At 36.9% G+C, this 119,598-nt stretch overlaps 4 protein-coding genes and 1 long non-coding RNA gene across 8 annotated transcripts; 2 read left to right on the top strand and 3 right to left on the bottom strand.

The window, feature by feature from the left end:
- The first annotated feature begins 7,359 nt into the window (after positions 1 to 7,359).
- On the top strand, positions 7,360 to 13,993 carry LOC110461687 (laccase-like). Its single transcript, XM_021515290.1, has 3 exons — positions 7,360 to 7,439; positions 9,903 to 11,934; positions 12,274 to 13,993. Exons 2-3 carry the CDS (start codon positions 9,918 to 9,920, stop codon positions 12,399 to 12,401), a joined length of 2,145 nt encoding a protein of 714 aa, XP_021370965.1. The 5' UTR covers positions 7,360 to 7,439; positions 9,903 to 9,917; the 3' UTR covers positions 12,402 to 13,993.
- Positions 13,994 to 15,279: 1,286 nt separating this feature from the next.
- On the bottom strand, positions 15,280 to 31,852 carry LOC110461688. 3 transcript variants are annotated; one of them, XM_021515292.1, is made up of 6 exons: positions 31,691 to 31,852; positions 21,310 to 21,410; positions 18,962 to 19,203; positions 18,251 to 18,428; positions 17,745 to 17,918; positions 15,280 to 16,812 (listed from the first exon to the last, which is right to left on the bottom strand). In XM_021515292.1, the coding sequence occupies exons 2-6, from the start codon at positions 21,377 to 21,379 to the stop codon at positions 16,418 to 16,420; spliced, it is 1,059 nt and encodes a 352-aa protein (XP_021370967.1). In that variant the 5' UTR covers positions 21,380 to 21,410; positions 31,691 to 31,852; the 3' UTR covers positions 15,280 to 16,417. The 3 variants fall into 3 exon arrangements, with proteins under 3 accessions (XP_021370967.1, XP_021370968.1, XP_021370966.1); XM_021515293.1 differs by lacking the exon at positions 31,691 to 31,852 and adding an exon at positions 27,104 to 27,271 and having other exon boundaries at positions 17,784 to 17,918; XM_021515291.1 differs by lacking the exon at positions 31,691 to 31,852 and adding an exon at positions 27,104 to 27,269.
- A 3,432-nt stretch (positions 31,853 to 35,284) lies between these two features.
- Positions 35,285 to 80,571, bottom strand: LOC110461743. 2 transcript variants are annotated; one of them, XM_021515378.1, is made up of 6 exons: positions 80,517 to 80,571; positions 50,371 to 50,456; positions 45,131 to 45,387; positions 43,660 to 43,828; positions 42,377 to 42,550; positions 35,285 to 36,387 (listed from the first exon to the last, which is right to left on the bottom strand). In XM_021515378.1, exons 2-6 carry the CDS (start codon positions 50,432 to 50,434, stop codon positions 36,107 to 36,109), a joined length of 945 nt encoding a protein of 314 aa, XP_021371053.1. In that variant the 5' UTR covers positions 50,435 to 50,456; positions 80,517 to 80,571; the 3' UTR covers positions 35,285 to 36,106. The 2 variants fall into 2 exon arrangements, with proteins under 2 accessions (XP_021371053.1, XP_021371052.1); XM_021515377.1 differs by lacking the exon at positions 80,517 to 80,571 and adding an exon at positions 67,237 to 67,630.
- Positions 80,572 to 89,622: 9,051 nt separating this feature from the next.
- LOC110461674 lies at positions 89,623 to 91,371 on the bottom strand. The gene is made up of 4 exons (XR_002464167.1): positions 91,251 to 91,371; positions 90,714 to 90,850; positions 90,147 to 90,259; positions 89,623 to 89,868 (listed from the first exon to the last, which is right to left on the bottom strand). It is a non-coding gene; the product is annotated as an uncharacterized LOC110461674 (long non-coding RNA).
- Positions 91,372 to 112,841: 21,470 nt separating this feature from the next.
- Positions 112,842 to 119,592, top strand: LOC110461732 (forkhead box protein E1-like). Its single transcript, XM_021515362.1, has 2 exons — positions 112,842 to 114,331; positions 118,635 to 119,592. The coding sequence occupies exons 1-2, from the start codon at positions 113,022 to 113,024 to the stop codon at positions 118,660 to 118,662; spliced, it is 1,338 nt and encodes a 445-aa protein (XP_021371037.1). The 5' UTR covers positions 112,842 to 113,021; the 3' UTR covers positions 118,663 to 119,592.
- Positions 119,593 to 119,598: the final 6 nt, after the last annotated feature.

Below are 119,598 nucleotides of genomic sequence, written 5' to 3' on the forward strand. Positions count from 1 at the left end.
AATACCGTATATACTCCACGATAATGGCAGAATACCGTATATACTCCACGATAATGGCAGAATACCGTATATACTCCACGATAATGGCAGAATACCGTATATACTCCACGATAATGGTAGAATACCGTATATACTCCACGATAATGGCAGAATACCGTATATACTCCACGATAATGGTAGAATACCAACATTTATCACGAATGCAAAGCTGGTAATATTTCTAAACAAAAATTATATCAATTGGGTAGTTATGTTAATACTTTACTAGAGTAAATGTTGCAAAGGTGTACCAAAACGACCACTCGCGTGTGTATTATGCCGTCGTTCATCTGAGCTTGAAACTGACATCTACTCGTTGAATAAAAAGGACATGTACCGTTCTGATAAGACAATACTAAAAGTTATATATGAAAGTTTATCAAGTTATATATATATTCAAATACTGAACAAAATGGCTAAGGCCCAATTACAGTGGTTGTCTCAGAAAAAAGCCTGTCTGGAAGCACAGAAAATGTGTGAAAGATCAGGTTCATTGTGTACATGTTACAGTGCTGATATAGATAGAATAGTACGATATCAGCCCTTGGGCTGATATTGCAGTCTCGGGTTGATACTGGGTGTGATATGGAAAAAGGCGTGTTTTATTCTGTTTATTACATACTTACTAATAAAAACTACTTTCTTATGATTTATTTTTGAAATATTGAAAAACGATTTTTTTTCCCAAAAGGGGTGTGATATGAGTTTTGCGGGCTGATACGGGTTTTGGGGTGTGATACGGCGGGGGCTGATACGGGTTTTGGGGTGTGATTCGGCGAGGGCTGATATGGGTTAGAGCAATTGTGTCGTATCGCATTTACAAAAAACCCGTATTTATTAGTAAGTATGTAATAAAAGTCTTTATCAAATGGATAATGCCATATACATCACTGGTGAAATGTAACAAATGTCCTTTTTTCATTCGACAGCCAATTTAATAACAATAAAAGTAAAATTGCAGGCAGATTCCCTTCAATTTTGTATTTGTAGGTATTACAACCTATTAGATATACATTTGCAAAACAAGTAACACTTACATATTACCGGTACAAACATTTATTGTAATTTATTCCAATTCCGATTCCAAGTCTTTATTATTGTAATCGATACAGCTTATTGATATTACAATACATGTATGACGTACAATACAATGTCATACAAAGGCAAGTTCAAGTCATACACATATATATATTCACTAATTTCAAAGACAAGAGGTGTGACCTAATTTCAAAAGCTTTACACAAAAAAATCCCGAAATCGTATAGTTCCGTTACATGCTCTGTACTTAGCAATTTAATAGTTGGTACATGGACGGCTTGCAGCGATAAAATACGTTTTAACAGTTTTTGCCGGTGTAAATCCTATTCTTTACATTTAAAAACAAAATGAAATTCATCTTCTACTTCAGTAGTACATATAGGGCATTTACGGTTAGAAAGAGCCTGCTTATTATATCTCCCCGTTTCAATTGTTAACCAGTGGGTAGACAAACGAAAACTACAAATTACATTGTTGAATTTCAATAAAATTCACTTTGATAAATAAGTTTACATGTATACATTGTCTACAAGATATTGGTACAAGTTACACATAGGGCTACTGGAATGGTTAATCAAGTCAAAGTATGTGGTGTCTGTATACATTTGTACACATTTGTACATATTTGAAATATAAAAATGAAAAGAACCTACAGATTGTCGCAAGTTTTCTGTAAAAACGTTCTTCAGAGTATAAACAACCTTCAAATAATAAAACAAATTATGATAAGCCGGATTTTTTAAATTGTATTTTATTTTTTTATGGAAAGGCTAAGGTCGATCGTTATCTATATATAGCACTGTGAATTTAACCAGATGCCACATGAATACATGTACATCTATACATCAAAACAAGACCGACTCTTTTTAAAAATGAAAAAGCAATTTTTACATTTCAAAAATGTGCTACTGCTGATAGAAATGAAAATGAAACAAAACGCAAAAGGTAAAACAGATTCACATGAAGCATTCAGTTGAAAACAAATTGAATAACGCGCAGTAGCCTGCAATTCTCTTCAGAATTATAGGATTATAACTCTGAACAGAATGCATTTTATTGCTATTATTGATTTTGACAATAAATTGACATTTAATTTCACTTATTCTTAGAGTTTAAGGTCGGTTTTCAAAAAATGGAATGGTCAACAGCAAGTATTGGTAAGCTAACTCCAACATCTCGATTATGTCACCATAGCTGTAATGACGTCATTATCACCAGTCCAGATTAAAACTCCATGGTCTCATAATATATTGGCAATGCAGAGCAAATGTTAGTATATAGGCGTTGAACTGCTTTCAGATGGCATTCATATTGCCTATGAATGAAAGTAATTTAATACCTATACTTAACCATTTTTGGAATCTGTTTATCTCATAGAAAATTGATTTTTTATAACAACTTTCTACTCTATATAACGATGCTAAGTTTTGTTATAACGAGTACATAGTCTCGGTATTACGACTAAATACAATGTACCTGTAACGTTTTATAACGACTTGGTATTTCGTTATAAAGAGATACGAATTTTTGATAGCGGGAATTTAACTCGTTATAACGGGATATACATTATGATGTTTATTCCCTCAATCAGCCACCATAAAGCGTACCTTCCTGCCAGGCTGAACTACCTATTAACATACTGGTAAAGGTTCAGTATTATGTCGTATTGTGGCAACCTTCATTAATCTGCACTAGTTCGTACCAGTGTTGCGTAAGTGTGTATTACAGAAAGTAAGCTATATAATGCATTAACGAAAGTAAGCTAAAGTACAGTGTAAGCTATAGCACAGTACATGTAGTACTGCTCCGGCTTGATAAAGTCGTGATGAACCATACAAGGTCGTCTACAATGCATTGAAATGTCTTGAGAGAAACCGAACATTTTCAATAAAACGTCGCCGAGTATTGAAAATTACATTCATGGCTATTTTAACATTCGTAGAAAAAAACACCACAAAAAGCTAAATTAAAAAAAAACACAAAAAAAACAAAAACATGATCAAAATCTTTAAAGTTGCAGGGAGTAAGAAATCGACGTTTTCTGAGTTCGTTCCTTTGCAGTATGATTATTATGAAGAAATATTTGTGTTTATGATAACCAATGACCAAAAATAGATGAAGTACTCTAATGAAAGCCGTAGGATAGAAGGCGTTACAAATAGCCCTTCGGGTAGATAACACCGTCTACTGTAAGTCGTATGGTAAGTAACGTCTTGAAAGATATGTCCAAAAGTAGACCAAGATACGCTATATCGTAAATAACGTTTGACCTAAGCTGTATGGCCAGTGACGTCATAGACCAAGGCCCGTATTCATAAAACTCATTTAAAGTAGTGTAACTGTAACACTTTTGATTTTTGACCCCGAAAAAGGGTAAAAAAAAACCCACAAATAATAATGGGACAAAAAAGAAGCACAGAGACCCTCAATTTTTGTGGCTGTGTTAAAAATAGAACCGCGTTTTCTTTTAAATAATTAAATGATAAGAAAAGTTTAATCGCCAATTTTGTTCTAATCAAGCGTTTAATCTGCAAAAAATGATTTAAAAGAAAACACTATTCTTATCAATTCTGAAAACATTCATACATATTTGTTGATGATACCTCGGGGTTCTGTACTTGAGCCTCTGTTATTCATTTTATTTGTTTATGATAGTATCGAGACTGTTAGCAGAAGATAGGTTATTACATATTCTGGCAATGTACCTTTAAATATTCAAACTTTTATGAATAATGACCAAAAACTATTCAACAATTGGGCTAAAAAATAGTTTAACCCAGCAAAAACTGAGGCACTGTGAGTATTTAACACTGAATCAGAACTTGATGTTAATTCAACGTTTGACAATGTCGCCATAAATTTTGTTGAAAGCCACAAACATTTCGAAATGACATTGGGTGCAAATCTGAAATGGACCCAACATATTGGAAATATTTGTAAAAATGCCTCGAAACAAATTGCAGAGTTGCGTCGACTAAAATATATATTATGTCGTAAAACTTTGAACAAAATTTATAATATTTTTATTCTACCCTTGTTGGAGTACGGCTGTGAGCTATGGGATGGTTGTTCCCGGGTTGGTGCAGATGATTTAGAAAAAGTTCAATTGGAAGCTGCACACATCGTCATGGGATTGTCATCCTATGAAATCAGAGTATTCCTGTACTTTGAAACTGGATAGGAAACATTAGAAAGAAAAAGATGCAGAAAAAATACGTATGTCATAATAAAATAATTAATAACTTGACCCTTCTTGCCTACAGTATATTCTCCTACCCAAAGTATCATCTGTAACAGCTTATAGTTTGAGAAACGCTAATAACTTCAATTTTCCAAACAATAGATAACAATCTACAAATAACTCCTTTATACCCTCCACAACTAGACCATGGAATGATCTTGACACTGATATTAAAAATGTCCCTATTTTAAAATATTTAAATCAATGCTAAAATTGAAATATAAACTAGTCGAATTTTAACAGCATCACCTTGCTGGTGATCGAAAACCAAATATCTTAATGACTAGACTTAGACACTAGTGAAGTACAAATATTTCTTTTAACTTCCTTTCATATGTTAAATGTTCGGGTTCTCAAGCTTTTTCTCTGTAGATGAAATACAGTTGTAACTACGAAAGCAGATTATTATCAATCTCATAATAGCCCTTCATTTGCCATACAGCTTATATCTATTGTATTATTATACCAGTTGTTGATATGTAATAATAACGCACTGTCAAAAATACATTTTGACATATTTATTTATAAATATAATACTCAATAAGTTCAAATTACAACAGTGTAATATAGAAAAATATGTTATATCATATGTTTAATAATTTATATTTCATAAGAATAGCTTTAAATGGTATATATTTGTATTATATGTTATGCAGTTGTTAATTTTTAAAAAGATATTTTACCGCGACGATAGTTTGGTTGCGATTTTATAAACAACTTCTAAATGTTTAAAATATGTTTTCCTGAATACACCTCAGGTCGTAATGAGGGTTATATGGAATGTTATTTACAGCATATCTGAAAAGAGTTCATAAAATGTATACAATTGCTATTATTTTTAAAAATAAATTATTTACAGTGTTTGATTTTAAAAGTAGCATGTTTTTTTTTACCGCTGGGGACATTTTGCTTCCATTAAAAACCTTGCTGTTTTAATATCTGGCACATTGTGAAAACTTGTCATATCGTTAGTCACTGGCGTGACCATCAAGTGATTTTTGGCTTTATGTAGTGTTTTTTGTTGTCTAAGAATTGATTCCACTTTAGTGTAGCTGTTATTGAATCGACAAAGGATTTCTCCTGTTTTAACTACCAATACAATCTCACCTTTACAAACTGGTCGATAAAGCTCGCATGACGTCACGAGTCTGACATTCAGATAACAAAGCAAAAATATCATGATTTTTGTCAAGTAAAACTTACTACAATTGTGCGCAAATTAACTTCAATATCAGTTTTGCATGTATACATTTGTTAAATGAATTGTCTTTCATCGCAACGCCCAGATAGTTCGTTATAGCGTCCGATGAAAGTTTACAATATCATATTGGTTGAATTTTTGGGTCTTTACGGAAATGACCAAAATCCAGAAAGTTCAAATTTTAGGGGCAAGGTATTTAGATAATGGACTCGATTTTCTATTCTTTTTCATGTGTCATTCATAAAACTCCTGTGTTTACCATTAGAAGTGCACTCTTTGTAATTTGTTTGAAAAACGTAGATTACTGTCTGGTGGTTCGTCTTAGCTGATGTAGTTGAAATACAGAAATGGGGATACATTTTGCCAAGTCAAATATGGGGATTTTGATCCAAAATTTCGCAATATTTTAATCATATGTTGGAAGAGACTTTATAATTTAGAAAAAAAGAAGTAAAATCTATTCTACTGTACCACTCCATGCAAAATTGCTTTCTCCTCCTTACTAGAAACAATCGGGACACTAATATGACAGCATGTGTCCCCACTAGAGGCTAGTCCAGATAGATGTTTCTAGTCGACAAAATTGCAACAAAATGTATTTTTATTGTATAATTACAGATCAAAAAATCATTAACCCTGTGTCAAAAGTCCCAAAGAATCGAAAAAGGGGAAAGTGGTGTTTTTACTAGGCAAAGAGGCTAGTTGGGCTGCCCATTATCACTGGTCAAAACGGTGCTTGAGAGGAAGATATGCATGCTATGGGGTCAATAAACATGCAACAAAAATAAATGAATTATTAAGTCCACAAAACATGATACTTTACCAAAGATGATAACAATTTATCATCTTTTAAACATTATTTTCTCTCTAGCTGAAATCCCGTGAACACTGTAGAGAATGTCTCGCAGTACGCACACTGACAACTAAAATAAACTTTTTTTTTTTGTTTAAATCAATAACATTTGACTTAAATATGACTTCCTATATATAAAACACAGCATTGTGCAAGAAAACAAGACAAACAATAGAATAATACTGTAAGAATTCGACAATTACATAACATGAACCTATCTAATTAATTTGACGTTAAATCCATTAATATGATGATTAGGTTTAAATTAAAAGTAAAAATCAAAATTCATGAGGTGTAGATACGAAATAAATAAAGTCGCGTATATTGATAAAAAGACTTCAGAATCACCTTCAGCTACATGTGCACAATATTGAAGTATGAATGGTACCAGATTTATTGCAGTTTATCCCATCATATAAAGGAAGTTACTAGAAATATTCTGGAAAGACGATTTCTGATTAGATTCAACAGCCCAGGCGTTATTTGACCTAGCATATCGTCATTTTTTTCTGATGAATTAAAGTCTTGATATCGCTCACCATCATTAATTTGATCATCTATCTTTCTTATATTTCAAACGAGGATGTACTATATACGACAAATAACCAACTCCTACCTGTGACGTCACATCCGCTTTACGGGGTTTTGTCGAAAATGACTTATATGCTGTTTAGATTTCTCCGGGCAGGAGCAAATGGTTATATCTTACCGAAAACAATTTGGTATCAAGGAAACCTTTAAGAGTCATTGATGAAATGATATGTCAACTGAGTTTATTTAAGGAAAGTTTTCTTCGGCAATGAACGTGTCATTTCTTAATACTGTTATCGTGTCCTTCAAATCTGGTCGGAATGTCCGCCAAACCTTTCTGATAAGCACCCAAGGACGCTAATCCGCGGCGCCACTCCAGCGAACATATTGACAGGTCAACAAACCAAAAAAATAAAATACATCTGGACTTCTCTCAGCTGTGTCACATTCAAAATGTCTGTGTGCGTGGGTATAAAACTACAAGGTGGAGTAACCATTACTGTAGAACGCATCCGAACAGTGCTGCGGCGACACAGGTAAAAATACAGTTTCTTATCTTTAGACAGGAATGCCTGTTAAGAGTACAGTGTAGTGCTCGGAAAAGTCGAATTTGTAATCGTAATTTTTCTTTATCATTATTATATCTGACTCTTGAGTCTGTAATTGTTTTATAACTGATGTTATTACAGCGCCATGTCTTAGCCGTCAGTGTCCGGCCAAATAAATCGGCACTCATTTCAAATTGTATTTGAATGTATGCAATTTTTACTACATGAAACTTTCATGCCAATTAAGTCCAGTTGACTTATTTCATCCTGAACATGTTTTATCCATTGTATCCTCATTTGTATGATGTAGTCTCAATAATGAAAGTGAGAGGTTTACCAGACTTAACTGCAGCATCCCTGGCCCCCACATACATATTTTGGTTCGTGATATGTTCATATTTCTACTGTAAATGTGTTATTTAAGCAACTGCAAACTTGATGAGGTCCACACAAAGCGTTGTAAATATTTGTTTCCTTTAAGGATTTAAGAACAAAATATCACTTTAATAACATAGCTAGCCTCAAAATCAGAAAATTTTATCAAAGAACCAACAAATGGGACACGTGAGTGGGCAATTGTCTTAGGAAATAGGAGTGGCTGTATAGGACGATACATTTGTACAGGGATGAGTGTATATTACGATAAGTAGTGTCATGTTATAGGAAACGAGAGCAGGGCGTTTTGATAAGCAAAACTGAGTGTATATTTGATTACAGCTTTAGGCTCTGTTTAAAAGTACAAGAGTCGCTGCGTGCTAAGATACAAGACGATCTCATTAAAATAATGCGTTAAATATGAAAGATGATCGTGACAGAAGTAGATTTTGTCTCGTAATGCAAGAGTTAATTAAGCATTGAACTGTTTTTGTATGGTATTCAAATAGATCATAAATACCATACAAAAACAGTTCAATACTTATATTTACGTTTTCTCTGCCTCTTATGTTCTTTTTTAACTTATAATTTATATTCAAAATTCAAAATGCCCGCCTTATCGACAGTCCACAAAATTTCGTTCAATAGTTTGAACAGCGTGTTTGTCGCGTGCTGATTGGCAAACAAAGTAGTACTTTGAAATTTTAACAAACACTTCAATGTTATTCCACAATTCAGTATAAATACAATTGCGTATGATATGTATATAGGGTGATTTAAGTTTATCAATAGAACTCTGAGCTGAAAGTTAGATTTGAAATTGTTTCGATTTTTCTCCGGAACAAATTTAGCGCATGGATAAATACAGTGAACACCGTAAATCCGACCTTGCCCTCCACGAGGGAGTTATTTTTGGAAGTTAATTCGAACTTTTCTCTTTGCTCATTTTGTGAAGAATCCAGGCGTGAATTTATTTGTTGATTGTATGGGAACCTGACAACAGTCGGTAGATTCTATAACAGCCTCGTTATTTGACATGTCGTCAGAAACTGAGGAACCGTGGATGCGAGACGCGTGAAACTGATAGCGTTTGAAGTGAGTGATCTTGCGACGGAGCACAGGTTCGTTACAAATGTCTGAAATGTTTATGTGTGCTGTGACTCATATCAGTAGGTCTGTAACATATGTGTCAGTAGGTCTATAGAATATGTGTATTTCAGACATTTGTAACGAACCCCTGTTGATCAGTGCAGTGTAACAGACGATATTTCTGATAAATTGCATGAGCGTTAAAATTGTTTCCATTGCCGGCATTGGTGATTTCAACCGATGTGCATTTTGTACGATATTGCAGACCTTGGTCTTGTTTTCGTTGTAATAAAAGTGTTTTTTATTTTATTTTTTATTTTGCACATAAATTTACAATGACATTGTCAAATCTCACAATGCCCAGCGATATTTCAGCAGCCGTCATTCATATTGGATATTGTAGTTCCGGTCAGTGTTGTATTAATACGCTAAGAATTGTGTCTCGTGATGCATGGTAATTAAAGTCCCATCAACGACACAGCTTTCAAAGAGGCTATATAGTGACAATGCCATGCAAATGTAATTATATGTATTTAATGATGCGGGGAAATTGAGTGTCAAACGATTGACACTGTGTGTTTGTAATGTTAATCTTTTTAAGAAAACAGGAAGATCTAAGATCGAATGTAACGAGATATTTGGTTTGGTTTAATTTTGTTTAACGTCCTATTTAACAGCTAAGGTCATTTAAGGACGTGCCTCTTTTGTGTGTCAGGAGAATGTATTGTCTCATTTGATACGGGAGTAAGTGGTGCCTTATGAAACGAAGGGAGTGTGCGTCTTTGGTTAAATGTACAGGCTGCAGTGAGCGTACATAATACTGTCAATCTAGATCTTCTGTTAGAAGATTAGATGGATTAGAATACATGGTTTAGGTGCGTCCTCGGATATATAAATAGGGTGCATCTGGAAAAAGCACTCGGATACTTTTAGTAGAATATAAGATCGGGGTTTTGTGCGTCCCTAAAGTGCCGTTCTGTTTTGCAGACAAATAAATCCAAGATGTTCCGGGTATACGTGATAACAGTATCAGTGTTCCTGATGGCATGTGACGTCATAAGCGACTGTAGCTATAGCGATGACGAGTGTGAATTCACGTTCATCGTTGAGAATCATCTGACAATGATGGATGGTAAGGTTTTGCTATATACACGAGAGGGGAAGCTGTATCACTATGACGTCCCCAAACCTGCTCCTAGTGACGTCATCCCCATGGACAATATCGTTACCGCAGATGGATATTTTGAATCCCGAGTGATAACTGTGGCTAACAACAGTCTCCCGGGTCCGCCAATGATTGTTTACGAGGGTCAGATGATCACGGTCCATGTACACAATCATTTGGCCAGCGATGCGGTGACAATCCATTGGCATGGTCTGCCACAACACGAAACGCCTTGGATGGACGGGGTGGCCTTTATAACACAGTGTCCCATTCTTCCAGGTCAGAAATTTACATACCGATTCAGGGCCACTCCGGCGGGTACTTTCTGGTACCATTCGCACATAGGGGCCCAGCGGTCGATGGGTCTGAACGGAGCCCTTATCATCCGAGAGAAGATTGCCCTCGAGGTTGACGAACACATTCTCACCATACAAGATTGGAACCATGACATCGATTCCGACATGGCACACATGAAAATGAACTATGGTAATTACAGAAACGGAAGTAAGGTCGACAATACAAAGTCTATAGAGGGCGCTAGTTTCAGTATGTTTCACATGCAATCTGGGCTTATAAACGGTAGAGGGCGTTACTATGACGACCATTCGGGTAATCACAATGGCGCGCCTCTTTCTACTTTTGAGGTTTCACACGGAAAAATGTATCGTTTCCGAATGATTGCAAATGGCGTTTTGTACCCATGGAGATTTTCTATCGATAATCACATGCTGATAGTAATTGCTTCTGATGGAATGGACATTGAGCCAGTGACGGTACAATCCATCATCATCAACCCTGGAGAGAGATATGACTTCCTCTTAAATGCAAGCCAGAGTCCTTCAAACTACTGGATCCGAGCAAAGACACTAGAAATAAATTTGAACCACACTGCAGAAGCCATTTTACGCTACAAGGGAGCGAGGGACGTAGAACCATCTTCGTCTCCTCACACGTGCACACTGACCAATAAGTGTAACACGCTGAATTGTCCATTTAGTGAGTTCCCACCCTGGTATAATTCTACTTGTTTTAATGCCGATAAATTCAGACGAAAACACAGCACCACATCAGCCACCAACAAACCATTCATGACACCAGAAGAACCTGCGAGGGAAGAGTTCCTGAATTTTGCTTTTCCCGGGATTTCGTTTACACCTGGCTCGGTTAACGGAAGGAAGTTTAAAGCGCCACCCGTGTCTAGTCTAACACAGATGAGCGAAGTGGATGACGAACATCGATGTAACGATCAAGAGTGTGGTGAAGATAAGATATGCTACTGTTTTAACACACTCAATCTAGACTATAACAAAACGTATCACCTTGTATTCCTCAACATGGGACTCGGCCGGGGCTGGGCTCACCCCATACATATGCATGGACACTCATTTGAAATCATTAAGATGGGATTTGCTGTGTATGACAGTAACAGTCAAATAGTCTCTGATAATCCAGATATTAACTGCAACGGAAATGGTAAATTAAGTTTCTGCAACCAGGCATCTTGGTCTAACACGTCATGGTATGGCAACAATATCCCTGGTTTGGAGCTAGATAACCCTCCACGGAAGGATACAGTCATAGTGCCATCTGGTGGATACGCAATCGTCAGAATCAGGTCAGATAATCCAGGTCTTTGGTTCTTGCATTGTCACATTGAACTACATAACCTGGACGGTATGGCTATGGCGGTCAACGAATCTTTGGAGCACGTTCCACCACCACCGGAAGGGTTTGCAGAATGTCGGGACTTCCGGTACGAACAGCGCCACCACGCGGGGAGTAAACACAAGCGTTCTGTGGAGGTAGACATGATTTCAGAAACGCAAACAGACAGGAATGGCACCAAACCGTTTGGTAAGTAATCCATAAAATATTGAAGCATTTTCATGAAAGGAGAAAAAGTGAAAAAAGAAAAATATTCTTCAATTTAATATTTGAAATACTTTCATATGTATGTTGTTCTTGTTTCTGTGTTTTAATCGGTAAGCTTGCTATGTGTGTATAACTACTCACTCATTAATCTTTAAAAATGACAGAAGTGGTGTGTTCTTGTAATTAAATATTTTGATTTTACCGAATTAGGTTCTTGTGTACGATTACGCCGACGTCACAGTTGTACTTTTCGTTATATTTATGCTGACGTCAGCAAAACATGTTTATCCATAGAATCGATATGTGTACTTCTCATTACAGTTGTTTTGACATCACACCAGTTTTGGACAGTACTGGCCTTGCTGATTGTGGTTATCTGCCTGCTTCTGACCGTCATCGTATGGCTTGGCCTCAGCAGGAGGAATGTAAACTATGTGAACAAGCAGTGACCGATGTGTCGGTCCCAAATCTTACAAAGTTTTATTTTTTATTGAAACATAAGAAAAGAGTGATTTCGTTAAATGCAATTTCATAAGTTTTGGCATAAAAGAAATTCAATTCTTTTAACTCCAACATATTTTTCGTAATTATGTTTTAACAATTCAACATTCCAATGATTATAAACTCAACCCAGCTGACGACAACTCATTAGGATAGCGTGATAATGTTAACATTCCAATGATTATAAACTCAACCCAGCTGACGACAACTCGTTAGGATAGCGTGATGGTGATCACATTTCAATGTTCGTTAGCAGCATTATACCTTACAGCATTCAAAATGAATGATTTAAACTAAAAACTTAATTTTCCAAATAATCGATCGTATTTTCCTCGCGCGCAATTTAATTTTCCTCACAAATGATTTTCAAATAAGAGGTAATAAAGATATAATAACTGTTCACAAGTGTAATCATATTGTCCTCACGCGCAACCAAATTGTCATCACACGCCACATGAATTGTCCTCAAACTTGGCCATAGTCTTCACACGCGACCATATTGTTCTCATGCTCGACCATATTGTCTATATCTGCGACCATTTTGTTCTCACGCGCAACCTTATTGTCCTCACGCGTAAACTCATTGTTCTCATGCGCGACCATATTATCCATACGCGCGATCATATTTTTCTCATGCGCAGCCATATACAATATGAAGTCCTTACGCGCAACCAATTTGTTCTCTCGCGCGACAATATTGTCCTTAACACGCGACCATATTGTCCCCAACACGCACCAATATTGTCATCACGTGCGACTTTATTGTCCACGCGCGACCATATTATTCTCATGCATGACCATATTGTCCTCATCTTCGACCATTGTGTTCTCACGCGCAACCTCATTGTCCTTGCTCAACATATAATATATACTGTCTGCACACGCGACCATATTGACCTCAAACGTGACCTTATTGTTCTCACAAGCGACCATATTGTCCTCCCGCACTACCTTACTGTCCTCGCGCCCGACCATATTGTCCTCACCCGCGACCATATTGTTCTCACGCGCGACCATATTGTCCACACGCGCGACCTCATTTTCTTAACACGCAACCATATTGTCCTCCCGCCCGACCATATTGTCATCGCATCCTACCATATTGTCCTCACGCGCGGCAATATTGTCCTCACACCTGACCATATTGTCCTCACTCGCGGCAATATTGTCTTCACGCACGACCAAATTGTCCTCCCGCGGGACCATATTGTTCTCACGCGTGACCATACTGTCCTTAAGCCCGATCATATTGTCTTCAAGCGCGAACATCCTGTCATCATCCACGACCTTATTGTCCTAACGCGCGACCATATTGTTCTCACACGCGACCATATTAATCTTCGCATAGTTTGTCTTCAGCCATTACTTGTTCACGTTTGCGTTACAAAGTTTACAATTTATCGAGTCGGAAAGGGAACGATGAAGTCAAATTGCAATCAGCGAGATGACATAAATTACACCTGAAACAGTATACAGAGGTTAACTGTTGTATTCATGTGGTTATGTACATTTTTTTTTTTCATTTTGCTTTTTATCTTTTTTTAAAGTTGAAATAAAATTTGATGATTTGATGGTCTGTTGTTGGTGTTAAAAGTCTCTATATTAAACTTCTTCATCACGTTGATCAAGTTCACTCGCCGCCATCGTTGTTATTAAGCGTTTGTTACCTTTTGTTTTCATTGGCTCAGGTCCGGTACAAAAAAATGTGACGGAGCCAGTCAAATTGCCTCATAATTATTCATGACCTTGAGAATGATTTGCTGAGCTAACCTACGATCGATGGGTGTAACGACCTTGGGTTTCTGACAATGTTTTTTTTCTAGTAAAATGCCTGTTTAAAGCAAGAAAACAAAAACTTTAATATGACTTATGTTGGTGAACTTGTTTTCATTTGACTTAAATGTTACGAAAACAAATGTATTTGCTCTACTGCCACTTTACTTCATGTAACATTTTTTCTTTCTATTTCGGTGTCTATGGGACCTGTAATAAGTATCTTCAATTTCATACGGAGGTTTGTTTCGTTACATATGGTATCTCCGACATCTACGTAATCAAGATATACGTATCCCATGTAGTTTAAAAACTTGCAGTGTTTGTTTCTGATTGACTAGGAAGAGCATACAAATTATTTCAAATATCGAATAAAATATCGGATGACGTTCTGAAACATAACTTTATTTTGATGTGATACGTGACGTCATTTAATTGACTTTTGGTCAGCGGAGGAGTATCCACTGGCAAAAATAGGCCGGCATCAGACATTGCATCACGGAAATAAACATTTACCTAACGAACCTAATGTGAAGATTTGGCTTTCATTTTATAGTATACATTTGGCATAGTATACTTACTGATTCTTGGTTAATACCGTATCTATATAATCTCCTATATTTCTTGTTGAATTAGGAATGTCCGTCTACCCTTGAATGTAGAACCTGAGCACAAAATCTCAGTTCTGACCCAAAATGTGTACCAAGGGTAGAATAAGCCTACACCATATACCTACATGTGTGTAGGGAAGCCTCCTTTAGTCGTCCCTATTGCTTTAGTGCCCTCCCAGGTTGCTTGTTTTATCATTGTCCTAATATTCCAATGTTTTAAGCATAAATAGTTTTGTATTGGAAATCCGGAATAAGTACTTTCGATTCTAATTTTATAGATCAATTTCATTGCTTATGAAGTCTTTCCTTTTGCTTTGGTGTCAACTTGCTCCTCGTGTTTGTTGTATATTTTTTCATGCACTCTCTAAGTTATTGGATGCCTTGAAGCTTGTAACTCTGCCGTCTCTAGGCAACTCAAACAAATACAAATTACAAACAAACGTTTTTTTCTTAAACAAAACATTTATAGGATCGACCACAATAAGGACTATATCTTAAGTTGCGTACAAAAATGCGTCTAGTTACAAATATTCACAGATTAGTTGCCGTGGGAACGTGGAGAAGATATCCTTTAAAACCACAGAAATATATACAGAAAAATACAATCTTCTGATACATTTGTAAAACTCATTGAAAAATATCATGCGTCCAATTTCTCACCGACAACACAAATATATTCCGTCCTATACTTGCCCGTTCTGAACGAGTGGCCTATTGGAGCTATTTCTGAATAGTTGGTCGAGAGATAACTGCAGTTATCCCCCTTTACTCATTTCAGCTAAACAGAGTCTGGGGGTTGCGGCTTTTCCTATCGGGAATACCTTGATATTTGTTACAAAAATAAGAAATATTAAAAAGCCTATATTCTTAATGAAATAAAAAAATATCTACTGTTCAGCTTCTTTTTCGAAAATAGTTTAAAAATGAAAATTCACTTTCTTATATTTTTTGTTGAAAATAGAAAAAAGATATACTTCATTCATCTTCATGCATCCAATAATTAATAAAACTATTTATGAAAAGACGCAAACTGGCCAAACCCAAACACCAACTAAAAATATATTTTCTCACTATCAGAAACTCATTCATACACTCTTTCATACATAATCTCCAATTGCATTGCACAAATAAAATTGTTATCTACACACGAGTGTTTAATTCTCCTTTTCAGCATACACTTTGGTGTTTTAAAAATACAAACTTGTTAATAGAAATATTATAATGATGAAATTGGCTAATGTTATACATATCTACAAGTAATCACATTTCGTTGAAATCAGTTGCAACAGAAAAAACACATTACTTGCAAGTGTTGCTTAATGATAATTTCTACATCACACATTATATAAACCACTATTGTAAGTCAGGTAGCGTGGCATACAAATGTAGCATTCATCGATATTGTTATGACTTAAAACTTGGAATATACCAAGTATTTAAAGGTTTGTCAAGGTAGGAGTAAAGTTAATCAAACTAGTGAATTAGTTTCGAACTTAATGCTTGGTTTTAAATTTCCTCCTTGTATATTACATATTTACTGCATTAAGTTTGACAAACAGATTATCTAACGGATTCAATACCTAGTCATCACCACCCCCACATCCAGCATCGCCACCTCCATCGCCTCCTGAACTTATATCTGTACATGTTGTTTCTAAGGTAGCAGGTGCATAATCTACTTCCGGCGCTGGTGCGGGTGCGGAGTATGCTTCCGGTGCACTCGGCTCGCAGGGCTCCGCCTTTTCTGGATCACAACACGGCTCGTCCTTTGCACACGCGTTCTCCGTTGCATCATCGCAAGCTTCCTTCTCTTCTGCTTCCTTGTTGGTGTTTATGAGAGGGAGGTCTTCACCTTGCTTGGCTTTGGTCTCGTTTGTCACCGTGTACCTCTCGTTGGGTACTTCTTCCGACTTCGATGCAGAGTTTCCACTATTTCTGAAGTTCATTCTTGCCTTGAACCCAGCAAATGTCGATCCTTTTTGGAAAAGAAAAGAAATTGCATGACTTTTCGAAGAGTACACATTTGACTCCCTAAACTGAGCTTTGAGTCCTTGATTTAAAAAGGAAATGTCTATTTTACATTTTTTGACCTTTCAAATTACAGGGAAAAGATTATTTGATTCCGAAAATTGCTAAACGTCAAGGGTCAACTGAAAGCATAGTTTATTCATTTATTTATTCATTTATTTTATTAAATATTCATTGTGCAGGAGATTTATCTTTGAACCGCTTTACAGTAAAAGATTTTATTTCATCAGATTTCTCGATCAGCATCTATTGTCTGTTAATTTTCTGAGGATACGTTTAGGATTTGTACTGCTTTGATGAAATTTGAACTGCACATACTCATTTCTATGTTGCCATGGGTTACTGACCCAAAACGATCAGCCAAATCCTGAGTTTTGGCAGGTGTGTACACAGGCTGGGCTGATACACAATATGCCAGTATTGTTGTAAGCTTTATGTATTCATTAGATAGAAATAAATAACTGAAACGTGGAGAGGATTCTTGTGATATTTGACTTTCCGTAAGGTTATATATCAATCATACAATGATACTTTTAAACAAACCAAGTAGGTACAAAAATATTTAGCTTCTCGAACTTCAATTTGTTTTGATTTTTAATATTTATTGTCATTCTTATTTGCGGCACAAATATAAACAGAAAAGCATTCTGTTTTGGAAACATATTCAACCAATAGCTGTTATACAGGGTGACCCTTGATAACATCCAGGTAATAGATGACGTCATTCAATCAGCAAACATTACAAAAATCGACTTTTTCGTGATATAAAACCGTTTACCGCATCAGCATTTTTTGAGGAACCGGTCGACATCAATACTTAGTATATTCTAACTTTAGGGGATTTGTTATCAAGGAATTAAAGATAAATTATTTACTTACGTTTGCTGATTTTTGCGGAGGGGTAATCGTACCGCTTACCCCTGTTTGAGCTATTCTGGTAGTAGCACCACGTGAGGAGGAGAACCAAAAGAAAGATGGAGCAGAGACACACACCGGTCACAATACCCTTCACCATGCTGGTGTACGACTCCTCCCCGTGTCTCTTTCGGGTCACTGTTGAAGTCAAAGGTTGAAGGTCAATGTTAATCAATGTAAAACCTAGAATCTTCGCTGCTTTTATCAACTTGTGTTACAAAACAAAAGCATTTAATGGATGACATTTCAAAATAAATGGGTCAATGACTTTGGTGACTATATGAGCTGAATGTTCATACTCAGGTTAACCCTTGCACCCCTGGGTACTTTTTGTTGAACCCATTATGGTATACAGTGTTAAAATGACAGCTAAATAAAAAATAGTTTTGTCCACTTGTATAGTACCGAAAAGTAATTTACTTTATATTTTAAAATGTTCGCGTTACATCATTACTACCCATGCGCCGTACCTGCTTCATTTTCTGCGAATTTCCGTTTGGCCTCTGCTGTGGTGAGGCACTTAGCAGTGACAACCATGCTGATATTGAGCTTGGCATGAGGGTACTTTAGGTCCCGAATGAACTCCACTCTCACAGTACTGCTGTCGAAACACATCTCGTCTGGTAGGCGCTCAAAACAGGTCATCTCCTAAAGGGCACAGCGAAAGTTATATCAAAACATGATAATTGGTTATTAAGGGGTAACATATTTTAATGACAAAAGGCTAGCTACCAGAACAAGAGGCATAATCGACCTGTATCAACAATCTGTAATTGGATGGTAATGGGAAATACTTCAAGTGTTTCTAAATACACTAACTTCCTGCAATCGTTGATTGGCAAAGCTGTAAATAACCACAGATTCTTTTTACAAAAAAGATATAAACTTATGCTTTTTGCAACAATTATGAAACAGGTTTTTCAACTTACATTATCACGCTTATTGGTCCAGTTATGTCTTAATGATGAAACCGGAGTACTGGGAGAAAACCCACGTAGTTTTCCTTATGTCTTAACTACTAAGGAATCAAACTACAAATGTTGGGAAGAAAACGTCTTGTTAACCTGACCTTGAAGATTGATAAATTAGGAAAACAATATTTACTCCATGATTAGGGAAATTTAAACATTCATGACCATTCATTCTTAATGATGAGTTCTACTTTTAACCGGAAGTCGTACTTTTGGTGCGTCTTCTTCCGTGACGAACTTGATCCCGTTCAATGTCAACCTCGCGTGACAATCGCTGATTGACCTCTCTTCAACCTTCACGCACACCTCTGGGCACGTGTACATGTCGTCTGTCATGGCGTGGAACAGGAAACCACAAAACCCGGATGTCTCGTCATTTCTCACGACCTTGACAGACGCATTGGTGTCCAGGTGATATGTCTTGCCACATGAGGCGGTATTCTGAAAATTCGCTATGAAAAAAACACCACAATTAAATCAATTATTTATAGAATCCAAACACATATACATATACATGTAATATATGTAATTGAAGTGGAGAATGTCTTTTCTCCAATCCTTTGTCTTTTTTAACATAACGTGCCCTGTTCATTATCTTCCAGAGCATACATCAACGGAAGAGGCATTGGATTAACTTAAACAGCGAACAACTCCCATCCCACCCCACCCCAACCCCAACACACACACACACACACACACAACCACCACCACCCCCACCCCCATTTGTAATGTTTTTTTTTAATTTATTTAAATAAATTCCTGAAATGAGGAACGTAACGGTCTAAACTTTGGTACCTCAATGGCGATATTAACATTCAAATTTTACTATTGATCAGGTTTAGGAATACTGAAACTTAATTTGGTTTGGTATTATCTTGTGTAATGTCCTTTTAACAGATAAGGTCATTTAAGGACGTGCCTCCTTGTGTGTATGTGTATGTATGCGTGTATGCATGTGAGACAGGGTATTTGATGCCGACTTTAGAGTGCTACCTCACTTAAATACCATACCAAAAGCACACAGCACAGCATTCCAACCGGTCACATTATGCTGACAACAGGTGAACCAGTTGTTGCCATAACCCTAAAGGCGGGAAATAACAATTACCATTTTAATGAATTTGGCATGTCCCGGGCTGGGGACAGAACCCATTGCCTACCTCACATATGGACGTTCAACAATAATGCCAACACAATGAGGTCTTGCCAAGCAAGGTACTGGGATACACAAAGGTTGTTAGGAAGTAGAGGGAACATATTCCCCCCGGATTCACGGTCTCAACATGATGATGTTGATCTGTCGACCTGGTCATCGTGAAAACAAAGAAGTTCCTAAACTAATAGTTTTATAATATCATGTTTATCATTCCAATTGCCTATCTCCATACTTCCTGTTGTTATCTTTTAATAATTGGCTTTAAAAAAGGCTATGGTCAATTATTAACCTCCTGACAAAATGAAAGGTCAATCAATCACACAAACAGATATACTTAAACATGTGACGTAATCAGCTGCTGTAACACCCGGAGTTAAACCTGAACAGTGTGTTTGAGGTGTACCTTGGCATTGTGATGTCCTTGAATAAGACCTATTAAATGTCAGAACGATCAATTAAAGCTTCAAACAATCAACACACAGTGGAATTAAACTCCTTTGTCAACCGCCCAGATAGGCTTAACGGTTTGAATCATTTTGTATTTTATGTAGTACGCGGATCATAATACAACAAGGATTTTAGTGTTTATTGCACGATTTAAATTGCTTACCCCCATACAGACAGCGTACGGTACAATTACAGATTCTTTAGGGAATTTTCAATGTGTGAGGAAAGGAAATAATTGCGTTGAGAATTTTCTGTCAACGAGTTAAGTCACATGAACACTTGATCTACATGGATATTTTACAGTCACTTTTAAACGTTTCTATGACGCCTAACATCTGAAAGTGAAATTTACAGTACGCAAATCAATAGCTCTCAGACCCTTGGGATTCTGTATAGAGCGGTGACCAGCTTCAATCATTCTTGTTCAGTCGCCCTTATCAAATATTAAGATAGTTTGACAATCCTTATTTTTTAAGGCGGTAGGAATGCAAAATAAGATATTAACTTGTCAAAATTTGAAATACAACCAAAGGTCCATCAAACCTACATGTTGTTTTTATCATTTAAACTATTATAACTGCTCCAAGCTCGTTTATTTTTTGTACAAAAGAAAACCAAAATTGACCTTCGTCTTCAATACAGGAAACAAGGCATAGTCTCTTTTATGAAATATAGCACAGGCAAATAGGCCTCTGTCCGGATTAATCCTCCCAAAATATTATAATATGGAACATAGCACCGTGATTCTAAATTTCTAGGCACAAAGAAACGTTCTAAAAGTGCTCATATCATATGATATGCACAAGTATTCTGACCGACTAATCAAAAATGGTGTAGTTGTCAACAGGAAATCATTATATTTTAAAGAAGAAAATGATCAATGGAAGTCAACATAGTGTCGTAAGAAATAAGAATTGATGATGCTGCAATTCTGGACCCATGGTAGATAACTCACCAACTTCTTGTGCTGCATGGCAGCTACCGAAAATGGCTAGCAACAGCAAACAGATTCCTCTTGTCCACATGACTGGTTTTATCAGATTATCCAACTTCTTTCTGACAAATAAAAAATAAATAAAAAATTTGAATCGATAAAATCAAAATGTCTAGTCGTTGTCTGCCAGAAGGTATTGTTACAGGAGGGAGAACAATTGCTAGAATATCGCGATCGCGCTGGTCGGCTGTTACATCAAGTCGATATTGGGTAAATTTAGTACAGACAGGTTTGTTTTGATGTATTTTCTGTAGATCTGTCTATATGACTGACAAATGAACAGCAGGTCAAAAGCCGGCCAGACCGTTTCGCGAGTACCATAGGGAGCGAGATCAATCGACAAGCCTTTTGCACCACTCGACAGAGCAATGCATAAAATTGCTATAAAGATGTAATAATAGGCACAAAGGCGACTGAAGATTGTTTCTATTGTAAAAACGAACAAGCAAATCATCTAGCGGCAGTATCGGGCTCACAGATCAATACCCCCCTCCTCAAACACATCAACAATTCGCAAGCAAAACATCATTTGGACAAGAATAGTAATAGTATACTAGTACCTGAATAAAAGTTCCACTCTTAATATTCACATATCCACAAACAGAAAACAAAATATCCACAAATACCTAATGTACATATTCATACTATGACCTGCTATTCGTTTTGACCCTTGGTGCCAAACAAAGTGCAAGTTCATTACCAGTATAACGCCTTCTCAAAGACATTTTGTCTTCGTCAATGATCGTCATCTTTCGTCTTTACTTACCCTATACTTAATCACTCTGAGGCATTCACCATGTAAGCAAATACATTTGCTTAAAATCAAAATAACCAATCTGAGTAAACTTTTCGTGAAAAACATGTATATCTTTAACTTCTTGTAGATATTGGCAAACAAGTTGCAGATGCGAAATGTCAAAATACAATTGTTTCTCGCAAAGGATAAATCATTAACAATATAATCCGTGTAAACGTTATTTGGCCATTTAGAGAAAGAAATCTTATACATAGCGGCAGTATTGCCATGGCAACAGTCCCCCGGAATCAGCTGTATCTGACACGTCTAAATGTTGTGATATCTACATCAATATACCACCATAGCCCAGACTATGCGTACACAAACAGACACCATTTCCTATAATTTGTCAATATCGTTATTACGTATTACGGTATAAGGTTATGTTTTTTTGCATAACCAATGCAATGGCCGTATACAGAAGTCTGACAAACCTGGACCAAGGTAAGACATATTTCGGCATATACGCATGAACTGATCCACTGACCGTGTCGACGTCATTCAAAAACACAATCTGATTGGGGACCAGCAAGGATAATGGAAGAGACAGTCTTGGGTTGAGTCCAGAAATGATAGTTTAAGGTTAGACGTCATCTGGTTGTCTGTCCCACTGCAAGAAACGGTCGCCAAGGGACATAACTCACACATTTAAAAAGTGTTTCAAAATTATCCGACAGTTCTGGATAAGTATTATTTTAAATGAAAAACATTTTAATTTTGTTGCATTTTTTTATTGTATTTTTTTTTATGGAAGGGGTTTTCCAGAAAGAAAGTCGAATAACGTGTGCCCAATCCAGTTGCATTGTGGCAATAAAATAAGTTTAAATCAAATGAAAAGTTGTCAGATTGAGTATAAATGCCAGGCGATCCAATTCTGTTATCGTCCTAATTCAACCCGACCCTAAGGGAAGCATGTTCTGGACACCAATACTACAAAGCTCAGACATATATTTAAATACATCAATTCAATCACAATAGGTTTTCTTCGTAAGTGATTGTTTCCCGGCATTGTGTCTCATTCTGAAATCCTTTCGACCTCCTGTTAAATACCAGAATAACCTGTTAATACGGCACTGTAGCTTATACTGCGATCTGGGTTCACTATCGTACATGTGATGTATACCACACAGTATTACTAACAGAGAGATAGGGCTTTACAGACAACTTAATCTGTATAATGGCGGTGTTATATGAAATCGATACAAATCAAATAAACTAGATGGTATGGCGAAATCGGACTGCGTTAATGCATTGCAGTCGAAAATGATGTTCTAAGATAAAAGGTTTATCGTACTATTAAATCAGTGAGTGTCATCATTTGTCTTCTACATGCGGGCATCGAAAAAATATCTTCCTGATAAATTGACGTCATTTTCATACATGTTTAATTAAAGGTTGCGGACCCTTTAACTTTTGAGGGTTAGATTATTTTGAAAATATTTCCAGTAGTGAAAAAAACACCATGCTAGATAACGCATGCGCAGTGGATAAGCTCACTGCTACAGTTCGAATCCAATAGCGGAGATGTCTTTGTGGAAAAAGAAATCACGCTTTGCTATAATAAATGGGCAAGGAATTCGGTGTTGAGTACATGTAATTCCGACGAAATTGGAACTCTTCTTCGGTGGAGAAACAATATTACAAGCGCTTGGACTCGCTACCTTAAGCTTTTAACTTCTTATAACAATATGTACTGTAATTTATTATGAAGTAATTTATAAATCTTTGACAAGACACTTGGATAATCAGAATTGAAACTTGAAAATAAATAATACCATTATTTATACAATAACACGAATTTAAAGTATTAAGTATTTTACCTAAAGGTTGTACAGTGTAATTACTGCATTTCTAGTCGATATTGTAGGTAGGGGTCACGGGGTCATTTTTTGGGTAGGGGGAAGTGAACAGTATATTACTAGTTACGACGAAATCTGATATACTCGTGCGCGTGGCGGGGGCAGGGTTGGCGCGTAAGGCTGTGGTGATTATCCTAATCAAGATTACGTAGTGGAAACATGGTAATGATTGAAGAGGTCAGCGGGATCCGAAACGGCGAAAGATCCCTAAGTGTGCTCGCGTGTCCGGTCAATCCTGTTGACACTATCGCTTGACCATCATGTGAAGTGTCTGTTACATAACTGGCACAGGCCATTGTTCGGTATAAGAAAGTTTGGTTTGAAGTTTTTCCTAGCAAAAGGCAAACATTTTTTCTTCTACGTGTTACAAGCTTTCAAGAAGCCGGTCAGTTATCATGAATTTAAGTGTCGTATCTGGCCAGTTGGTCATATTCTAGTTTTGTCATGACCTCTACACAAACATATTTTACATTTACTTTGTACTTACTCCATTTACGGGCTGACCACTAATGCCCGGAGGACCCAATGTTTACAAGTGGACAATATGTGACCAGTCGGAAGTATAACTGGTACAGTATTATTGGGAATAGTTTGAATGCCGTACATAAGTGTACTAGGTACTTAGTTTCGAGTGTTCTTTAGACCTGCGGTTTATTTATACGCTAACGTAAACAGTGATACCGGATTCTATTTGTAAGGGACTAATTAAGCTATAATCTACATGTGTTTAGGTATTTAAGACACAATCTGGAGTCCAAAGCCTATCACCTCCAGGCTGGGCAGTTTTGTGTATTATAACACAGACCTTATCTAGTGTCGTACAAGCAGAATCATGTATGAGGTCTCAGTTACATGTCTTCCTTTCAGTATGTTTTACACTTGAGGTACTGTGAAAGCGGAACATAATTCGTCAGTTATACATTGAAAGAACAGTATGGTTGTACATAAAGGGTCAGAACTCCATAAATGACGGTTGGGCAATGTTTTTTATCAGAGTTATTCGAGCTATCATGGCAATGCACCTTCCTATGAAGTTTGAAGTTAATCCGTTGAAAACTACTCGATATATCGAGCAGACACTGTTTGGGCAAAATAATAAAGGGCCATAACTCCGTAAATTACGGTCCGAAAATTGCGGCTAATGAACTTGTTGGAACCTTCCTTTGAAGTTTGAAATTAATCCATTAAAAACTGCTTGAGATATCGTTATTTTTGAAATTTTAAATGGAGCCAAATTATTTACTATTTGTTATACATAACCCTGTGTATACGATTATTAGGATTTATTTGCAATTTAATATTTCCAAAGAAAAACACTAGCAATATACATTTTTGTATATTTACCGTAATGTTTCATGAAAACAAACAACACCCTCCCCGATTGTCACTCACAACCACACAAGTGATTCACCAATCACTGATTCAAGCGTGATAAAAAACATCTCTACATCACTGCCGGGAAGTTGTTGCTATCGAGACGTCGTGTTATATATAACTGTGGTACTTGGAGCCGCACCTACATGTATAGTCAGCTATAAATGAAACGTTTAGACTACAAGTACGCTGGTAAAAATGTCTTGTGTGTCCTATGTTGCTATTAAGAAAATCCTAGATAACAAGCCACTTACAAATGTACTTCTTCCCTTTGTTAGCTGTCACCAAGTTTGTTCAAATATAACAAGTTTCATATAACCTTCAACTCACTGCTAGTTAGAGTTCCTCTATAGGTTTTTATACGTGCTATATTCTAAAGGGCGTTACGGAAGACAGACCGGAACTACGACTAAAAGTATTACCAAATTATTATCATAACCTATCGATATACCCCTACAACTACATGCCCGTCTTAGTCCTGTTGTGGAACTACATACACTATAGAGCTATAATTTTACACAGGGTGAATTATAGAGCTACGTATTTACATAACGTTTACACAGAGTGAACTGNCACTGTGACCTACCGAGTAACACTACCACTGTGACCTACCGAGTAACACAACCACTGTGACCTACAGAGTAATACTACTACGGTGACCTACCGAGAAATACTACTACTGTGACATATAGAGTAACACTACCACTGTGACCTACTGAGTAACACTACCACTGTGACCTATAGAGTAACACTACCCCTGTGACATATAGAGTAACACTACCACTGTGACATATAGAGTAACACGACCACTGTGACCTACCGAGTAACACTACCACTGTGACGTATAGAGTAACACTACCACTGTGACCTATAGAGTAACAAACAGTGACACAGAATCAGTTTAATTAATAAGGAATTTCACAATATGAACTTCTCCTTCCTGAACCTCCCCTACATCAATATTATTAGGGCATCAAAGTTTCCCCGCATTTCAACGGGAACAGTTTTCTGAAACAGACTTTAGTCAAAATATATATATACACACATGGTTTTCAGCCACAGCAGCTTTTTGTGCGAGTGAATTCAATCCCTGCGAACCAATTGATCTACGATCTCACACGATTTCCCTGCTATTTCCAATTAAAAACTTATTACAATAAACATCCCATCGGCTGCTTTACGACAAGTTACGATGTGTATAATCCATCATCATTCCACGAATACCATTTATAAGGGTGACCTTTGGTATTTCATCTTCTCGTGTACTATTTTTAGAGAAACGACTTCAGGAAAACCAAAGTAAACGATTTCTAGTCTCACGACTCGGTCGTACACAGTTCAATTTAAATCAGGGCCTTGTAGATTACATTGATAATCGCCGTTGTTAAAATCAATCATACATTTCAAATAAACCACGTGCATTTAATCTTCGAAAAATGATAATATCTGTACATTATCGTGAGACTCCTCAGGCGAACAGACGAACAAAATAGAACGTTACCAGTTTACGGTTGTGATGCTATACGCATAATGGCCATTGTTAATTTTCTATGCCCGTGAGTCACACTCAGACCGGCATTTCACATCATCGTTAAAACCGGCGCTGTCTTGAAGTCCATCTTTGACCGTTAACAAACGAAATGGACACTGAATAAATAAAATATGGCGTCTTCAGGAGCTAATAAATTATTCTTAAACACAACATTATTAAATGATATGTACATACCTCTGTCTTGACCTTGGCTTGCAGCGTCCCTAACTTGGACCTTGTTAATGGAACGTATACGTACACACATGCGCTGATGGAAAACGCGACCTATTTTCTTTCACGCATCTAGCATCTTTGTCGCTGCCTTCTACGTCACCGCAGCACCGCTTACACTACTACTCTACATGTATTCCAAAGAGGGTAGCAAGGGGGAATATTTAAAAAAAAAAAAAAGAATAGTAGTACTGTAAAAAAAAATATATAGTATTCAAACTGAATCGTTTAGCAAAGTTACGATTGCAAATTTAAATGAATTTTACATGTTTGATTTCGGAAAATAATTTCTGGTGTTCCTTCGTAGGCCTCTAATAGCTTTGTATGGGGTCCGTTGTCTGAGTTGGCGGAGGGGATTCGCTGGCCCCTTGTTAGCCAACAGATGTTGACACGGATGGACGAGCCCCTACAGAGGTGTCAATGGCACCGTAAGGCGCCCTAATGGGATTTACTCTGTTTGGCCTACAGATTTGTCAATAATCGTTTGCTTTCGCGTAATCAAACCGTTGATCGGGCATACAATGTCCTTCAGGCCCAAATCGTGAATGCAGATTTTTATTCATTATTTTACCATTTTATATTTTTTTTACGCTGTAGTCAACGGTAACGGGACAATTTGAATGAAACTATTGTCAAGTCATATAATTTTAAGCGCTTTTACTGTGATGATCGGGAACTACACTAACAATGCACGAAGGAAGAACGTTTTGCCTATGAAAACTGTGTCCGTATGTCGCATTCGGGTTCAGAGGCTGACGTATCCAAAATATGGGAACGTTTCTACGTGCATGTTCTGATGTAGGGTAAGTATATGTAGCTTCCTTTGGGTTGTGCGAGATATATCGTCTATCCAAAATGTCCTCGATAGGTTCCGTACAAAGTCGAGATCCTTACTACCTTACAAAAGACTTATTTAATACACTATACATATCAATTATTTGATATTTGATTGACAGATGTCATCAATTGCAGTTGTCGATTGCCTGTGGTGATCAGTAGCCACAAGGTAAGCTGTTATACCAATCCTGTTGCGTTATATCACGGATAAGGTCAATTTGATTGACATTAACAAGCATATCTGATGTGAAAATCAATTAATTATGTGTCATCTTCAGAAGGAACAGCAAGCTTTACATAAGAAATCGTTATGATAAGGCATAAAGGAATAATGACAAATAATATAAAATAAACAATGACAATAAAAATGCATTCTAACGTACCGGAGTCAAATCCATAGGAATATATGAGCCATCCTTTTTATATATTTACAACATTTATGAAAATATTTAAATTCAAAATATTTCAAGGATAATTTTCATAATTTGCCACAATAAATCTGAGGCCTATAATCATCGCAAACGGTTTCATTGGGATAAAATATCATTTATAATACATGTATAACTTGCATGTAACCATATGTGCACCTTGAACTAATAAATACTTTTTTTATTTCTAGGTAAAGTCAGAGACGTATATAATGCGTCTCTGGTAAAGTCAAGGACTTAGAGGGTCTACTCTAACTCCGTGGTAAAGTATTTTCATCTAACGTATTTGTTCGCACACTTTGTATATTACCAGCTGATGCTGAGCTTGGTTGGAGTTACGTGCAACAGATATATGTATTTGAAGATGGTTTTTGATATAAAGACGTAAGGTTATCTTTAGAAGGTCCTCATTCACCGTAGAACAACATTTATGGTATCACTTTACCTGTACATATATATTGTGATGTTGTCCTGTAGGCCAGTTTGGACACCACATTACACTGAGCTGTTCACTTTCCTCAGGCACTGGACACAGGTGTAGTAAATCTACGGACACCTCATATATCTTAATGTTCCCCTCTTCTCTCACTTACTGTATGGTCACGATTCATCAACTCATTTCTGAAGTTGTATTGTAAACGACTGTTCAGTTCAGCAAACGCCATTTTTTAAAATCGTGATGCTGTTTGGACAAATGTGAAAGTACTATACACTGTACGTATATTTATTTTTAACTAATCGTCGAGTCCATGGGCAATTTGAAAGCATTCCAAAGCATCACATGAAATTATCTTTCAAATAGAAAAAAACCGAACGGCAGCCATATTGGATTTGCTCCGAGTGATAACTAAAAGTGGTTTCACAATAGTAATTGACATTTTTCTTTAAATTACTTACTCCAAGGCTATATTGTACTTATAATTAAAAACAAATCAATCAGTTATCAATTTTTAAATGCGTCAACCATGATGGCGACAATCTGCAATACCACAATAGCGTCTAAATCTACCAAATCTAGATAATTATCCCACATCGCTATAGGTTTACCAATCTACCTATTCCACATCGCTTTAGGTTTACAAATCTACCTATCCCACATCGCTATAGGTTTACAAATCTACCTTTCCCACATCGCGATAGGTTTACAAATCTACCTATCCCACATCGCTATAGGTTAACAAATCTACCTATCCCACATCGCTATAGGTTAACCAATCTACCTATCCCACATCGCTATAGGTTTACCAATCTACCTATCCCACATCGCTATAGGTTTACAAATCTACCTATTCCACATCGCTTTAGGTTTACCAATCTACCTATCCCACATCGCTATAGGTTTACCAATCTACCTATCCCACAACGCTATAGGTTTACCAATCTACCTATCCCACAACGCTATAGGTTTATCAATCTACCTATCCCACATCGCGATAGGTTTACTAATCTACCTATCCCATATCGCTATAGGTTTACCAATCTACCTATCCCATATCGCTATAGGTTTACAAATCTACCTTTCCTACATCGCTATAGGTTAACAAATCTACCTATCCCACATCGCTATAGGTTTACCAATCTACCTATTCCACATCGCTATAGGTTAACCAATCTACCTATCCCACATCGCTATAAGTTTACCAATCTACCTATCCCACATCGCTATAGGTTTACTAATCTACCTATCCCACATCGCTAAAGGTTTACCAATCTACCTATCCCACATCGCTATAGGTTTACAAATCTACCTTTCCCACATCGCTATAGGTTTACAAATCTACCTATCCCACATCGCTATAGGTTAACCAATCTACCTATCCCACATCGCTATTGGTTTACCAATCTACCTATCCCACATCGCTATAGGTTTACCAATCTACCTATTCCACATCGCTTTAGGTTTACAAATCTACCTATCCCACATCGCTATAGGTTTACAAATCTACCTATCCCTCATCGCTATAGGTTTACCAATCTACCTATCCCACATCGCTATAGGTTTACCAGCTGCGATAGATATAAAGTAAATCTTAGTTTATTTTTCTTTGATAGAAAATGGGACTAGCTATTTCGGACAAAACATAAATAAATTAAAACGAAATTATTTATTTCGGTTAATTTTGTTTGTTTAATGTTCGCCGACCTTCGACAATCTTCGGCAAATATCGGTTAATATCGGCAAAAATTGTCGAATCAATGCCAACAGACATGTATAGATTACAGGAAAGTGAAAAACCATGTACGTCTCGACCTCCCTGGCAGGCTGGAACGTGCACAGACAGTAATCACGTCCCTACACCTTTTGTCGCTCATAATCTTCCCGGGGAAATCACCCCAAATCACGTGCCTACACTCAGAACGACATGTTTCGGCTCTTTTCGTCGTTCACTTTTGGCGACGGTTATACCCTATCATTTGAGACACAATTTCCGGACTTTAAGTCACACACCATTACCACTTGATCAACACAAACTATGTAATAAAGTACCAGAGCGGTAATTCTGGTAAGCTTATTTTCAACAATAATACTTGAAATGGAATAACACGTGTACTTCACGACTCGTTTGTGTATTGTTTTGTTCCTAATGAGTCTTTCACAATGTCTGTTTAACATTTATGTTGGGTCATGTCATCTACTCATGTGTGTATGTTTGATATTGGCAATTTGAAGATTTAACATTCTTGCAAATAATTCTCCGAAAATTAGTATTTCTGGAACTTTCGGTAATCCGGAATTATGTATCGTGTATGTAATTCAAAGGAGAAACAGGAAATGATGTCAGAAAATATGCCTTTGAAGACAGCATGGTGAAAACTTAAGTTCTGCAAAATTTCGACAATTTCACCATTTATTTTCATGTAACATGCTGTTCTATCAGGTGCCACATCTGTTGTTGAGTTGAACAACGCCCTCTCCGTCAAGAAGTTAAATGTGAAAGGTCATTGACCAAATTCAGAGATAAATCCACATACAAACACACACACACAAACACACACTAATACGACCGATTTTAGAGAGTAGATAACGCGCGTGCCTATAATGTCCCACACCTGGATCCGCTTTTGTTAATGGTGTATAATGTACGAAAAAATTGCTGTCAAAACAGATCTAAAATATATTATCAATTTACAAACGTCCCTTACAAGAAACTTAATTAACTGTATTTTGTGACCGTAATACCTGTAACATTTGCCGTAAAAGTGCATCATCCGTAAAAAAAATCGTTTCTCGGAATATCATTTAAAAAACTCCACAAAAAATCGTAAGTGTAGCATCAATACTTACATCGCCAATAAACAAAATTCCACAAACGAATGAATCGATGGTCAGGCTTTCGCAGCGCGTGGCGCTCGCGTGTCGGACAAAGCTAATGTTCATTGATTGCGGAACAGATGCGTGCCGCGATGTATACATATATACAATGTGCACATATTCTCCGTGGCAAAACGGCTGGACTGAGTACTCCGCTCGGCGATGTTATTACAGATACATTGATAACGAGTATTTGGCGGGGCAAGGATTCGTGTTCTCTTTGCCTTTTTGTATGAAAGTATGTTGTTCGTTGGATAATTGTCTGAGGAAGGGCTAGCTTGCTGGCAGCTGTACTTTCAACAGAACTATCTGATACACAGCTGTTCTGTACATTCGCCCTGTATGTGTAAAGGTTATAGTTGATTTCATATTTCTACATATATAAAACACTCCGTCTCCATTAGAAGTCGAAATGGCGTCACAGATTCTCTTTAGAAACATCTTCCATTTTTTTGTAAGCGTTGGTTTATTAAATTTGTGCAACATGTGTTTTGGGAATTACTGTGAACAAATACGTTCACGCTCGTGTAGGCTCAATTCTTGTATTTTAGCTGTTACTGCAGATTATCGGATTCTCTGTAAAAGTTATTGTGACATTGAAGGTGACAGTGCCAATTGTCAAACCAAAGTGAAAATTGTCGCTCGAGGCAAAGACAAAGGATGTCCGAACGTTGCCAATATGCATTACACTTCCATGAATAAATGAATACTTCTTAATACAGCATAAGACACAAACATGTTTTGAAAACCACTGTTACTCTTTTTCAATTCGTCTTTGTGATTTTGGCACGTCATATTGTTTTTTGTCCGATTTCTCTCGGACGATATCTTTTTGAGAAATAAGGTGCAATGATAATATTTACAATAACCCAGTACTTTTAAACAATGTATTTGTTCTGATAGATAAAACTAAAACAGTTGTTTAAGAAATATGTTTAATAGCAAAAAATGTTCAAGCAAGAGAAAAGGGAAACATTTCAGTAACATATATACTTAATCTACAATAAAATTATATACAATTAAGCCTCCACCGATAGCATTTATTGATTTAGTAATCTTTAACTCGTTTTGAAACTAATTGCTGAAGAACACATTCTGTTTATCAGGTATCTGATGCTTTATTTAATTATTTACTACCTTCCATTGAGGTTTTCCGATAAATGAATAATACTTGTATTTATCACTCGACTATCGCTAAGATAAAGATATGAAATTGTCAGATCTACTCGAATCTGAACGATGATGACGTCATGAAAAAATCATCATGTGACGTCACTACATCCTTAGGTCCAACAATAGCTTAACCATAACAAATTCTCAGGTCCCTGTGCCCGATTACATACAGATTTCATCCTTCTTCTTTTATGATGGCTCATGTTCGCTAATAAAGATAAACATGTAAAAAATTCCAAATATTAAATACAAATTGTACACAAAATTAAAGTATTACTCAAATCGTTGGGTCAATATTGAATTCATAAAAAGATCATTACCAATTTAAGAAAAGGTTTGGTTTTTATTACACTAACAACCATGAATATGTAAAAAGTGAAATATGATGCAGATTAAATGTTAATTTCAACCTAATGCAAAACAAACCGTTGACGTCCTGATTTGTCTGTATAGTTGCCTATGCAAAATAGTGAACCAGTACAAAAGTTAACAGGTATGATAGGAGCAGATTCATATATATACATTGTATTATGTTTCATATACAATATGCAAAAAGTTCTTCATGTCAGTTTATGGTTACTCTTTGCAATCGATCTAACGCATGGCGAATTTTACATCGGCCATTTCCGACAAACATCGTAAATGAAACCGATGTATACCGGAACTGACCGAATATTGATTGCAATTTGCATTGGTAAAACATGATGAACGATTGATCAATGGTATCGTACCCTTTAGGTCTGACTTCTGTATTCCTGGAATATGAACAGATTACACATTGGCTGTTTATGAAATGTGACCGACAATTAGTCAAAAACTGTCGACATCGCCATGGTAACCGTTTAGCCTGATACACATAAAGAGATAATGTCAAACAATCGACCTTTGGTAACATTCGATAATGACTGGGCTATCTACTACACGATATTGAGTATTTCGCGTGCGAGTGACATTGTGGAACGAAGAGTAATTACACCTCATCATACATGTATACGTACAAATGAAAATGACATGGCGAGGGATGTGCGTCACACAACTGAATATTTGCACATACAAATAACATTGTGTACCCAAAAAATGAATTTCACATACTGAAAATTATTCTTATATATCCAATATTGTATTAATCGAATTCTGCTGTGCCATATGCTAAACATTAATATTGCGTATGTAAAATATTTTTGGGTATGCGATATCATATTTTCATATGGAAATAAATGATAATTGAATAATTGTGTCGCATTTCCTCGTGCCGTTACATGACAGCATTTAAACAAATGTCATTTATAATCTGACAAGTAAAGTTGAGAATAAAACATCAGGAAGGCGTACATTTGACTGAAACAAGAATAAAAGTAAACGAATATCATATTCCCCAAAAAGGAGAAATTATGTATAAAACTATCTACGCATAAAAAAGTACGCTTTTCCCACAATTCTGAACACATCGGTTGACTGCAGTTCCTCCTAATTAAGATAATCCAACAAACGTTCTGTTAAACGTCTAATCGCGGGACTCGGATATTGTCAAAAAACACTATATATGACATTATCTGGTCGGCGTGTCCATTTGACATTTTCTTCGTATCTTGTGAGACTGAGTTAATGAATTAACACTGATGATGACATTTTATTTCGTGTAATATTATAAAAAGCTATTAGTTTATACCTGAAATCTCCGTCACTATAATGCTCGTATTAATTCCAGAATGAGCATCAGGAGCCTTCCTGTTTTTTGTAGTTTCAGTAAGTCCCACGCACACAAAAAAATGTATTTCACCTTTTAAACCCATTAAACCCCCAACCACTACCTCCTCAACCGCCCTAGAGCCCAGGAGATATATTTCAGGATCTGACAATGGTACATACAATGTTGAAAAAACTTACTGACAATATCGGGTTTAGATTTGTTTTGTACATTTCATGAACATTACAACTGATGTAGAAAATCCAAATATGATTGTGGATAACGGGATGCAAAAGGATAAATATACGTCGTGAATAACTTGATTGCATAAAAACAATTCATCAAACGCATTTACACTCTCTTCATATTTCGTTCTGGCATTTGAACGACACATTTGTAGTTTAATAAATAAACAACAACAACAACAACAACAACAACAACAACAACAGAAAATCTGTACAAAACCTTCAAACGTAACAAACGAATATCATTTAATATTAAATTCTGTTCGCCGATAGGGTGTAACAAATCCAGTTAAAGTGATACCTTATAAGCGTTCTCCTACGATTCTTTCACATAAACACATTGTATCGTTGCTGACATCTATATGTGATAAAATCTTTAGGAACTGTAATTACAATAGGATGGGATTAAATGTCTAGAACGTAATTATAGATGGGCGATTGATACTAAGTGTATGATCGGGTGAGATAGCATTTCAAATATTTCACACTTTGTGTGTGTTTCATCATCACACTTGCACATGTAAGTACACCATTGGTACATGTAAAACAAACCCTAACATTTTGTTATCATTTTCACGAGGTAACTCTTGAAATTCTTTTCGTTTGTATGTAAAATTCTCATTTTTGGTTCGCCGTCGCAAAAATTGGACCAAGCTTTTTGTTTCATTTTGTAGTGAAGCGTTTTAATCAATTTCAGGATTGTCTGCTTACGTTCTCACGATGAATTGTGATTATGGATCCCAATGCTGTTATGTGCATCCGACTAGCCTCACACTTTAACAGCTTAGTAAAATTCACTCATGTGCAATTTTTAAGTATTCAAAACAAAAAACAAAACAAAGGTAAACGCACTCACTCTGCAAAATTCCTCTTAACTCAACCACATACTTTTTCAGCATCAAACAATACATTCTGTCACACTCATAAAAAAACTTTTAATAAAGATGTGCTTATAAAATGGGAAAAAACATCTTTCGTTTTCTTGCTAGGGTTTAAGTTTCCGTATGTTTGAGCTTCATTCCATGCATAGAATAAAAAAGTTTTGATAATCTCCCCTTCAATATACGCTGATGTTATAGGAGTTATCTTTCTTGTCTCATGTTAAACATGGTTGACCTCCCTTTTGCCGTCGATCTCTTTAATTTTTAGATGACATATTTCTGTCGAGATATTTTCACGTCATCCTCTCACTGTAGGCTATTCACAATGTACATGTAACCATCTTCGCTGGAGGACCCGGACGCTTCGTTTTACAAGTGAACGTTTATCACACCAGAAAGTTGTCTAAGGGATGTCTGCACACAGGGGCCTCGTTTCTGACTCCACCGGAAGTGTGGATGTGGAACCAGTCACTTCACTTCCGTTCGGAATTAGCATCAATTCCGGTGGCGTCAGTTCCGTTCTTGGTTCCGACATTCTTCGGGCAGCTTCGTAACTGGCGGAAATGCCCGAACGATGTGACATGACTGATGGCTGTCGGGACGGTGGACGGGAGTGACGTTTTGATGGTTTCCGTTTCCGTTTGCCGACCTTCAACGTCTCCCGGATACCGGTGAAAGCGGAAACTATATATATATAAAAAAAAATAATAACAACTTCAAACAACTTAATATTGATTAAAAAAGCAATTTCATCTGTGACACAAGAAAAAAAGCCCCAACAATTCTTTCGATTTATACAGTATCTTAATAATTATTCTGGCTAAGAAAAGTTATATTCTAATAACCAAATCAGGCTGGTAGATGTATTTTATGATACATGTATATAAACAATTAATGATTGTTTTAATTGGACAATTTGCTTTCTTTATGGTAAAAGGACATCCGAACATGGAACCTAGTAACGTACATGCGACCCCAAATCCCGGATAACGAATTGTGTTTACTGCGATTTTATATTAGTGGCATCGTGCATGGTTGCTTTGCATTATCGAAATTCGAGTTAACCCCCTTCCTTCGAATTCGTTCCAGGAATTACACGCGGTACAGAGTGCAGCCCATCTACGATACTCTAGGTACGCTGTCTGCACAATTCCTGGAGTATCAAGGATGAGTGCAGCCCTCGTGATGTGTAAGTATGCATTCCGTCCTAGTGGGAAGTGCACCTAGAGTTACTATACTATTGTCTGGAAATGTTGAATTGTCAAATGTTGACAATGAGCGTATTTTTGAAATTGTTCAGACTTTTATTCATTCAAGTGACCGTTTCTAAACAAAACTTCGTGTGAACAGGTATATCTATCTAATCTGTCATAATGTCTTCTCTCCTAAACCTCTCATTCTGCTTTGTAGGTCTATAGAATATTAAAGTGTTACTGGTTCAGCAAATTGTATATATATATATATATATATATTCTTTTTCAAATTAAAATGATTCCGCTGCATGGCGCTTTGATTTGTTTCCTGGAAGTAGTTTAAAAATATTCATACTTTGAATGAACCTTTTGTATCATTCAAAATATACTCTACTCATCTCTATGATCTCTTCTGTCATTCAAAACTCTCTTTTTATGTTTATTTTTTTTTCTTCCATGTTCCTTGTTTTCATACAATTAATTTGATTGGCATATGTCGCTATCGCTAGCATTGTAATATCATACTTAAGGAGAGGGCTTCTATAAGTTGTTATAACTTGTGCCTAATCCATTTGATTATATCAATAAAATATATGTTTAAATCAATTAGCTATTGGGTCCGAGCCACAATATTGTGACGTCAAATTGTTTTTTTTTTAATCATAAAAAAGGCACCGGGGCACTATGACGTCACGCGCACGTATGCAAAAACTGAAGCTCAAATACTCTTGACAGAAATGTATTTTTTTTTTCAAAAAATCATTTAAGATTGGTTAAAATTTGTTCAAGCGATCCCTTGAATTTAAGATTTTTTTAAAAAGGTAATTAAAAAGTTTTGTATTTGTTCTTATGAATAACAAATGGCAAAATAAGATAAAGTCAATTTGTTAGTATACGTAAATCTCATTGTATTTCGATTCCTTAAAACAACACGATAACAAGTTGAAGTTGCACTAGGCACATGTGGTTTCTTTGCGTGGTAAGAGGAAGGTTTTGTGACTAGTTACAAAATGGTATAGCATATATACGTACGCAACCGGATGATAGAGTTTGAGGTTATACAGTGTAGCGTTCGACCCGAAAAATATAAGTGTTGAGACAGGTACTTAAGATGGGCTCATGTTTAATGTTTAATATTTTTGGCATTTAAATGACTTCACTGACAATATTTGTGAAAAGTTTAAACTTCAATTATTGTGAACAATATGTTTTCTTACTTTCCAAAATTGATGTATATATATATATTTCCCGAAATCATCGGAACGTCAATTTACCAGATTATCTCCCCTGATGATAAGAACTTTTTCATAGCAGTATTAGCAAAGTAATTGTATTAAATGCTCGTTTCATAAGATTAAAAATAAATTTCAAAAAGTTCCGTTTACACTTCATGATATCTATTCAAAAATAAATTTCATAAAATTGTTATATATTTGAATGATTTCAAATAACACACAATAGAGTAACATTGCTAAACTAACCATAATATGTTGTCAGTGTTGTCTTTCTCCTTAAACAAATATTCTAAAAATAACTTTTTAAACAACTCAAATGGATGTTATCTTAACAGCTTAGGATTGAATTTTAGCAATGATCAATAACATTATCGGTATAAGAACTACACATGCGGTAATATCTGCATTCATGTATTATTCAACGATGCATGCAATGACTGTGAGTCATAACATAACAGCATTGTCAATCAATATCTGGACGTAACTCGGTTAATCCGTACTCACAGCACAAACACACACGGGCCTTTCATCATGATCAAGATCGATCCTAGAAATGGTATTTTTCGCAAATTATACTTGTATCGATCCCATTATAACTGTTGTGTATGACCTGTGTACATTTTAGCATTAAACATTTTTGTCTACCATCCTGTTATAGGACCATTACACGGAACAGAATGCTGTTTTATGCTTATATTTACAACTTTTTAATTTGTTGAATTTTCAATTCTGAGTTCACAACGTACTTTTAAATTCGACTTTCGCGGTGTCTGTTCAAGAGGTAGAACAGCACATGAAATTGCTCACGGCGTGTTGTCTCGTGACTTTCCCCGTAAAAAATAAAGTTCGTGGAAATATACACAAGTATTGATACAATTTCCATAATTTAATCAATCAATATGTTCAAATCACATTTTATAATAATCTTACATAAAACGATGAATATTATTGAATCATAGTGAGTTTGTTTTGCTTATCTGCTTAGCTTGCTAGTGCGGAGGGGAATAGCGATCGGGAAGTTAGTCGGACCCGTGGATATATCACTACGCCTGTGTTATGGTACTAGCTTTGTTAGTGTTATATAGTGGCAATGCACAGCACATATATGTAAATATATGTAAATATACATGCACACGTGCATATCTTTCAACGTACACATATATAAATGCTTACACTTGTTATATCTCAAGTTCTCCACGGATAAATATGGATAATTACGTGTACAATGTAATTGGTGATGAAAATGTTTAATTTAATGGTAGACACCCGAAAAATTGAATACAATTGCACCCAAATCAAACTAGCAAAAACCAAAAATATTTTCACACTGCAAAAATGTCATTCCAAAGGTTTGCAGTAATCAAAAACATGAATGATGAAACACATCAGGAACATGGGAATGATTGTTCACACGCAAAATCTGTTACCTGTTTCTTTTACATAATTGACTAGTAGAAACCGCCACTTTCTCGTAAGTAAATATTGTTATATAAGAATGGGTATTTATTAAACAGCTATTTCACCGAAAATATCAAATATATTATGCTTGTGAATGCATTTTGAAATATAATTTTATGTTAAAATAGAACAATGCACAATAACTAATAGGGCTGTAACGATACACCTATGCCACGATACGATACGTATCACGATATCTACCCACGATACGATACTTTTTGATACGATACAGGATGACGAAATGTTATGCTTCCTCTTCAAATGCGTCGCCATTGTTTGATGTGTTCCCCGACTTAAAGCTACGAAATATATGCGGCAAGTGGAGATTGCTGCTACATTGATTGTACATTATGTAAAGGGACCCCACTGCTGACTTAATTATTGAAATATAAATTAATTTACTTGATTTTTCAAATGTGCATAGCTTGATAACGTGGATATGTCACTACGCCTGTGTTATGGTCTCATAACATATGTTATAAATTATTATGTGAATGAAAGTTATATGAAAATTGTTCGTTATTGTCTCTAGTTTACATTAACGTTTTCAATTCTAAAGTACTTTATGCTCAGATAAAGTACTACCAAATTTGTTCAAATGAATAACCTTGACCTACTTTAAAGGTCACAGGGGTCAAATGTCGTTAAATCTTCAAGCAACTTCTTCTCAATAACCAAAATGCCCAGGGTAATGATATTGGGTCTATAGCATGCTGGGTTGAAGGGCTACCAAGTTTGTTCAAATGAATGAAATTGACCAACTGTCAAGTTCACAGGGGTCAAATGTCTCAAAATCTTCAAACGAATTCTTCTCGATACCCAAATTGCCCAGGGTACTGATATTGGGTCTATAGCATACTGGGATGAATGACTACAAAGTTTGTTCAAATGAATGACATTGACCCACTTTTAAGGTCACAGGGGTCAAATGACGTAAAATCTTCAAACGACTTCTTCTCAATAACCAAAGGGCACAGGGTACTGATATTGAGCATATAACATGCTGGGATGAAGGGCTACTAAGTTTGTTCAAATGAATTGACCTTGACCCAATTTCAAGGTCACAGGGGTCAAATGTCGTAAAATCTTCAAACGACTGCTTCTCAATAACCAAAAGGCCCAGGGTACTAAAATTGGGCCTGTAGCATGCTGGGATGAAAGATTGCCAAGTTTGTTCAAATGAATGACCTTGACTCACTTTCAAGGTCACAGGGGTGTTTAATGTGTTAAAATCTTCAAACGACTTCTTCTCAATAACCAAAAGGCCCAGGGTACTGATATTGGGCCTGTAGCATGCTGGAATAAAGGACAACCGTGTTCGTCCAATTTCTTTTTTTAAACAACTTCTTTTGAATAACCAACAGATATAAAGTGTTGATATTTTGCCAGTAACACGCTCGGATGAAGGGCTACCAAGTTTGTTCAAATGAATGACCTTGGCTTATATTCAAGGTCACAAGGGTTGAATATGTTAACAACCTTTAAAAGAACTTCTTATGAATAACCAAGAGGCCTAGGGTGATGATATTTGGCTAGTAGCATGCTGGGATGAAGGGCTACAAAGTTTGTTTAAATGAATGACCTTCATCTTTTTTCAAGGTCACATGGGTTAAATATGTTTTAAACCTTTAAACAACTTCTTTATAAGCAAAAGGTCAAAGGTGGTGTTATTTGGCCATTAACATGCTGGGATGAAGGACTACCAAGTTTGTTCAAATGAATGACCTTGACATATATTCAAGGTCACAGGGATAAAATATGTTAAAAACCTTTAAACGACTTCTTTATAAGCAAAAGGTCAAGGGTGGTGATATTTGGCCATTAACATGCTGGGATGAAGGACTACCAAGTGAATGACCTTCGCCGATATTCAATGTCACAGTAGTCAATATGTTTGAAATGTTTAAATCTTTTAATGTTTTGTTCTGTATAAACGAAAGGTCCGGGGTAAATGATATTTTGCCAGAAGCATGCTGGGTTGGAAAACTAAAAAGTCTGTTAAACCTAATGTCCTTGTTCGACATTCAAGGTCACAGGCGTCATATGTTTAAATCTTTTAAAAGGTTCTAATGAATCAAACACTGATATTCTGCCTGAAGCTGTATTTTAGTCCATCTTTAAGATTACAAGTGGGAAATTAATACCAGGTGAGCGATGCAGGCCGATTTGGGCTTCTTGTTAATTTTTCACTGGACATTTTACTGTATCAAATGGTTTTAACGAGTTACAAGAAAGTCTGAGCACAAAATCCACATTAGAGTTCGAGAACGGTTTCAATTTGATCTACCAAGATAAAGACATATCACTGACGCTTTTCTTTTTAAAATTTCAGAACTTTACAAAATGATTGCGTCATCAAACTACCTCATTTAATGAAGCGTTACCATGGTAACTATACCACGATAGGATCGCGTCATCACTTTTGTCACACGTTTCCTTGCCACTGATAATGGCACAGTGCTTTTGGGTTCATTCAGGATTACAATTTGGTGTATTTTTACGGCTGGAAAGTATGGGAAAGAGAATAATTAATCAAACAGGTGATCGAGACGGAGAAATATCACCCGCGGGTAACATTTTTGTGGTTCAGCACAACTCTTAAGTGCTGAACCTAAATGAGCGCATCCTCTTGGTTGATATTTCCCTGTCCACATCACAGCAGTGATATATTCTAGTAGTTAATGATACATCACATGTATAAAGTTAGAATATGAAGTCAAGTTAATAAATAATATAGGTTAAAGGGTGTTCCTTAAATCAGAAAACGGAAGTGATGTCATCGCTTACCTTTGACCTTGACCGTATTGTCGTCAAGGGGGTTCTGGTTGGGTTTGGATTTGTAGTAAAATACCATAACAACGAGAACCACTAGGAAGATAAGAGCGAGGCAGCAGCCAACAACGATGCCCTCCACCTTGGCCCGGTAACGCTTCGTCTCATTAGTGGTCACCCAGTCCTTAGCTGTGGAGGGAAGTGGACAGTGGTCAACGGCCCAGTTTAGGTTGTAAAATTAACACATAAGAGCGATACCAATAAAGTTATATGATTGGTAGGATCCGGGGTTGGTGGATGGGATGCAAAATGGGGTTAGGATTAAGCTAGTTTGTATCTATACTTACAGTTTAGGACTCGCGATATCCTATACAATTATCCACAACACTGAATTTTCATAAAAAAAATCATAAACAAATATGTCATTTAAAGACCTCTGTCTCATTGTACTTGCGGATTTTAATATAAAGTAACCTCCCCTTAATTTTATTTTGCAAATAAAATGTAGCACAGTTGGGCAGCTATGGGTAGCTCATCCGGTTATAATCTAAGGTCCAGGGTTCGAATACCGGTCTAGCTCCGCTGATTTTTTTTATTTGTTTTACATCAGAACACTGTTGGTAATTATATTTTATTTATTTCATCTTTATCTTTTTTCCCATAAAATTCCCACAAGGTATGGTTTTCTTTTCAAAAATATTCTTTTCAAAGCTTTATCAAAAATCAGTTTCCGATGCGTAGTTACAGCTCTTGTCGGTAGTCAGGGATCCTTAATCGGTATCACTGCTTATCACTTACAAAAACAATTGTATATATAAACAAGCTTTGCTGTATACCTTATTAGCTACCTATATAAACTGATATCACTCCGTACCGATAGACATCGGTTTCCGATTTCACTGTATCACATTTTCTAATCATTTGGCCCCTACGCAATTTTAGGAAACTCGACAGTGTATTGAACTGGTTGTGTCCACTATGGTATACAGTGGTGAAATGGCTAATATATCAAATATAAAGGAAACAATACATCCAACCTTATCAAAACTAGATTTTTAATTCCACTCCGATACTCTATACCACCGACTTAGATAACAAATCTAATTCCGTGTCTATACGTTCCTTTGACTGGTATATAGAGTGGAATTAAGGATATAGTTTTAATCAGATTGCAATTTTTCTGTGTTAATTGAAACATAAATACTAATAACTTTGCGTTTCGAAAACGATACCATTGTACTTGTATTAAAACATATTGTCACCGAAATAGACAGCATAAGGTTCCAAACTTAACGTACAGAAGACATCCTTGATCTTCGTGCACTCCGCCTTCACGTCGGCAGTGAACTTGTAGATCTGGTCGGCTGGCTTTGAGGCCACGCCTCTCATATGCTCCAGTACAGCGACCTTCATAGACGTGGAACTCACACACCATTTCTTGCCCGGAAAGTCCTGACAACCGTATATCTGAAATATGGACAGACGGGCGCAACCTTACATATGTTGGTGATTCTCATCACAGACTCCCTAGTGTCTATAGAAAGGTGGATACCAAAAAACCCGGACAGACAGACTGACATACTGCATTGAAAGAAAGGTAAAATTCACGTACATTGATCTCAGAAGTGATTGGCGGATTATTAATATAGCTTAGCGACGGAAAATAGCTTATATATTTGACTGTGTAAGCTTTGTGACGTCATAATAAAAACAATAGTGTGACGTCATGCTGTTTAATGCAATTCAAATAATTAGTTTGAAAGAAGTTTGATTTAGATATGTTCTCTTAATGCTGTGAAATTTTACGCCGTTGTCATGTGATAAAAGGGTTGTTTTCGATTGGTTAAGGATACTTTGATGTGACATTTTTGCTATTTGCTAATCTTTTGTTAAATCGAGTTAAATCATTAAAACTTAATTATTTATTCGATTAATTTTCAAATAAAATGTTTACTCATTGAATACTGACTGACCTTTAATATGCAAATCAAACGTTTACGATTTTAAGTTGATATAATACGAGAAAGCATCTAGACTCTCATCCTGTCTGTTTACATGGTTGGCTATAAAAGTCAATTTATACAATTTACGATGGTTTTCCAGCAAAACGTCTTTAAAAAAATCAATACATGAATGTACAATAGAGAAACACAAGCTATGGGCGTGACTATGGAATTGTCTCCCCTGGCGCTATTATTGCCTCATACACGTTTCAATTGACATTTCGATATCCATTACCAATTAAATATTATATATGTATTGTCGTAGATTGAGCATAATAAGATTATTTTGTCTGTATGCGTGGAAACTGGATGACAGCCATATGTGTATCTGATTCATCTGAATCAACCTGTTGTGATACATGTTCATGTATGTCGAGGAACGACATTGGTTTTAGATACATACATGGTGTATCTCTAGAGGTTAGTATAACTGATAATGTACGAATATGTTATTCAGTGGTATATCTGGCTCCTTTGAGTATATACCATTCGTGTACACGAGCCTCTGTGTGTCAAATGCATTTACACATAAGGCAGTTGTGTTTTTCTCCGGTGTCAAGCACATACGTCAATTTGAAGATATATTGAAAACGATTTTTTAAACTTAATAGCGTTAAATTTGATAATTTTCACTATGTTTTGGGCTTATCTGATATTTGTCCCCTTTTGTTTGATTAATCTTAAAAGATCATTACGACGAAAATAGGTCGTTATATATATAAAAAAATGACGTTATACCACTGCACGATGACGTCATCATACTAACCTTCACATTATTCTTGTTCTCCAAAGAAAAGACAACAATACTGAGGTCAATGTGTTTTTCGCATGCGTCACTTTTAGGAATAAAGCACAGACGGTTGCAATGGTTCTTGGCGTCGGAGAGTGTCCGGAATGTGACGTCACAGTAGCCATGGGAGACACGTTCGGTGGCTTCTACCTGGGACGAGTTGTCCTTTGAGAGGTAGATGATCTCGTTACAGACATCATGAGCTCCTGGAGTCGCTACAGCATCCAAGTTTACTGAAACAGGAATAAAGCAATAAAAGGTACATGTAATAAACAGTGCATTACAACAAAGTGACCAACAGAATACTGCGATACAAGCTTTCCAACAATTATCAAAGAATACTTTATACACAAATAATGTACGCATGAGCTTGTCGCACCGTATCAAGACTGACTGGTCCATTTGTCAAGCTTTGACTCAGCGATTTGTATTATTTACCTATACAACGAATACGATGTGACGAAATTGTATACTTCATTTGTCACTCGACACGGGACGTTTCGCGTAGTGATATAGAGTGTAACCACACTGTCACGAATAGGTAACTGGTTGGATGTAAATAAAGTCCCCCTTTCCACCTTCCCAGCGGTTTTGGCGCTGTTCCCCTTCCACGAGGAAGCTTGGACCAAATGGAAGACACGGTCATATGGTTCAGTAAAATGCTGAATGTATTTGGCTTTCTGCATGGACAAAGTATTATTTTGTCAGTAAACCTTACTTGATATGCGTAAATACCCCACGTAATATTACGCTTATATCAATCATCGTATCGTCTGAATGACGACAATTAAGTTGACGACGCTGAAAACTTGGTCATGGTCCAAAAACACGTACCGCTGTATTCACATTGTTGGTCATGTCCCAAAAACACGTATCGCTGTATTCACATTGTTGGTCATGTCCCAAAAACACGTATCGCTGTATTCACATTGTTGGTCATGGCCAAAAAACACGTATCGCTGTATTCACATTGTTGGTCATGGCCTAAAAACACGTATCGCTGTATTCACATTGTTGGTCATGGTCCAAAAACACGTATCGCTGTATTCACATTGTTGGTCTAGGCCCAAAAACACCTATCGCTGTATTCACATTGTTGATCTAGGCCCAACAACACGTATCGCTGTATTCACATTGTTGGTCTAGGCCCAAAAACACGTATCGCTGTATTCACAGTGTTGGTCTAGGCCCCAAAACACTTATCGTTGTATTCACACTGTTTAATATTGACATTGTTTCCATTTCATATGAAATCATGATACTTGATGTTGTATTTGAAGCACTCATGTGCAAAGGAAAGGCCTTCAAAAATATATTCTGACCAAGCGATAACTTAAAATGACATGTAGAAAGATAGCCGTTTTTTTTTTTTTGCTTTTGGACTATACGTCATGTACAGAGTAGCTACGAAACTGTATTCTATGTTGATTGGCTGGCAAAACCTGAGTTGTTCAACATCGATATGTTGAAATTTCAATCGAGGCTTTATATGACTCATTATTTCAGTGGGTGTAAGCAGTCTATCTATTACAGATCATTTCTTGTTTCAATTAAAACTGATTTAGTCTTGTATTGACGGGAAAATAAATCATCGTGTGCCTCACGTGCTCGAGTATCCCTTATTTGACCGAAGCAGTCGACAAGGTGGACCTCACGTGCTCGAGTTTCCCTTATTTGACCGAAACAGACAACAACAACGGCGCAGTAGTCCGATCATCTTCACTTTTATGTACTTGTATTATTTCGGTATAATAGAATATTTAGTATTGCCCTTGCGATCGGGAAACACAATTCTTTGTTTCCCGGGAAGTATATACGTTTGATTTGTGGTGGTTTTACATCATTGCAACAGTTATGGCCAAATGAAGAAAAGATACATGGTTACATGAACAGAAAAGAGCAGAGCAGGTTGTATCGATGTGTTAGCCATTTAAACACGTTGATCGATTCACTCTCCACATCACAATAGTATCACACGATATCAGGATGGCACCATCACCCTTAATGCATCATTGTTAGTTAATTATACAAGCGTTCTAGACGTTAATCGATATTGAAATGTCTTTTAAGTCTGACATAGTTTTCGATCTGTAGACAGTTTGTCAAGAAGTATTGTGAAGTATTTTGATTCAATATCAGACAAGAGCTTTGTCATTGTTTGCATTACCCATCAACGAGCCTGTAATTGTACTGAAGTAGTTTGTCAAGTTAGATTTTACATGCTAGGGCTGCAACTGGCGTTGTGCACGCCGAAAGCACTGCATCAATAATTTTATCCCACAGCATGCTTTTATCAGATTTGATCGTAAGTTTTGACAATAACTGGAATATTGAATGTTACAAATGATGTCCGATACAATTTTTCATTTAAAATAAATAACATTGAATAGGCATGCATCATGTAATGATGGTGTATGACCATTTCAGATATCAATGCTCCACGGACTTGATCCTGAAATATATGACGTAGGGTTAAGAATGCGACACATCATTGGGCTAGCTGAAAGTAATAAAGTTATGATCAGACACCTTGAATTGGTAAGACTTTGTGACTTTGACCTTTAAGATATTACTTTAATCAAGGTTGTGACACGTCCTCGGGCCACGGTCAACAATGTTGTGAAGATTGATTAAGATCAATACAAAAGTACTATTGAAGCATTGCAGCAGAGCAATAAGTCCATCACTTTTATTTGTACTGCACTTTGGACTCGGCTGCAATGATTCAATAGTGATTGCATTTGGAATCGGCTGCAAGGATTCAATAGTGATTGCATTTCGACTCGACTGCAATGCTTCAATGGTGATTATATTTGGACTCGTTTGCAATGCTTTAATAGTGATTGCTTTTGGACTCGGCTGCAATGTTTCAATAGTGATTGCAATTGGACTCGGCTGCAATGCTTTATCAGCGATTGCCTTGTTTTTGTGCTGCAATGCTTCAATACTATATATTGTCTTGTGTTTCGGCTGCAATGTTGAGATCACAACTGCAGTATGGCCTGGCTGCTAGATTTCTATTACAGTGATTAGCTACTCTGTCAACAGACGCTGGCTTTTGTTACAGTGTTTAATGCTTACGTTGTATGCGGCGGCATACAGACAATATATTAGTCCACCTAGTCGTGCCTCTCCGCACTTAAATAGAGTAGCTTGCCAATCAGGGAAACTACTTCGAGATTATGGACCCTAAACAGGAGACAATGGTGAATATATACATTCATATATACATTCCGCAATAGCTTACAGTCAAATCAATAACAGGGAAACACGAAATAGTAATAATTGTACATGCATACACATTCGACCATGCAGAAGTGTAGCATCCATTTGTGTGTGTATAATACAGCCATGGCACTATGTATACATACGGAGTACAATTCGACACAAGTGGTAACTCATTATGTTTGCTGAATAAGTTCAGGCGCCAACACAGACCCTGAGGACCGGGAACAAAGCATACACGGTCAATACTGTTCTACTTACTGTGATTGCCGTGTTACTACCACGCCCAGTGTTAGAGTTCGTCAGACTTCTTATACAAACAGAGTGATTTGTCGATATCCAAGAATACCTGCTGTATCTTGTGACTCATAGTTGACCATCAGAAACTTGATAAACACTTTGTAAATTATGGATATGGTATTTCGTAATAAAATACGAAGTATTAAAATCTAAGAAAAATGGTTAGTTATTATTTCTGTTGGAGATCAACGCATGTCACACATGTAATTACACCTAATGCAATTCAATAATAGATACAATATGCCAAAAGAGAATCACATTGCATCATACAGTTGTTTCTTCCTTCTAGGACTCACCCGTCATGCTAGGGGCTATACATGTATTCCATTAAAACTATAAATGAGATCATGTAAGAATGTGTTCGCATTACTGTTGTGCATAATTTGTTTTGTGTTTAAGGACCTTGATAAATACATTTGTTAGTTGATTTGTTTCAGGATTTACGTTTTAAATGTGTAAACTGATACTGGGTTAGTTTATAGTGATATCAGACTAAAACGTCATTATCTGAACAAAGAAACATGGTACTAGTACCACTTCCGGTCACATTATTCTGACAATGGCATTAGGTTTTCATTGTGAAAGGCCCCTGCAGGTAGGGCGTAAGAATTGTACCTGCTGCCCCCATTGCATGATCGTAAGATGCGACTAAATGTGATATCTTAATTTTTCTTTCTTTCTTAATAACTTTCTTCTTCATAATGGCTAATGTCTCCCTTGACAATGCCTCCCTTTTGGCCTTTAGTTGAGCGTTTGCCCCTGTGAGGAAGGCTTTGGATTCTGTCCTCTCGCCGAGACATACCAGAGCATGTAAAAATGGTAGTTTCTACTCCTGCTTAACGCTCAGCAATTTAGGAGTGGAACGACTGGTTCGCACGTTGTCAGTATAATGTGACCGGGTGGGGTGTCCTGATGGGCAGTTTGTGTCAGTGAGGTAACTTTGATAACCACAAGGGGGAAAAAAACATACGGATACCTGTGAACAAATTCGACCGTTGGGATGCAATTTAGAATAGTACATTGACTAACAAACTTTTTGATAATACATTTTGCTCGTATTATGATGGAGGACTGTACTATACAATCGAATACACACCGTAGCCGAAGCTGTGCTTGAGAAATCAATGGAATTGAAATAACAAAACCTACCGAAATTATTATCTGTAGTCAATAGAGAGAAATATTGAAACGGACATTTTAATCTACATGTAATGTCGTTATTCTGACAGAATTTTTATTATCAAAACATTCTATATCAATTGAAACACTCGCATGGCCCTATAGAAATTGCTGGATTCTGGTGCCAGGCAATGCATGCATACTATGCAAAACATGTTTTTAGAATTTTCAGGATGCAAACAATCGGTTTGGAGAACGTTGCTCATCATACAATAGTATTCTACAGCTCCTGTCGGAAAGTGGATGAATAATTCATTGTTTGTTAGCCAAATTAGTCATTCTGCAAAGGTCATTGTCAGTACATCGGTCGCTGTCGCTGTATACGTTAAAAGAAAAGAACATTAAGTATGTAAATATACAAAAATCTGCCAATGTTTTGGGTATATTTTGCAGTGAAATACATTAAGTTTTTCTTCTACCATATACCTGCTGTATACTGGCCACATACATACCGTACTCCTGGCTATTAGGTACATACATTTTGTCCAGTTTCATATATATTACCAACATACCTATAACTGCTGAGGACAGCGCAACCTGTAGCACAAGCAGACAAGTACATCCGGTTAGGAACATGATCGACTTTGGTCAGAGAAATCTGAAATACAAATACAACTAACAGTTATGAATAGTAGATGTATTAGTATACTAAAAAAATAACTGGTATGTCAGGTTTCTGAAAACTAGTCATATGTTTGAGAAATATGGATATCTGTCCGCGATCACCTTTACGTCGAAAAAATCTCAGATGAAAATGAATTTTTATTTTTTTTAATTTTTAATTTTTCACCTGCAGTAATGATAAACATGTGCCTAGAAGTAGTTCCATTAATCTCTCCTGTTGTAATCATTTAACTTGAACATTTTACCCTATAACACTACTAGATACCAGAAAACCGGCCTCGTTTACACAATACACTCGCAGTCGAAATCAGAACTTTACGAGCAACGGAATTTTAGTGTCGTTAAAGGTTTCAGCTCTCCGGCAAATCACAAAAAAGGCAGCAACTTCAAACAACGACACATTTGTTAGGATTGGCATGCACATTCCCTTGAAAACAAGTCCTCTTTGTGGACCGATCACATCAAAACCTGGATTAGCATTTGCCTTGTACATTTCTATGAAAAATATTCCAATTTTGGGACCAGTCGATGATAAATAGCTACATTAATGATACAAACACAACGTTACGGCTAGAAATGATGAAGGCTTATGCAGAGTAATGAGATCATTGCTATAACTTTTTATCGGTAGGCGACTACCATTCATACAGTAATCAGTAAGTAGTGATAATTAGGACTAGACAATAATATCACCAAATTGCATGTCTCATAACAATAGCAATTGTCCATGATATTAGAAAATCAATTTCGTAAAAGCTCCTCTGGTTATTCTATGTGTGTACAAGAAATGTCCTCAATACTTGTTATTATTCGCTCGGTTAAACAGAAGGTCAAACAGACGTAAGTATATCATCCTTAAACTCTCCTTCGGGGAAAATGTGGACGTGAGATTTTGTGCGAGATTTGTAAAATGGCGCGGTAAACCACTGCAAATAACTCTCTTGAAGCGAAATAGTTCAGAGAGTGTATGTTTTAAGTCAAAAATACAATCAACTACATTTGGCATCAACACACAAGAACAACATGAGATGTCAGAATTGATAGGAGACGCCAAAACAAACAGGAACACATGATAACTATTCCTTAAAAACCCGGATGTAAATTCGTATGCGTGCAATGGTCTGTGTTTCCTGTCGAACAATAGCAGTGGACATGACTTCTCTCGCCAAATACAGGATATTACATAAAACGAATCATTCGTAAAGACTGGATTTTGCAAACAGTGCTATTTATAAATCGTTTGTCGTGAAGCATACATTTTTTATTTTAAGACTGACTCCTATATGCAAAATAATAAATATTTAAGCCAACAAATACAAATTGAGTTGCAGTATACCTTAGAAGTAAGTAGCCATAGTTAATTTTGACGCATTGGAATCACCTGAAGTGTTAACACTTGGATGTTATGGCGCATCGATTCTGTCAATGTTTTAATATCTTATATATTATGTCGTATTTTCATTGCATTTCGTAGAGAAAAGTAATACATGGTTGCAATCTGAACCATTTATCGTGGTGTTTATTAGCCGCCATCTTTATTCAAGGACTGATAAATACTTCATGATTGTGATTCTATTACGCTTTTATAATTAACACAGAGCTGAACCCAAAAGGAAATGTATTTGATTTTGCGCAAGAGTAAAAAAAAACACGAAAAACGTATCCGGATGATTGATATTTCTCTGTCCGCAACACACAGCTGATCATTTTCATCCTCGTTCTCCAACCACAACAATATATCATTGTTGACTCGACGCTCCGCGTCATGATCAAGTGCGCATGAAAGCGAACGAATGTTCTCGGTGGGTAAAATGGCATTTGAAACTAATAGCGTTATGTTGATGTTTTCATGTTGATCGGTTATCGATACTTTGTCAACAACCTTTATTACATGTTACAGAATATAAACGTAAACTGGAAATTATGTTGACGGCCGGCGTAACGTGACGAGGCTATATTTTCTCTAAACTCTCTAGAAACTGTAAATAACACTGATATTGATATGCAGAATCGTAAATATTCACAGGCGTGAACAAAAATCTAAAAGTAATTAAATCAGGGACGGAAATACACCTTATATGTGTTGTAATTTGAGCAAGCTAAGCACAAGGGGTTATTGACAATCAAGGGACCTTCATATATAAGTGAGTGTCTAAGCGTTGTCTGTTTTATTATTAATAAATTATGTAACATCTAACGATATTATTCGTAAGTTTTCAAGGTATCGTTTATGGGATCAAAGATCCCCGAACACTGCCAAAAACCTAATTGGAAACTGGGTTCTTTTCGGCCTAACTACAGCTTTGTTAAAACATTTATAAAAAGAAAACCATACCGTGTGCGGTTTTTATGAGAAATAATAAAAATGATGTAAATCAATTATCATTCAAGAACACTGTTCTGGGTGCAAAAATTAAGCGGGATAGCACATGATTCGAACCCTGAATTCTTATTTCTTACCAAGAAATGATAGACACTTTAGACTCCTCTTCTTCTATTTCATACCGTTGTTATTAAGCGTCAGTGTAACTGTCCTCAACACTCGACTATACGGTAGCCTTGGCTTTTCTTTCACAATCGTTAACTCTCCTTTACTTTGTAGTTACATTCCATTGCTTTCCCTGATCATCAAGTTTAACTGCAGTAGTCGATTCACTGTTCTATAACATGTTTTATGTATCAGTATAAAAGCTGTGTCGCGTTGAACATTATACTACATTTTACGTCAACTTTTCTACCCGAGAGGCTTTATTCTACAAAAGTTCGATATTATTTTGATCTAGTATATTTTTGCGTCTACCATGATTTAAGCTATGTACACTAGGTCTCACACCAATAATGGCCAACAAACTTTCCTTGACTTGAAAGAGATTCCATGACGGTTGAAATATTGTTAAAATATTTGTTTAAGAAACCGTTAACTCTTCCGGAATACATTAAAGTTTATGCTGCATTCACTTTCAGTTTAAGGTCTCCAAACTTGCTACTTTGTTTTTGCTTATTTGGTCGATATTGAGTTATGATTCTGTCCTTTTTACTGATGTTACTTTAACTTCTGAAAGATATTGTGTAATATACGGAATAAAATTCATCAGTTTGATATGAATAATAAAGTCTAAGTTTGTTTTGAATACAAACAGGAATTGACAACTTATTTTGCGAGCTTTTAAAAACGTCTGTTTCCTTTGTCAAGCAAAGAGTGTAAGCTACCGGTGTCTCTACTCTAAACCGTTGAAAACAACAACTCACTTAGCCACAGTGTGCCGTATCAGTAAAGACAGCTGTCGAAAATCATAGAGAAATTTCACCCAATATCACTCTTATACTACAGGCATTCAGGGGGACGGGTTACATGTTTACTCATTCTGCCCCTTAGTGGTACTGTGTAATGGTTTTGACATGCTATCGGCTGTACGATGTGATATCAAATTTCGAAAAGAACAGTTTCATAAGCATCTGTTTACATGGAGACGGAATTGGCAATATCTGTGTAGGCAAGGATTTTTTTACCAAAAAAAGCGCCATTCACTACTATTGAGTCATTAGGGAACAAGACGTCACCCAACTGTTACTAAACGATATTAGACACCCAAAGACGTCTCCTAAAGTGTTCAATATCGATTGTAAGACAATGGACACGTGTATGAGCTCAGCTACAGGTGACAACACCATGGCCGTTGCCGAAGACTACGATACAGGCTCATTCTGATAATAAAAATCCAGATTTGAAGAGAATATTGCTACCGGAAACAATAGTCTCGCATAGTAATATATCATATGATAATGTTATCAGACTCGGAAAAAAACTCAATATAATGCCACTCTTTTATTTGCCATCTCGCTTAACGCCAAGATGTTCGAAGATCCCATTTTTCCTTTTTGCTCTTCAGAATTCGTGTCTTGTCTCCCTCAAATTTTCCACAAAACCGTTTTATAACGCAAACATGTCTCTACAGAAGTGCTGATAGTATATAACGGAGTTTTAATGTGACAACAGATATGACGTCTGGAAAATAATACATTTGATACATTTATCACCTACGACATCTGTTATTGGCCAGACCTGAGCATTCACGTAGTGGCATTTTACAGCTACGCTTCAATCAGACTGTAACACGTTGTGAGCTTTGTCGCCTCTTACAGACAGAATCAATACATATGAAGAACCACCAAGATTCCAACTGTTTACACGTGAACCCGCATCAAATCCAAACTGAAACCCAAGCTCGAGCGGAGATATGTTTGACGCGATCAAAGCAAGATGTCTGTTCGGAAACGCTTCGTTTGTCATTCTCCTTTAAACATTTACACTCTCACTTGACACGTTTAGGAGAATAAGGATGGGCTATAAACCAGTTATAACCCAAGAGTACGTACACAACGCCAACGTATTCGAATGAAATAGACATTGGTTCACTACCAGGATGAAATTTCCGAAAACAAATAAAGACATAATTCCCTTAAAAAAGACATTAAACTTTTTTTAATTTACAACACAATAGTAAAGATCCGACTAACAGAAACAACTTGCAGAAATGATATCGTTTGATGAAGTTTTTGATAGAAATAGACAACGGAATAAAATCCCGGATGCAATGTACATCGACAAAGAGACAAAAACAGAACATCCGGGTAAAATAGACAATGATCAGTGCCCGGATGAAAAAGATAATGACGTCACTAATTTGATTATTAAAGGGATTATATACAAACCCAACAAAGTAAACAGTTTACCCAGGACAGCATATAAAACCGCAAACAATTACCGCGATCATGAAAACTCCACGGCTGTAGTCGATCGTCATGCTATGAAGATAATCTGATTATCTCCCTTAGTCAAAGGGGATACAATCTTATTATCTCCCCTTTATGAAATGGCATATCATTCTTTATAAAAGGGATTAAAGGGATGCAATCTTTTAGTGACCGGATGAAATGGACATTGTCAAATATTCAGATGAAAAGAGACAATATTATAATAGCTAGGTGAAATTGACAATGAGACAGTAGTCCGATTAAAATGTTTCGACACAAATTACCAGATTATTTGAAGGATTATATACAAATTATGAAATCATGCCACCATTTAAACAATGTACTCATGACGGCATATATAAACTCAAAGCTAAATAAACAAATAAAATAAAAAAATAAAATAAAAAAAAAAATATTATAAAAAAAGAATATTACTACCGTGCAATGAAAACAACACGACTGTAGCCAATCGTTAATAACATAACAGGTTGTAAACAAATTACATCCCTTTCATCTAACAGGATATCATCTTATTGTCTCCCTTTAATGAACTAGGATATCATTCTATTATGAAAGGGGACATAATCTGATAACTACCTTATGTGAAATGTGATATTCTAAGTAACACCAGGCATAATCAATAATCTACCTTGAAGAAAAAAGTGATATAATCTTAATTACCTATAAAAAAAATGAAGAGGATATCATCTATCAGTGCTCTTTTAATAAAAAAAAACCCATAACGCCTTCTATTTGCAGAACACATAGAAAGTACATAATATTCCATGTGAAGTAAATATTAGCACAAGGGAAAAAAATGAGAAATGACAATGTTCAGGCTATTTTTGATATGACACTCCTTGTCATTAACAAGGGACGCCATCTATCATCCCGAGCGGCACTTATAATGAAGATTGATGGCTGTGCGACACTTTTACTCGATTTAAACGGAATCATTGATTTATTTGGGCAAAACAGAATAGCATAAGCCTTTCGCTACGTTGAAGTAAATCATAGACGTCCAGTCTCGAGAAAGATTGACCAATGGTCAGTGACATCGTAATTTGGACAGAAAGGAGGTACATACATGTATTACTCCTCAACAATACACCGGTTAATTCGGAAACCCTTTTAAGCACTCCAGAAAAGTAATGGACGGTCATTACGAGCAATTTGTTGAGATCGCTTTTGTGAGATCGGGCTGGTAATCATACATTGTACATTCTCTTTGTAAATCACTTTTTTTGTTGATTATAATTCATTATTTCTTAATAGTGTTTTTCCCGCTGGGTTTTTTTCCAATCTCAATTACGCATAATTTGCCATGTACATCTAGGTGCCGACAATTGCCAAGCATTAAGTTTTTTGCAGCATAGGCTTAATTAAAATAAATGAAAGAAATATCGACTTCAAAACCATTCGAAAAACAACGTGGCTCATTAAAATATTAATGGGATTCTTAGCTATAGTTAGTAGGAAGATTACCAATTATGTTGGCTGTGAATGAACTTCATGGTCATTCCGTTATGATATGACATGGAAGTGATAGTCCAACTTATTAATGGCCTCATATTGATAAAACTACAGGTTAATACTATTGAATCAATTTTTTCGGAATTTTGATGAACTGTGTAACACTAAAGCTGCTTATTACAAAACCGACGGAAACAAAAGTAGGTCACAGTGACTTTGTTTGTTTAAAGTACTCCATCAAAAACATACATATGAGGACAATACGATAATCATGCCAAATTAGATTAGTAGCATCAGAGCCATATCTACAGAAGTTGGGGGGTAACGTTGGAGGAAAATGGTTAACAATAAGGTTTTTTTTTTGTTGAAATGTCTTCCATTGTGTATTTATCTTGAATAAAATTCAACAAGCAATGAATTTGATATATAGATATACAATCAAATGTATCGAGCCTTGTTCCAAAGGACATTTGCATCGGAACAAAAATTCCGCATATGCATTGAAGACAGATGAGATAATAATGGTGACCGGGGTTCGTTTCCCCTATCGGACGTGAATGGCGCAATGTACATGTATGTGGTCACCTGCCTGAATACGTGGGGTTTCTCCGGGTACCCCGGTTTCCTCCCACATAAAGACCCCCACCGAGTTAACGTCGGGGCCAACAAGAGTGGTAAATACAAGTTGTAATAACTCGTTTCATATTTGTTGTAAAATAGTTCAAGTTGATATTAAATACTAATACAGAATATGAACACGTTATCATTTTGAATAAAAGAAATCAGATTAACTTGAAAGATTTAATTTGAATGTAATGCACTTTTAATCTTGAACGACTACAAAATGGTATACCTTCATATAAATAGACAATTTAGATTACAAATTTACGAGATAGTACCATTCCAGTACAACAAACATGAATTGCAAATAAACATTAATAATCGCTGGGCTTTGAGGCAAGTACAATTTAGATATCAAGTGCATATCACCTGTTGCAGTATGTAGGTATGTAATCATTCATCTCGACAGATTTGAGGACCTACACCCAAATAAATATGTTAGGTGTACGTCAGGGGGCGGAAATACATCCTATTGCCAAAATACTTACACACAAATAAATATATGTTAGGTGTACGTCAGGGGGCGGAAATACATCCTATTATGTTAGCCAAAATATCCATAAGTCCAAATATATGTTAGGTGTATGTCAGAGGGCGGAAATACATCCTATTATGTTAGCCAAAATATCCATAAGTCCAAATATATGTTAGGTGTATGTCAGAGGGCGGAAATACATCCTATTATGTTAGCCAAAATATCCATAAGTACATTCATCTCAACAGATTTGAGGACCTACACACAAATAATTATATGTTAGGTGTACGTCAGGGGGCGGAAATACATCCTATTGCCAAAATATCCATAAATACATTTATCTTTATAGATTTGAGGACATACACACAAATAAATATATGTTAGGTGTACGTCAGGGGGCGGAAATACATCCTATTATGTTAGCCAAAATATCCATAAGTACACTGTACTATAGAAGAATATGATACATTCATGTGCATACATAAATGTCAGTAACACTGCACACTGTTCTGAAATTTAATCAAAATACTGGCAGACCAATTCAAGTTTCTATTTCAATAACGTCGCAAGGTAACTTATTCAAAAATTTAGTATCCAATGTCCAATAAATACAAAACCTGTCGTCTGGCTTTTGTGCCGAAAAATAATTAAAATGTGAAAAAAGAAGACCCAATCCCCTTTGCACAGACCCATTTTTTTTAGATTAGGTTTAGAGTTTATCATGGAAACATTCAAGTAGATATACGGTTACAACAAGGTAACCGTGACCTATTACTTTTTTGTCATTTTTATTATCTGCATTTTTATTATATGCACGCACATGATATGACGCATTGCCATTCGGCACAACCTCGCGATGTTCCATAGTGGCGGTTTGTGAAATTAGTGACCCTCTTCGAATGCAGGCACTCTATCTGCTACAGTGAGTTACACAAGGATCTCAAAGTTACATGTCATTTCACAACAAGCTATGGGGAAAATATCGATCGGAATTTAAATGTTGTATTTAAATCAAGTATACTTCACGTATCAATATCCTACTTACATAACTTGCATGAATTGCTTTGTAAATCGTTTGATACCGATCAATATACAATAAATTTAAAGTGTACTGTAATTGTATCCGAAAAGTTCAGAGTACAGATATATATACAGCATCGTAAGTCAAGATATTTCATATTAAACAATTTTGTATTACAAATTAGAAATCCACTATGCTAAAGCCGTTCAAAATAGTTCCTGCCATGTCTGGAAACCATCATTTCAACTGCAAACATTATCGCTTTCTTACGACTTCGAGAAGAAGGTCAAACGTCTTTGGTGTGTATTGGGCAAGCACACACCGGAATGGCAACTCGAAGACGCCTTGCTGCATGTCGGTGAATCTCATTTGCTTCTGCCGTTCGGATATTAAGTTAATGTGGTTTAACGTGCGTGCAGTTCATACTAATAGCTAATGAAGAAAAAAATATCTTGCTATTTTTTTCAATTGTAAAGCGAAATTTTGAATTACACGTATTCATAAACCAGTTTAATGTTAAACAAAGATTCATGCATGTAATTAATAATTCCTTTTGTTGAATTAACACACGTTCTGTACCGTTTGCTGTATTGGTCTTTTGCAGTTACCCAAATATTCACACACTTCGTGAAATCCCGGTTTTAATGGTCTTATCAGAAACTGGTTTACAACCATTTTCTAGCTTTTAAGAAGAAGAAAAAAAAAATCAAAAAAGTTAAAACACGGTATCAATCTGTAGTATCGATAAAGTCACTGTAACAAGTTTAAGATCGAAAGTTTCCTTCACAATTACCAGATTTTTGCCCGATATTTTTCTTCGTTAACGATAAGCGATGACTTCCATTATGATAAACAATGGAAAAAGCAATAGCTCTAGCTATAGATCAAAAGTTTAACAGCCAAGAAATGAATACGTTTATATAACCCAAAGAAATAAAACGTAAACTACTTGTCGACATGCAGCGGAGTGTCTTCTCGTCGCCACTTTGTTGTACACACCGCAGACGTTGGACCAACTGGCGAGATGTCTTTTCATTGCCTAAAAAGTCCATGCAACAACCTTCTATATATGTCACACATGTTTCATTGAATTCACACATCAAATAATATATCTATATTCAATATAGGCCAATCCATTGATATGTTTTTTGTTAATTTTCTTTGTACCAAGGGAACATTAAATCGATTGATACTTTTGATAATTGCTGGCGAACAAGCTGGGAACGTGAGATTCCTGAGAGAGGCCGGCTGATGAAGACTACGGCCAAGTTTCATTATCGTCTTCATGCTCTCATTTGTAACTTTTCTATTTAGTTGATTATGCTCATTTGTTAAATATACGATGTGGTCTTGTTGTCACTCGGACGGCTCCAACTTTGAGGGTTTAACATTACTTGAATTAAACCTTGATTTTCGTGGATGATGTTTTTTAATGGGTTTCCATATTAATCTTTGTGCTATGTTACCTAATGCATCTATTTTGAGTTCGAAGTACGGTTTCGTTCGAACTAGGTCATCCTCGATACACCATGGGTTACGCTCACTTACGCTCTTTGCAATGGGTAGACTGGATCGTAGATGTACTACGGTATGTTTTTGTTGTTTTTGTTAGCCATTGTAAATAGCAACACCATAGCAAATATGACTGTTTTTGTTCCGCGGCTGGTTTCATTTGATAGAATGTCTTATTTGTACACTGATCCAAGTTTTACAATGTACCTGTTTCGGGATAAACATGTTAATGTACTGCTAATAAGGAGTCAGGAGTTGGGATGAACATCTGTGTTTATTACTGTACCTTATGGAATAGCAAATACGTGATATTCTACATTTAAAAGTACTTTGTCATATCTGAATAATGATATTTTTTATAGTTACTTCATTAGAAAATCTCTTACATGGGACAGATACTAACAACTTTACCGAAAATATTCATGAACTATAGCGTAAACGGCCTTATGAAACAGCGAGATTGTTTTCAAAAAATAAAGCTAAACGTGTAAAAATGAAATAGTAAAATCGTTTATGTAGATATACATAAAATCTCTCTTGCATCATTCTTGAGTTATGTCTAATACTTATAGCTAAAATTCGGGGATATGTATCACGTGAAGAAATCGATACGATTTGCGAGCGACAGCTGATATGACGGAGTGTGACACAAAGAAATTAATGACAGTCCCTGACACTGACAACAGGTCCCTTGAAATAGATATTAGTGATGGAATTGAGCAGCGATTGTGAAAGATTTCGAAGGCGGTCGCAGCCATGAGGGAAATCAGACATTGTGTTTCTCTCAGCTACGTATAATGTCAAAAGCCATAAAAGTGAAATGCCGGGGCCTCCAGAGGGCTGGCGTTACGATCGAATGCCCTTGTTAGTAGCATACCAGGCCCATCTCATCAACCCTTGTTAGATCTAGATAAACACATTTTGTTGTATGAAAAGATCAGTAGAGAACTCATTATTTTGTAATGTGTTATAATTAAAAGCCTTTACTGGAAGAAACTTATAAAACGATCTGTTGATTTAGAATGTTAACGGATTTCTATGACAGAAATGACAAATTTTAGGATTTTCCAGTATCATTACATTTTTAAATGAGTTATTTTCCGCTGGTCATATACTTCAAAAACTTTCTGTATGGACACAAAACATGGGATTATTGTGTAACGGCGGAAGCAACAGTTATGCACGCGCGCCTGTGGGAGTGAGGGGAAGGGTGCGGCGCTATTCCGCCCGGAGGAGTGAGGGGAGGGGTGCGGCGCGTCTTCCGCCTGGGGGAGTGAGAGGGAGGGTGCGGCGCGTCCTCCGCCTGGGGGAGTGAGGGGGAAGGGTGCGGCGCTATTCCTCCCGGAGGAGTGAGGGGAGGGGTGCGGCGCGTCTTCCGCCTGGGGGAGTGAGAGGGAGGGTGCGGCGCGTCCTCCNGGGGGGGGTGAGGGGGAGGAGTGCGGCGCGTACTCACCACTGGTTCACCTTATTCAAAAATAGAATACTGATAATTGTCACAAACAGAAATAATTTCTTATAACGGTTTCAAAAGCTGAGTATGAATTTGTAGAGTTTTCAAATCTATTAACGCAATGAAGTTCGAAATATCTTTTTATCAATCAAAATCGTCTGCACTTAAGCTACTGACAGCAAGAGGAGGGGAAGTAACTCAGTTACAGCGAATGGAAATAACTCTTATAGGAAATAACTAAATATCTAATAAGTATTTTGGATTTAAATTCGATTAGTTGACACTCGTGAATGGCAAACTTAACGTTCAATGTGGCATGCAATATTTGTGAATTAGTGCATAACTGGTTACTTATTAATAGGAGATTACAGATATAATAAACATAGTTATTGGTCAAGTCAACATGACATCACACTGCTGCAAATAACAAGTAAAACAGCGGAAGAGCACACATACTGGGAATGACAAAAATGAAGGTCGTTACCGTGTTATGGATGTCTTTTCAAATTGACAACAGAATCATATCGAATTTATTCTTTTATCTGGTAAATATTTCGCGAACGACAAATTTAGTTCGCATTTTAAAAACAAGCAATATATATACCGTATATGTTTATTCAATGTTCGAGATTCTGTGGTCCTTGAGCAACCCGGAATGTCAACTGGTTTGCAATCAAAAATATCTTCTCTCTCTTTTTGATAATACAACATCAAGATGGTGCACTATTGTGCAGTCATTTTGTTACAGACAATAGTGCCCGGTAAATAACTCTGTTTAAGCGAATATATATTTTCGGTACGATCCATTTCATCGATATATTTGCGAGTTTTTGCTACCGCGGCAGAAATATTAACATTTTTATTTCCCTTTCATTGCTGTCTGGTTAATATTAATGACACAATGTACATTTAAATTCTCGATCAATCCTATCTACGAATCAGCACAAGAATATAAATGTCGTGAGATATACATGATTGGCAGTATTTAGGCCGATGTCCAATATTTCACTATAACTTCATACTGTTCAATTTTACAACACATTTCAATTGCAAATAACATAAATGAAAAATAAAGCAAGATGTGACGAGATTTTATTGTATATGGCCATGCTGATAGTATATGTACGGATATCGCATTTACATAAAGTGGCAAAATTTATAACGCGATTTAAAAAAAAAGGTAAGTTATGGGGTACAACGTTGTTGTAATTGGATAGAATCCTAAAAGTTGACATAGCATAAATAGTGTAATACTGTATGTACAAAGGAACCTGGCTAGTCCGGCAATTTTGGTCTCAGTGTACAGCGTAAGCTCCATATTCCGAAAATACTATTGTAAGAAAACGTGACAACTTTGTTGTTCCGATTTTTTTTAATTTCTCTGTACAATATCCCTTCGTTAGTCCGGATATGTTAATTTCTGTGTACATAATAACCTTGCTATTCCGGACACTTTAATTTCTGCGTACATAATAACACACTTTAATTTCTGTGTACATAATAACCTTGCTATTCCGGACACTTTAATTTCTGTGTACCTAATAACACACTTTGATTTCTGTGTACATAATAACACACTTTAATTTCTGTGTACATAATAACACACTTTAATTTCTGTGTACATAATAACACACTTTAATTTCTGTGTAAATAATAACCTTGCTATTCCGGACACTTTAATTTCTGTGTACACAATAACCTTGCTATTCCGGACACTTTAATTTCTGTGTACATAATAACACATTTTAATTTCTGTGTAAATAATACCCTTGCTATTCCGGACACTTTAATTTGTGTGTACACAATAACCTTGCTTTTCCGGACCCTTTAATTTCTGTGTGCATAATAACATTGCTATTCCAGGGACTTTAATTTCTGTGTACATAATAACTTTGCAATTCCGGACACTTTAATTTCTGTGTACACAATAACCTTGCTATTCCGGACACTTTAATTTCTGTGTACATAATAACTTTGCAATTCCGGACACTTTAATTTCTGTGTACATAATAACCTAGCTATTCCGGACACTTTAATTTCTGTGTACATAATAACACACTTTAAATTCTGTGTACATAATAACTTTGCTATTCCGGACACTTTAATTTCTGTGTACATAATAACCTTGCTATTCGGGACACTTTAATTTCTGTGTACATAATAACCTTGCTATTCCGGACACTTTAATTTCTGTGTACATAATAACCTTGCTATTCGGGACACTTTAATTTCTGTGTACATAATAACCTTGCTATTCTGGACACTTTAATTTCTGTGTACATAATAACCTTGCTATTCGGGAAACTTTAATTTCTGTGTGCATAATAACCTTGCTATTCCGGACACTTTAATTTCTGTGTACAGCATCACCTTGCTAGTCCGGACATCGTAATTTCATGTACAGCTTAACCTTGCTAGTCCGGACACTTTAACTAACTCTTTACAGTAGCATCGTTTATCTGAAAATATTAACTCCTGGGAACAGGACAAGATAGTTACTGCGAACACTTTGATTCCGTTTATCAAAGTCACCTCGATAGACCGGATACTGATCCATTTGGACATGTACATTCAGGTATTTACGTTTGTGTGTACAGTTATACAACTGTAATCATATTGGGTTTTTTTTTGTGCAGAGCTGAACCTCTTTATACAAATAAACAAGATCAGCGATACAATATACCAGGCTATTATCACCACTGATAATACTCGTCTTTATTACTAGTAGACTCGGTAATAAACTGGAAGAAGGATTAATTCAAGTGAACGTTCATTCTTCATCGGCTCTGCATGTTGACTTTACCATCTGAATAATCTTTATCATACCAACTTCCAAGGGAGTCGTTTATACAATTACCCGAGCATTCGTTCTAATGTTGTTATTGTAGCATTATCGATTCATAAAAGGGATGAGGGAAGGACTCGATTATCTCTCTTACCGTGTTTTATTTTTATAATGTTAGACATGCAATGATGAAGCGTGGCTTGGAATATGTTTCTGATGTTATTACATTGTATTATTAATAAGTTAGGGACAAGAAATAAACATTGAACAGAATGAAGCATCAGTAATACACTGAAGCGCATGCGTAGAACTATCGCTAAATGATTTCCCATTCATCACCCCAACATCCGGAACCGGAATTCATAATCGTTTCCATACGAAGGTAATGTTTCTTTTATGTTAGTCTTATTATGATCTGTTTCATTGCTGTTTAGAAATCAACTCTGATCTGAAATTCTTATCCGGAAATTAGTGTCATTAAAACGCTAAAAGAATTCTTTAGAACCGGAAGTTGTTTGGTATCGAAACAAACTTTCATAATCGAAATATTAAACGGTATCATTATATTACGGAAACCAAATAGTTGTTTTGGCGTGTATTAACCGTATCTATAGACAGACGTTTACTTGATTTTCTATTGACACATATGCTATTGACGGATTCAGTGCGTGGGCTGGTCCTATGGTGGAAACACTGACCTTAAGGCATGATCGGTTAGGTTTCGATTCCCGGGAAATGTGTGTGATATTGCTAGGCCCGTAAACAAAAGAGTCTACTGGTTTTGAGTGCGGGTACAAGATAGTTCCGTGGAGACTTGATATTAGAGTAGATACCGACCTCTGCTTCAGAAGATACATCACGAACTAAATCTAAATAACTACAAATAATGATAAATTACTGGAGGTTAATTAATAAAAAGATAAATGAAATAATATTTATTTATTTAAATTATGATAAATTACTGTAGTTTGTTGAATTTAAAGCTACTTGATTGTTTCACAAATTTGAAGTTTTTTCCCTGTTTTGATGGTATGTACTATGAAACAGAAAGAATATCCGTAAGACACTAAAAAAATAAACTGTACTTAAGGATCCCTATCCCTTTGCACTATGGTTTTACTATCTTAAGTCTAGTGTTAGAATCCAGGCCCCAGGATTGTGAAACGATCTTAAGTCTAAAACTGTCTTAAGTTTTTGACTTAGCCAATAACAAATAATGTCATGAAAAGTGACGTCATACGTGATTGGCTAAGTAAAAACTGAGGTCTACGATTGTTGATTGTTTCATGATCACGGGGCCTGGCCCGCTATTTGTATTACACTCAGAGCACTGTTGTTGATTATATTATGTTTATTTCATTTCTATTATTTTTCATAAATGTCCAGAAAGGTGTGGTATTCTTTACAGAAACGATTTATTAACGTTATAGTCATGCCGGCAAATTCGCTCTTCAGTGCATCGTTACAGTTTTTGGCAGTGGTAGGGGGACCCTTATCACATCTCAAGTACACACACAGGCAAACACACATATGGAGATATTAGCCAGGTGACATAGGTCTAGTAGTTAGAGCCGGATAAGGCCGCTCCTGCAAATTCCTCAAAATTGTATTGATTATTGTATATGCTAATTGTATTAATTGTATATCTGTTTACTGTGAAACGCTTTAGAGTGGCTTATGTTAGGTACTGTATGTCAAATGTTGTATACCATTATTATTAATATAAACAAAAGTTAAACATAAGTCGCTCTGGAATGAACATTATTGTTTCGGTCTGGGGCTCAATAGACCAAAAAATGGGAATCAGCAGGAAGTATATTCAAAAGTCCTTATCTCTCAGCTAATCTAAATGGAATACAGACTCAGCACTATTGCTGATACATGTAATTGATTACGTAACCGTTATTTTGAAATTGCCATACAACATATAATTTATGATAAATAATTCATAAATATTGTATTGGGAATATATAAAACGCTGAAATACTAACTATATCTCAATAGATATGATTCATTTTTGTAAATGATAAAATTGTTTTCTAGTCCTGTGATTATACCAGTTACAATCCAAAGCCTGTCTAAAAAAGATAAAACAAAAAAAGTATGCTNCCCCCCAACACAAACACATACCACAACAAAATTGAAGTTACTGATATTCGTAAGTAATAATAATAAAATACAAAATTGACCGAAAATAAATTGAACAGCCATCTTATTATTAATTGTTCATAAAATACAAAATTGACCGAAAATAAATTGAACCGCCATCTTATTACTCTCACACATTATCAATTTACACTGACACATAATTCCAGAAACGAATCTTATCAAAAATGGCGAAGAGAAACTGACACGAAACTACACCGAAGTAATGGAGAATACAACATTTACCTGCTGGGTCCCGACCCTGACAGTACCCATTGACCACTCTTAGTGCCACCTCAGCCAACCAGCCTCCTTGACCTCGGAGAATAATTTATTGGGAACAGATGCTTATTTATCGTTGACAACTTTGCGTTCATCTTATCTTTTTTTCTCTCTATTCCAATCAAAGACTAATACTTACTTAAATATACGTCTTCACTACTTAGTGCCTACCAATGCTATTTTAACCGAAAGCACAAACTAGAAAACTTGTTGCGTGTTAAAAAAACATTCTTACCTTCTATGGCGCCAGTTTATTCGTATAACTCTGGAGTTCTGACTTTTTAGTAAAAGTGTATTGTCGTAGAATAATTAGAACTCTCTGGAACATAGACGGATCTTTGAGGAGATAATCCGGCAGAGAGGTGTTTTCCCTAAACTACACGCAGCACAATATAACACTAATCCATGCGTCCTGTAAGAAGAGCTGTACACCTCTCGACGTTCACATATCTCAACCGAGAACGAAACTTCCTGACTTCCCTCCCTCAGTACGGAATAAGTCGGGAACAACGTGTTTCTCCGAGTACTCTTAACAGCCTGGCCGATCTTGCTGCAATGCTGAGCTTGACACACACATACACCTGGAATTTGTTATACTCAGACTCCGAGCGCGGAGCAGGAAGTCGGGATCGATAGGAGGGAAAGTCCCCCGAGACACTGGCATACTTAACGCCGGAAAAAACAGTCCAACTGGAAACGAGAGCGACTCAGTAGCTTATGACTAATGTTACATATATACTAATAGATATATACATTGTCTATACCGATAATTCGATTATTTACAGGTCATTATTGATTAGGTCAGGTAAACAGTTGGAGTGTTTATTGGTTTTTATAGCTGTTGTCTCACCTTTTCTGTGAGACAATGTATGAATATTTCAGAGTATTGTCTTTCCGCGCTATTCATCACCGAGGCAAACTTGTTGCGTTACGTGGTTATCGATTACATTTGCCTGTGAATTCTAACTTGATTGATGCATTTAAATGAAATTATCGTAAATTATTTTATGAAGCCATTAACTGGGAGATATATGCTGGAATGATATGACAGTGTGTCAATAAAATATTGCATTACAATGAGGGAGATTGTAAGTATTGAGCGAGTGAAATTCAATAACCACAGTGACCAGTCGGCTCCCCGACTCCCTCGGATCCCATCCAACTTTATTCCAAACCCCAAACAACTCCGCCTTCAAACCCTGACATAAAGCTATAATCACAATTACAAAAGTCTTCAAAAAAAATCATCGCTCGATGTCTGCAACATTCTTTTGCCAAGGTCACACAGTTTTTGGCTAAATGCCAGGTATCTAGCTAACTGATCATGACCAGACGTTCGTCAGCAATTAGTGAGCATTGTCCTTAACATGCAGTAAGTAAAGGTTATTGCATGGTTTTCGAGTAACAAGGGATTTATTACACCCGAGCGAAGCGAGGGAGTAATAAGTCCCGAGCGACGAGAAATCATGCAATAACTGGCTTATGACCTATGAACCTGTCATCAGTGTCGTGTACTGCCCTGACCTATGAACCTGTCATCAGTGTCGTGTACTGCCCTGACCTATGAACCTTTTATCAGTGTCGTGTACTTTTCTGACATGTGAACCAGTTATCAGTGTCGTATACTGCCCTGAGCTATGAACTTGTTATCGGTGTTGTATATTATCCTGCCCTATGAACCTGTCATCAATATCGTGTATTGCCCTGCCCTATGAACCTGTCATCAGTATCAGGTAATGCCCTGACCTGTGAACCTGTCATCAGTGTCGTGTTCTGCCCTTACCTATGAATCCGTCATCGTGGTCGTGTACTGTCCTGACCTATGAACCTGTCATCAGTGTCGTGAACCGTGTACTGTCCTGACATTTAACCTGTCATCAGTGTCTTTTACAGACCTGATCAATGAACCAGTCCTCATTTTCGTGTACCATGTAATGTCCTGGCCTATGAACAACTCATCAATGTCGTGTACTCCCTGACCTATGAACTTGTCATCAGTGTCGTGTACTTCTTTGACCTATGCACCTGTCATCAGTGTCGTGTACTTCCCTGACCTATGAACTTGTCATTAATATCGTGTACTCTCCTGACCTATGAACCTGTCATCAGTGTCGGGTACTTCCTTGACCTTTGAACCCGTCATCAGGGTCGAATACAGTCCTGACCTATGAGTCTGTCATCAGTGTCGTATATTTCCCTGACCTGTGAACCTGTCATAAATATCGTGTACTCTCCTGACCTATGAACCTGTCATCAGTGTCTTGTACTATCCTGACCTATGAACCTGTCAGCAGTGTCGTGTACAGCCCTGACCTATGAACCTGCCATCAGTATCGTGTACAGCCCTGACCTATGAACCTGTCATCAGTATCGTGTATTGTCCTGACCTGTGAACCTGTCATCAGTATCGTGTGTTGTCCTGAGCTATGAACCTGTCATCAGTGTCTTGTACTATCCTGACCTATCAACCTGTCATCAGTATCGTGTACAGCCCTGACCTATGAACCTTCCATCAGTATCGTGTACAGCCCTGACCTATGAACCTATCATCAGTATCGTGTATTGTCCTGACCTGTGAACCTGTCATCAGTATCGTGTATTGTCCTGACCTGTGAACCTGTCATCAGTGTCTTGTACTATCCTCACCTATCAACCTGTCATCAGTATCGTGTACTGTCCTGACCTATGAACCTGTCATCAGTGTCGTGTACTTCCCTGACCTGTGAACCTGTCATCAGTGTCGTGTACTTCCCTGACCTATGAGTCTGTCATCAGTGTCGTGTACTTCCCTGACCTATGAACCTGTCATCAGTATCGTGTACTGTCCTGACCTATGAAGCTGTCATCAGTGTCGTGTACAGCCCTGACCTATGAACCTGTCATCAGTATCGTGTACAGCTCTGAACTATGAGTCTGTCATCATTGTCGTGTACTTTCCTGGCCTATGAACCTGTCATCAGTGTCTTGTACTATCCTGACCTATGAACCTGTCATCAGTGTCTTGTACAGCCCTGATCTATGAACCTGTCATCAGTGTCGTGTACAGTCCTGACCTGTGAACCTGTCATCAGTATCGTGTACTGTTCTGACCTATGAACCTGTCATCAGTATCTTGTACAGCTCTGAACTATGAGTCTGTCATCATTGTCGTGTGTTTTCCTGTCCTATGAACCTGTCATCAGTGTCTTGTACTATCCTGCCCTATCAACCTGTCATCAGTATCGTGTACTCTCCTGACCTATGAACCTGTCATCAGTGTCGCGTACAGTCCCGACCTATGAACCTGTCATCAGTGTCGCGTACTGTCCTGACCTATGAATCTGTCATCAGTGTCGCGTACAGTCCTGTCCTATGAACCTGTCATCAGTGTCGCGTACTGTCCTGACCTATGAATCTGTCATCAGTGTCGCGTACAGTCCTGCCCTATGAACCTGTCATCAGTGTCGTGTACTGCCCTGGCCTATGAACCTGTCATCAGTGTCTTGTACTATCCTGACCTCTAAACCTGTCATCAGTATCGTGTACTGTCCTGACCTATGAACCGGTCCTCAGTGTCGTGTACTGTCCTGACCTATGAACCCGTCATCAGTGTCGCGTACAGTCCTGACCTGTGAACCTGTCATCAGTATCGTGTACTGTTCTGACCTATCAACCTGTCATCAGTATCGTGTACTGTCCTGACCTATACCCCCGCCATCAGTATCGTGTACTCTCCTGACCTATGAACCTGTCATCAGTATCGTGTACTGTTCTGACCTATGAACCTGTCATCAGTATCGTGTACTGTTCTGACCTATGAACCTGTCATCAGTATCGTGTACTGTCCTGACCTATACCCCTGCCATCAGTATCGTGTACTCTCCTGACCTATGAACCTGTCATCAGTGTCTTGTACAGCCCTGACCTATGAACCTGTCATCAGTGTCGTGTACAGTCCTGACCTATGAACCTGTCATCAGTATCGTGTACTGTCCTGACCTATGAACCTGTCATCAGTGTCTTGTACAGCCCTGACCTATGAACCTGTCATCAGTGTCGTGTACTGTCCTGACCTTTGAACCTGTCATCAGTCTCGTGTAAAGCCCTGACTTATGAACCTGTCATCAGTATCCTGTACTGTCCTGACCTATGAACCTGCCATAAGTATCGTGTATTCTCCTGACCTATGAACCTGTCATCAGTGTCGTGTACTGACCTGACCTATGAACCTGTCATCAGTGTCGTGTACTGTCCTGGCCTTTGAACCTGTCATCAGTCTCGTGTAAAGCCCTGACTTATGAACCTGTCATCAGTATCCTGTACTGTCCTGACCTATGACCCTGCCATAAGTATCGTGTATTCTCCTGACCTATGAACCTGTCATCAGTGTCGTGTACAGCCCTGACCTATGAACCTGTTATCAGTGTCATTTACAGTCCTGACCTATGAACCTGTCATCAGTGTCGTGTACTGTCCTGGCCTTTGAACCTGTCATCAGTCTCGTGTAAAGCCCTGACCTATGAACCTGTCATCAGTATCGTTTACTGTCCTGACCTATGGACCTGTCATCAGTGTCGTCTATTGTCCTGACCTATGAATCTGTCATCAGTGTTGTGTACAACCCTGACCTGTGAACCTGTTATCAGAACCTGTCATCAGTATCGTGTACTGTCCTGACCTATGAACCTGTCATCAGTGTCTTATACTATCCTGACCTTTCAACCTGTCATCAGTATCGTGTACTGTCCTGACCTATAAACCTGTCATCAGTGTCGTGTACAGCCCTAACCTATGAACCTGTGATCAGTATCGTGTACTGTCCTGACATATGAACCTGTCATCAGTGTCGTGTACAGCCCTGACCTATGAACCTGTCATCAGTATCGAATACTGTCCTGATCTATGGACCTGTCATCAGTGTCGTCTATTGTCCTGACCTATGAATCTGTCATTTGTGCCGTGTACAACCCTGACCTGTGAACCTGTCATCAGTGCCGTGTACTATCCTGACCAATGAACCTGTCATCAGTGTAGTGTACTTTTTTTGACCCATGAATCTGTCATCAGTGTCGTCTACTTTGTACAACCCTGACCTATGAATATGTCACCAGTGTCGTTTACAACCCTGACCTATGAACCTGTCATCAGTGTTGTGTACAGCCCTGACCTATGAACCTGTTATCAGTGTCGTGTACAGCCCTGTCCTATGAACCTGTCCTCAGTGTCGTGTACTGTCCTGACCTATGAACCTGCCATCAGTATCGTGTACTCCCCTGACCTATGAACCTGTCATCAGTGTTGTGTACAGCCCTGACCTATGAACCTGTTATCAGTGTCGTGTACAGCCCTGACCTATGAACCTGTCCTCAGTGTCGTGTACTGTCCTGACCTATGAACCTGTCATCAGTGTCGTGTACAGTCCTGATCTATGAACCTGTCATCAGTATCATGTACTGTCCTGACTTATGAACCTTTTATCAGTGTCGTGTACTTTTCTGACATGTGAACCTGTCATCAGTGTCGTGTACTTCCCTGACCTATGAGTCTGTCATCAGTGTGGTGTACTGCCCTGACCTATGAACCTTTTATCAGTGTCGTGTACTGTTCTGACATGTGAACCTGTCATCAGTGTCATGTACTTCCCTGACCTATGAGCCTGTCATCAGTGTCGTGTACAGCCCTGATCTATGAACCTGTCATCAGTATCAGGTAATGACCTGACCTGTGAACCTGTCATCAGTGTCGTGTACAGTCCTGATCTATGAACCTGTCATCAGTATCGAATACTGTCCTGACCTATGGACCTGTCATCAGTGTCGTCTTTTGTCCTGACCTATGAACCTGTCACCAGTGTCGTTTACAACCCTGACCTATGAATATGTCACCAGTGTCGTGTACAGCCCTTACCTATGAATCCGTCATCGTGGTCGTGTACTTTCCTGACATATGAACCTGTCATCAGTGTCGTTTACAGACCTGATCTATGAACCAGTCCTCAATGTCGTGTACCGTGTACTGTCCTGGCCTATAAACATCTCATCAATGTCGTGACCTATGAACTTGTCATCAGTATCGTGTACTTCTCTGACTTATGGATCTGTCATCAGTGTCGTGTACTTCCCTGACCTATGGACCTGTCATAAATATCGTGTACTCTCTTGACCTATGAACCTGTCATCAGTGTCGTGTACAGTCCTGACCTATGAACCTGTCATCAGTGTCGTGTACTTCCCTGACCTATGAACTTGTAATTAATATCGTGTACTCTCCTGCCCTATGAACCTGTCATCAGTATCGTGTACTATCAGTATCGTGTACTGTCCTGACCTATGATCCTGTCATCAGTGTCGCGTACAGTCCTGACCTATGAACCTGTCCTCAGTGTCGTGTACAGTCCTGATCTATGAACCTGCCATCAGTATCGTGTACTCTCCTTACCTATGAACCTGTCATCAGTGTCTTGTGCTATCCAGACCTATGACCCTGTCATCAGTGTCGTGTACAGTCCTGATCTATGAACCTGCCATCAGTATCGTGTACTCTCCTGACCTATGAACCTGTCCTTTGTGCCGTGTACAACCCTGACCTATGAATCTGTCACCAGTGTCGTGTACAACCCTGACCTAAGAACCTGTCATCAGTATCGTGTACTATCAGTATCGTGTACTGTCCTGACCTACGAACCTGTCATCAGTGTCGTGTACAGCCCTGACCTATGAAACTGTCATCAGTATCGTATATTATCCAGACCTATGAACCTGTCATCAGTATCGAATACTGTCCTGACCTATGAACCTGTCATCAGTGTCGTCTTTTGTCCTGACCTATGAACCTGTCATTTGTGCCGTGTACAACCCTGACCTATGAACCTGTCATCAGTATCGTGTACTGTTCTGACCTATGAACCTGTCATCAGTGTCGTGTACAGCCCTGACCTATGAACCTGTCATCAGTATCGAATACTGTCCTGACCTATGAACCTGTCATCAGTGGCGTGTACAGCCCTGACCTATGAACCTGTCATCAGTATCGAATACTGTCCTGACCTATGAACCTGTCATCAGTGGCGTGTACAGCCCTGACCTATGAACCTGTCATCAGTATCAAATACTGTCCTGCCCTATGAACCTGTCATCAGTGTCGTCTTTTGTCCTGACCCATGAACCTGTCATTTGTGCCGTGTACAACCCTGACCTATGAATATGTCACCAGTGTCGTGTACAACCATGACCTGGGAATCTGTCACAAGTGTCGTGTACAACCCTGACCTATGAATCTGTCACCAGTGTCGTGTACAACCCTGACCTATGAATATGTCACCAGTGTCGTGTACAACCCTGACCTGTGAATCTGTCACCAGTGTCGTGTACAACCCTGACCTATGAATCTGTCACCAGTGACGTGTACAACCCTGACCTATAAACCTGCAATCATTGTCGTGAACTGCTCTAATTCCTGAACCTGCCGCGAGTGGCATGAGCTCACCTGGCCCTTAAACCTTCCAACGTAATCATAGATTGACCTGACCACTAAACCGTTGATAATGTCTGACCTTTGAACGTTTCTGTAGTCACGATTGTTGATCCAATGCCACGAACAGTTGGAAGGGTTTTTGTATATCTTGGAAGTCATTCAGGGACTAACAGCCTTTCTAGTACTGTGTACACGTTTGGCGATGTTCAGATCGATGCCAGCCCTATTCTAGTACATTCACTATATAGCTTCACGGGAATCTGTTCTCTGTATACCCATTAATGTTTTGTATCAATATTTCCTCATGCAATATTAATTCGTTGTCTGTCTTACCACAGTTGTGTGTGATGTACAAGTGTGATGTAAAAGCATCTGAAGAAAACTGTTAAATGGCCGCGACAAACAACAACTGAACAAAGAGGAATAGCATATTTATTCCTGTCTCGACCATCCTCGATATCCAGGGTTTACGCTCACTTTCGCTCTCTACACCCCTGGAATATGTCACAGCAAAATTAAAGGCTTATTGTGCGCCAGCTTGTTGATGAGACGAGACGACTGTTCGATCCTTTGATATACATCAGAAGAATCTCGCGGTCACGTAACGGTGAAAATGACAGGCTTTAAAATCGGGCGTCTCTCCTTTGTAATCTTCAAAGGACAGGAATCAGCCTAGCGATTGCTCAGATGTTGTTTTTTTACCCGAGACCAATCAAACAGCTATCTTCGTGCCTTTTCAATTTTGCTTTGACATATTCCAGGGGTGTGGAGAGCGAAAGTGAACGTAACCCCTTGATAGCGAGGATGTGTCTCGACCTGAACGTGACCAATAGTAAAATCAAAATTAATCTTTTCTATTTTGGCAAATTTAGATATCTGACGAGTATATCATCAGTTGCTACTTTATACAGTAAAACATAGATGTTTCCCCGACTTTAAACGCGTCATTTGCTCACAGCGCATTCAGGTACCAACTTTTGGTGTGTTGATCTTAAACAATCATCGTTAAATAAAACTGAAACCTTATTCTCAAAATTGGCTTTAAATAAGCTGCATAACTTGTATGTTAAGATATATCTAATAGGATTAGCCTTATTTATCTGGGTTTTAGACTCATTTTATATACATTTTAAATGTGCATAAACAAACTAGATGTTCATGTGTTTAAAAAGGACATGCAATGGAAATAAATAACTGTTAACTGTTTCTTCCTTGTATTTAATTTGCCTGCAATATTCATAAATCATCATGAATATATATTTTTTAAGCGTCGACCAACATCCTTGATACGACAGTGAGTATACATGTACTAGACAGGGAGTCATCCAGGTACACACGTGGTCATTAATCCTGTATTTCATATCGTGTGAATGCGACAAACTGAAAAAGATGCTCAGCGTAGCTTACGTGCCATACCTCTTTAATGAAAATAAATACATAAATCACACTGTTATAAACTAGACGTTAAGTTCTACAACCCCTGAAACTGTAAACAACTTGAAAGAAACACCAAAAGAAAATGGAAGGCAACACCAGGCACTAAAGACACGATTTAAAGCGTACACCGACAATAGCAATGATGTTTGATAACGTTTATACCACAGGGACCTGATAATTTGTAACAGCTATATTTCGACCCATCCTCAGTATCCAGGGGTTAGGCTCACTTACGCTCTCTGCACCCCTGGAATATGTCATAGCAAAATTGAAGGAACGAAGATAGCTGTTTGATTGGTCTCAGGTAAAATAAAACAAACTGACCAATCGCTAGGCTGATAATTGCCCTTTGAAGATTACAAAGGAGAGACGCCCGACCTCAAAGCCTGACAATTTTTACCGTTACGTGACAGCGAGATTCTTTTGATGCACATCAAAGGATCAAACTAGTCTTTTCGTCTTGTCCACAAGGTGCTACACATTGAGGCTTCAATTTTGCTATGACATATTCCAGGTGTGTAGAGAGCGAAAGTGAGCGTAACCCCTGGATATCGAGGATGATTTAGACCTAAACTAAGATGTTCAGAGTTATTTTAAACGTTTTAGGGGTTTAGATCGACTTTTTATATGATCAATGGGGGTGTCATTTTTACCGAAAGTCGACCTAACCCCTAAAACATGTAAAGTTACGCTGAACACATTAGTTTATGTCCAAATATAGCTGTAACAAATTATCAGGTCCCTGTGATTTATACTAGTGTTAGCGGATATGTATTGCTTTTGTTTGCCTTTTTTATGACAAGTAGTGGTTTTCAACATATCTCATCTGATAGATATGTGCAACTTTCAAAACAGTTGATTTCTTCCTTCGGTTCTACCTCACAAGTTACAAAATGGGTTTACAGTGTAGCTCTGTCTGGTTCTTATGAATCTTTAAGGTGACGCTACATTCTGTCTCACAGACGTAATTATATATATAGGCGATTGATTCTAAATTGACAATTGATTAAGTTATGAAGTTGGTCCTCTTATACTTTTAGAAATGCTAGATCCACCACCACAGGCATTGTAGACCTGGATTTCACACGTGTCTGGTAATAAAAACTCCCCATCCCTCGTTTCTCATGGAAGTCGTAAGATATCGCGCTGTTTATACTTTCGGAAAGGATTCGTGACCGTTTTCCCGGTTTTACTACCCGATCACGGCTGTACTGGGATCAATGGTGGGGTTAAATGTTTCATAAGCTTTACAGATTCTTAACGTTATATATATACTGTTATCAATATTTTATGTATTTAAATTTTTTGACTAAAAATAGATTAAACTATAGATTAAAGTACGTGTTCTATCTAAAAAAAATAATCAATAAATGCATGTGTGATTCTTTTGATAAGAATAACTGCTGAAATTTCTGCTGAGTTTTTTTCAACACTGTTGCTATGAATTAAAACTTGATGATATCAAAAAATAGATTCGATATATGGCCAAACATTTTCATTGCATATAGATACGTTTAGAAATTACATCTCGATGGGTTGTACGCTGTACTGGAATCATAAGATTTCTATGCGTGGATACTTTAAAGCCGACAGATTTAAGATATAGCAAATATGCAAATAAAAGCACCTGTAAATAGCTATATGCTATGTCTTATTTAATCGCATCGAATGCAACAAGACATATATATGAAAAGTAGTAGCTTTATAATGGTCACAAATCGGGTTTTTTTGTTTTGTTTTTTATTTTATTTGGTTACTTACACTGTTCCTTTTAAATTTCTCAATCACATAAAATCTTACAGATACTGAGAAAAATAACCTATAATAATTGTTTCTTTCCAAAAGTGGAATGTGGTATTGCTGTAAATCAGTGAGAATCTATCTTTATTGCGGAAAATGACATTTTAGAGATTATTTAACGGATATTTAAGTTGGCCATACTTTGCATATCTGTTTACTTAGTGCTCAGTGCAGTCCTAGTTCCACTGTACACAATATAATACATACTTACTCAGTCGATCGATAGCGCTATCTGTTAGTAGGACTCTCGGGAGCCAACACAACTTCTCCAAAATTCCTATAAAATCATCGGAAACGCTAACAATTTGAAACCTCATCTTCCACCTACTCTCCTCTGTATCTTTGGTATCTGGCATTGACTCTCGTGAGATACAATACCGGCAGTTAATCGGAACAATTACCATAAATATTGTGATTCCTTATTCAAGTGTATAAAGGTGTTTTATTCTCGCTATACTGCGCCTTAAGGTAACATTTTCTTCAGTTTGTTAATATGTAAATTCCATTCACAGTAGTACAGTGTAATACATGTGTAGCACACATCGCTTAGACCTCAAACCAATGTCCGAATAAGGATCCCAGCATACATATGTACTTAAGTTTACAGACGTTTAATTAAAGGAAAGCAAATATTTTTATGGTGATTTGTGAATATTTTTCAAAGATCAAATCAAAGATACGAGAGTGCGGCTTTAAACAGAAAAAACCATCTTCAGACGGTAAATACCTAACATGTATGCAAAGGTTTTGCCAGTTTTATTACTCGCGAGAAAACTTGTTTGTTAATAAATTAAGACATAGACACGTTGACAAGGCATACAGTTACTTCATATGCGTTAGCGGTATAACATCATGTGTGTCGATCGCTAAAGCGTAATTAATAGACGCCATAACTGCACTGAGTCACTTATGAGCTTGAATATAGCTCTTAGTCAGTTCGTATAAATGTTTGATAGAGTTGGACGTCGCTACTAACTCATTTATCCTCAACTATCAGGGCGCTACACAGACGCCGATCGTGAACAAATCGGAGAACTGACATATCATTCGATCGTTGGAACTATCTTTTAAATCAAATTTGTGTCGTCAGAGAATGGGGAGAAAAGCGGTGCTTCACATCAGAGCATGTCAAGGTCATAAATTGTATAAAACGTCAGGCGTAACGTATCCCTGAGAACCGTTTCTCGTTACAGGTTCGACTGGAGGACCTCTATGTTGCAGCGCGTTATCGCTCGCGCTATAACATCTATGACAAGGACCAATGTTATTATGAACCATATTGATTGCTATTCAATCTGTGAGGAGGTCGGCGTCAGGAGCTAATACAACAGCTAAACGGTGTCGGTTTCACCAACCACCAATATAAAACGACTGTCAGTAGCTTCCTTATATACAAATACAAGTGAATACATTTAGACATGTAATTTACTCGCGTGTGTTATGCCACCAAAGTCTCCAGATATTGGTTTAATTTCGAGGATGAAACTTCCGCAGTTTCAGCTTTTGAAGAAGAGTGTTGATTTGTTCACCATTATTATGAATAAGTCAATGTAATGACAACAGTCTAATGTCTGGTAATATAGCGAAAATAATACCCCGCGATACATGTGTACATGACAGTAAGAGAAACGCCAAACACAAACGGATCTAAATTAGACAATACCGATATACAATTGTAATACTTACTGTTTTCATAATGTTATTTTTCTTGGCTTTACTACAGGCAAAACAAGTTATACTAACAGAATTTCTGATGTTTCTCTAGGTTGAAAACTTTGATGGAAATGGTCAAATTTTAATTTTTATAACCTGCAAAAATCTTCATACTCTGTCAAAACTTATAAGGTGGAGTTCCATTCAGACCCGCTGATGATGTAATACATTGGACGCATTAGACAAGGTGACAAAACACACGAGTTCTATTTGGTAAATTTTATACGTTTTTTTTGAGAAATAACTTCAGAATAACCGATATGACAGAATTACAGAAACCCTTCGACTCTTGCACTTACGTGTCAGAATTATATTGGGAAACCATAATGGTCATGTTCGGTAAGGTCATTCTCTACAATTTGTGCCTCAGCCTCCCCCCTACCCCCCCCCACCCCCACCCGCACTACCCTCCCCATCCCTCCCCTCCCAACCCTTTACCCGCCCTACCCTCCCCCTCCCTCCCCCCCCCCCCCCCTACCCCCCCCCACCCCCACCCGCACTACCCTCCCCCTCCCTCCCCCCCCCACCCCTTACCCGCACCACCCTCCCCATCCCTCCCCTCCCCACCCTCACCCGCCCTACCCTCCCCATCCCTCCCCACCCCACCCCTTACCCCCCCCACCCCCCCCCCCCCCCCCTACCCTCCCCCTCCCTCCCCCCCCCACCCCTTACCCGCACCACCCTCCCCATCCCTCCCCTCCCAACCCTTTACCCGCCCTACCCTCCCCATCCCTCCCCTCCCAACCCTTTACCCGCCCTACCCTCCCCATCCCTCCCCTCCCAACCCTTTACCCGCACTACCCTCCCCATCCCTCCCCTCCCCACCCTCACCCGCCCTACCCTCCCCATCCCTCCCCTCCCAACCCTTTACCCGCCCTACCCTCCCCATCCCTCCCCTCCCAACCCTTTACCCGCACTACCCTCCCCATCCCTCCCCTCCCCACCCTCACCCGCACTACCCTCCCCATCCAAACAATAGAGATACGTTAACATTGATGCAGCACTGCTTCGCAACCTCTTAAACCCCAATAGACGGACACAGTTCATCATACATTATTCAAAACGTATTGTGCGACTGAATTGGAACGAACACAGGTAGATTGACTCTCTTACCTTATTGCTTGTTCATAACGGTGGGGTAAAGTTCGTCAATGACACAATACAACAGCACATACACGTACAGTACGCAACATGTGGTATTAATGAGGGTTACGGCGTAAAGCACATACATTAATTATGCATACTGATACTCGTAGCCATGTACGTACTGCAGTAGATACACATGATGCCAGACTTCAGATCAATAAAATCGGCGAGCTAATTTACAGGTATACTCCGGTGTTATTCATGAAATTGTATATTTGTGCAATAATAATTTTAATATCCATCGAACGTTGAAATTACTTTCAAAATTGTGACAACAAAATATTTGACATACATTTTATACTATTGACGCAAGTGAATATAATGCTGCAACCAATATTTGTCAAACGTATAATGTATTTTGTATTCTGATTATAAAATAATGCAGTATTTTTTAATCATTTTCCTTTTACCGCGGCTGAGCATTGTTAATATAAAAGATTCTTGATTCGATTCATAAACCTAAATAGAATGTATTGAATAAATTGGCACGAAAACATCCATACTTGAATATACATTGATATAAAGATTAGATAGATTACAGCAAACTAGAATTCAGAGAATACTGAACCATTGTCGGCGTAAAAATATCACACCAATTAAATTCGTGACACTATAGACTTTTTTAAAGACGGATTTTAGTGAATTTTTGGATTTGTTTTCCATTTGATAAAAATTTAGCTCAGAAGACAAGTGTCACACTATTATAAAGCAGTTTCGGACTAACATTGAGCCCATCATAAGTACATGTATCAACATTTGATCTTCGCGTCGCTCCGTTTACTGATATGTCGCGGGAAAGTCAGTAAATGAGAGGATGCGAATATCTCATTTTAATTAATATGACATGTAGCTGTCTTAGAGATAACTTCCGCCCAACAAATGTTTACGTCAAACGGTGTTTATGTGGTTCCCTTGATTAAATACGATATAGAGTATAAATTTTGACGTATTTTTCATTGTACACGTCAAAATGTTGATGTATTTGTGGGAAGCGATATCCGGACAAAGAAATCGCATGGACCAGCTACAACCAACTACCAATCGAGATGGGGATAAAAAGCGTGTGGATACATAATTCGTTTATCCAAACTAATGTACTGTTCGTATGACATCTCGCCATTATTTACTAAGTATTCATTATTACAAGTAAAGCATCATAACAATGCTTAGAATTATTACAAAAGTATCTGGAATCAATCATTGATCACTTGAAACTTTGTAATTAAGGGAGATAAATCTTGCACAAACCACAGGGGGAACATCATGTTTCACAAAATGGCCTGTTTGAAGAGACGCGTATAATATATTCCAAGGCAATAAACAATTTTGCATATTTATGTCAAAACAGTGATTTGTTGGTAAGATTGTACACCATCTGTCATTACAAAATAAGATTATCATAGATAACAATCGTACACAAAATATCTAGAAATGGAAATATAAGCAGGCTGTTGTATAATTTCGTCGGTAATCGCGTATGTACATGTTTTGCGGGTTCTGTTTTCCGCATAATCCGTGGTCAAAATTGAAAAAAACCCAAACAAACGCGAAACTGAAAGAAAATGTACATGCATCAGCACTGTGTGCCATGATGACCAACATACCTGAAATCATAGAAAAAAAGATTCCGAGAATTCACCATTTAGCGTAACCGTGAAAACTAGGGACTGAGAATAATATATTTATTTAAATAACGTTATCAAGCCATTGTGCCATTGTATAAGATTTATGAAATGGTCTGTGAGGGTACTCAGTACGATGTCTGTGCTGTAACATTCAAATGTCGCTGGAAGTACGACCTCACAGCAATAGAATAAATTCAAACACACCTCAAGCACACAAGCAGGCATACACGCACGTGAAAGTATTAGAAAGGTGGCTTAGAACCATTCTCGATAGTCCAGTGGTAACCGCTGGAGTATCAAGGAAGGCTTAGAACAAGCAGATAAGGTAAAGGTGTATTGATTGATAAAAAAAAATAGTATAAAGCGCACTAGAGTGGCTTACCTTAGGTATAGATAGGGCTCTATATAAAATGTTATATAATAAGTATTAGTTGTAGTATAGCTAAATATATTGCTATATTTGTACGAACGAAGAATGAGGGTTTCTTATAAATTAGGATACCGGAAGCTTAAACACAGGTATAATAATTAAAATTCCATCATAATAACATTATTTAAGAGCGTATCTCTGGAGATAATTACTAAGCCTAATATCTATGGTAAGGTTACAACTGTCTCCTGGGAAATTGAACAGTCGATTTAATCTGCTTATCGAAATAAAGATCTACGGCATTCCATCATAGCTTAAACAAACATAGCACTAGAATAACATTTTAATATTATAGGTATGAGCTGGTTTATTTTCATTCTAAATGACTAATGCTTGATAACAGGTTAGCCATCATCATCATCATCATCATCATCACCATTACCATTACTGATATAATCATCATTATCGACACAAATCTAGCCTCAAGGCTTCAACGCCATTTTGTTTGGAAATTCCTCTATGTTGACACTAATATGACAAACATCTGTACGTTCAAAATATCGAACCAGTCTACGTATGACATTCTAGCCACTAAAACAATGAACAATACTCATAGATCTGAGGCACGAATCTTATTGTTTGGACCGAAGGAGCGGTGTGCACCTACTGCATTGTCCTTTGTACGTCTGCCCTGTGACACAGTTTTAGCAGGTGCTGATAACATCCATTTACAATACACATTTTATACACAGAACATGCAGTATGTCTGAATTTGTTAATATCCATTGTTATCTATGTTGCTGCTTATGGATCAATTACAAAATTAAAACAAGAATATCTTCTGTATCTGATATGAGTATTTTTGAAGAAAAACCATTTGTTACGTTCGGTGGCATTTTTGTTTATCAGACTGTTGACAATTCTCTTATGCGGCTTAATTTATTTAAGAGCTTACCAGGACTGGTAACAAAAATATTTCAATTCTCTTCAATTTCGCTTTCAGATACATCGACGATGTGCCTTCCTTAAGTAATACGAACTTGTTTCACCACTTCAATCGTATACAACCCGCTGGATTTGAGCCTTTTATGTATCAACCGCTTTCTTCAGTCCTTACAAACAAGATTACCAAATAGGACGGGTAACGACTCTGTTGCACAATAACCTTATCTTTCTTTTGTATGTGTGTTTTTTTCCGGATCGTGAACTACCCTTTACTTTATAGTAGCATCCCTACTAGACCAACCTACGGTGCTTCTTTAAAATATCATGATTTCCTCGATAGATATCGACTTCTGACCGACAAATTTACACACACAGATTTTGAAAGTTCAGGTTGATGAAAATGTATGCTTGTTTTAAAGACATAATCATGATCACATAGGGAAATATTCTTTTTGTCCGTGTCTGATACGAAAGATTATTTTTCTGATTATTTTATACCACTCCAGTTCTCGCGATGAAGACATGACAATACGTTTATTTGAATAAAAGTCACATGGAGTATTTCTTCGATAACACCGAAGACGCTCACCCTTCTGGAACGCATGGTCTTATTTTGCTTGTTATGTATTGTTCAAGTGTATAAGTGTAGATATTTTCTTTGTTTATATTTTACAATCGTTTAAATAATTCCGAGTTCAAATTACAGTTTTGTTGACATTTTGTTGTTCTTTATCATTATTATGGGCGGATTGGTCGAGGCGGCCGGGGTTCGATCCTCGAAGACGTCGTACGCATGGGTATTCAGAGAAAGTGTTTTTCTCCTGCCCACACAACTCTAACAAACCAGGTGGAGTATAAATTGGTCTGGGGTGGATGTTGCGGTATCTGTGCTGTAGCATGCAAGTGGGGTGGCACTATAAATGATGCCTTTGGAAGAACTGTCCCACTACAAAGAGAACACATCACATCTCCAGCACACACGCAGGCATACACACATGGGGAGATCTTAGCAAGTGGCATAGGACTAGTAGTTAGCGCCTGATAAGGCAGCTCCTACGAATTCCTCAAAGTTGTATTGAATAATGTATATGCTAATTATATTAATTCTATATATATCACTGTAAAGCGCTTTAGAGTGGCTTATGCTACAATTAAGCCTAATCTTCACCATTCCAACCATTTAAAACTAACAGTACAGTACAATTCATCTGATCACAGCTAGCTGTATATCAACATCTTAGTTAAGATTCTCTAAAAAAATACTTTCTTTAGTGGCTTATCTTCAAATATTTACATTGAAGCTGAAGTGGGCATTTATTTGACATTATTTGCCATTTTTTGCGATACAAAACGAAGACGAAGGCGAATATTTCAGTTTTCGCGTTGTAAAATGAGGCGAATAGACAAAATAGTCGGAAACTGTGACCCACAATGAGGGGGCGGACAGGGGGGTCACTAGTTCCCGGTTCCCGCCCCCCTGACTCCCTGTTCCCGCCCCCTAACTCCCGGTTCCCGTCCCCCTAACTCCCGATTCCCGCCCCCTTATCCATATCTCCCGCCCCGATGTTGTTTACTCAACTGGTTCTGTTCCACTGTATTTCCGGTCATCGGATAGCTTCCGCTAGTAGGACCGTCCTCATGATTTTATCCTTTATGTACTTTGAGGGTTTGCGCAATATTAAAAATCGTTTTTTAAAATGTCTGTATATTAACGCTGTTCTGGCAATATTATGGCTCGTTAAAAACTGTAAAAACACGGTAACGTAATACGATAGTGATATATAGTGGATATAGTCCATGCCTGTAGTATATGGATTAGCGAGTTGACCCCACTAAATCCGAGGCCGTATCTACTTTCCTTTGTAATATAATATTTATCACTGTCGCTTTCATCATAAAGACGGTAAAAACACTAATCGTCTAGTAGGTATATTAGATGTCTATGTTTGATTAGCGAGATGACCCCACTAAATCCTAGACTCAGTTCATATACTTCCTTTTTTTAGAAACACCATAACTTCGAAGCGTAGTATAATATGCCTTATTATTGGATTAGCGAGATGACCCCACTAGGTTCAGTTAACTGCCGGTCCTTTCTCTGACCAAGTCAATGCTACACAATATGACATTTAATGGCCTACCACTTGTTTTAATGTTTCTCGTTTGTGGCATTTAGAAATAGAAATAATCAGTCATTCGCTTGGGAGCAGTCACATTTCTCCCCCGTTTTGTTCGTGTGGTGAACAATGTCCTCTCCTCTTCCTGGTGTAGTGCATGTACCTCCTCATTTATGGTTGTTGCTTCTATGCCAGCAGTTAGTCTGTTGTAGGTCTCCTCACCTAGAGTAATAGTGTCATTGTTAATGTTGTAGTCGGATGGGGCAAGTATGTCTACTACACAATGTGATGGTATGTGTGCTTGTTTAGTTTGAACGAATATAAGGTCATGGTCTTCCTCATATATTCCAAGGCGGTAAACATTTGCGGAGGACAGCACTTGCGATTTCACAGCACTCAGTTGAAGATTTACAGCCCCATCCACATCAAGAACAAGGATGTCACCCACGTCGAATGAAGACTTTTCTCCTGGGTGTGTAGGTTCCGTAACGACAACGTTACTGTTGTCCATAAGTTCAACTGGGTCGCCGTCAAACTTAAGTGTGGATCCTGACACTGTCTCCTTCGCGTACAGATTCAGCGGAAGTGTCCCCGCTTTGTATTTTGTTGTGTCCGCACGAACACTTCTTTGTCGAACACCTTTCCCAAATGTCTCTCTGAACAGAAGCAGCACTTTGATTTTATCCTGCGATAGCTTGATAGGGTTTTTTCTGTTTAATCTTTGGCAGATCTCCATACTTCAGGAACCCTGTTGGCGTTGCATACTGCTTATGTTTTTTTGACGTGAAGTAGTGGTACCCACACAAGGTCTGCTGCTTGATCACCTCTGTTACTGCCTTTGTAAAGTCCGTGGCACAGTCTAAAACAGTCGGCGTCTCTGTCCTCAGCCGAGCACACTATGCAAGTGTTCGTCCAATGTCAACATTGCGTTTGTGTCCATTTGAAACGAAGAGTTAACCCCAGCAACGACAGACTTTAAATCCGAGAGCATCTCGTGCAACATCCGTATTGACTTGACAGTCTTTGATGCAGGTACTCCATGTGGACCTTGCAATGTGTTTGTATGTATTTCTAACAGCTGTTTGGCCTCCTGTGCCATGGAAGTAGGGAACGTTCAACTACCCTCAAGTCGTCGATAGCTACTCCCAGAACTGTACTGGTGCCTTGGCCAACAATGTCAGTATGGACGGAAAACGCACCGTAGATCTTCTGAATGTTTGTCAGGTACATGCAAAGAGGATGTAAGGAGGTTAAGATTCTGAGCGAGCGATATCCGGAATCTAACACAAGAAGCGTGATCCCTTCACTACATATACCCGTTGGTTGCGTGAAGTGGGCATCTTTGCCAATTCCGTCGATGTTTCCAGGTGACACTGAACCTGCAAGTTTTACAATTGAAAGAGGCTGTGGTGTTTCCTCGTGGTAAGTGTAGCCATCCTGAACACAGCAAACATTTGGCTGCTGCACATTAGTGAAAATGATGTCGTTGTCAATAAGGGCAATTCCGTGTGGTCTATAGCATCCGCCACTTCTCACTATCACAGTTATGTCGTGCGACTCTAGATCAACTCGTAAGATCCCGGCGGAATGATCAGCCACAAATGCAAAACCTGTTCTGTATGTCAAACCATAGCACGTTGACATGTTGCCAATACGAACCCGTGACAGACACGTACCCTCCAAAGTAAAACACGCCTTCGTTGTGGAAACTTTCCGGTCGATCCCTATTTGCAAGACAGATTTTGTTCCAAGATCTGAAGCATATCATCCCCTGCCTTGGAAAGTGCTGTTGGTCGCTCTATTTCAACACCGCAGTCCAAGGTGTTGACAGTCTGGTTGGTTGATGTATCTTTTGGAAGTGCATCCTTGATCCTACTCCGCAGTTCAGCTGCCGTCATTGTTTGGTGGTTTGTTATCTCCAACTGACTCGCTATTTCGAATAGTGTTGCTTTACGTGCTGAGATTAGGGAAAGCGGCAACTTTTTCCTCCAGTCGACGTAGCACAGTCTCCCTCCTTGTCCTTGTTCTGCCACTATTGCTACGTCGTCAATCACTTCTACGGCGACGGGACACGTGAGCTTTTGTGCTAGAACTTTGATTTCCGCTGGGTAGTGAAGCCGGACTGAGAGAAGCTTTCCCTTTCTGTCTACAACCAGATACACTGAAGGATCCCCCGACATACATATGGAAACAGGTTCTTCCAAACAGCCAATTTTGTTTTCTTCACATTTGCGAAATGTTTCTGGGATGATTGTGCAAACTACACGCTCTGCTGGGTCATGGTCGGACAGGATAGCAATCAACCTGGGACTGCACACTTCAGCAACTGCTTCGGTTGACTGTCGGTCCTTCCGCTGCACAGAGTCTAATGCAACACACTCACGTATTTGTCTCCCGATTTCTGAACTTGGATTGTTTCGTAGCATCCTCTGAAGACTAGACTAATTCGAAAATTGTCAACAATCAACCACCAATTTGAAAGGCTTCCGAGCAGGCATTTCCCTATGTGGACTGCGTCTGGTCCTACAGTTGTCACTTGGAATTCTTTGTTGACAGTGTCTTGCTCTTTTGACGCCAGTATCAATTCCATAGCAGTTTTATTTTTCTGTTCACAGTCATGGATAACTGTTAACACCGCTAAGCGTTGACATTTTACACCGTCACATATGCATTGTCGGCACGAGCGAAGTTGTGGTTCGGCATGGAGTTGGCCATCCTGCACACACTGTGGACATACATCACGTTGCTCTTCACATTTGGTACACCGGGAACTACAGCTCAGCTCTGTCAAACGTAAGATACTGTTTTGCCCAGACTTCAGTAGTTTCTCGACACAGTTCAAACAACATTGTGCCTCGGATACTCTATCTTCAATCAACTTTTTCACCTCATGAGCTGTTTGAAAATGTGTAGTGAAATCCAAACCAACAGGAAGGCTGACGTTGTTTGTGAGATCAGTCAACACAAGAGTGTCTGCGTCTTTAATAATACTCTTCCTGAGAGTCACCGGATCCGGAACGGGATTTTGAACCACATACTCGTAGTCGATGTCCTCCACTGTGCCAACCAATACCTTGCGAAAAGGGTCAAATGACAGTTCAGGCTTTAGACCAATTCCATCTCGTGACATGCACACGCCATACACGATTAAAGACTCGCAATTCACAATGGGTGGGATAGAATTCGAGATCAAAAGCCGTATAAAGTGAACTAGTAGCTCTGTAATAATGCCTGGTTTTGTTGTAAACGACGGCGCGTGTCTTCGGCATGTCCTTTCATCTGGTAATGGGAGATTGAAAAGACTGGCATCAAACTTGCATTACTTCCCTTTTTGAAAGTTTCCGGGTCCCCTGAGAAAGTTGTAAGTTCTGTTCCCACCTAGGTAGAGAACCGAACTGCACCAATCAATGATGTTTTGGTCCCATTCGAATTTGACTCCATCGTCTTTGTGCTGGACAGTGTAGTGGAATATACAATTGTTAATGTTTTTCATCAAACAGTAGTACAGGCTATTTTCTGGTACAATTCCCTCACCTAACAAATAATCGAGTTTTTGAGCGACGTCATCGGCAAACACTATCTTTGATAACCTGAATCGAACATTGGATCATACATCTGTTTTGGCAAAAGAGGACTGTGTTGTGTTTGTAAGTTGTGTTCTACCGACTCGTAATCACTACACGAGTCACTGTCGGTATCTTCAACATTCATATCATGCACCAAATAAGTTCTACACACAGTTTCTATGTCTGCCTCTGATGGCAAATGTGTTTGCTTTTGTTCCGTGTCCATTATTTCAATGTCGGTCTGTTCAAACAACGACGGTCGAGAAGTGTCTGGCAATGAACAACTTGATACAGGCAACTCGGGTGAAGCCACTGAAAATGGCAAACATGGTAATATACCAATTGGAAGATGGCATGCAACAATGTCATGACCGAAGTGTTGAGTAGTTGCTGTACAGGGGTATGCGTCGACATTTTCACGACAGCCAGGTTTGTCATCAATCCTACAATAATAACAAAATCCGTCTTAATGCCACATTTTCCTTTATTTTACTTTAAGTCAATTTTACACAACGACTAAAACCCAATAAATACTGAAAAAGGTTTTTTTAAAGCCGGCTTATATCGGATCCTTCAGGACATTATAGCATATGAATATAGCATTTACTTTTCTTCTTCTTCTTCAACTGCGCTCTTCTCTACCACGTCCTTCCTGACTGTGTACTTATCCAGGGTTGGCTGCATCCGTATAATGACCTGAAGAAAAAATTTATATCAACAATTTAAATAATGGCTTCACAAGAATAGCATGTTAAACATGAGTGCATACGAAAAATGTCGTGTGCTTTAGATTAGCTAATTTAACTCCCAAGAAGAAATATCAGTATTTGTTTTTATAATTTTGATTTAGATATTTGAGACTACTAAAATATCTATTCTAATTAGCAAAATTTGTAAGTACTGGAAGTGTATGGTTTTCTATGTTTACTACTCATGATCAATCACGTATTATCTTCCTCTTTAACTTTACTTACTTTTCACGAAGTATCCTCTTGCCCCACTTTATTTAGTGCGACATCTCGGTGGCATATTCCACACCGAATAGTGAGTTCATCTATGGCGACGCAATCATCCAAGTCGTTGATATCTGCAAACAACCGACTATGTTACGTGTGCAATATACAAAAAAGAAGAAGAGACTCGTACACGTTCACTGTTGCATTTTCAGTCTATCATTTGTTTCGCTTACATGTATAGCATATTTTAATAATATACCTTTACTCAGAATACTCTCTAAAAATAAGTCGATAAATTTGCTATATCCCCGATATGCCCAGTCCCGGGTGTTAGCCCTCGAGCTGACACCCGGTTAGGGGTCCTTGAAGCTAAAACACCACTGATTCGGCTTTTTCCGTAACTCCTCCGGAAATGCTTCAGAACCTAGCTCTATCCCTCAAGCCCATACTTTAACTGTATATACACAACCTGGCACACAGTTACTGAACTAAAGCTGAAATATACCACTTATTTTATCATATACCTGTACGTCTTCTGGTATGTTAATTACTTAATAAGGTAAAAAGCTTCAAAAGTAAACATACCTGTTACAAATTGTTCCATGAGCTTTATTTCTGTATCAGTCCTGTTCACATCTTCCTTCGATTTCCTAGCATCTTTCACTTTCTGATATAGGTCGAGTTTTGCTCTGGTCTCCGGTTTGTGTTTGGTATGACTGGTGCTACAACAAATACTACGACATTATATATGTAAAATAGGTCTAATATGATGTATTTACAAAAACTTAACTGAAATACATGGGCGAATACAGGGGAGGGGTCCCCCCCCCTCCTTTTTTCGGGTCAGAACAAAAATACTGTAAGAAAATGAATGTATGCAGTGATAAAAATGTCATGCTTAAAAAATAAAAATATATTCACTGGAATTATCTATGTGAACCAGTTTTGTAATCAAATGAAAATACATGTACCCAACATACGTTAGTGTAACAATTAGTTACAATATGGGTCGCACCCCCTAGTGTAACAACAACTAGTAGTGCATACCATTTGTTGCGCTTATGATTCCCAGTGCAACAAAACAAATTAGATTGTAAAATTATAGGCCTATATGCTTTTTACCGTTTTCTTATCTTCGCTGGTGGTTCATTAGCTGGTGGTTCAGTATTGGGTGTTTCGCCTTCTGTCTTGCAATGGGTTAATACTAGGCAATTTGGTGAACCGACAAGTTCAGCATCGAAGAGTTTTACTGAAACGTAAAATGTAAGTTTAACCATACGTGTTTTGATTTCAACACATATGGTGAGTCCTATAGAGGAAACGGTATGGGTAGGGTGGATGAGTTGGGGCAACGGGCCTGCATGCTTTAGAGCTTTAGGTCATATACTTTAATTTAACGTACTGTGGAGGTCGGCTTTGCCTGCTGTTATCAGATTGGACGCATACGTCCATGCCTGGTGGTTCTCCACCACAACCATTCTCTTCACATCTCGTTCAAAAACGGATAATTCCATCTCAAACTTTTGAACACCTCGTTTGAGGCAACGTTCACCAAACCGATGCTCCTTTTTAAGTTCCCTGAGGTCATCAGAAAACTCGCTGTCGATGCGATGAGTCACATAAATATAGTAATTGTCCAGGGCAACATCATTTCCTTTTTTGAAAATGTGTACCCTCGCGCTAACAACTTTATCAGCCATGTTGTTGTTGCCAAAGTCGAAGGTCGCCAAAATCGCCGAAGATCGCCGAAGACTTCCGAATGCACGTTTAGACCTAATAATTGGTCGCGAATCGGACTTGATTTACGGAAGGAGCATTGACATTCTAATTTTTACATTATTAACGTAATATAAGCGTGTTGGTTGCTTTTAGCACATCATTTTGTTTAAGTATGCTACTGATTCTCCCGCCCCCTTACGTCCCACCTCCCGGCCCCCTAACTCCCGGTTTCCGCCCCCCTAACTCCTGGTTCCCTCCCCCTAGCTCCTGTGTCCCGCCCCCTAATTCCCGGTCTCCCGCCCCCCTGTCCGCCCCCTCCACAATATCAACGAAATGTCACAAACCAGCTACCATATATTTTTTTTCGAACTTTTATCAATCCTAGACAAGACCCCAGGACACACATTCGAATTTGAACTTGAACTGAGGTTCAAACTTACGACCTCCCGCAGCAGGAGAGTTCTCACATCGCCTGAAAGTGGTTACTTTTACACGGACCTAGATAACTAATCTAATTCCGTGCTTTTTCACAGCACTGAACGTAACTTGCACCAAGTGGTACAGAGAAGGTCCTCCCCGAATCATCTGTTACTTATTAGCTATTTATAGTACACGTTCCAATGGCCTTTACAGGTGTCGACTCACACACAAGGTCATTTTGTGTTACATGTTGCAAACGTACTATCACAAAAGGCTTGCTCTGCAGAGTGCTCGTTTCTGCAGTACAGAAACATTGCTTTTCTTGCTCACCGATGTGTTTTATAAACTTTAAGGCAATTTTAGACTAAGAATTGTTTCTTGATCCTTGGATCTGACGTCACCAATCCGCGGCAGAGTTACCTAAATTGTAAAGAAACGCCAAAAAACTCATTTTAGCTGATACAAATACGGTATATAGTGATTAGTATTGCAGATATCCGTTTTACTGGCTCTGCGTCGCAAGTAAAACTCTAAATGCGCCAGAATAATAACGATATACCACCCCAAATCTCACAATACAGTAGCATTGTCCCTTAATCGGGCTTAAGTTGTATTCATTTTGATGTAAACTAATAAATGTTGCTAGAAAGTGTATACATGTAATAGTTCTGCCTTCATTATTCATCAACATTGATAGGTACCATTCTAGGACTTATAAGTTTGAGTATTTCATGCTACAGGTTGGAACTAAATCTTCCCTGGTATTCTTCCTTTTTTGCACAATACATATTGTATAAAAAAATAGTTTTCGTTAATATTTTTATTGTTGAACCTTAAAAAACGACTATCGTGGAGAATTTTGATATGGACTCGTCTCCATTATGCGTATTTTTACTGATCTACGAAGTTTGTTAATACGTCCGCTTGATTAATAATTTATTATATACCTGTCCTTGATATGGGTTGTTTACATGTGTAGTACTACTACGTCTGCATAGGCAGCCTATGTCTACCCGGCACGCACCATATCCATTTGACATCCGGTTCAACACCTCCTGAAATATCACATATCAAACAAGTACAATGTAAGTACACACTGTATGTCAATCGGCGTTTGCTGTTTTGTTTATTGCATTTATTCAGGGTAGAATGTGTGTTTAAACTTGTTATTGCTAAGATGTTATTAGACCTGTACATGATTGACAATTTCCACATCCTACTCCGTATCAGCCATCGACCGGAAGCCTCAATGGCTGATATTGATTCCAAGGCAAAATTGTTTTAGAGAGCGTTTATTCTCGTTTATCGCCAAATACATATACCAGTAAACATTGCAGTAGTATTGAAACAGTATCCACACGCTTTGGACAATTTAAACATTACACGATTCTTAGTGTGATAAAAATGCTAAGGCTAGTTCTCATCGAGGGATTAAATAAGAGGAAATATTTTCTGAACTTAAAATATGCCTTTCTAGCCTTAACCCTGACAGCAGCAAAACACACAGTGGAAGAAAATATTACAAATAGACGCTTGTACTGGTGGACATATTCCACAGCACATTGTACATCGAAACCTTCGTTTTGATTACATGTACTATAAGGTACCAGTCATCACAATATTTCCAGCTTATTTTGCATACCAATGGCACAAGGGGACAATAGAACAATATTATCGACATATATCAAACAATCAATGGACGCTGGAGGGTTGGTTGGTCAAGGTTTGGTCACTCTAGATATTCTGACAAACTATTTAAAAAACGAAATAATTCGCGCTTATGTTGCCTCGCTGGGGAACACCCAACAACTTACGATTGAAAATATCACTCACACGTTTTATTTCATTAATTTTCACGTATGATTTCTATTTACGGTACATGTTCTTCACAAAGTTATTTAATTTCGTGCTTAGATTAGTTAAATTTAGTTTTTAAATTTCAGACCTGATTTAATGACAATTTACTATATTTGTGATAAAATAATAACTTAATGTATGTTTACCCTTTAAAATTGTATACAAAACTTAAAATTATATCTATGTGAAGCTAAAATTCTTCAATTGCATAACCTATTAGAGTGATAAGCTAGGTTCTCTTCCAAGTTCCGCCTTCTGATTATCTCCCTTTGATCATCAAACCGATACACCAGTCGTTGTCGTACTCGGCACAGAAGAGCGTGGAGTGACACTCTAGTGGTCATATTGAGAGAAATACAAAAACTGGCTCATTCAGAGTAAATGTATCGGTAACCCCCAGACAAACAAACAAGTCCCACCACTGTGATCCGATGCTCAAGTTGTCACTCAGGACCCGGTACCTCTTCAGCCGAACCTTTGATCACAGTTAAATAAAATAGAAACTTTAATTCGTATTGAGCAAAAGGTCGATCCAACCAATATAGGCCGTATAATTTATTGAGGCTCGAGAAACAAATAGTATACATAATTGATAATATGTTTAGATCTTGTATTGCATATATTATATATTTTCTTTTCTTTGTTGACTTGATAATAGCTAAAATATATTTGTCATTCAGATGTCGAATTCCTATTTTATTCAAATGCTACATTTTTTAAATGTAAAAAAATGAGTTATGTTTGTAAATTCCCGTTCAGAGCCTCAATAATTCACGACTCTTGTATATTGTAAGGCGTATGACGTAATGCCAGGGAGCCAGCCGGACTAAGTCTCAACACGCACCGGCCCCGTTCCGGGTATTACTCGGTGCTCGTGGGACGCAATCTCTTTGTACGACCAAAACGAACTAAACAAGAACATTGACGGCTATTAGTCGGCATTAGCGGCTTGGATAACTGTACGGGGACACGCACAGTAACCATCACACACAACGATACGGGCCAGGAAACGCGGAATTCGGCAGTGAAACCAATTTATTGCATGATGTATATATATAATGTATAAATAAATGTATTTCTACCTCTTCTGATGCACCTGTTTGTACCGAGTATATAAACGATCACATAGGCATAGTGCAGTTACCAGATATCTGTTTTAAATGATAAATTCGTATAGAAATTATAAACATATAAATGTATGCATTAATTGATACCTTTTAGATGTAATTATTTATATATTAATTTAAACTTTTCAGTTTTTTGTACATTTGGTGTTGACATGCGTATCCGTCGCGAGATTTTTTCCGTTAACAGATATTTATCTATTTACGGGTGAAATTCATTCTTGGATATCAATTTCTACAATTTATTTTTACGACAAAAATATTATTTATCAGCATTTATAAAAAATAAATAAAAAAAAGTATTTTGTCTCCTCCACCAAAACTTGACACGTCCTTTAAAGATCATAGCTGTTAATTTAGGACGTAAGCAAAAACAACCCAAATGCTACTTTTGTTGAAACCGATACGAATTTAACAACTGTTCTACAATTGAAACCTTTAATTTGTTTATTATTGGTTTTCAGTATCATAAAATAAATGTCTCATTTATTAGAGGGTGAGAGTGACTATGTTTCATTCCTCATATATCACCGTTACCCGATACACAACAAAAAACCGTTACGTTCCAAGATTTTCAAATTTTTAAAATTATCACATTTCCTCTTTACGAACGAATTTTGCAATAAATGCACGTGCCACGTTTTAGTATTTGACGTTGTCCTGTGATGCACTTAGATGAAAATCTTTTAAATACATTACGTTTTTAATTATGGTTGTTTGATAGAATTATTTAAATTTGAATAATTTAAAACGAAAACTTGGAAAACTAGAATTGAGAATTGTGACGTTACGTAAGTATTGGAACAGAATATTTTGTCCCAAAATTATATCTTTGTGTTTCTAAACCGTATATGTGTTTATTAAACCTTCCTATTTTTTTTGTATTGATATTTTGCAGGAAATGCTATTTTAATTAAATTAGATTTTAATAATGTATTTTTCCCGAAAAAAACCGACATTATTCTAGAAACACCGAAAAAGTCAGTTTGTCAACTTAAATATTTATATTAAAGGGGAAATACTTCTGTTGGTCTGTATTCAAAGACTCATCAATAACGTTTAACAATTATAAAGTTTCAGAAGAAAATCTGTATTTTTATAAGATAAAAACATTTTCTAATTCTTTTGAATGCTTTGCTTTTAATTTTGCCTTTGACTTGAAGTACTTGGTGTGAAATGTCCAATTGATGTATACTTTTACATGTTTTCTGTTAAATAAAATGACCAAGACGGTCACCGATAAGCATAAAATTGCACGGGGCCACGATAATCATAAGGTTATCGTTGGCCGTCGGGATATTTAAAAAAAATATTTTTGTTAGTTTTCCATCCGTAATTCTAAAAACATCACGAGCCCCAGTAGATATGCTTGCGCTCAGGCATAGGGTAATGGTGATGTGTAATGGTAATTAATTGTAATTAATTACATTATCTTAAGTAACTGGATGTAATGTGTCATTGATGAATTGCACGACTTGTAATTGTAGTTTAATTAATTACATAGCAAAGTACGTGTAATGACCAGCTACTTTTAATTACATTTCTTTAACATTTATGTTACAACCAAGCTTGTCAGTGACATGTTACACCTGTATAACTATATAAGCGGGAATTGTACAACCAACATTGACACAAATGACCTTCACAATTACAGGGCGATAACTCTAGTATCTTACATAGGCAAAGTAGGAACGAACTGTCTGACGAATTTAAAATGATAACGAACGTACAGGCGGGATTAAGAAAAGGGTACTCTACAGCAGATCATATCTTTATTTTTCACGTTCTTATTACAACTTACTTATCACCTGGGAAAACAAACACTTTATTGCGCATTTATAGATTTTCGCAAGGCCTTCGATTCTATATATAGAACCGGGTTATGGAAAAAAATACAAAAGAGTCGTTCTTATGTGAATTGTTTAAAGTAGGTTATAGTCTGTTCTCTTATATCAAATCATGCGTAAATGCGTAAACAATGGCTGCGAACTATCCGATATATTCATGTTTAATATCGGTTTAAAACAGGGGGAGAGGGGTTATCGTCAATTTTGTTTGCTCTATACTTGAATGACTTGGAAGACTTTTTAATGGAAAATGATGTGAATTGGTTACACACTGTTGATAAACTATGTCTTTAATCAATCGGCTTGTATGTGCGATTGTTTATTTTACTATATGCAAATGATGCTACCCTTCTGTCGGAGACACCAGAAGGGCTACAATCTGCATTGAATGTTTTTTGAACTTTACTGGTACAAACTGGAAACTAACAGTAAACACACAGAGAACTAAAATTATGATATTCTCGAAAAGGAAAAGTACTACACAGGATAGGTTTTCGTTTGGTGGTAACTAACTTGAAATATAGGATAATTTTACATACTTAGGTGTTATTTTCAACTACAATGGTAGCTTTACAAAATCAAGAAAACGACAAACTTAACAAGCCCAAAAGGCTTTATTTGCGTTGTATAGATAATTAGAAATATAGTTTTACCAATTTATCTCCAAATGAAATTTTGTGACTCATTGGTGTCACCAATTCATTTGTACTCTGCAGAAGTCTGGGGATTTGAAAATATGAATTTGATAGAAAGGTTTGATTTACAATTTTGTAAGCGATTGCTTCAATTAAGACGGAACACTGCGAATTACATGGTTTATGGTGAAACATGTAGATATCCGATTCAGATTGAAATCAATTGTAAAATGGTAATATTTTGATTCAATTTCGTTTCTCATCAGGAAAATTATCGAGTAATGTGTACAAGATGTTGCACAGTTTATATGAGAATGGTACTTGTCATTTTAAATGGTTACAATATATCAAGAAACTACTTAGTAACTCGGGGCTGAATTACAACATTGTATGTATGGATATCAAGAGACGTGTACTAAAAGCAAAGTGATTTTGAAACAATTATTGAAAACCAGGTTACACGACCAATTTAAAAAAAAATGGTATAATGATGTTACAACCTCGACCAGAGGAACCACTTACCCTTTTTTCAAGAAACATTTTGGCAAAGAAGAATACTTGAACAAATATTATGTAAATTTAGAACATCTAATCTGAAACTCCCTATTGAAACGGGGCGATGGACAGGTACTCCACGGGAACGTAGAATATGTCCTCTCTGTAATGACAGTGTAGGGGATGAATTTCATTATTTAAACATCTGCAGTAATGATGTAGACATTGTTCATAAACTTTATATCTCTGGAAGTTTATAAGTGACCTCCAAGTTCATAAGTGATATGAGGTTAAATACATGTATCTTTATTTAATCAATTTTAGTTCAGTAATTTGCCTAATGCTGTTCCTTTAAATCTAGTATATATAGATATCAGTTATTATCTGCTAATGATAGTATATTGTTTGCTTTTGTATAAACACACACACAAATATATATTTTGATATAGTAAAAAAATAAATAAATAATTTTAGTTGTGATTTTTCAGAGATGTTTTACTGCTTATATAACTTATAGTACTAATACTTTCTCAAGCAATTTATTTGTCTTTCTATATTGAACATTAATTTTGTTCCACAGAGAAAACACAGGGACGAGTACATGACACAAAGAAAAGAGAGCACACACAAGAAGGAGGTTCTATCACTAACATCATTCATGACAGGAAGTAATTAGTGTTCTAAATATGATTATAAACAGAAGCAAATTACAGATTCAATAATCATTAATCATTAATCATTTATGTTGCTGGCGATTTGTTGCCGCAATCTACTGTAAATAGTGAATATTGTGAGAGATTTATAGAAAACAATGGTCCCAGGTACTAGTTACCAAGCAAAAAACATTTTACGTAAACTTCCTGGTTGAAATATTGAAAAGAGATTATGAATGTACAAAGAGAAGCTTAAAGAAGCAACACATATGTGTCTGACTGTGGACTTCTTTTATGAGATTATAGGCCAACTGGCTAATGAAATCTGTGATGATTGCATGCAAGAGGTTCATTGGCCGTCATACTGATGAAAATATACCCCATATGTACGATGAAACACACACACACACACACACACACACACATTCTTTTTCTCTCTCTATATATATATATGACATACAGAACAAAGTGGAAAGAGTGGTTAGTGACAATGCTGATAACATGATCAAAGCATTTTATTTTTTTATACCAGGATTCAGTGATCATGATGATGACTCTGGTGTACCATTATACCTAGAAAGGGATAGAGTTGCTGATGGCATATTTAAACACCTCCATGTTTTGCACAGTCTTCAGTTGGTGGTCATAGACGGAATGAAAGCATGCAGTGCCACTGAGATACTCGACGATGAACAAAACCTTCAGGCTGCTAATGCAAGTTTCAGTCAGCGCTGTATGTCCCTGAGGAGAAGCGCAATGCAAATGGATGTTCAACAACCTTCACATCATATGAAAGGAAACTTCTGTCTGAATTGTGTTTATTTCTCGAGCCATTTCAGGATGCAACTGTTTTAGTACAAAGGTAAAAGAGTGTCGGTGGCAGACTGACCATACCGGTTATTAGTCTTTTACATAAGGTACAATACATATTAATGATTTACAACACAGAAATGATGAGGACACTAGAAGCTTCAATCACCGACAGACTTGGCCAATATGAGCAAGAAGACGAATATGTATTGGCTTCACCCCTGGACCAAAGATTCAAGTTGAGGTGGTCCTTCTCTAAAACCATTCACAGCCACATTGCACTCCTTAACAAAGGAGTGGAAAGGAATACTCAAATTCACCATACTAGTAGTGATGGTGATGATGCACCACCGACTAAAAAGGGGAAGACCGATTCCATTAGTTTCATGCCAGCAACCATAAGGAAAAGATATAATTCAGGACTTGCAACAGTTGAAGTGGATAGATATCTAGCAAAACAATGGATTGACATTAGGATGATCCATTGTTAGTTTGGCAAACCAACGCTGTTCAATACCCTGTTTTGTCAAAGATGGCTATCCAGTATTTGTGTACTCCAGCATCCTCAGCTTCAGTTAAGAGACTTTTTAGCATTGCTGCCAAGATATTCCGCCCAGACAGGTGCCGTCCAAATGACGATCCTTTCGAACATCTAATGATTATCAAATGTAGCATGAATGTTAAGATAATATGCATTTACAGTCTATGTTAGATTTCCAATTTGTTGTAAAATCATATATGGATGATGTATGTAGAGAAGTCATCTTTATGTGAAACTAGTGAAACTACAGTCTATAATGATGATAATATAAACTGTTCAAACTTGTAGTAATATGAAACAGGTATATGGAATGCATTCACGTTTATATTATATATATATAGAATTATAATGAAAGTATGAAAGCCCAATGCGTATGTTAAGTAATGTGTAATGGTAATTAATTGCATTGGTAATGTAATTGTAATTTACAATTATTTACATTACTAAAACTATGCGATGGTAATGATAACGATAATGCTACATTTCCAGTGTAATGTGTAACTTAATTAATATCATTACCAATGTAATGGCCCATGCCTGCAAGTTGTGCTCGCCCCTTCGGAACGCTATTTTAACTAGCCGGTTAAATTTAGGTGTAGAGTAGGTTTATGATTAGTAGGTTCATATACCTACTGGTACATTGCATCACTCGATTTGTTGCTGTTTAGATAAGCATGTTTAATTCTGATGATATTTTGTACGATACAGAAACTAGGTTTATAGGCACAATCCCTTTGAAAAAAAGTTTGAATTTTAGGATATAGTTATGCATTTGTAACGTAGAAATAAGGTTCAGTATAAAAATAGTCTAAGAAGGTTGAATAATTTTATCATTCGTTTTTTTTTACTGTTGGTACTGACGATACTGGCCAATGACGTGGCAGTAAAACATCATGTCGGCCTCACGCGCTAAAGTTTCACCGATCATATTTTCCATATTTGGAGTCCCAAGAGCCACTACAACATAGTACCGAATGACGGAAACAGACAAAAAACAATAGCGCGTCAACCTGATCATTTCTATTATATTGCGTTATTGTATTTAATTGATAGATTTATTTTTGCTTCATAACAAAATAGTTATTGCCCTTGCATCGCGTTTCCCTTAAGTAAGAACAATAAATGTATAATTAAAAAAAATGTAGAGCACATCTTACAGAATTTCAATTGAGCGCGTGATAGCTTTGCTGAACCGTCGTCTAGTCTTGTCAATCGAATTAACTTTATCAATATAATAAGTGATTGATAAGTATCAACCGTGGTCGATCTAAGTTACAACAACAACAGACCTGTGTGAGCGAGACCGCTGAAAATACACACAGGTATTATAATCCCCCTATCCCGATACCCAACGTCCCCCGACAATGTTAATTGACGGAACTGGTATGTTTTAGTACGACTCCCGATAAAGATAATGATATTAAATGGATTAAATTTATCCTAATTTTAACACAAATTCTGTTGTTTTTGTGTTTTGGAGAGATATATCATGTTGTTTACGTAAACAATAAAACCCCGCTAGTTGAAGAGTCCCGCGGTGTGTTTGAGTTAACAGCATACCCCCTTCAAGTTCTTACTCGGTTGGCCGGATATTTTAATCGGAGTTGCTTCTCACTTTTAATTGCGTCACCAGAGAACCAATTAGGATTAACCTTTTAAGAGCTTAAGAAACACTGACGCCCTGGAATCCGAGGTCGTGAGTACGTTTGCATGATTTCGCCATCCGTCTTGATGATTACGGGTTTGTTTGAAGTTTTGCTACATTAATCTACATTAAGAGTACTTACAGAGTTTGGTTTGTCCTCGTTGAGACGTGGAGGGATCTAGAGATGTCCAATAGATAAGATGTATCTTACTGGACGCCAGTAATTAGAGCTACCCTAGATTACATGTACTCTGCCATATTTCTTACAGAAAACATTTAACATGATTAATGACATTTTTGAAAATTTTGAAGAAAAAAAACATGGCATCAGCAATAGTCGAGGTATCATAGTAGATATTGCATTTTGGGTTGGTAAAAACACATCGACGCAATATCAGATTTTTTTTTTTTTTTGTAGGTAGGGGAGCGGTTTTTATTGCTATCCCATGACTTTAAAACCAAAATCAAAACAACTTTTGCGTACATATGGTTTTTTAACAATTCAAAATTGTTAAAGTAAAAATTGCAAAAAATACCAACAACTAAAACCACTGTTAATTAGATATATAGGTATTACTCAAATGCAGACATCCTAAATCACGTCAAAGAACCCATGGTGTCAGTTTCGAGCTTTAGTAAATAAAGGGATTCGGCGCTTCTCTATTTTGAGATTTGCTGGCGTATATCGGCGAAATTACTACCTCATAAATATTTTTATTACAACATAGAGCTTAAATTTGCGTCAGTAAAACCAGGATTTCTACGTCTGCAAATCTAAAAAAAACAGAGGTTTTTTGATAATATATATTATGTGACTTCTACAATTTTTACAAGTCACGAAATTTTGGCAAGATTGACGTCATACCTGGTAAGAACCGGGAGAATATTTCGTAATTTCACAGTTCGGAAAATAAGAAATTCAATTCATGTGAACAAAATGTATACTAAGTGACATTAAATCACTCATTTTAGAAGAAAACTTTTTCAAGGCATATAATATGTTTATCAAATTTAATGGTTATCACTATCACAACCAATGTTTAATTGAACCTGCGCGTACATGTAAATTATATTTTATTTATAACTACAGTCATATAAATATATATTTCCATAAGACAGTAATAAGAAAATATTCATGAAAGTAAGCCTAATGTTTACAGGGTTGGCAATAGCTTTTAGATAGCTAAGTCTAAAAGCAATTTTTAAGGGAGATGTCTTTATATAAGATTTAAAATCTTGTTGGTAGATCCAATCAATATTCCTATATACCTGTATACTTATTATATATGACATATAAAATATAATATTGTTTAAACCAATAGCTTTTAGAAAAGTATTAAAATAGAAATAACTGTGGTATAATCGAAAATTTAAGGCTATATAACTTAAAAGTCAACAATTCTTCCTCTAATAGCTTATAATTTGTTTTAGTTTTCCACTTAAAGTTTTGTTTTAACATATTTGTTCTTTTTCGGTGGTCGAAAACCGTGTTTTCTGTATGATTTTTTGGACCTAAAGGGTACCCAATGTATACTAGTGATTTATATGAAAGCTTAACCACAAGGCTGTCATTTGCGACCCAATGTTTTCTTCAATTAGTTGTTTGTATAAACAACATGCCAAACTCCCTACTAAATCCCCACATATTCTATTTTAGGTGTGAAATTGATAAAACTTCTGATAGAGGGGTAAAATCGACATTTTACAAGATTCAAAATTATAACGAAAATAAATTAGTCTGCATTAATGTCATATATTCAAAACACAACAAAAAATAACAACAATAAAACTAAAAAGAAAAACCCGCACCAACATAAAAAAACATCGTTGGATAGCCATGGCTAATTTCGCTTTGCTATTCACTCACTCATGAGTAGCGAAGCGAAATTAGCCATGGCTATCCGACGATGATGAAAAAGAAGTTCGTGAAAGATTCGTTAACAAACTCTATCAGGTAATGTGCTTGTCCTACATGTCCTACTACATTGTATATTGATGTAGTAATTTTATCTTGACGTATTTATAAACATATAATACAGAACATGGACCAGGGCTGTAGTCATGAAACCGTTCTCATGCTCAAGTATGATCTGTGTTCAAGGCAACCGTTTCTGTTAAAACACTTAAATCGTGTTCGTCCTGTGAAAAAAAAAAAAGAAAAAAGAAAAAACGGTTTGAAGTTTCTTCAGTTTTCCCCCCCAAATCCTAAACAAAACTTGTGTTTTGTTCTTAATTTTCCCCGAATAAAGCTAATGCATTTGAGCACAGATTCCGAGTTTTAGCAAGAGAACGGTTTCTTGAATACGGGCTCGAAAGTTTAGATTTTTCAAATATTAGTGCAAAAAGTTAGGAACGCACTCTTGCATACTTTGTAGATTTAATGGTGATGTGTTGCGTGAAATCTTCATTTAAAATTTTTGCTGCAATTGTAAGAAGAGACCAATCGCTGCTAGGCTTAGGAGAAAAAAATCAACAAAACGTTGATTGTAATTGTTTCCTCCCTCAACAACGTGTGGTTGATTATTTTAATAAAAGCATGTTTACCTCTTTCCATCTTCATCAACACATCACTTAATATTTTGTTGCAAGGTAAAATTTTAAGACTAGAACTTAAATATTGTATTCAATGCGTTTATGTGTATGCATTGTGATATCTATTAAGCTGCATTACTGATGAATTTGGTAGCTTAGAGATGTGTTTTCTGATACGTACTGCGAATTTTCCTGTCGTCAATATATCAAATAATGTTTAAACATCACAATTAAACTTTTGGCATTCTCCTTTAACTGTTCTCCCTTTTGAAGGTCATGATGTCGTTATAAGATTCATGTAGCTTCTATTATAATTCTTGGTCACTCTACAAAACAATATTTATGTTTCCACTGCAAGTGCTATTAGTTTTTATAGTCTGTAGTTTACCCCAAGAAATTACATACATATTACTTTGACTGTCAATGTATCAGTGCTATTTTGAAGCTTCTCCTTTCGCTTCGCAAAACGTGATACCATCTTAAGGAACAAACAGTTGGATGATGTTCGGCTATTCTACGAACGTAGTTTACACTGACGTTACAAAAACTCCAATGCTGCAAAAAATAAATAAAAAAATGTGGAAATTCTCATTGAATGACATATAACTGTAAATTAGAAAATTTTGGTTTATAATGATGTTTATAATACATTGGGAAGAATGGTCTTACGATACTGATGTAGTAGTTTCGCCATCAACGTTTGGGATAAGAAATACTTTAGTTTCAGAACTGTGAAATAAAACACGTATACATTTTCGAATACGTGGAAGAGAGATAAGAAAGGGATCGTTGCTAAGCCATTCCTATTTCGAATACTTCATCTACGGATTATATCGATAACTCGACTAAGTGTCAAATGCAAGTATTCACCAGGTAACCATTTCTTTGTTTATCTTTTTCTCTCATTTTTTTTTATTTGATAACAACTTTTAGCAAATAATTGAAACGTGAAAAGATTTTGGTAAAATTTGATTTTTAACGTCCAATAGCTCACATTCCATATTACATTAAATGAGCTTCAACTTGTTGTTTTACCATTTCAATGCTATTATAATTTCTTATTATTTGTTTTGATTGTTGTTGTTGTTGATGATTATTTGATTCAAATGTGAATACTGAAATCTCATTGCTGCGAGAAAATACATCTGGCAACAATGAAAAGAATCCCTTTTCCTACTGAAATATAAAATAACCACTTGTGTCAACTAAGTTTGTGTCACCATAAAGAACGTAAACGTTAACTTTCGAGTATTTTTTTTTCAAATTCAACACCAACAAAAAGTGATAACATGTTATAAAACTCCAAACATAAGCAATGATAACTGTATAATACAACGATGGACAATGAATTGCTAAATAGTATGTTTTGTTTAGTTGTTCCTTAAACCTTGAAAGAGAATAACACATGATATAAGGTTTAAAAGTCAGTGGTTTGTGTAAATTGTATGTATTTTTGGACATTAGGTCTCAAAAAAGAAAATGCATGTATAGATTTCGGATTATGACTAAGATTTCTTCTTTGTCAAAGATGCCATGTACATATATAAAGAAGTCAATAATGTATACATATCTTCGCTTGTATTTCAGAGTATGTAAATTAAAATGTTTCAGACAAAGAGGATCTCACATGAATTTCAATTTGATATGTGATTTATGAAACGAGTTGAGAATGTTTTAATTTTGCGAATCTGCCGAGCAAAATTAAAACATTCTTAACGAGTTCCATAAATTTTATATCAAATGGAAACGAATGTGAGATTCGGTTTATCACATGACGTAAACAATTGACAAATCATAAATTTTAAACTCATTTTTTTAATTCCTTCTTTATCCCACAAACGGCTAAAAGAATATTATTCCTCAGAATGCGATAAAACATAGTTCCCAAATATGTACATAATTTTACAGTAGCATCAACTCATTTAATTATTTGAATTGTCAGCTTTTGTTTAACTTTGCAAATGTACCCTAGAAGTTCAATTTTTTTGCTTTCGAACATCGGAATGTTTAACATGTGGACTGATAGGGAGACAAAATTTCGGAACAGTACTGAAATCCGCTATTGACTAATATTGAGTAAAACAAAACATTCGTAGTAGTTGTAGATGTTTGCATGAACGTTTTAAAATTCCTAACATTTGCAAAAATACATGTTGTATGTAGTTTCCTAATAAGAACATTAAAACCTGAATATGGAGTTGACCATCCCCCCTTGTATCTCTCCTCCCATACCGTAGACGTAGTTGTAAAATATTGTCTTTTCCTTGATAGAGAAATTTATGTGACAAGCAATTACTCATTCCGTTTAAATGTGCACATAAATAACTTTATTTCATGACCAGAATTTAACAAAAACACCATGTGTCCCACAAGTATTATTTGAAAACCAAATGCCGAACTAATATACAACAAATATGACAAAGGGATTAGGAAATAAAGAAAATTGCTTGAAACACGTCTCCCTAAACTTAACAAGCGTGGTAGAATATCAAAATAATCAGAGCAAACTGAATTTCTCAAATATATGTCTATAACAATGAAAAGGAAAGCAAATTATTTAAATTGTTTAAAATAGCAAAATATTAAAAATAATAGTAATGTCACCAGTGGATACTAAATGTTCACAAAATCACATTAAATATCGATTATGCTTGCATTTATTAGCGTAAAATACCTGTTGAAACATGGTTTCTTAAATGTTATTTCAATCATATTAACGATATGAAGAAACAAATATAATATTTCTTTATACGTTATTAGTGGACATAAATCTATCAGGGAAATGTCAGAACCTTAATTGGTGAAACGAATCTGGTTTGTTAACAGTTCTTAAGAAAACACAAGGTATTGAAGCCTATCTTTGATTCCTGGAGCAATGGAATACCGTTATATTTTATCCTGAAATTTCCAAAAATAAGTTACAATTTGAATTCATTCATTTGATCCCTTTCTCATGATTAATATTTTCGCTGTTTGGAATAAAATGCATTATTAGAATTAGGGAATTTGCCACAAAGGTAAATGTTTTCGGTAAGATTAGGATTTGATACACAGCTAGCTGCTAAAGAGTTTGGTGTAAGCCAGAGTTTTAGGAAAACCGTAGTGATTTAAAAAACATTTGTTATTTCATTTCGGCATTAGTGGTGCGATGTTGATGGGCTTAGTTTGTAAATTGGTTTCGAAAGGTTATAAAAACCAAATATATTTTGAAAACTATCTTCAACATTCAAATTGTATCTTTTCTACATTTCTGTGTTTCTTGAAACTGTACCAGATGTTTGGTCCTGTGGAAGACAAACTGCATCACAAACGTAAGCTTTATTCCCCAACCGACAAACCATCGGCTAAACAAGGCTTTCACTGTGTATTCTGCTAGGATACAAATTATCAAGAAAAACGACAACTTTAAGGTAAAAATTGTTTAAGATAAGCTTATTTTCCCTACCGTTACACTTGTAAATTATTTGAATTTGCTTCATTCAAATATAAAGAATAAAGGTAAACGACGTCTAGACTGGCAAGAATTCCTTAACGAAACATGCCGTAGAGTGGATGCCGTCGTATTGTATCTTAACTTCGACCGTATGTATACATGTTTAAAATTTGTGTTAGGTTTTTGAAAATAAAGAAAAGGCGCCTGTTTCGAGATCAGACATCTGTTGATCAAGCAGAAGTCGAACGGAATCAAACTCTTGTCACCCTAACACATCACTGAAAACCCATAGAAAGGATCGTAATCAAATATTCCTCACACTGTATCAAATATGGCGGGTTTCTTATTATATTACAAGCTTGAAGGTATTTCGGGTACCAACATGAATTTTCTTAACTTATACCACAAGAGACTGCGCTTCCCTTGAATGCCACTTCCGATTAATTACAAATATGTTTTGCTCTTGGAAATATTCCTGGGCCGTATTCATGAAACCGTTCTCATGCTCCAGCATTTTTCTCTCAGGCCGACTCTCTTGTAACCTGCTGAAGCCATGTAACAGCTGGTCAAAACGTCAAATGTAAACACTGAAAACAGTTATAAGCTTAAAGTCTTTCAAAATTTCTAACATATAATTGACAAAATATGGATTTGCTATAATCTATCATTTCAACAAGAAACTGGGCTACAGGACTTGAGCACAGGATGTGGGTTTGAGCATGAGAACGTTTCATAAATACGGGCCCTGTTATCAGTTTGCTCTTATTTATCACAGAACATGGCAGTTTCTCCAGTCTCCATCGTTGACCCCGGATGGAAACTGCACTTCACATGCCGACTTAGATGAGAGTCACATACTATGCCAATATTATATATAAAGTATTTTTATTGTTGAATATATGAAAAAAAAAAAAAAAGTCCTGTATTTTGTTATTTTCTTGTTCGTAAATTTAGACGTCAATTTTTAGTCAACAGATGCATTTAAACCTTAATTTGGTTTCGCCTAACATTGTGATGAACGTTTTAGTCACCCATTACTGGCTCTGCTAGAGATATGTCTCACGGGAGTAGGAGATTTTGTAACACAACAATTGGTTTGAAGAATTATATACCGTAATCGCTAGAAAATTGAACGGTTTCCCTTCCCAAAGGTAACATATATAATTCATTCTTGTGACAGAAAACCTCAGTATGTTGGCAACATGTAAAAAGTGAAGGGGAAGATCGTTATGAGCAAACAGGTTTTACCTCCATGGACGTTGTCTTGAGTTTTCATAACAATAGGGTAGATATGGACCAAGATGTTAAAAATATGATAATTTCGATATTTATTAAAAAATAATAACTTGACTCCGGTGAAATTCCTAGTACTGTTTTAATATTGAAATGCAGATTCTAAATGTTTATGATAACATGCAACCTACCTAGATCTATATTAATTTTGTACTTAATCAAGCTTTGCACTGCTTTCAGTTGGCATTCATAGGCAATATGAATGCAAGCTGGACAAAGGCAAAGTCCATGAAGCGCGCAACTAACTTTGGTAAGGCTACATAGTGGTAGTGCCATGAAATGGTAGATATTTACATATCTCATGACGCTCAATGGCATTTTAATACTTATAGTAACATTCTTCATAATGGAGAAAGGTTGTTAATCCCCAGGGTTTCTTTTGGTCAGTGTTACGTCTTGTCTACATTTCTTTCCAAATGACGATACCTCTATTTGTTAGGAGTAAAGACGTATATTTTCTGGCTAATATCTTAACGACAATCGGAAACCACTTCGTGGAATTTCTTTTCACGGTGCCGGAATGTCCTGAATTATTTCCGTTTGGAAAACAGTTACGTGCCTTAGTTCTTGTTTGCATGTAATCATAGCACCATTTATGAGGCGGTGTGTTTGTCTGGCGTGTTTGCAAGGGAAACATAACTATATAGAATTAACAGTCGATGCAGACATTTCCTAATTCCAATATGATAATGCTGGTTTGGTTTGGTTTAGTTTTGTTTAACGCCCTATTAACAGCCAAGGTCATGTAAGGACGTGCCTCCATGTGTGTAGTGTATGCGTGCCTGCGTGTGTGTATGCAGGAGACAGGGTATGTTGGAGCTGTAGTTATCGCAGTAAAAAACTTTTCAGTCGTTTTTCCGTTTTCTTAACTCGCCGCTTTAAGAAAACGCATGCACTTAAGCAACCAGCATACGTAATGTCGGTGTGTAAGGTTGATGATATTATTAGATTAAGTAAAAATAGTAAATAAGTCAGTAAAGCAATTATATCCTAGCCTATATAACTTTGTAAAACAAGACCCCATTTCTGTTCCGCTGTTTCTCTTGCTTTTCCTGGAATCACCATACTCGCTTGAGATGCTGTGGATTTGTGACGTCATGCGTTGTTCGGCTTCTTATGGGACCGTATTTCCAGTAGCTCATCAATAGTACGATACCCCTATGCTACAGCACAGAAATCCATATATAATTGTGTTTAACTCTGGAGTCAAATCAACAAGGGCAATGTGTCAAGGACACAACACCATCCTGATTCAAACATACGATCTTAGTTTTCGTTGTTCATGTTGCTTTTCCTTCTTTCTCGGTGTTTCCAGTACAGATATTTCAGTTATTTATTCCTTTTCGTCTCTAATATATATGAGATTGTTTAATAAATCTCAAAGAAAATAAAACACCAGGGCACCTAGGTGAAAATTTCCATCGCGGATTACACGTGAGTATGAAGTGATTCCATCGCTAATCAGCGTATTTGTTTTTTGAGATAAACCGAGTCTTCAAACGCTTCAGAGACGGCGAATTGTCACAATGTGACGTAGATTAGTTTGAATTACAGAGGGTATGCAAACATTCAAAAGAATCTGAACCGCCGGATACCGACTCGTACTAGCGTTACGATGAAGCTAGTACAACGTGAAGAATTCGAACTACTGGGGTATCTCGCTGACATCCATACATCGTACATTTCGTACCTTCACTGACATAACATTTGTACTGTGAGTATAAAACTGCATTATATTTTGATAGAACTAAAAGGTCTATATTACAGGATTTCTTTTTTCTATGAAAGGCGGAACAAACCTTAAAACATATATATCCAAAAGAATTTTGCAAGCTACATATAGCGTCGGAACGAACTTCCGGAATTGATGACATCACAAAGGGACATGAAAACATGGAGATGCACGCCAACAGATAATGTTTTGATGAACGAGAGAAAAATGAAAGCACTGAAAGAAACAATCAAGACATCAAATGAAAAAATACAAGTCTAGACAGTCACATATTTACATGTTCACTGCAATTCCCTCTATAGACACTACTTAAAGAAAGTGCGTTCATCAGGCTATAAAGCGATAGGACCTGTATCTCGTTCCGTCTAAGATTATGTGAAGCAAACATTTAGGTGACGTTAAGTTGTTCCATAGTTATAATTTAACTAACGATGCAGACACTTAAATGTCGCAAATATTATGGAAGCTTGATATTTAGATCGCTAATAACTACATACACTTATTGCAGATCTACGTAGTGAGCGGGGTATATTTAAACAGTCGTGCTGGTATGATCACCTCGGTACATGTAGCATCCATATTGAGTGTGAAATGGATGTAACCAATTTTTTGTTTATTTTTTATTTAAACATATTTTATTGCCTTTTTTACATAGCAATGGAATTGGGCACAAGTTTTACAACTTATATCAAGCCCTTTCCCTGTACAATAATATTGTTTTAATAAAATTTCATGATGGCAGAACTACGTAAATAAGCCATGTATTATACATTAATTCATCAGTAACATACATACACCCACACATTCACACACCGAATCACAAGTTTATAAAACATAACCCATGTATACACATAATCACCCATGTATACACATAATCACATTAAATATTAGATGACACACATTTTCCCTACATCCTCATTGGTCGGATCGTAACCCAGTCGAGCTCGGTAAATTAGTGATACTTCTTAGAATTAGTAGTTAAATATCCACTTTCATGATGACGTCATTTCACTTGTAACTTCACCATGCTCTCTGCCAAATACAACACTGTGCTCCGTATAGTTGTATACGTTTCCCTTGTTTAATGATTAGAGCATTATTTAGCGTCTAATTTAGCAATTATTAAGTTTTATTTCGGTGAATATGTGGTTATATGGACCTGAGAAAGTAATATTTGCCTCGACTTCAGTCGGTCAATATTACATTCTCATGTTTATATAACCACATATCCATCTGTACGAAAGTCCATAATTGGCAAAACTGGTGATATTTTTGTGGACTTTCCCCTATTCAAATATTCACAAAACCAGTCACGTATATACTGCATGGCTTTATATGTCTCTGGTAAAACATATTATTGAATATACTTATGTCGGATATATCATAAACAGAATCTCAAACTTGTTTGAAATTATCTATCTAACTTTGAAACTGCATTTTAAAAAACAAAATTCTGATGAATTATAAAATATATATAATGGCGTTACACGACATCCAAGAGAACTATCTGTTTCTGAAAATCAAAATATCAGTTAGACTGGTTTAAATGATTATGTAATTTCATATATCTTCGTTCACAAGATATAGCTCCAGTAGATATATAGTACCGTACTGGATAACTGGATCAGCGGCTTATTCCTGATTAGCTACCTATTCAGTGGCTTAAGGGGAAGATCCTCGTGTGTTTACCTGTTTAGACAAAAGTTAAACACTTCACAACAATTATCATTCAGCTATCTACCTCCCGCCCCCTAGTGGCGAACATCCACCAAAAGGTCTGTCTCGATATGGGCGTTATTACGCCAGCCAATCAGAGATTCTGTTTCACGGGATGACGGGTCCGTATCTTTCTGGACACCGAACTATGTTAGTTTGACAGGTAGCTGGTAGAGGATAAAATAAAACGAGCTTCCACTTAGACGTATAAAGGGTACAAATGTTTGGGGAGTTTACTTAGTTTGCTGATCAACAATTTGGCCAAAATGTTACGCTGGACATGTGCTAATAGTCGAAGTTCTCTATACGCTGCAGTTGTTGTTTGTGTCGTAAGAGATTGAATGAGATTTTGTTTATTTGTATACAAAGGAACACACTGGGGACAATTATTGACGATACACAATAGGTGGTTAATTGCGAGTTATTCCACACGAGGCCATTATGCAGCATACACACTTTGAACCAAATGGCTATCAGTCCGGTTTATACAGCGGGTCACCATCTTACGACGGATCCTCCATAAAACTCCACCATGGACACTTCCAGGAAACTCCGGATACCTGTTACAACACTTTCCTCTCTCCGACTTCCTCTCCGGGAAATTATATTTCCCGGGAACCTCCGTCGTACGCGGAGTCAACATTACTTCATGGTGGATTTGTACCAAACGCCAATAGTGCCTACTACAAAATGCCCAGTGGGCGACAAATGGACATTTCCGACTACGGTCTACAACGGAGTTCAGACGGTCTTTTGACCAAATCGGACATTCTTGATAATGGACATCCTAACCATGGGCTGGACCAAATTCATCCCCGATACGACGCATTGGGAGGGGGTTCAAATGTGGTGGGGGGAGGAGAGGCGGAGAGTAGACTTACCGACAGTGGGTTGAACAGTCACCACGAGGAAGTGCAACATATCAAACTAGAGGCGAATCATGAATATAAACAGGACATTCAACCAATACAACAACAGCGTTTGTCTCCAGGAATCGCCGAGCCGGAGGTTCCTCAGGAAACCAAAGACGAAACCTTAAAGGTTGAAAAGGAAATTGAACCGATAGACATTGCCGACCCTTCGAAAGGACACGATGAGAAGGCGCATGGAAATGCTGACGTTAAACCGGCGCTTTCGTATATAGCGCTCATAGCCAAAGCAATTCTAGAGTCAGCACAAAAGCGCCTTAGTCTCGGCTCAATATATTCATGGATAGAGAAAAATTACCCGTATTACTTAAATAGAGGACAGGGTTGGCGCAACAGTGTCAGACATAATCTTTCTTTAAATGACTGTTTCATCAAGGCTGGGCGCTGTGAGGATGGAAAGGGCAACTACTGGGCAATACATCCAGCTAATATCCAGGACTTCATGAGGGGCGATTTCCGGCAAAGAAGGCGCTCCCGCCGTAGGGGGCGAAAGAAGGATTGTGACTTGGGTATGTACCATATGACGAACGGATATGCACCTCTTGCGCCAAGTGTGCCCTTCAGCCCTAATACGACGGCATTCAGTTCGATTTATTCCCCATATACGGACGCTGAGCGCCGAGCATACCGACTAGACGAGGCGCTTTTGCGCCAGAGTATGAACAATCCCTTTATGAAATGGTACCACAATGGTGTGCCAAACACCGGCTACAACTCCCCTCAGAATACAGGGTGTAACTCCACTATGTATCCGAGCTCTCCCTCGACACAATGGCAGGGGTACGGGGACCAAAGCTACCAACTCAACCCCTCTCTCTCTAGGTGAGTATTATATTGTTAAGTGCCCTACGCAAAACCCTTCCCCAGATATAGAGAAAAGTTCAATTTATCCCTCCATAAAGGTGAGTATTAAGTAAAATATACCCCAAACTTTTCCCCATATAGAGAATAATCTAATTCTGCCTTCATCGAAGGTAAATTCTGAGTAGCGTTCTCTAATAGACACCCCACCCTTCCCCACTCCATCCTTTCCTTTCCTTCCAAGTGATGGTACTTATTGTTGTACTTTTTACTTTGGCATTCGGTGTGAGTATCAAGTTGAAGATTTTATTTCCTCTTACAAGCAAAACTATAGACTTAAACCAAAACTAAATTTGTCTCCCTTTTAAGTTCAGAATTTTAAACATGCTCCTCTTACACGTATTTACATTATTCTCAACATCTACAAACCAAATGTACGTATCCTAGTATATAATGTATCTATCTAGTAACACTTGAGTACGGACCGCACGTGCTCTGGGGCATTCGACGAGTACATACAATAAATACTATTTAAAGAATAGACCAACTGTGTAATTTATCATTGATGTCAGTGGAAGTTCATCAGTAAGATATTGTAATCAAACTGTTTGATGCCATAATATTTTTTATTTATGGATTTTTGTTTTTTTTAATATTTGATATTAATTTTTGTAATTAATATGACGCGACGTATTCTTATTTTAGATAAATGATCAAAAACTAGTTTGGAAAATGTGCATATATATATATATAACAAGAGGCAAATTATGTATATTAAATAATACATTTAATACGTATAATACCTGTATTTATTACATTGTAAAACTCCCAAAAACTGTACTGCTTTTGGAATAAACTTAATTGAATAAATTACTTAAAAACGATATCTGTAGTATTTACAGTAGGTTCTTAGATTGTTCTCGTAAATATTTTCAGGAAAGTTTCATTCTTTATGTTAATCGAAAAAAAGGTATCATTTCATCATTTAAGAAATTCAATAATACAAAATACATCTACTGATTGATGAAGTAAATACTTTTAACTCCTGTATATAAGATATACCTATTATCTATCTGATCACCTTTTGGGATGAGACCTTGCGTACCCAGCCCTATTTTAGTCATCACTTCACTCCAGAAATTGACACCTATATCAGTAAGGGGGCGGCCTCTCCTTCTGGACCCAACCCGGGCCAGACTTCTATTATCATAATGACTGACCACTAACACACCCCTGTGGTGGCCGATATCTAGCTATCGATGGTGTAGGTAGGTGTTGTTGACAGTTTAGAAGTATTTATTTGTATAATGATAATATTATTCTCCTCCTTTTATAAATATGATACAATCATATTTTGATACGTTGATTCAACACTTTGGTGTCGCGACTGTTCCCCCTTCAGATTTAACTCTGTCTCATTATATAGTGTTATTGAATCTAAAACAAAAAGGACGCGAAAATTTCACTGGAAACGACAACGATAGGAACAAAAATCACAACACTATTATGAAACTCTCCTTTATAATGTGATATTTCTGTAATAAATAAAAAAAAAATAATGTTATGAAATATATTTAATTTTAAATATTACATATTTTCCTATAAAATGGAATAATTATAATATAATGAAGTATTATAAAATGCAGAAACATAAGTATTAAGCTGTATCGGTATCTGTCTTTGGTTTTATATTCAATGTGAAATTTCTGCTGTAAATCATGTAATGAAAGAAATTTAAAAAAAAATACATCAATCAAGTATTTTGAATATATAATGTAATCAATATTAATAATTAATAACTGATAAAATGTTTTGACCTTATACGTACAATTGTATCTTCAAGAATGGTATCTGATATGATATTGCATATTGCTAAAGGTATATTCCATGTGAATGAAAACATTTTTTTGTGTAAACTTGAACGTACTGTTTGTATTTGAAGCTGGAAAAAGTAGTCTGGTCTTAATGTATCACATTTGGGAATATATACATTCAAATCTATGTTGTATAGACTTCTGGCTATCCTATCATATTATATAATTAAAGTTAAAATGTAAAGAGAAAATCCGGTGTTCAATGATAGCAAGTCATTATATCTTAATCTGATTTTTTTCTGCAGATATTTTGAACGAAATCGTCCAACTAATTTTCACAAATGACATGCTTAAGTTTACACCAATCGCCAAATCTTGCCGCAAAATTCATTGAAATTTGATTGAAATGGAATATGATCAAATATTATTTAAATAAATGAATCATTTGCCTTTTCATGAGGAAAATCAACAAACAGCAAAATAAATTATGAACCTAATTCGTCTGTAATAAAAAGAATCAAATAGCTATTGAGAATTATTGAGATAGTTGTTTAAATATAATGCAGGATATACATATTAATATTTTTAACTTGGATATAAAATGCCTTAGAAGATCTAAAATTATAAATCGAAAACATCAAAAGTGAAGTTCAGACACAGGCTTCAGGAAGATAAAGATATATTAACTTTTGGTTAGTTTGGTTTGTCTGGTATTGTTTGACATATTTTTAAAGCAAATCAAATAAATAAATAAATGCAAGTTAACATTTCAATCAAACACAAGACATACATGCACCTCTTTTTGTTTAAACTACAGAATAAAATATGGTTATTTGATGGAGATAAAATGAAGTATCGTATACAGTGTTTTACTGGATTGAAGTGTAAGATCTTAGGTCTGTCTGTGTTTACGTACATAGTTAAATGATACAGTGTTTTACTTGATTGAAGTGTAAGATCTTAGGTCTGTCTGTGTTTACGTACATAGTTAAATGATACAGTGTTTTACTTGATTGAAGTGTAAGATCTTAGGTCTGTCTGTGTTTACGTACATAGTTAAATGATACAGTGTTTTACTTGATTGAAGTGTAAGATCTTAGGTCTGTCTGTGTTTACGTACATAGTTAAATGACTGAATTATTGAATCAAAATGAAACTAAACTATACTACTACAAGACAAGAAATTATATTTTACCTTTAATATAGAAATCATATAATTTTTTTCTAAAAATAAATAATCGTAAATCTTAAAATAGGTTTAAAACATATATATGTATAATATTACATAAACCTAACCGGTATAAAAGTCGGTATGTTTATGTTTGTGTGTACAATCTCATTGGTCTTGTAAACATACCGGAGTCTAACACCTGTGACCCCGACAATTAATGTACAAACAAAAAATAGTCCCCGACACCTGTTTACCGATAACACGGAGATGTACTTATCCTTTTAATCCACTCAGGTATCAATGATTTCACAGCGATCGTGTTCGTGTATATTCGGTTAAGCCAAGGTTCTCATATTTAAACATTCACAAAACCATTTTGTTTCTCAACCGAACTGTGGGTTTTGTTTCTTTGCCGAACTGTCTACATAGGTCTTGTTTCTTTGCCGAACTGTCTAAATGGGTGTTATTTCTTTGCTGAATTGTCAAGAATGTTTTAAACGACGTTCAATCATATGTTTACGCGTTCCTTCTTTTACCCACCCTCCCTCCACAGTCTTTATTGTTTGAAAAAAGACAAGGGAAGGATACGGAACTCTAGATTTATGGATAAAACCGCAGGAACAAGAACAAATTACAAGGTGTAGAAATTTGGATCGATATTGATATGTAGGCAGAAATATTGAACATTTTAGGGATTGAGATCAGCATTCAGTAAAAGTGCCATTCCACTCCCCATTGGTGGTATATATTCATATACCACCAATGGATATACTGTATATGAGGGAAATAGTTGTTAAATGTATTACACATTGTCAATTCCGCTAATTGTTTCTAAGTAAAAATGAATACCATTGTCTGAATTTCCTTTAACAATATAACAAAACAAAACATAAAACAAGAAGGACTTCTAAACCAGCTTCATCTATTTCTATTTGATTGTATTGCGTATTGATTATCATAGACGTTTGCAAAATTCTGTGTTGATACTGTAAACTGTGTTAAGGGTGTATGCTACAGTGTACCTTACTGTGATATCTATTTCCTTTTCAAAAGACTTGCAAACTAAGAGGAAACCTGCGTTTTTATGTTTAATATATAAGAGCATATACTATATGTGAGCATGCACGTGTATACGTGTATCAAATATATCTTTAGTTTGATCTGCAGGCGGGGATTAGTTTTATCAGATGTAAATTTGCCACTAATCCCGATGTTAGTTTACGATTTCGCGAGGGAGACATTCTTAATTGTCCTTATTGCCTCAGAGTACCCTTGGAAGACTTAAATATTCTCCCTCACGTATTGGAATGTTTGCAAATCTCTTTGATTTGTCTTTCAGGAACTATTCGACAACCACTTTAGTGTAAGCACCAAGGTGCTTCAGCGAAAGGGACGTCCTTGGCCCCTTTTGGAAAGGATTGGGGAACAAGATGGACAGATTACGGGATTAGAGGCGCTTGGCGCTTGGCGCCGTGTATAAATCCCGCAAGCAACGATGTGTTCGTATGCGTTGAAGACCAATCAAGAATGGGGAGAGGAATGTTTCCTGAGATTTCGAATAAGTGTTTGACTTGATATTACCAGTATCTGAAGCATCCATTTAAACGTAAAATGGCAGAGATACCATATTCTCTTATGAGAGTCCGATCCCGCACGACTTCGTATTTATTCACTGACAGTTCGATGTGATCAACTGGTATCGCACGTGTCTGATTTCCAGTCAGATACAACTCACTTTGTCTTATACGAACAATTTCTTTGTGGTCTGAGGAGGGACCTCATAGGCTGTAATATCCAAGAAATCATTGTGGTGAATATTTACTGTCATTGCAATCAATATTAACGATCTCCTCAAAAAAACAATTCATCCTAATGATTCGTACAGTTGAATGCGACCAAACTGTTTTAGAAACGTAGTATTTTAAATTTCATTATTCTATATGCAATTACATTCAATTATCTCAATTTTTTCTTAAATCAGATTCAGACTTTTTCAAGTGTACAACTTAGGTTAGGTAACTCTTTCCTAATTAAAGAAAGTGCTCCAAGTCGTAAAAAACACACTTATAGTCAATTATCATTTATATCATTTTTTTAAGCACAAACTAAACCTTTTTATGTTGTTTAAAGAACTAAAGATTATGGTTAAAATTTGAAGTTGTCTCGATGTCGACTGCTAAGTGTGATATTTAAAAACACCAAACATCAAGTGATATTCAAATTAATGTGTTCATTTTATCATTTTGGGAAAAGGTTATATTTCACCGGCAATAACTGAGAATAGCATACAAAATTGCCTGATT

The sequence above is a fragment of the Mizuhopecten yessoensis genome, unplaced genomic scaffold (genome assembly GCF_002113885.1).
Source record: "Mizuhopecten yessoensis strain PY_sf001 unplaced genomic scaffold, ASM211388v2 scaffold10651, whole genome shotgun sequence".
Classification (NCBI taxonomy): Eukaryota; Metazoa; Mollusca; class Bivalvia; order Pectinida; family Pectinidae; genus Mizuhopecten; species Mizuhopecten yessoensis.

Coding starts and splice junctions, on each gene's coding strand:
- LOC110461743 (XM_021515378.1), bottom strand. CDS start 50,434: ATGTTCCTAACCGGATGTACTTGTCTGCTTGTGCTACAGGTTGCGCTG. Junction 45,388..50,370: donor GCTGTCCTCAGCAGTTATAG/GTATGTTGGTAA, acceptor TTCCTGTTTCAG/TAAACTTGGATGCTGTAGCG. Junction 43,829..45,130: donor AGAACAAGAATAATGTGAAG/GTTAGTATGATG, acceptor TCCATATTTCAG/ATATACGGTTGTCAGGACTT.
- LOC110461688 (XM_021515292.1), bottom strand. CDS start 21,379: ATGTGGACAAGAGGAATCTGTTTGCTGTTGCTAGCCATTTTCGGTAGC. Junction 18,429..18,961: donor CGGAAGAAGACGCACCAAAA/GTACGACTTCCG, acceptor TGTGCCCTTTAG/GAGATGACCTGTTTTGAGCG. Junction 16,813..17,744: donor CTCCGCAAAAATCAGCAAAC/GTAAGTAAATAA, acceptor TTTTCCAAAAAG/GATCGACATTTGCTGGGTTC.
- LOC110461687 (XM_021515290.1), top strand. CDS start 9,918: ATGTTCCGGGTATACGTGATAACAGTATCAGTGTTCCTGATGGCATGT. Junction 11,935..12,273: donor GAATGGCACCAAACCGTTTG/GTAAGTAATCCA, acceptor TTCTCATTACAG/TTGTTTTGACATCACACCAG.
- LOC110461732 (XM_021515362.1), top strand. CDS start 113,022: ATGCAGCATACACACTTTGAACCAAATGGCTATCAGTCCGGTTTATAC. Junction 114,332..118,634: donor CTCAACCCCTCTCTCTCTAG/GTGAGTATTATA, acceptor TTTGTCTTTCAG/GAACTATTCGACAACCACTT.